This window comes from Musca domestica, unplaced genomic scaffold (genome assembly GCF_030504385.1).
Source record: "Musca domestica strain aabys unplaced genomic scaffold, Musca_domestica.polishedcontigs.V.1.1 3, whole genome shotgun sequence".
Lineage (NCBI taxonomy): Eukaryota > Metazoa > Arthropoda > Insecta > Diptera > Muscidae > Musca > Musca domestica.
The window spans coordinates 6,996,118-7,113,565 of NW_026712299.1; the positions used below are offsets into that span (position 1 = coordinate 6,996,118).

At 35.5% G+C, this 117,448-nt stretch overlaps 7 protein-coding genes across 7 annotated transcripts; 1 reads left to right on the forward strand and 6 right to left on the reverse strand.

The window, feature by feature from the left end:
- Positions 1–944: 944 nt before the first annotated feature.
- Positions 945–1,949, reverse strand: LOC101895586 (trypsin-1-like). The gene is made up of 2 exons (XM_005175898.4): positions 1,626–1,949; positions 945–1,559 (listed from the first exon to the last, which is right to left on the reverse strand). The coding sequence occupies exons 1-2, from the start codon at positions 1,898–1,900 to the stop codon at positions 1,004–1,006; spliced, it is 831 nt and encodes a 276-aa protein (XP_005175955.1). The 5' UTR covers positions 1,901–1,949; the 3' UTR covers positions 945–1,003.
- A 4,343-nt stretch (positions 1,950–6,292) lies between these two features.
- LOC101895761 (trypsin-1-like) lies at positions 6,293–7,473 on the reverse strand. The gene is made up of 3 exons (XM_005175899.4): positions 7,338–7,473; positions 6,909–7,155; positions 6,293–6,848 (listed from the first exon to the last, which is right to left on the reverse strand). The coding sequence occupies exons 1-3, from the start codon at positions 7,471–7,473 to the stop codon at positions 6,293–6,295; spliced, it is 939 nt and encodes a 312-aa protein (XP_005175956.2).
- A 4,359-nt stretch (positions 7,474–11,832) lies between these two features.
- LOC101895938 (trypsin-1-like) lies at positions 11,833–12,730 on the reverse strand. The gene is made up of 2 exons (XM_005175900.4): positions 12,471–12,730; positions 11,833–12,400 (listed from the first exon to the last, which is right to left on the reverse strand). Exons 1-2 carry the CDS (start codon positions 12,704–12,706, stop codon positions 11,842–11,844), a joined length of 795 nt encoding a protein of 264 aa, XP_005175957.2. The 5' UTR covers positions 12,707–12,730; the 3' UTR covers positions 11,833–11,841.
- A 4,203-nt stretch (positions 12,731–16,933) lies between these two features.
- On the reverse strand, positions 16,934–18,198 carry LOC101896104 (trypsin-1). Its single transcript, XM_005175901.4, has 2 exons — positions 17,587–18,198; positions 16,934–17,528 (listed from the first exon to the last, which is right to left on the reverse strand). The coding sequence occupies exons 1-2, from the start codon at positions 17,817–17,819 to the stop codon at positions 16,970–16,972; spliced, it is 792 nt and encodes a 263-aa protein (XP_005175958.3). The 5' UTR covers positions 17,820–18,198; the 3' UTR covers positions 16,934–16,969.
- Positions 18,199–20,201: 2,003 nt separating this feature from the next.
- On the reverse strand, positions 20,202–24,383 carry LOC101896266 (leucine--tRNA ligase, cytoplasmic). The gene is made up of 5 exons (XM_011295979.3): positions 24,235–24,383; positions 23,467–24,057; positions 23,162–23,403; positions 20,598–23,104; positions 20,202–20,537 (listed from the first exon to the last, which is right to left on the reverse strand). Exons 1-5 carry the CDS (start codon positions 24,235–24,237, stop codon positions 20,326–20,328), a joined length of 3,555 nt encoding a protein of 1,184 aa, XP_011294281.1. The 5' UTR covers positions 24,238–24,383; the 3' UTR covers positions 20,202–20,325.
- Positions 24,384–24,499: 116 nt separating this feature from the next.
- On the forward strand, positions 24,500–28,326 carry LOC101896436 (outer dense fiber protein 3-like). Its single transcript, XM_011296038.3, has 4 exons — positions 24,500–24,795; positions 24,861–25,359; positions 25,416–25,672; positions 27,720–28,326. The coding sequence occupies exons 1-4, from the start codon at positions 24,793–24,795 to the stop codon at positions 27,846–27,848; spliced, it is 888 nt and encodes a 295-aa protein (XP_011294340.1). The 5' UTR covers positions 24,500–24,792; the 3' UTR covers positions 27,849–28,326.
- Positions 28,327–30,604: 2,278 nt separating this feature from the next.
- On the reverse strand, positions 30,605–109,420 carry LOC101896617 (uncharacterized; the record flags this gene model as incomplete). Its single annotated transcript, XM_011296002.3, is given in 12 exon segments — positions 30,605–30,748; positions 30,980–31,607; positions 35,054–35,122; positions 35,459–35,542; positions 37,003–37,101; positions 37,190–40,459; positions 40,563–40,661; positions 40,843–40,947; positions 45,215–45,316; positions 46,112–46,417; positions 46,508–46,669; positions 109,382–109,420. Coding segments are annotated over 11 exon segments (4,881 nt in total). The 3' UTR covers positions 30,605–30,741.
- Between the last annotated feature and the right edge of the window lie 8,028 nt (positions 109,421–117,448).

The following is a 117,448-nucleotide window of genomic DNA, read 5'->3' on the forward strand; positions in this document are numbered from 1 at the left end:
AAAAATCATCGTTGAGCTCAGAGGCCTTGAATAAAATCGTTTAAAATTCGTGGAGAGTCTTGGCAAATATACCACGACCATTAGAAGGAGAGTCCTTGGAAAAAATCCTTTTAAAGATTTACATTTATCGGGATGAGATTCATTAACACATTTCATTCGAACACAAGATGATTTAGAGTTCGTGAAGTATCTTAAATAAATCCAAGATTTATAGTCTCTGTCCTTCAAAATAGCCTTAAAGATCCTGATGAGTAATCCGAATGTCCTTAGAAAAATCTTTGAAATTTCCACTATTAATAATCTGAGAACCATTGTCTGAGAGCGTATCTCTGAGAGCCATTGTTTGACAGCCATCTTTAAAAAAATTAAAAAACAGGTTTTTTGGCTGAAAATGTCTCACAATTATATAATGCCCCTCACGAGAGGGGCTGAGAGTCCTTAATAAAATTAAAACAAGTAAAAAAGCTGTAAGTTCGGCTGGGCCGAACTTTGAATACCCTCCACAATTTGGAACGAATTTGGCAATTCTCAAAAATAGTAAAATCCGTTAAAAATTCTGTGGACCTGCACAGTTTTCTGTTCTAGGCTGTAGTATCCATTTCGAATTTCAAATACCAAATTTGAAACAATTCTGGTGAATAATGTCGCTAAAATCATAAAAATGCCGAATGTCGGGAGGTATCGGCCCATTTTCTATACCAAAAGTACTGCAGACATAATATACATTTGAGTAACATTTTATCTAGGAAAATCCTCGATTTTTAGGCACAGAACCCTTGAAAATCGTTTAAAAACAGGATTATTAATCAGAGAATATTTTTAAAAATTCAATATACCTGAACTGCGAGTTCTTGAAAAAAAAATTAATCCGCAATTATTAGGCTAAGACCCCAAACAAAGTCACTAAATTTTCACCAAAAAAAATTAAACAAATATTTTTTTGTTGAGGCACACATTTTACTACTTGTTTAGATATCAATTCACCCCCACCATCAGTCCCCCTTTAGACTTTAGCATGTTCTGTTATCCAATCACGTACATATGATACCCTCGAATAAATACCCGGAAAATTAGGGCGGGCACAACCATAACCCCAGGAGACAACACCGATTAAAACACCATCCTCGGTGACCAAAGGACCTCCGGAATCACCCTGGCATGCATCCTTGCCACCCTCAGCATAGCCGGCACAGAGCATGCGTTCTGTGACACCACCAAATAGACCATATCTTCGGGAACATTCCTTTTGATTAAATATCGGGACCTTAGTTTGACGCAGCACTTCTTCCGAATCGGTCTTATTTTTGGTATGACCCCAACCGGTTACCAGACACATTGTGCCATCTATGAAATCCTCCTTTAATTTTGGCAATTCCACAATTTCTTTGGTATCGTCCAATTCAATTTCTTGGGATAATTTTATCAAAGAATAGTCGTAGTCCACATTTCGAATATTGAATTTTTCATGTTGCACCAGTTCGACAACGTCAATAAGAACGCCCCCATCACTTGTGTTTGCACTGCCCAAACGAACTTTGAGCTCGGAAGCCATTCGACCACTGAAACCAAGAAATTTATTATTTCAAGATTTTATTTTCTAATTTTATATCCTGAGTTTTACTTACTAGGTACAATGGGCCGCCGTTAGAATCCATTCCTTGGATATAATCGACCCCCCACAAATGTGCATTGACCTGGTTTGCAGCGATATTTGATATGGAGCCTCGGTAATATTTATTCGCTGGCCACCAACAATGCGACCATCTGGCCGTGGTTTAATGGGAAACTCCTGCCCCTTTACGGTAATAAGTTCTCCAGAGGAATCAAGGAATCTTCCCTCAACCACCAATAAGACCCAGAGCAATAGCAATAGCCGCATAAACGTTTTGAATTCCAACATTTTTTCTTAATTTTTTTCTAATTTACAACCTTTTTCATAGCACAATTAACGCGAATGGTATTTGAACTACCATTTGCAATGAGTATTTATATACCAGGTTTTATCAGGTGCTAAATTCGGAAAAAACATATTTTTCGAAAAATTGGCACACCACTCATTGCAACAAATTTAAGAAAAAATAATAATGCCGCTAATTATTATGTCAATAATTTATTGCAAATATTGAATTAATGCGGGTCAACGTTTTCTATTGGCAACGCAGAAAGTGTGGTATAATAATGTGGGAACTTGGAATAAAGAGGACTCTACAGGTATTCCATGGATCGATATATTTAAGCAGATACTCTGAAAGTCCATAAAAATCTGTGAGTGATTCAAGAATCATTGAAAATCTTAAACCAGTTAGGAAAAGTCTAAAGGCGGATGAGGTCGACTATATGATATCCTGCACCAATATGCATATTTAATAGAGTTCCGTAACAAAATAATTTATTTGAAGTAGATCAAACATTCATACGTTCATTGGTCCTTGGAAAAAATATTCTTTAAAAAATCCACGTTTATTGGTTCTTGGAAAAAATATTTTTTTAAAAATCCACGTTCATTGGTTCTTGGAAAAAATATTTTTTAAAAAATCCACTTTCATTGGTCCTTGGAAAAAATATTCTTTAAAAAATCCACTTTCATTGGTCCTTGGAAAAAATATTCTTTAAAAAATCCACGTTCATTAGTCCTTGAAAAAAATATTCTTTAAAAAATCCACGTTCATTAGTCCTTGGAAAAAATATTCTTTAAAAAAATCCACGTTCATTAGTCCTTGGAAAAAATATTCTTTAAAAAATCCACGTTGATTGGTCTTTGGAAAAAATATTCTTTAAAAAATCCACGTTCATTAGTCCTTGAAAAAAATATTCTTTAAAAAATCCACGTTCATTAGTCCTTGGAAAAAATATTCTTTAAAAAATCCACGTTCATTAGTCCTTAGAAAAAATATTCTTTAAAAAATCCACGTTCATTAGTTCTTGGAAAAAATATTCTTTAAAAAATCCACGTTCATTAGTCCTTGAAAAAAATATTCTTTAAAAAATCCACGTTCATTAGTCCTTGGAAAAAATGTTCTTTAAAAAATCCACGTTCATTTGTCCTTAGAAAAAATATTCTTTAAAAAATCCACGTTCATTAGTCCTTGGAAAAAATATTCTTTAAAAAATCCACGTTCATTAGTCCTTGGAAAAAATATTCTTTAAAAAATCCACGTTCATTAGTCCTTGGAAAAAATATTCTTTAAAAAATCCACGTTGATTGGTCTTTGGAAAAAATATTCTTTAAAAAATCAACGTTCATTGATCCTTGGAAAAAATATTGTTTAAAAGTCCACGTTGATTGGTCATTGGAAAAAACATTTTTAAAAAAATCCACGTCCATTGGTCCTTGGAAAAAATATTCTTTAAAAAAATCCACGTCCATTTGTCCTTGGAAAAAATATTCTTTAAAAAATCCACGTTCATTAGTCCTTGGAAAATATTCATTGGTCCTTGGAAAAAATATTCTTTAAAAAATCCACGTTCATTAGTCCTTGGAAAAAATATTCTTTAAAAAATCCACGTTCATTAGTCCTTGGAAAAAATATTCTTTAAAAAATCCACGTTCATTAGTCCTTGGAAAAAATATTCTTTAAAAAATCCACGTTCATTAGTCCTTGGAAAAAATATTCTTTAAAAAATCCACGTTCATTAGTCCTTGGAAAAAATATTCTTTAAAAAATCCACGTTCATTAGTCCTTGGAAAAAATATTCTTTAAAAAATCCACGTTCATTAGTCCTTGGAAAAAATATTCTTTAAAAAATCCACGTTCATTAGTCCTTGGAAAAAATATTCTTTAAAAAATCCACGTTCATTAGTCCTTGGAAAAAATATTCTTTAAAAAATCCACGTTCATTAGTCCTTGGAAAAAATATTCTTTAAAAAATCCACGTTCATTAGTCCTTGGAAAAAATATTCTTTAAAAAATCCACGTTCATTAGTCCTTGGAAAAAATATTCTTTAAAAAATCCACGTTCATTAGTCCTTGGAAAAAATATTCTTTAAAAAATCCACGTTCATTAGTCCTTGGAAAAAATATTCTTTAAAAAATCCACGTTCATTAGTCCTTGGAAAAAATATTCTTTAAAAAATCCACGTTCATTAGTCCTTGGAAAAAATATTCTTTAAAAAATCCACGTTCATTAGTCCTTGGAAAAAATATTCTTTAAAAAATCCACGTTCATTAGTCCTTAGAAAAAATATTTCTTTAAAAAATTCACGTTCATTAGTCCTTGGAAAAAATATTCTTTAAAAAATCCACGTTCATTAGTCCTTGGAAAAAATATTCTTTAAAAAATCCACGTTCATTAGTCCTTGGAAAAAATGTTCTTTAAAAAATCCACGTTCATTAGTCCTTGGAAAAAATATTCTTTAAAAAATCCACGTTGATCGGTCTTTGGAAAAAATATTCTTTAAAAAATCAACGTTCATTAGTCCTTGGAAAAAATATTCTTTAAAAAATCAACGTTCATTAGTCCTTGGAAAAAATATTCTTTAAAAAATCCACGTTCATTAGTCCTTGGAAAAAATATTCTTTAAAAAATCCACGTTCATTAGTCCTTGGAAAAAATATTCTTTAAAAAATCCACGTTCATTAGTCCTTGGAAAAAATATTCTTTAAAAAATCCACGTTGATCGGTCTTTGGAAAAAATATTCTTTAAAAAATCAACGTTCATTAGTCCTTGGAAAAAATATTCTTTAAAAAATCAACGTTCATTAGTCCTTGGAAAAAATATTCTTTAAAAAATCCACGTTCATTAGTCCTTGGAAAAAATATTCTTTAAAAAATCCACGTTCATTAGTCCTTGGAAAAAATATTCTTTAAAAAATCCACGTTCATTGCTCCTTGGAAAAAATATTCTTTAAAAAATCCACGTTCATTTGTCCTTGGAAAAAATATTCTTTAAAAAATCCACGTTCATTAGTCCTTGGAAAAAATATTCTTTAAAAAATCCACGTTCATTAGTCCTTGGAAAAAAATATTCTTTAAAAAATCCACGTTGATTGGTCTTTGGAAAAAAATATTCTTTAAAAAGTCCACGTTGATTGGTCTTTGGAAAAAATATTCTTTAAAAAATCCACGTTGATTGGTCCTTGGAAAAAATATTCTTTAAAAAATCCACGTTCATTAGTCCTTGGAAAAAATATTCTTTAAAAAATCCACGTTCATTAGTCCTTGGAAAAAATATTCTTTAAAAAATCCACGTTCATTAGTCCTTGGAAAAAATATTCTTTAAAAAATCCACGTTGATCGGTCTTTGGAAAAAATATTCTTTAAAAAATCAACGTTCATTAGTCCTTGGAAAAAATATTCTTTAAAAAATCCACGTTCATTAGTCCTTGGAAAAAATATTCTTTAAAAAATCCACGTTCATTAGTCCTTGGAAAAAATATTCTTTAAAAAATCCACGTTCATTGGTCCTTGGAAAAAATATTCTTTAAAAAATCCACGTTCATTGGTTCTTGGAAAAAAAAATCTTTAAAAAATCCACGTTCATTGGTCCTTGGAAAAAATATTTTTTTAAAAAATCCACGTTCATTGGTCCTTGGAAAAAATATTCTTTAAAAAATCCACGTTTATTGGTCCTTGGAAAAAATATTCTTTAAAAAATCCACGTTCATTGGTCCTTGGAAAAAATATTTTTTAATATTTTATTTTAATACTCCAATATTTCGAAATTCAATAAATTTAATCTTCAGGGAAATAGGCATGTTTATAAATACTAAAATGAATTTTTATAATTAACTTAAAGCTAGCGTAGCGTTTTACTCCGTCAAGTTACATTATTGCACTGTGAATTGTTTCTAGACTGAATTCGGTCGGATGTCCCGAAATTCGGGTAATTTAGGCTGATATTGGCCATTTGGTGCACAGTTTACCCCAAAATCGGTTAAATTTTAACCAATTCTCAACAATTTCAATAGGGTTCGTCCTTTGACCAAACAAATATTGTTTGGAAGATGTCGCATCAATCGGATTAAAAATGCGACCTGCATATCGTTCACTAAATACATGGACAGACGGACTGACATAGACAAATCGACTCAGAAAGTGATTCTATGAAGATCCTCAAAAGTTACTATTGGTCTATCTCGTTTCCTTCCTCATGTTACAAACAAATGCACAAAGACATAATATCCTGTAGGGTATAAATATGGAAGACGAGGAAATTACCTCTATAGACGTGTTTTCTCTTTTTTACACCCTCCTCAACGGAAAAGACCCTTTTCCCCATAAAAGAAGTATAAAAAGTCACACAAATTTCATTTCAATTATAATTTTTTATTCCAAAATTTTCCACTCTCCTCTAAACACCAGTATTCGTACGAATCCAATCACGAACATATGAAACTCTCGAATAGATGCCGGGAAAATCGGGACGGGCACAACCATAACCCCATGAAACCACACCAACCAGAACACCCTCCTCGGTTACCAAAGGACCACCGGAATCTCCCTGGCAGGCATCCTTACCACCCTCAATGTAACCGGCACAGATCATGCGATCGGTGACACCACCAAATTTCCTATATTTATCTGAACATTGTTCCTGATTGAAAATGGGAACTTCAGCCAGACGCAACCATTCACGAGATTCGGTGGCATTTTGGGTATTACCCCAACCGGTAACGAAACACATGGTACCGTCCATGGCAACATCTTTGGTTTCCGGCAATTTCACAGCCTGCTTGGTGTCATCAAATTCAATTTCCTTGGCCAATTTGAGTAGGGAATAATCATAATCCACATTGGAGTAATTGAATTTTTCATGTTGGACAATTTCCATGACATCAATTAACTCGCCACCCTTGGAGTATTCGGAGCTGCCAACGCGTACCTTTAGGCGATCTGGGGTGCGGCCTCTGAAAGGGGAAGGAGAAAATTACAATTTTGAATTTCAGAAGAGAGATTTTCTTCCATACTCGGTACAATGAGCTGCCGTTAAAATCCACTGCTTGGAAATCAGGGAACCACCACAAATGTGTGAGGATGTCTGCAGCGATATTTGATGTGGAGCATCGGTTATATTGACTTTATGACCACCAACAATGCGTCCATCCAAACGTGGTGTTACAGCTATATCCTTAGTTTCCATCTCGTGAGGGCTCCGTTCATTTCGTTTTGTCTTGGGTATCAAACAACCTCTTCCCTGGGCTTCCTGAATTAATACTCCAAAAAGACATAGCGTCAAAGTCACCACAAAAATCTTAACCATTGTTGTTGTGTCTTTTCCTGTTTTTCTAACTTTACTCCGAATCAAGTTGAGTATAACTGTTGCTGTAACTCCCATTCCGTTTAGTTTTTATAGTTCCTCATTGAAAGCGGAAAGCTTATGCGCTTCATTAACTTGCCACACTTATCTATTGTCGCCTGCCTAGTGTGACTTTTACTATCATCGTTTTTCATTATCCAAAGACGACCGCCCATTGTGTCCAGCACCGGGTTTAGGTGTTTATCACCACACATGTTCTTCTTCGTCTTTTTCATATTGACTTTAAACTTTAATTGGAGCAATTTTATGGGCCAAACCTGCGAGACTTTGCCAAGGTACTTGACCCACATACCACACATATTTCTTTTCCGGCAACATGAAAAAAGTCCGTGCCAAAGTTTTCCGACACATGCAAGTGTTGAAATGCTTCTTTGGCTTTTAATTAATTTTTATAATGATCGATAATATTATAGTAAATATTGTTATTGGTTATAATTATTGTCAACTGTATACAAGCTTTTTACATGGAACCAGGACCGTCTCATGGAGATATAAGCCCATAAGGATTTCCAATAGAAATTTCCACAACCCTGATTGGCTATTGGACATTGAAGTTATGGGAAATTTTGCATTGGAAACAACTGCTAAATGTGTTCAAAAAAATTGATTTTTATAAACCGACATGACATATTGAATATATAAATTTCTTTTCATCAGAGGCTGACAATGAAATTCTATCTAGAATAATTCTCCCTTTGACACTTTCTCCTAAAAAAAGTATATAGGGAGATTTTGGTAAAAAATGGTAACGTTTTAAATTACTAGGAAAAAAAGTTGTTTTATAAACCAATATTGGTAAAATATTGTCATATATATATTGAATCTATAGATGTCTTTTGTTGAGAATTCGATCTAGAATAATTCTTCCTTTGAAACTTTCTCCAAAGAACGAAGTATAAAGGGAGATTTAGGTCTAGAGTAGAAACGTGTTAAATTAAGAGAAAAGAAAAAAGATTTATATAAATCCATAATGATGACATTTTTTCCATGGTACATATTGAATATACAAATTTCTTTTATTCAGAGTCCGAAATTGAAATTCCATCTATAATACTATTTCCTTTGACACTTCCTTCAAAAAAATGAAGCATAAAGGGAAATGTTGGTCTAGAGTAAAAACGTGCTAAATTTACAATAAAAAAACAAGTAAATTAGCTGTAACTTTGAATAACCTCCACCATTTCGTACAAATTTGGCAATTTAAAAAAAATTAAATCCGTTAAAAATTCTGTTAAAATTTAAAAAATACTAGGGTCTATACGACGACGTGGCCCTGCATAGGCAACTTTTGTCATAAGCTATTTATAATGTAGCTAAAATCATCAAAATTCCGAATATAGGGAGATACCATGGGGGTTATAAAACGTGGACCTGCACAGACAATTTTCTGGTATAGGCTGTAGTATCCATTACGAACTTCAAATACAAAATTTGAAATAATTCAGGTAAATAATGTCGCTAAACTCATCAAAATACCGAACACCGGGGGTACCGTTATATGGGGGCTAAAGGAAGACGTGGACCTACATGGACCATTTTCAATACCAAAAGTCTTCCAGATATAATACACATTTAAGTTAAATTTTATCTACCTTCTTCATTTCTTCCTATATTTCGAGGTGTTACAAACGGAATGACAAACTTAATGTACCCTCCATACTATAGTTCAGGCTATAAAAATGGAAAAATTATGAAATGATTTTGTTCCAGTTTTTTATTTCATCCGTATAATGAAAAATAGAGACCGTTTTTGGTTACTTATTGTGAAATTCGATGAAAACTACTTTTGTCTATGACATCATTCTTCTAAAACGATGATTTGTAGGGGATTCTGGCATAAACTCACAAAAATGTAACCCGTGTTTTCACTAATTTCTGGCATTTGGGAAAGATTTAGAATTTTGACGTCTTTGATCCATAGTAGAATTCAACTAGACTTGCTAAGATCCCGTTTAAATATAGTTTTTACCCTTATACTTTACCAGCAAATGTCTGCTACTTCGTCAACATAAAGTCCACCTTAAAATTTTAGATTAGTTTCAACAGTTCATGTTAGATCTTTCTAGTGCTCAATATGCACAATTTGTTTAGTTTAATTGTTAATCAAATCTTCATATATTGTATTAAATTTGCAGACCTTCCTCATTTTTCCCCCTTTTCGGAAAGAATAATAAGAAAATATTTATATTTTTCACCATAAAAATCTTCAAACTTTACGGAGCTGAATATTATTAACTTTTCCGAGGAGAATATTAGTAAAACCATTGCACAATGGTACCACATCCAACTTTTCTGCCCAAAAGTATTTCAACATTTCCATATGTAAATCCTGGAAACCAACAATGACCTCCTTTCACTCAAACAAAAGTAACCTCCCTTCACTCAATACGAAATTTAGTAACATTTTCTTGCATATCCACCTGTCTAAATTAACTCCATTCAAGACACCAAGATTAATCCAAATTTAATACTATTTATAACTTTCCGAAAAATTATGGTATGCATTTGTAAAACCACTACCAGATCTCAACATCAGATACCAAGATAGATCTCAACATCATTTTCGTGATTCTAGCTCTATATATTTACCTAATACAAAATTTAGTAGCATTTTACACTTTTCGAACAATTATAGTAAACATTTCCAAAGCCAGCAGACACCAAGAGTTGCATTTAATTTCATAATTTGTTCTCTATTCCTTCACCCAAATTTAGTACTATTTTATATTTAAAAGAATAGTACGCATTTTCAAACCAATATTTTTATTTCCCCATTACCAAATTTAGTACCACTTAGTACAATTATAGTACACATACCCAAAACCAGCTACTTTTTCAACCACGGTCACCAACAGTGACATCCATATACAATTTCAGGATTCCAGTTCTATCCCTTCGCTCAATACCAAATCTAGTACCATTTAGAACTTTTCGTACAATTATAGTACACAACTCCGAAACCACCTTCAATATCCAGATTTCACATGAACAGCCACCTCAATACGAAATTTCAGCCTTCAAGCACTATCTGTTCACCCAGTACGAAATTGTACCAAATATAGTACTACTTAGCACTTTTCGCGGGCTAGTAGTACATATTTCCAAAACCACCTCTTTATCTAATACTTACTACCAACAGGGACTCAAATACAGAATTTCAAAATTCCAGCTTCATCCGTTCAACCTAAACCAAACTGTTCCAAATTTAGTACCATTCAGTATAAATCGCACACTTAGTACACACAACTGCTATCATATATGAAACTTACTTCCCAACTTTTATTCTCTTACTAAATTTTAAGTATAAGAAGTATATACTTGAGTTCGAATTTCCAAAAACTCTTTGACACATCTATCTTGCACTCCATCGGTGCATTCCATTTGTCCAAAATGTTACATTCTTAGTACATTTGAGTAATTTTCGTACGAATTTTCAAACACCCAGCCATATCGCATGCCTATGCACCAAGGCTGGGCCTCGTGCAAAATTTCAAGATCCTACTTCAGCCGATTCATCTGGGCATTGATTCTCAATCTGTCAGTCAGTTATTTCACTACTTTTTATACCCTCCACCATAAATAGTATGGAGGGTATATTAAGTTCGTCATTCCGTGTGTAAGTCATCGAAATAATAATTTTAGACCTAACAATCTTGGTCAGCGTAAAATTCTAAGACGATTTTGACCTGTCCGTCTATTGGAATCATGCTAGAGTCGAAGCGAATAAAGATAGGAAGCAAATCTTTTGCACAGATGAGTCTTTTGCCTGCAAGCAGGTCAAGTTCGAAGATTATCTATATCGATCCACCATTTTATATAGCCACCATATAACGGTACCCCAGATATTCTGTATTTTGATAATTGTAGCCAACTTTTTCAATAGAATGTCTGAAAATCAACACAAGGAGTATCTTCTGAGTTCTTTACCCCTGGAAGTGTATTGTCTATATAGGTACACCATATCGTATATCCCCCATATAACGGTACCTCCCTACATTCAGTATTTTTTATGATTTTAGCGACATTATTAACCGGAATTATATGAAAATCCGCACAAGAAAAGCTTTCTAAGTACTTTACCCCCTGGAAAAAATTGTCTATATAGGTCCACGATATCCTATAGCCCCATACAATGATACCTCCTCCCCCATACTCGATATTTTGATGATTTTATGGACATTATTCACCGGAATTATTTCAAATATCACATTTGAAGTTCTTAATGGGTACTACAGTCTATGACAGAAAATAGTCTTTGCAGGTCCAGGTATTCGCATAGGGCCTATATATCGGTACCTGCCTATATTCAGTATTTTGATGATTTTAGCTACATTATTCACATGAATTTTTTTTTAAGATTCGTATTTGAATATTGTAATGGCTTATGACAAACGTTGCATATTGAAGATCACGTCTTTATAAAGACCCCAATATATATTTGGCATTTTTATTCATAATTCGGTCCGGCTGGACATACTGCTTTATTTGTAAAATATGTAGATCGTAGTATTAAAAAAATAAATTAAAAAATATTTTTTTATTTCACAAATGTTTATTTCTCACATACAGTCGGAATATGTCAATTAAACCCCACTATTCGTACGAATCCAATCACGAACATAGGAAACTCTCGAATAGATGCCAGGATAATCGGGACGGGCACAACCATAACCCCAAGACACAACACCAACGAGAACACCATCCTCGGAAACCAATGGACCACCTGAATCACCCTGGCATGCATCCTTGCCACCTTGAATGTACCCGGCGCATATCATACGCTCAGTAACACCACCGAATTTCTTATACTTTTCCGAACACTCCTCTTGACTGAAAATGGGAACTTCCGCCTGACGCAACCATGTACGAGATTCCAAGATATTTTGAGTATTACCCCAACCGGTAACACGGCACATATCACCATCCTTGGCATTCTCTTCCTTAGTTTCTGGCAACTTGACAGGTTGTTTAGTTTCATCGAATTCTATTTCATGCTCCAATTTGAGTAGGGAATAATCATAATCCACATTGGAGTAATTGAATTTTTCATGTTGAACAATTTCGACGACATCAATTAGCTCGCCACCCTTTGCCGACTCGGAGGTGCCCAGACGTACCTTCATGCGATCTGCTGTTTTGCCACTGGAAACATTATGCAATATTTATTAAAAATTATTTATATTATTAATCCGAGTCATAGAATCGAACTTACTAGGTACAGTGAGCCGCCGTTAAAATCCATTGTTTGGAAATTATGGAACCACCACAAATGTGTGCCGATGTTTGCAATGAAATTTGATGTGGGGCATCGGTGATGTTGATTTTATGGCCACCCACAATGCGTCCATCCAATCGTGGAGTTCCTTCAATATCCATATCCTCTAAAAATCTACCTTGCACTCCCATAAAGGACAATACTGCTATTGTTGTTATTATGAATGACTTCATTTTATAAACTCTTTGTTCTTCTTGTCTTTGGAAGTTAATAATAGGAACTGATGTCTCAACTCCAATTCGAATAGTGTTTTATATAAAAATTTGTATTTCGTAAACTTAAACTTTGTCTCACCACTTTTAGAAAAACTTATCTGTCACCCGTGGCGCCCAACGCAATGATAACAAATAAAAAACTATCAACTTTCATTGCCACAACTAGTTCCGGTTACTTACAACCCGCATTTAATTACTTTCGATTTTATTTGTTAAGCACAACTTAAGGTTGCACTTTAGCCCTTCACCGAGCATGGCATAATTATGAAGCACATTCGGTTGGGAAAATATCAAAATTGTTGGTCTCCGTGTGAAATTCATTGTTTTCCATAATCACAAGAAATCCTCCATAGATTAAAAAAGTTGATGAAAAAATAGAAGAAACACTTATCGGCGTTTTGAAAATTTATATCCCAAAGTAGCCTAAATAGAGGGGAATTTTGTTTTAAGATCTCATGGAATGCTTAAATTTTGGTTATGCAGTATTTCCGGCAAGTCAAGGGGTCTTTTTGGCCCCTTTTTCCAAATGTGGTTAAAAATTGCATTTAAGGTCAAAGTAGTGACGAAAATAACGAAGTTAGAATATAAAATCTTGAATTTTTCCCGAGGGCCAGTTTTGGTGTATAGGCATGTGGTGTGGCTGAATTTTCTAGAAATTCGTACTAAAAGGCTACAAAAAGTACTCATACAGGGTGAAATAAAAAAACTGCAACGCAGTCAAACGACATCATCTTTACATTTTTATACCCTACACCACATAGTGGTAAGGGTATTATGTCTTTGTGCATTTGTTTGTAACATGGAGAAGGAAGCGAGATAGACTCATAGTTACTTTTGAGGATCTCCATAGAATCACTTTCTGAGTTGATTTATGCATGTCAGTCCGTACGTCTGTCCATGAATTCTTGTGAACAAAATGCAGGTCGGATTTATTATCCGATTGAGATGAAATTTTCCAAACAACATTTGTTTGGCCCAAGGACGAACCCTATTGAAATTGGAGATAATCGATCAAAATTTAGATATAGCTCCCATATATATCTTCGTCCGATTTGCCTTTTATTGTGCACCAAACGTGTAATATCAGTCTGAATAGTATGGAATTTTGCACATACAACTAAATTAGGCCTGAAAATAAGTATACCAAATTTGATCGAAATCGGTTCAGATATAGCTATAGCTCCCATATATATTGTTCATACGATTTGCTATTTTTGTCCTCCGCAGCCGTAATATGCACTCTGTAATAACAATACTTGGGGAAATATATCAAATGCAGCTCAGAAATACCTTTGCTAAATTTTATCGAAATGGGTTCAGATTTGGATATAGCTGCCATATATAACTTCGTCCGATTTACCTTTTATTGTACGCCAAACGTCTAATATTTGCCCAAATGGGATGGAATTTAGCACATACGACCGAATTGAGTCTAGAAGGTAGTATGCCAAATTTGGTGAAGATCGGTTCGGATATACCTATAGCTCCCATATATATTGTTCATCCGATTTGTTGTATTTGTTACCTACAGCCGTAATATACACTCTGTAACAACAATGTTTGGGGAAATATATCAAATGCAGCTCAGAAATACCTTTGCTAAATTTTATCGAGATCGGTTCAGATTTGGATATAGCTGCCATATATAACTTCGTCCGATTTACCTTTTATTGTGCGCCAAACGTCTAATATTTGCCCAAATGGGATGGAATTTAGCACATACGACCGAATTGAGTCTAGAAGGTAGTATGCCAAATTTGGTGAAGATCGGTTCGGATATAGCTATAGCTCCCATATATATTGCTCATCCGATTTGTTGTATTTGATACCCACAGCCGTAATATGCACTCCGTAACAACTGTATTCAGGGAAATATATCAACTCAGAAATATCTTTGCCAAATTTTATCGAGATCGGTTCAGATTTGGATATAGTTCCCATATATATCTTTATCTGATTTCGAATTAATTTTGCACCAAATGGGGAATACAAGTCCGAATTTAAAAGATACATATGCCTCGGCATATTTACTCCTTTGAAATTTAAATAATAATTATTATCATAGTGTGTATGATTAAATTCTCCCAAAAAATCTTTTAATTGTTATGTGGAGCTCTACTAAATTAGCAAAGTGGTGTAGGGTATCATAAAGTCGGCCTCGCCCGCCTTTAGGACTTTCTTTACTGTTTTTTTTTTTTTTTAAATTTGTTGAATGAAAGCAAAAATGTCGGAAATAGCAATGAAACCTTCACACGCTGCCCGAATGTTTCTCTGCGGTATTTTGGCCCATTCCCGGCAAAGCGCTTGCTTGAAGTGATCGCCACTTTGGTATTTTTTAGTGCCAACCTTGCTTTCCAAAATACTCCAGACAAGTAGTCCAACGGATTGGTATCCGGAGATTTTGGTGGCAATTGTGCGCTGGAAATGAAGCGAGGAACCTCATTTTGTAACCATTCTTGGGTGGCGCGTGCTGAGTCCAGTTAGAATGTCCAACTTCTGCGGCCAAAATATTGGCGTGCCCAAGGCTTTAATACACCATCCAGAAAATTTTCGCGATAATATTCGGCGTCGATTCTGATGCCACGGTCGATTAATACGAGCGGAGAGCGACCATCGGCTGTTAAGGCGGCCCACACCATCACCATGGCCGGTGCTTGAGTTCTGGTGGCCAACCGAAGGTGCACATTTTCAGCTGACCTCTTTGGCAAGTAAACGCGATCATTGTGTTTTTTTACAAACTGCTGGACAACGAATGTTTTCTCACTTTCGGCCAAGCGAAGCAACTCTTTAGCTCCTTTGAGTCTAATTTCTTTCTGTTGCGGTGTAAGTTCTTGCTCTTTTTGGAATTTCAATGGGGTAAGTTCATTTTTGCAATATTTCATTTTCGTTCGTAAGTTCGTAACGTTTTCAAATAGCTCCCGTATAATGGTACCTCCCTATTTTCGGTATTTTGGTGTTTTAAGCGACATTATTCAATGGAAATGTTTCAAATTTGGTATTTGAAATTTTGTAATGGGTACTTCACCCTATGACAGAAAATTGTCTGTGCAGGTCCACGTCTTCATATAGTCCCCGTATAATTATACCTCCCTGTTTTCGGTATTTTGGTGATTTAAGCGACATTATTCACCGAAAATGTTTTAAATTTGGTATTTGAAATTCGTAACGAGTACTACAGCCTATGACAGAAAATTGTCTGTGCAGGGCCACGTCTTGGCATAGCCCCCATGTAACGGCACCTCCCGATATTCTGTATTTTGATGATTTTAGCGACATTATTCACAGAAAATGTTTCAAATTTGGTATTTGAAGTTTGTAATGGATAGTACAGCCTGTGACAGAATATTCTCTGTGCTGGTCTACGTCTTCGTATAGCCTCCATGTAACGGCACCTCCCGATATTCGGTATTTTGATGATTTTAGCGACATTATTCACCGGAATTGTTTCAAATTTGGTATTTGATATTTGTAATGGGCACTACACCCTTTGACAGAAAATTTTTTGAGCAGGTCCACGTCTTCGTATAGCCTCCATGCAGCGGGAACTCCCGATTTTTGGTATTTTGATGATTTTAGCGACATTATTCACCGAAATTGTTTCAAATTTGGTATTTGAAATTCGTAATGGGTATAAAGCCTATTACAGAAAATTGTGTGTGCAGGTTCACGTTTTGGAATAGCCCCCATATAATAGTACCTCCCTATATTCGGCATTTTATGATTTCCTAAATTATTATTTTTTTCAAGTTTCGCATTTGACTTGGGACAAAAGTTGTTTATGCAGGTCAATGTCGTCGTATAGATCCTAATATTATGGCTACATTCGGTATTTTTAAGATTTTAACAGAAGTTTTAACGGATTTAATTATTCTGGAAATTGCCAAATTCGTTCCAAATGGAGGACCTACAGCTTTTTTACTTGTTTTTTATTATTTCAACTGTTTTTAATATTAAAGTTAATGAAGCTAATAACAAATAATAACAAACTAAAATTGACTGGTGAGCGGGCTCATGTTCTTGAGCAGCACTACTTTTACAGACAGTAGTTTAATGCTTACGATTTTCTTACAAAAGAGAATAAACTTTTCTCTCTAAGAAAGAAGCTGCTGAACAGGATACAAATATTTTATGTTACAGACAGTTTGCCCATTAAAAACGATAATTTTATTTTGTTAAAATCACACTTTATTTGCCAATTATAAAACATTCACCAACTACCATTCACACGCCACTATTTGTGCGAATCCAATCACGAACGTAAGAAACCTTGGAATATATACCAGGATATTCAGGACGGGCACAGCCATAACCCCAAGACACCACACCAACCAGTACACCATCCTCTGTAACCAATGGACCACCAGAATCACCCTGGCAAGCATCCTTACCACCCTCAATGTAGCCGGCACAGATCATGCACTCGGTAACACCACCAAATTTTTCATATTTCTTAAAGCATTCTTCTCGATTGAATATGGGAACCTCGGTTTGACGTAACCAGGCACGAGGCTCAAATGGATTTTGTGTACTTCCCCAGCCGGTAACATGGCACATGACACCATCCTTGGTATCATCGCCCTCAGTTTCTGGTAGCTTGGCAGGCTGTTTGGTTTTGTCGAATTCAATCTCGCGGGCCAGCTTCAAGAGGGAATAATCGTAGTCTATATTGGATGTATTGAATTGTTCGTGCTGAACTATTTCAGCGACCTGAATTAGTTCACCGCCCCACAGGTAGACTGAGGTGCCAAGACGTACCTTAAGGTCCTTTGCTGTTTTGCCACTGGAAAATAAATTTAAATTAAATATATTTAAAAATAATCAATATTCTTTACTCTTACGAAGTACAGTGGGCCGCCGTCAAAATCCATTGTTTGGAAATTATGGAACCTCCACAGATGTGTGACGATGTTTGCAGCGACACCTGATGTGGTGCATCGCTGATATTAATTCTATGACCACCAACAATGCGGCCATCCAAACGTGGCCTTTCTTCCACATCTTTTTGCTCCACAATTCTGGCTTGGACAGCCATTAGAGACAAAACGGTTATTGCAACAATAGACAAATTCATTATTGGAGCAGGTGTTGTTCTTTTCTGTAGATAATTCAATTTGAAAATACCATAACCACTCCAATTTGTTCAGTAATTTATACTCTATTGATTTTCTTTGACCCCGTGCCGAACAACATAAAGATAACAAAAATCCACCAATTTCCGCTTAGCACCCGCATTTACTTAGTTTTGAAACTTTTTTTTCTGAATTATGGGACTTGACACAATTACCGAAGGTGGTATTTAGTTAAACTATCGAAAGTCATAAAACCTATATCTGTAATTACATGCATTTAATTAGGGGGTTCTTTGCTGAATGAATAATGTTACCGACAAATTGATTCTAAAGATCTACCAAGCCAAGAAACAGTAGTTGGATATACTTTTTTCGACACAAAAATTCTCTCCGGCAATTCTTAAAGTTGCCATCATATTTGATGATATAATCATCCCCAGAGGAGAAAATTTCAAGCCCCTACTTTCAAAAAGTGTCAAATGTAGAAAATTTTGGTTCGCGTTAGCCGGCGTGGGACAGAAGAGGAAATTATAAGGTCCCGGCCGAAGTCCGGCTACTTACAAAAACTGTTAAATTTAGAAAAAATTTAATTCGCGTAGCCGGACCCGAAAAAGGTATTAACACAAATTTTAGCATTTTGCAAAGGTAGGAGTGTCCTGTCTTAGGCTGTAGTATCCATTACGAACTTCAAATACCAAATTTGAAACAATTTCGGTAAATAATGTCGCAAAAATCATCCAAATACCGATTATCAGGGGGGTACCGTTATATGGGGGCTATAGGAAGACGTGAAGCTACATGGCTTATTTTCTGTCTTATGATGTAGTATCCATTTCGAACTTCAAATACTGAATTTGAAACAATTCCGGTAAATAATGTCGCTAAAATCATCAAAATACCGAATTTCGGGGGGTACCGTTATATGGGGACTATGCGAAGACATGGACTTACATAACCCATTTTCTGTCTAGTGCTGCAGTATCTATCACGAACTTCAAATACCGAATTTGAAACAATTCCGGTAAATAAAGTCGCTAAAATCGTCAAAATTCCGAATATCGGTAGGTACCGTTATATGGGGGCTATATAAAGACGTGGACCTGCATGGGCCATTTTCAATACCAAAAGTCCTGCAGACATAATACACATTTGGGTAAATTTTTATCAACTTACTTCATTTCGTTCGGAAGCTAGAATGATTTCCACAAACGGACAGGCGGACGGATATTGATAAATCGACATAGAATTTTATGCTGATCAAGAATATATATACTTTGTGGAGTCTAAAATGTATATTTCGAGGCGTTACAAACGGGATGACAAACTTAATATACCCTCCATACTATGGTGGAGGGTATAAAAATATGGAAGGAGTTGTAGAGATGGTTTGTCTAGTCAGGATATGCTTTTCTGCAGTAGTTAAAGCCAATGTTATCCAATTTGATTTGAGATATGTGATACCATAGAGCCCTATCAATATACCTACCGCGATTCTTAGATCAGCCCTTCTAATTTATTCAAGGCCGACTCTAATTCTCGATATTTCCGGTCAGATGTTCTTAGACACCTTGCAAACGGGTTTTCAGATCCTTTTTCCGTCATTTTCTTAGATGAAAGATTTTTTGATGCAGCCCATATGATGGTGGACTCTGAACCACCACGAGCTAATTTCCAAGCCCAAAACAATTATGGTGACGCTTTAATACTGCCAATAAAATCCATGTTTGCAATCCTTAAGATATCTAATCATACTATTATTCGTAAATATTTAACTTTCCGGCCCAATTTTTAATATTAAAAATTCCGGAAGGAGTTGTAGAGATGGTTTGTCTAGACAGGATATGCTTTTCTGCAGTAGTTAGAGCCACTGTTATCCAATTTGAGTTGAGATATGTGATACTATAGAGCCGTATCAATATACCTACAGCGATTCTTAGATCAGCCCTTCTAATTTATTCAAGGCTGGCTCTTATTCTCGATAGTACCGGTCAGACGCCCTTGAACACCATGCAAAAGGGTTTCCAGTACCATTTTCTGTCATCTTCTTTGATGAAAGCTTTTTTGGTGCAGCCCATATGGTGGTGGACTCTGAACCACCACGAGCTAATTTCCAAGCCCAAAACAATTATGATGACGCTTTGATACTGCCAAAAAAATCAATGTTCGCAATCCTTAAGTAATCTAATCATACTATTATCCGTTATGGATAACTTTCTGGCCCAATTTTTAATACAAAAAATTCCGCAAAAATTCTTAATGCCATTGATTTTCACGAATTCATTCAGTGACTTAAGATGTCCGGTTTCTAGTCCAGTATATTTTATTTCGTGATTCCCTTATGTCCATAAACATGCCAACGAAAATTAAAACACCGTTGTCCTTTGTTCGCTTTTGTAGTTTACCAATCATGCTTTGCATAGTTCCTGATCTTTTATTATTTATAAATAAAAAGAAAAATTTTACTGAAATTATTATAGTTTAAATTAAGAAGAACAAAAAACTTTTGTTCTACTCTACAACATAAACAAAGTAGCGGCCAACAGGTATGGAGGCGCCGCTACCCTCTTCGACTAAAGTAATACTTTGCTTTTCCACATCCACCACTAGAGAGCCTTCAGTCAGTAGAGATTTGCCGGCTTTGAAATTTTGGAATTCAGGCATTTTACGATGGCCCATAACAGGGTCATCATAACGCCATATTTTCAAAGTAGATAAATCAGCTGTAAAAAAACAACATTTTTATGTATTACAAAAACCTAAAATATTTTTTCATTACTTACCCTTAAAGCCCAAAATTTTGGCTAGCTTTTCTTTGAGACTCCTTGTCGTCTCACCTTCGCTGACAACGGCGTTTACTTGGAATAACCCCGACCGTTCAATGGGATTGGTGAAGACAACTGGCACATGTGGTGCAACGGTAAATGTTATGAATGGATTTCCAGGCCTTACTTCCTCGCGTGTCTTTTCGGGAGCGGCAGGATCATCGGTATATTTAATTTCAAGAGCCTCAATATCCAAAGTATTCTTCAGGTAATCCAAATTGTCGAGGAGAACTTGTCGTTCATCGAATTCCAAGGAAACAGCCATAGCTGCCAAACCTTTACCGCTCTCCACCTTTTCACGAATCATTTGAGCGAAGGGCATAACGCGTTTCATGTATTTCTTTAGGATCTCCTTTTGCCCCAGGGCAGTGGAAATGACTTTGTTATCCGGCAGACAGTCTTTGTTGGCGGTGTAGAGTTCACGCATGGTATTCAAAACACACGATTGCCATGGTGGATAGGTTTTGGCAACCCAGGCTACAGCACGGTTAGGTTTGGCTGATGTTGGGTCAACGGCCTTTTCTTTGCCACCCTTACCCTTGACTTGTAAGAGATTTTTCAAATTCAAACGGAAAGCGTGAGCAGCTTCCATTAAATATTCCGAACACATAATGTCGGTCTCATTGATGGGACCAACCTCAGGCCAGGTGGCCAACAAAATGGATTGTTTGTTACCAAGCAGCCCCCAAACATGTTCGGCAACATGGGGACAAATTGGAGCCATGAGCAAAGCTTGGCGACGTATGAATTCGAAGACTAAATCGGCATGCATACCCTGGGCACCACACAATTCACGGTATTTGTCACGGGTCAATTGCAATTCATAGAAACCGGAACGCAATGCCTCCTTGAACAGCATTTTCTTGTAGAATTCATCGGTCTGTTTTGTCTTTAAATTCATTTCGCTGATGAACACCTTGTCGTTGAATGTGTGATGAGCATCCTTACGCATAGCAGGGCGGGCAGCAATCATCTCCTTGACCCATTCAATGAAAGTGTAAAGACGCAAGATACCAGCATCAGCTGTGGCTTCCACAAAGTTGGCATCTTCAACACTGTCACCGGCATCAGCCAAACACAGACGCATGCCATCGGCTGAAAACTTGTCCACAGCTTCGTGTAGTGTCAAAAAGTTACCATCAGACTTGGACATCTTAGCCGAGTTCAGCAATAAGTGACCATTTACACGCACACCTTTGGGCCATTTGTTCTCATCCTTGGGCCACATGGCGGCATGATTGTAGAGCATGAAAGTCAAATGGTTCTGGATCAAATCTTTGCCCGATACTCTTAAATCCATGGGATACCAGTATTCGAATTCGCGTCGCAGAATGTCCAATTTCTCCTTTTGGATGCCACAATTCTGGGGATAGGGTGTTTCCTTGAAGAAAATGTAGTCCCATACATCCGAAGTCATTTCCTGTGCCTTAATGCCCAATGGACTGGGTTTCTCACCACGGAACGAACCTCCTTGCAGTAAATGGACCACAGTATAGAAGGCCATGTAGATGGTAGAGTCCGACAGAGATTCAATCAACCACTGTTCATCCCAGGGCAACTTAGTACCCAAGCCATAAGTACGGGAGCAGGCATATTCATGCAACCAACCCAGGCAGTGTTCAAAATTATTTCTAGCCTCTTCATGGAATGTTTCCATTTGTGACAAAATCTTCTTGGCTTGTCCTTGCCATTCGCTTTCACCATAGTTCAAATACCATTGATTACACAGGGCAACCACACACTGGTCACCGGAACGGGAAATTATAGTCTTCTCCGGTTCATAGTAGATATCAGCCTCTTTGGAATTCAACAATTGTTTTTGCAAATCCTTTTTCACATCCTGTACCTTCTTGCCCTTGAATTCGCCAACCAACATGACGCCATCATAGAAACCCTTGAGGTAACACAATTCCTTGGCTTCCACCAATTTATCCTTGTCGTTTTGTGATTGAATCTTGAACTTCTCATAGGCAAATTTGGCACACAAATTACCCAAGGTGGGTACTTCAATGATGGGTGTAGGTTCATAGGGTAAAACCATTTCATCGGTAAGGCCATATTTTTGGCGGAAAGCTTCCTTCTTTTGTAGATCCACCAAGGCAGCATAATCGTCGGGAGAATCAGAAGGCACAGAGGTAACGACACCAGTGCCCTTATCTTCCTTGATCGACAACATGGGTAAGGTATAAATTACTTTGTGACTAGTCAGGGGTGAAGACAAGGGTGTGCCGAGTAAATCTTGTCCAGTCAATTCCAAAAGTTCCTCTACTTTGCCCTCAACGGCAGTAAAGCCTTGGTAGGACATGTTGCGGGCAGCACGTCGGGTGCTTACCCAGACTTCATCGTTACGTGTTGTCTTCCAGGCAATGTATTTGATGTCTGGATGCAGCCAGCAGTTGGTTTGACCGTACATAGTTTCAGGTCTCAAAGTAGCAGCCACCAAATAAACGGGAGCCTTTATGGAGCTAAAGGAATGGGGTACGGTTATAAAGAATTTTTTAGAAAAACTAAAATGTGTTCACCTTAACTTTCCTTTGTTCTCCAATACCTTCATTTTGATCAAAGTATATTCCTGAGGACCCACACCCTCACCCGTGGAACGATCATGATCCATACAGGGTTGTCCATCCTTGGGTGAGTAAATTGTGTAACGTTTGCCATACATAACCTTACCACGATTTTTCAAATGAACAAATTGCCAGCGAACAAAGGAATCGAAAAAGGGATTCACATCCGTGGTAATAAATGTACGGCGCCAATCAACCTAAGGGAGGAAAAGAAACGACTTTTATCTGCGAAACCAATTAGGGGGATGATTTACACTTACATGTACACCAATTCTCTTCAAATCCTTTACTGCCAATGGAGGGAAATAGTTCAACCAATGTTCGGCCTGGGCAAATTCTTTGATTTCCTCATCCTTCAAGCCCAAACTTTGCATAATCTGCCATTGATATTTAGCCGAGCCGGTTTTGGCCACTGCCTTACTCTTCTTACCTTTGGACTTGTCCTTAGGCACCTCTGGCTGGGCCACCTCGACGACAACCTCCTCTTTTACGGCAGGAAATTGTGGTGGATAACCATAATCTTCCATTTCACGTTTCAGCTTATCAGCACAGGCTTTGATGGGCATGCCGGTACAGTGGAATCCAAATGGCCATAGCACACGTTTTCCCTTCAAACGATGATAACGTATGGCATACTCAGCCTTGGACAGCGAAAAGGTATGACCCAAATGAAGACGACCATTCATATAGGGGAAGGGAAAGGTAACCATGAACTTTTCATCCAACGATTTTCTTGGCTCCAAAGGAGCATCTGTTTCGTGCAAATGTTCTTTCTCCCATCGCTGTTGTACTTCCTCTTCGATTTTTTGCAAATATTCGACCTTAAAGGTACCTTTACGCTCGACAGCAGCCTAGAGAAAATGAGTAAATGGGAAATATTATTTATAATTCTTGGGATTATTGCGTCAGCTTTCTGCGAAAAATGGGAACATCAGATTGCCGGGTACTAAGTTTCGCGAAAAACACACGTTCTACTGTGTCTCAATTTGGGAGGCTCTTTCTCTGCGTATGTTGTTGTTGTAACTCACCATTTTTTATAATTGTTGTTATAAACAAATGTTTGATGTCGAATTCGTTATTGATTTGCAATTTAATTCACAAAATAAAACCAAAATCGTTGCTAATAAAAATGTGCAACGTGTTGGCCAACAACAGAATAGAGGTGACAAACAATCGATGGTGCACTATCGATATTTGTTTTTTTTTTTTACTTAATATCGATTGACATTTTGTCAGATGTTATCGATATTGTTCCACCATTTGCTAAAAATAACAATGCGTTTACAAAAGACAAATTATTTGAATTCAATAAAAGAAAACTAATGAAAATGATTCGTAAAATGGAAAGAAATAAAAAAGTTATTGGGAAAAATCGTTTAGTAAAGGTTTTTAAGTTCCAGCAGATGTCTTTTTAACACAATTTTGGAACATTTTTCAATTTCCCAATCGAATTCCACGGCACTCACATTTGTTCCGACTTTTAATTACTTTTTACTCCGATGGTAGCTGCGGAAAATTTGTCAGACAAATAATTTTCAATAACATATTTCAGTTTGAATTCAAATCTAAATAATACAAAAGAGAATATGGTAAGGATTTTACGACCCTATTTGGTAATACTTTTAATTCGCCCACATTATTGTTTCTTCTCAAGGTTTACAAAACTACTAAACTATTGCGCCGACGTTTTAAAAGTCCCTGTTCAAAAGAGCCTTCAAAGAAACGGCTACTGAATGCAGGAACAAATATCGAACAGAAACCCTGGACACCAACTCAGCGTAAAGGAAAAAGTCACCCCCAGCAATTGATTGGAAAGCCATCCTATAAAGCCGTACCACCGCTATTGGGTCCTCATATTGTCGATTCCAAAAAGAAATCTGCTCCGGCCTATTCCATAAGTCGCAAGACTAAACGGCGTCATTTACACATTGAAGATGGTCCAGCAAAATATAATATTGCAGGCATATACAATAAAGGTGTCCACAGACCACCGGCATTTTCGTTGAAATTTCGTCCCAATGACCTAAAGAAATGGTCGCCACCAGAACCGGGACGTTATGACATTCAGGCAGCCATAACTGCAACTATTAAAAGTGTGCCATCATACTCTTTTGGTAAGAGACCAAAAGCACTGAAATCTTTGCCAACACCGGGTAAGGACTGATTTGTGGTCTGGTATTGTCCGATTCATTCAAATTTTTGTTTTCAGCTCCCAATGTCTATAATCTACCCACCACACTTGGTACAGCCAAAGAAAGTCAAATAAAGGCAGCACCGGCCTTCTCGCTAATTGGTCGCGATAAACCAAGACAAATTCCTGCCTTTGTCTTACCCGGCCCGGGCCAATATGAAGATAATAGTAAGCATTTTCGAAAATCACCACCAAAATTTAGCATGCACATAAAGCACAAACCAATAAGCGATGAACATATGAAACCGGGTCCAGGAGCCTACTGTCCTGAAAATGTAAGTTTAAATAAAAATATAATACAAGAAAATTACAGTATAGAGGGTTTAATGAGATTTTGATGAGCACAATTCAAAATTATGTTGACGGAGCATTTATTATACCCTGCAACACTATGTCTTCGAGGGTATTTTAAGTTTAATTGGTCCAAAAACGGTTCATTGTCTACCATTTTGGGTGGCCATCGGATAATATTTAGAGGATGAAATAGACCTTAATTTTTGTACGAAAAATTCAATATTTTTCATTCAACCGCGAATGTATTTAATACCGAAAGCTGTTTTTTTGACGATGTGACTAGTGCGTAAGTGCAGCACATCTGTCCTAAAGAAACAAATTTGATATTTCGAATGACATTTTAAGTAGTTAAAATACAGTGTTGTAGGGTACGCTTACTTGTTTCTTCTGGCAGTCCTGTATTTGTATTTATTGTTTAAAAAATGGAACTAAATATTTTCAAATTCAACCGTTATAAAAAAAAAAAAACATTTACTGGAGAGCGCGCAGAGAAGAGTTTATTGAGTTTTTCCGTGAAAAAGAATAATTCATTTTTCATTGGTTTTAAAAATAAAGAAACATATAACAAATAGAGGGGATGCCATAAGGGCGTCATGACATCTTTATTGTTAAATCAATAATTAATTGATCCCTTTACATATTCCAGTTTTTAACAGTTTCCTGTAGGAAAAGTTACCAGAAAACTTAAAACTGCTACAACGATCCATTTTTTTCTAGAAGAGCATGTTGTGGCCTCAACAATTTTTTAGTCATAAGTAATTTTTTGTCATAGGCTGTAGTACCCATAACAAACTTTAAATACAAAATTTTAAACAATTCCAATAAAAAAATTCGCTAACATCATAAAAATACCGAATATCGGGGGTATCGATATATGGGGGCTTGAACCGATATAGAACATTTTAATACATTCCACCTCCGTTTGTAACACTTCTAAATATCCTTCAGAGACCCCATGAAGTAAATAATCATGATCAGGATAAAATTCTAAGTCGTTTTAATGATGTCCGTCTGTCTGTTGAAATCATGATACAGCTCTCATTATTTGACGTAGAGCTTTAAAATTTGGCAAAGCAATTTTGGTATCGAAAATTAGATATATCGATCCACGTTTTGGGATACCCCCCATATAACGGTACCTCCCGGCATTCGGTATTTTGATATTTTTAGCCAAGGATTTCCACCAATTTGTCTAAAAATTGGTATTTGAATTTGGTTATGGGTTCAATCTCTAGTGGCGGAAGATTGTACATGTGGGTCCGCGTTTTCGTATAGCCCCCGTATAACAGTACCTCCCGTTATTCGGTATTTTGATGATTTTTGCAACATTTTTCCACGGATTTGTCTGAAAATTGGTATTTGTAGTTCGATATAGGTTCTAGCTTCGATAGAGGAACATTGTACATAGATTCCGTATAACGGTACCTCCCAATATTCGGCATTTTGTTTGTTTTACCCAAATTTTTCTACAGATTTGTCTAAAAATTGGTATTTGTAGTTCGTAATGGGTTCTAGCTCCGGTGACCTAACATTGAATATCTAGTTCAACGTTTTCCTATAGCGCACATAACGGTACCTTCCGATATTCGGTATTTTGATGATTTTAGGAACATTATTCACCGAAATTGTTTTAAATTTGGTATTTAAAGTTCGTAATGGATACTACAGCCTATGACAGAAAATTGTCTGTGCAGGTCCCCGTCTTAGTATAGCCCCCATACAACGGTACCTCCCGATATTTGGTATTTTGACGATTTTAACGACTTTATTCACCGAAATTGTTTCAAATTTGGTATTTGAATGGATACTACAGCCTATGACAAAAAATTGTCTGCGCAGATCCACGTTTTTTTCGTATTTTGACGATATTAGCGACTTTATTCACCGAAATTGTTTCAAATTTCGTATTTGAAGTTCGCTATCAGTACTACAGCCTATGGTGCTTTTTACTTATTATTTTATGGCATTTTAGATTTTAAAGATTCTTATCTCAAACTGACTTCTAACAATACAACTCTTATATTTCAGTACAACAAACACAAATCGGTGCCAGCTCCTTCCTTTTCAATACGACACACACCTCATTTAGGTGAGAAGAAAACCTATTTGATTCCGCAACGAAGTTCAGTATCTTCAAAACCAGAATGGGTGCTATAAATTGTTGCAAGGTATGAAATTTATTTTTATTGGAAAATTTGAAGTAGATTTAAGATAGATGCGATTACATATTTTGAAAATATTTAGTTAAATATAATTCAAAAATTGTTTTACTAATATCTTTGTATAACCTCATATTCTATTTTGGATATTTCTAAATGAGTAATAAACGATTTAATCTATCAACATCTAATGAAGACCCCTTATAGAAAACACGTTTTCAGTGCAGGGTTTAGTCATAACTTCCCCCATAAATCAAAACATCAATTTTGTAGGCTTTTTATTTAATTTTTTTTATTGAAAATGTTAACTTTTATTACATTAATTGAGTGTTTTATGTTCGTTATGTCAGTATCATTTTTGTTTTTTTTCCTTTTTCTTAAATTTATATATAGCCACAAATTTTTATAATTATTCGGTTAGAAGACACAATTTGTGTAATTAGTATAATACAAAATTTACATTTTTTTTCAAAACATATCATTAATATAAAATAATTAAAAAAAGAAGTTACAAAATAAAGAAATCGTGAAAATAAAAATTACAAAATAACATTCCATTGTTAATAAATTAAAATATTAATATTCGAGAAATAGTTTCAGTTTAGTATAGTAAAATATTATTCGAGAAATAGTTTCAGTTTAGTATAGTAAAATATTATTCGAGAAATAGTCTTTGATTAGTTTTGTTTTTTTTGAGAAAAGAAAGTAACAAAAAATAAAATCACGTTTCATATATAAAAATTATATCATAAATTAGGAGGAATACAAAAAAATTATACAATATAAGGCATAAGGCATCAGCAAATAATAAAGGTACTGCAGCAAAAAATGAGTTTGAAAAAAGCCCGACTGAAATAAAATATTTAACAAATACCGGAAAACCCATAATCATGATGTTCACGTATGTAACCCAAATAGGGAGAGTGTTTTATGCCAAAACTATAGGCTGGAACATTGGATAAATTTATCTGAAAGAGAGATAGAGAAAAAATAAAAAATGAGGTTAAGTAATGGAATTGTATTTTTAAATTTTGAATATTATGATACAAGTCAATTTATTCCATAATCTTTCGACAAATATAGCTGATTGATATCAAAAACCCGCTCACAGATTACGGATATTGGAAACCCAAATTTACATTGAGTAGATGGAAGCTAAATGATCAGTCGTCCTATCTCACCGAAATTATTGTCTTGTCATATATGGAGGGTATATGAAGTTTGTCATTCGGTTTGTAACACATCTAAATACACATTTTAGACCCCACAAAGTTTATATATTCTCTGGCTTACGAACAAAATAAAGTAGGTTAATAAAATTTTACTCAAATCTGTATTATGTCTGCAGGACTATGAAAATGGGTAATGTAGGTTTAGGTTTTGGTATAGCCCCTATATAATGGTTTCTCCCTTTTTTCGATATTTTAGTGATTTTAGCGACATTACTTACCGGAAATGTTTCAAATTTAGTATTTGAAGTTCGTAACGGATACTGCAGCCTATGACAGAAAATTGTTTATACAGTTTTACGTCTTCATAAAGCCCCCATATAACGGTACCTCCCGATATTCGGTATTTGGATGATTTTAGCGACATTAGCCATCGGAATCGTTTCAAATTTGGTATTTGAAGTTCGTAACGGATACTGCAGCCTATGATAGAAAATTGTCTGTGTAGTTTCACGTCTTCATAAAGCCCCCATATAACGGCACTACCCGATAATTCGGTATTTTGATGTTTTTAGCGAAATAATTCACCGGAATCGTTTCAAATTTGATATTTGAAGTTCGTAATGAATACTACAGCTTATGACAGAAAATTGTCTGTGCAGTTTCACGTCTTCATATAGCCCTCATATAATGGCACGTCCCTTTGTTCGGTATTTTGAAGATTTTAGCGACATTATGCACCGGAAATGTTTCAAATTTGGTATTTGAAGTTCGTAATGGATACTCAAGACTAGGACAGAAAATTGTCTGTGCAGATCCACGTCTTCGTATAGCCTCCATATAACGGTACCTCCCGATATTTGGTATTTTGATGATTTTAGCTACATTATTCACCGGAAATGTTTCAAATTTGGTATTTGAAGTTCGAAACAGATACTGCAGCCTAGGACAGAAAATTGTCTGTGCAGGTCCACGTCTTCGTATAGCCTAATATAACGGTACCTCCCGATATTGGGTATTTTGATGATTTTAGCTACATTATTCACCGGAAATGTATCAAGTTTGGTATTTGAAGTTCGTAACGGATACTGCAGCCTATGATAGAAAATTGTCTGTGCAGATTCACGTGTTCATAAAGCCCCAATATAATGGTTCCTCCCCTTTTTCGGCATTTTGATGATTTTATCGAAATTATTCACCGGAAAATTTTTAAATTTGGTATTTGAAGTTCGGAATGGGAACTACAGTCTGTGACAGAAAATTGTCTGTGCAGGCCCACGTCTTCGTATAGCCCCCATATAACGGTACGTCCCGATATTCGGTATTTTGATCATTTTAGCAACATTATTCACCGGAATTGTATCAAATTTGGTATTTGAAGTTCGTAATGGGTACTGCAGCCTATGACAGAAAATTGACCGACTGAAATTTTCTAACTCGGTCTATACCCAAATTAAAAACTTCCCACTTACCTTCTCTGGGCAATGAGCACCTGGCCCCGGTTTCATACTATCATCGCTGGGCAGCTTATGTTTGCCACCCATCGAATACATTGGTGAGCGGCGTTTAATTGCCGTATACTCCGAATCATAATAGCCTGGACCGGGAAAGAGTAGAGTTGGCAGTTGTCGGGGTTTTTCACGGCCGGCCATGGAGAAGGCCGGTGCTGAGCGTATGTTACCCTCTTTGCTGATACCCAATACTGTGGGAATTCTATAGACATTAGGAGCTAAATAAGGGATAAAATAAGCACGAATTAATGAACAAAATATTCAAAACTTTTCAGATTTTCACAGTTATGAAAGAAACATGTTAGGCAATGAATGAACGAATGTCTTTGGGGGAGAGTTTGGTTAGGGCTGGGTTAGTGATGGAACTCAACCTATAAAAATTTTGATTTTTTTCCTAAAAAACGAGCAGAAGGATTAAACTCTTTTGAAATTAGATTTCCACTGGTTACCTGATTATTTCTTCTTGTACGGAACTGGCTTCCACGGCATACTTGACACTGGAGCTCTTGGCCGAACGCACAGTTGTTGTGGTCGTGCCATCGGCCGAGACCACAGTATTACACGATCCACTGGCAGCATTCGATTGTTTGACATCAGCACTACCCTTAGCATGGATTTTCTTGTTACCTTCCTCTTTGTAGCCATTACTGACGGTGTGCACGGTGGTGGTCAGCACCTGACCATGTTCTCCATTCAGACCATTGATTTGATCGACTTTTTGAGTGATTTGTGTATTGGTGCCGGTGGTGGTCAAAGCATCATTCAATTTCAAATTGGCCAATTTATTGTGGGGTACTGTTGCTGTTGTGGTGCCATTGGAGGTCTTGGAGGTGGTGGTCTTGTCATTGACAACATTACCATTGACCAAAGTTTGTCTCCTAACCGTGGTCGTGGTGGTGTTGCCGTCACCATTGCTAATGACTCCGACAGGCGATTTGTCATTACCATTAACGGTGTGAATTTCAGTTACTGTTGTTGTTGTCGTGGTGCTGGAGGTGGCCTTTTGTTGTTGTTCTTTTTGATGTTGCAATAGCTGCTGTGTTGTCGTGCCATTCTCTAAGATGACAACATTGCGTACTACAGAACAGAAGAGTGGTGGTGCATCAATTTTGGATTTTCAATTTTGGGAATTGCAGGAGATTGCGGAAACGTAGTGAGAGGTTGCAAATAAAGGTGAAAATAAAAAATTGAATTGAATTTAAATACATTTTTTTTTTAATTTGTAATCATTTTGAATAAATAATAATAACAAAATTAGTAGGTGCTGGAGGTGATTAAATTGTTATTAGTGGGGAAAGGGGTGCATAGTAGAGTTTAGTGAGTGTTCTTACACTAGAAGACAAAATAAATTGCTCGGAAGTTTTTTTAGGTGTATAAACGAGGTTAATGTACAAGTAAATATTACTTGAATATTTAAATTTCAAATATGGAGTTAAATAAATTCACCACATAAAAATGCTATAAAACTTATTAGCAAGGTAAGAATAAATTAAATCATATTTTTTTGGTCTGTCATCGGCTAGATTTTTTTGGAAAAGAACAAAAGACTTTAAGGAGATCATCTTCTAATTATGTATTAATTATTACACTCCTGTAAACTGTATTAATTATTACACTCCTTTGATTTTAGTACGAAAAATCCAGGCGATGACTTATGCCACAAAAAATGAGAATATATAGAAGAGATTAAGGTTGACTTAGTTCAATTTTGGTCCATAATTTAAACTTGGTCACCCTAATTTCTTTTTTCTTTTAAGAAGATGTCAGCCAATGACATAAGCCGGAAAAAAAATTCTCAACTTTACGTATCTTTAATTTTGATTTTCAGTAATCTAATTCTCCGGCTTAACTGAATACCACAATAGCAATATTAAGTCCTTCCTGTTATCATTTATACAGAAAATTTTAGACGATTAGCTTTTTCTATGGGTTCGAGCTAATATAGACTCAAATTTCGTCAACCATGTGGTTTCAGAGGGTATATATCTTTTGATACGGCCAAAACGTGCCTCATCACCACAATGGTTTAAGATCCTAGCCCTCTTTGAATCAAATCCGATTCAGGACATTTGGAGTCGATCTAAGGGTGTCTGTCCGTCTGTCTGTCTGGCTGGCTGATGCGCACGATAAATCTTGAAGGAAGTATCCGATTTGGTCCAAACTTGGTACATCGTAATATAATTATCAAAATTATATCGAGTTCGGAGATGGGCGATATCGGTCCACTCCTTCTAATACCTCTCCCCCAAAAAATGTAGGAATTTTCAAAAAAATACTTTGCTTCTTAGAAAGAGATAGAATCATCCGATTTTGCTTCAACTTTACAAATTCTAATATTGTCATCAGTTCTAGATCAGGAACGACAATGCACACTCTATCAAGGAGCTTCCACACAAAGGGTCAACATTTTAAATAATTATTACTTTAATAATTAATTTTTATAATTATATATTACATTCTAATATTTTTACCACCACAAGATCTGGTGTGAAGATGAGATATATCGGTCCATCCATTCTGGTAGCTCCCCCCCTACGATTAAAAATTTGGAATACTCATGAAGCTCATAAAACGCAAAATGTGCATCCGATTTCTTTCAAACTCGGCATATCCTAATATTTCTATCAATACAAGATCTGTTGTGAAGATGGAATATATAGATCCACTACTTCTGGTACCTCGCCCAAAAAGGATCAACATTTTGAATAACCAAAACGATCATAAAATTAAAATTGAGAATCCAATTCTTTTCAAATTTCACACAATCCGATATTTCTGCTTAAGCAAAATCTGGTGTGAAAGTGGAATATAAAGGACCAATCCTTCTGATACCTCCCCCACGATAAGTCAATATTTTGAGTAAATATATTTTCCAATAAAATAAGAATTAAGCACATGATTCTCTTCAAATTTGGCACATCCGAATATTTTTATTAACACAAGATCTGTCGTGAATATGGAAGATATAGGACCACTCCTAGTGGTATCTTCCCTACAAAGGCAAAAAATTGTCGAAGTAAAACGATTATAAACTGCAAATTAATTTCACACATCCCGTTTATTTTTAATAAGACAAAATTTACTGTGAGAATGGGATATATCGGACCACTCCGTCTGGTACCTTCCTCACAAAGGGTAAATAGATTTTGAATGCTTTGCTATAAATAAAACGCGAAATAAGCATCCACTTTCTGTCGAATGTCACGCATCTCAACATTAATGCTAATATAGATATCTGTTCACACCTTCTGGTATCTTACCCACAAAAGATCACAATTTTCAATTCTTATATCTGTCATAACTTGCAAAACAAGTCAGCTATTCTTTACAACTTGGTACAGGGTTGCCCATATTCGACGGACCCATCTGGCAACGCCATAACTTTTGACAGAGATGTCACATCGCTTAATGACATACCCCGTTTAAAGCGTCAGTCCAAGCAGATTTTTACCATGAACCAATACACGCCACGCGAGCGCTCTGAAATAGTTGAAATTTACATTCAACGGAAGAAGTCAATTCTGAAAAAAATGTGAGAAGTGCGCCTTCTAAGAACACCATTAAGCGTTTATACGAAAAATGTTCGACTGGTAAGGCTCTTTCTAATCCGAAGAGGCCATATAAAAGTCGACCAAGGCGATCGGCCGAGAATATCGCTGCCGTACGAGCCAGTGTTGAGAAGTCCCCAAGAACATCCCAAAAACGCCGTTCTCAGCAGTTGGGCATGGTTCGGTCCACTTTACAATGGATTACTCGCATTGAGTTGTATTTGTTCCCGTACAAAATTCAATTGACGCAAAGAATGTTGCCTGCGGACAAGCCTCGTCGATTGGAATGGGCCCAAAGGGCCCAAAGGTCCGTCGAATATGGGCAACCCTGTATATCTAAATATATCTCTCAAGCCAGGAATCTGATGCAAATATGGATTTTATCGGACCATTCCTTTTGGTACCTTCTTCAAAATTCTAATCTTATAAGTACAGTATTTATGACTTTTTTAGTGCGAATTTGCAAAAATTATACTCTAACCGACGCCACTCACCTATGGTTAACTCAGTGCAAAATTTCAAGATTTGGAACCAAAACACGGGATTTAGTATTTTTTATTAATTTTGTTTTTCAAAAGCACCAGATAATGTGCTTTATCGTATTAGATCAAATTTTGTTGTACTTTTTAGTACGAAAATCCCAAAAATCCAATCTTATCACCCATATATCCCACTAAAGTATTAAAATTGTGAATGAAGGACTAGAAATACATTCCAAGCCATCTACCCCATTAGGTTATCTCATAAATTCAAAATTAGGAAAAAATTTTCAAAATCATACTAGACACACAAATATATTTAGTAACCTTCTTCCACAAGTTATTCGAAATTAAATCTAATTTAGTTGAAATTGTCTTAAGCGAGAAATTGTTAGTGGATCATTATCAATATTTTGGCTAACAAGCGAAGGTATTTTTTGTTATCGCTGTAAATGGTTTTTTTGGTAAGGTTTTCAATTGCCTAGCTAAATCTTACCAGGACTTTTCATACGTCTTTCACGTCTCTGGATGATACGATCTTCAACATAAGGTCCACGTGGCATAACTGCATAATTTTCATGTGATTGATGTTTATATATATTTTTTTTTAACAAAAACACATATATTCACAATGAAAATCACAGACACACACACATACATATGTACACAAATTATGATGTAAAAATGAAATAAAAAGAAAAAAATCATATAATAAGAAAATAAAATAAAAAACATATTTACAAAATTAGAATGGAAGAAGAGAAATGATGAAAAATGAAAGAAAGACAGGTCTCCAACGACCGTTTTTTTTGACATGCATAGCACTTTGTTGTGTATGTTTTTGTGAATGATTTTGTTGTGATTTGTAGTTGTCCTGTTGTTGTTTTTGGGGCTACCTTACCTGGCATCACCGAAGTTTTGTGACCAAAAGTATATGCAGGCGAGTGTTCGGGTTTATAGTTTTCTGGATGATAATGACCGGGAGCTATGCACGTGCGAAAAAGAAAGTATTGTTAATACAAAGAGAATTGAAGAGAATTAAAGAGAACTCAAGGCAAAGGCAAATAGAACATGCAACAATTCAAAGGAAAAAGGATAGGTGCTTAGGGAATATCTTATCTAAACATAAAAAATAGTCCTGAAAAGGAACATATTTTCTCTTTATGAAATAACACTGAGGAGAGCTCACTGAGATAGATTCGTTTTTATAGAAAAAAGGAAAAATCCTCAGAGAAAAAATCTGTGCTCAGTTCTCTGAGGATTTTTTTTTATAGAAAAAAATCTGTGCTCAGTTCTCTGAGGATTTTTTTTCTATAGAAAAAATCTTTCCTCAGTTCCCTGAGGTTTTTTTCTAAGGAAAAAATCTCTCCTCAGTTCTCTGATGATTTTTTTCTATAGAAAAAAATCTCTCCTCAGTTATCTGAGGATTTTTTCTATAGAAAAAAATCTCTCCTCAGTTATCTGAGGATTTTTTCTATAGAAAAAAATCTTTCCCAGGTCTCTGAGGATTTCTTCTATAGAAAAAAATCTGTCCTTAGTTCTCTGAGGATTTTTTCTATAGAAAATCTCTCCTCAGGATTCTGAGTATTTTTTCTATAGAAAATCCCTCCTAAGTTCTCTGAGGATTTTTTTTTCTATAGGAAAAAATCTGTCCTCAGTTCTCTGAGGATTTTTTTTCTATAGGAAAAAATCTGTCCTCAGTTCTCTGAGGATTTTTTTTTCTATAGGAAAAAATCTGTCCTCAGTTCTCTGAGGATTTTTTTTTCTATAGGAAAAAATCTGTCCTCAGTTCTCTGAGGATTTTTTTCTATAGGAAAAAATCTGTCCTCAGTTCTCTGAGGATTTTATTTCTATAGGAAAAAATCTGTCCTCAGTTCTCTGAGGATTTTTTTTTCTATAGGAAAAAATCTGTGCTCAGTTCTCTGAGGATTTTTTTTCTATAGAAAAAATCTCTCCTCAGCTCTCTGAGAATTTTTTCTATAAAAAAAATCTCTCCTCAGTTCTCTGAGAATTTTTCTATAGAAAAAATCTCTCCTCAGTTCTCTGAGAATTTTTCTATAGAAAAAATCTCTCCTCAGTTCTCTGAGAATTTTTTCTATAGAAAAAATATTATATTATTATTTTCTATAGAAAAAGTCCCTCCTCAGTTCTCTGAAAAATTTTTTTATAGAAAAAAATCTGTCCTCATTTCTCTGACGATTTTTTTTCTATAGAAAAAAATCTGTCCTCAGTTCCCTGAGGATTTTTTCTACAGAAAAAAATCTGTCCTCAGTTCCCTGAGGATTTTTCCTACAGAAAAAAATTTGTCCTCGGTTCTCTTCTCATATCTCTGAGGATTTTTTGTATAAAAAAATCTGATCAGGGAAAAAATTCCTCAACTCAGTGAGAACGGACTTTTTTTTCCAGAGGACCTTGTACACCTTTCCAATACAAAATAGTTCCTACCTGGTGCATCGACAACCGTTTTAGTTTCGGTCTTACTGCCAAACGTGAAGGCAGGTGTGTGATCGAGGGTGTGTTTTTCAGGTTCATAGGCAGTGGGTGCTAGATTCAAAATAATTGAAGGTGAATATTTACAAAAGAAGTGCGTGCTTCATGCTTAAGGGAGCGTCAACTCTTCCATCCAACTTACCTGGTGTATCACTGACACGTTCCTGCTTCAATTTCAGGCCAAATGTGAAGGCTGGCGTATGGCCCTTAGGATCATACATTTCTGGCTTGTAATCACCCGGCGCTGGAGTAGTGTCCAGATGATGGGTTACATTACGACCGGTTATGGTGTAGGCTGGTGTGTGATCGAGACGTACTTTCTCCGGACAGTAGCTACCGGGTGCTGGGCTATCGCTAATGATTTTCACCTCTTTTCGGCCAACAATTGTAAAGGCTGGCGTATGGTCAAGACGTACCTTTTCGGGTGCATAATCACCGGGTGCCGGGGTATCTTGGGGTTTTTGCACCTCATGTCGTCCCTTGATGGTGTAGGCAGGGGTATGATCTAAACGTACCTTTTCGGGGGAGTAGGCTCCGGGAGCCGGTGAATCACTGGTGATTTTCACTTCTTTACGGCCCACAATGGTGAAGGCTGGGGTGTGATCTAAGCGTGTCTTTTCTGGTGCATAATCTCCGGGAGCGGGGGTATCGCTAGGTTTGTGCGCTTCATGGCGGCCGGTAATGGTGTAAGCTGGAGTGTGATCTAAACGTACCTTTTCCGGACTATAGGCACCGGGAGCTGGGGTCTCGCTTAAAACTTTAGGCTGATGCTTGCCAGCAAATGTGTAGGCGGGGGTATGATCCAGGCGCACCTTTTCAGGGCAATAATCACCAGGAGCTGGAGTATTGTTAGAAATCTTGGGATCATGCTTACCGGCCATGGTGTAGGCGGGGGTGTGATCCAAACGATGTTTTTCGGGGGCATAGTCACCGGGAGCTGGGGTATCAGCGGGTTTATGTGGATTATGTCGTCCAGCTATGGTGTAGGCTGGAGTTCCGTCTAGACGATGTTTTTCGGGGGCATAGTCACCGGGAGCAGGAGTATCAGCGGGTTTATGTGGATTGTGACGCCCAGCTATGGTGTAGGCTGGTGTTTTGTCCAATTTGGATTTTTCTGGTGCATAAGCTCCAGGGGCTGGGGTATCATTAGCTACTTTGGGATCATGCTTACCAGCCATGGTATAGGCTGGAGTGTGATCTAAGCGAACTTTCTCTGGTGCATAAGCTCCGGGCGCCGGAGTATCACTGGGTTTTTGCAGATTATGGCGTCCCGCCATGGTATAGGCTGGAGTACCATCTAAGTTGTGTTTCTCAGGAGCATAATCACCTGGTGCTGGAGTATCGCTGGGCTTTTGTGGGTTGTGACGTCCAGCCATGGTGTAGGCTGGTGTTTTATCCAACTTGGATTTTTCTGGTGCATAAGCTCCAGGGGCTGGAGTATCATTTGAGATTTTTGGATCATGCTTACCAGCCATTGTATATGCTGGCGTATGATCTAAGCGAACTTTCTCTGGTGCATAAGCTCCAGGCGCTGGAGTATCACTAGGTTTTTGTAGATTGTGGCGGCCTCCCATGGTATAGGCTGGGGTACCATCCAAATTGTGTTTTTCTGGAGCATAAGCTCCAGGCGCTGGAGTATCACTAGGCTTCTGAAGATTATGGCGTCCTCCCATGGTATAGGCAGGGGTACCATCCAACTTGTGTTTCTCGGGAGCATAATCACCAGGTGCTGGAGTATCACTGGGTTTTTGCAGATTATGGCGTCCCCCCATGGTGTAGGCTGGTGTACCATCCAAATTGTGTTTTTCTGGGGCATAAGCTCCAGGCGCCGGTGTATCACTGGGCTTCTGCAAGTCATGGCGCCCAGCCATGGTGTAGGCCGGTGTTTTGTCCAACTTGGACTTTTCTGGAGCATAAGCTCCAGGTGCAGGAGTATCACTGGGTTTTTCCAGATTATGACGTCCACCCATGGTGTAGGCTGGCGTACCATCCAAATTATGTTTTTCTGGTGCATAAGCACCAGGCGCTGGAGTATCACTAGGCTTCTGAAGATTATGACGTCCGCCCATGGTGTAGGCTGGGGTGCCATCTAACTTATGTTTCTCGGGAGCATAATCACCTGGCGCCGGAGTATCACTGGGCTTCTGCAAATCATGGCGTCCTCCCATAGTGTAGGCTGGAGATTTATCCAATTTACTTTTTTCCGGAGCATAAGCACCAGGAGCAGGGGTATCATTCGTTACTTTAGGATCATGTTTTCCCGCCATGGTATAGGCTGGCGTATGATCTAAGCGCACTTTTTCTGGAGCATAAGCTCCAGGCGCCGGAGTATCACTGGGCTTCTGTAAATTATGACGTCCTGCCATGCTATAGGCTGGAGTACCATCCAAATTATGTTTCTCCGGGGCATAATCACCTGGTGCCGGAGTATCGCTGGGCTTCTGCAAATCATGGCGTCCGCTTATCGTGTAGGCAGGTGTTTTATCTAAACGGCATTTTTCTGGAGCATAAGCTCCAGGAGCTGGAGTATCATTAGCTACTTTAGGATCATGCTTTCCCGCCATGGTATAAGCTGGGGTGTGGTCTAAGCGCACCTTTTCGGGAGCATATGCTCCTGGCGCCGGAGTGTCATTGGTGATTTTAGCTTGCTGGCGTCCGCTTATGGTATACGCTGGGGTATGATCTAAACGCACTCTTTCCGGTGCATAATCGCCTGGAGCTGGGGTATCACTGGGCTTACTCACATCATGGCGTCCCTTTATGGTATAGGCGGGTGTGTGATCCAAGCGCACCTTTTCTGGGCAATATGCTCCCGGAGCCGGGGTATCGCTGACAATCTTGGCTTCTTTGCGACCACTTATGGTATAGGCAGGTGTGTGATCCAAACGCACCTTTTCCGGTGCATAATCTCCGGGGGCCGGGGTATCACTGGGCTTGCTTAAATCATGGCGACCCTTGATGGTATAGGCGGGGGTGTGATCTAGCCTCACCTTCTCCGGACAATATGCCCCCGGGGCTGGAGTGTCGCTAACTATTTTGGCTTCCTTGCGACCGCTAATGCTATAGGCTGGGGTATGATCTAAACGCACTTTTTCCGGTGCATAATCACCAGGCGCCGGGGTATCACTTGCCTTTTGCACTTCATGACGTCCCTTGATGCTATACGCCGGGGTGTGATCTAGCCTCACCTTCTCCGGACAATAGGCTCCCGGTGCAGGTGTGTCGCTAACAATTTTCGTTTCATGCTTGCCGGCAAATGTGTAAGCAGGTGTATGATCTAGGCGAACTTTTTCTGGTGCATATGCTCCAGGCGCAGGTGTGTCATTGGTTTTACGTATGCTATGGCGACCTGAGATGCTAAAGGCTGGAGTTTTATCCAATTTACATTTTTCCGGTTCATAAGCACCAGGGGCTAGAAAAATGTGGGGGGATTGATGATTGATTAATGGTTAAGAATGAGAAACTGATAAGGCTTAAATACTAATGCAGTGCAAGTTTCTCTTGGGTCAACTTACCCGGTGTACAATCAACTACATCGTGAGTGGCCTTGCCGGTAATTGTATAAGCTGGTGTAGAGTGTAAATTGGCCTTTTCGGGGCTATATGATCCCGGAGCTAAATTAAAAAAAAAAACAGCAAATAAAAAATAAATTAAAATTTTAAATATAAATAAAGCTTCCTTTAAAATTTTGTTTTAAACACAAATCTACAAAAGCTCAATTAAAAAAACTCAAAATCACACAACAAAAATGGATTAATCTAAAATAAAAAATAAATTTATTAATTTATGCTTTACCTGGAGTTCCCTTATCGAAGTAAATTTTAGTACGTCTACCAAATGAGTAACGCGGTGAATTCTTTTTCACCAAAGACACCCTCTCGGGTCGATATCTATTTGGCGCTGTGAATTTTTCATTTCATATCAGTTTTTGGTTAGTGTGTGTGGTAAAGTAGGCACATACAATTTGTTTTGGTTTTGGAATAAAAATTTAAAATTTCGATTTTTTAAAAAATCAAATTAATTATTCGAAAAAAACATATTAACACAAAAAAAAAAATCAAATTTTGAATATTATTAAGAACATTTACTAATATAATGGTGCAAAAGCTGAATAAAATGATTCAAGTGGAATGAAAGCTATGTTTGCCTTTACCATTTTAAAGCACAAAGTGCAGGGTGCTTTACTTTGCATTGTGGTAGGGTGATAATATGTTTATATTTTGGAGATGATGTGAAGGCCTTAATGGATATTGAATAAAAAAATATGTAAATTGGATAATATGTTTCGATAAATATTGACCACTTCCTCAATAGCTATCAATGCACCTAAAAGTATGCAATGTAGTTTTACAATATGAGAATATTCTTAAAATATAATCACCTGATTTTGTTTATATTTTTTGCATAGTAAAGAATATATTTTTCAAATGATAGTCTGAGCTAAAATCTTCGATTTAAAAAAGTTGAACTTATATCGGTTTTTTTTTTTTTTTTGGGATATTTTTAATGCTATAATTTTAATAAATATTTTGAAAAGAATCATTGGCTCTCTAATTGTATATTTCTCAAAATTTTTTGAGAACCTATAGAGTTTCTATCGAGACTTTTTAACGAATATTCTCTGAAGAACCACAAGAGCTATAATCGCAGGTTTACATTTGAGAGTTTTAATCCCATATTTTTAATACATTTTTTATGAATAAACAGCGTGTAATTGGGCATTTTCAAAAGAACATTTTTTAAGAATCATCATGGTTTTAATTGTGAATTTATAAAGAAAATCTTATTACGAATCTTCTGAGATTTGGTCTTAAATTTTCAAAACAATATTCTCTTCAGAGATTTAATCATTGATTTTCATAAATATTTTAAGAATTAATCAATTATTTTTTTTTTGAGATTTTTAATTTTTTTTTTTGTTTTTAAAGAATTGCAATCGAATTTTAAAGAATATTTCTTAATTGGAAATTGTGAGTTTAAATCGAAGATTTTTATTCTTTTCATTTTTACAGGATTTTTAAACAATATTTTTCCTAGCAATTTAGGGCTTTTATCGTGGAATTGATTGAGGGTTTTTATACCCTCCACCATTCTATGGAGGCTATATAAGCTTTGCCATTCCGTTTGTAACTTCTCGAAATATTCATAATAGACCCTACAAAGTATATATATTCTGGATCAGCGTAAAATTCTAAGACGATCTAGCGATGTCCGTCCGTCCGTCTTTCTGTCTGTCTGTTGCAATCACGCTATCTTTCGAACGAATTGAGATAGAAGGCTAAAATTTAGCATACATTCATAGTTTACCAGTAGGCAGGTTAAGTTCGTAAATGGGCTATGTCGTTTCACGTTCTCGTTTAGCCCCCACATAACGGTACCTCCCGATTTTCGGTATTTTGATGATTTCAGCAACATTATCCACCGGAATCGTTTCAAATTTCATATTGGAAGATCTTAATGCGTACTACAACCCATGGCAAAAAATTTCGTCTGCAGGTCCACGACTTCGTATAGCCCCCATATAACGGTATCTTCCGATATTCGGTATTTTGATGATTTTTAAAACATTATTTACCGGAATCGTTTCAAATTTCGTATTGGAGGATCTTAATGGGTACTACAACTTATGGCAAAAAAAAAAATCGTATGCAGGTTACGTTTTCGTATATCCCCATTTGACGATACCTCCCGATACTCCGTATTTTCATGATTTTTACGACATTATTCACCGTAATTGTAACAAATTTCGTATTTCAAGTTCGTAATGGGCACTACAGCCTATGACAACAAATTTCGTATGCAGGTTACGTCTTCGTATTCCCCATATAACAGTGTTCATTTATGTGGTTTTTAGATTTTTTTTTTGAAATTTTTCAATTTCCTTCGAAATGGTGGAGGGTATTAGCAGCTTTATTACTTGTTTTTACTTTAGAGCTTTAATAAGGGATTTAAAACATTTGTAGAATTTTCGAACTTTTAACTGTGAATTTTTAAAGAAGGATATTTTCAAGGGTCCACAAAGTTTTGAACTTGCATTTTAAGTGTCCTCACATCTTATCTTCATTCCTTTCTAGTTTCATCAGATTTTATCAGGGATAATTTTTTTAAGTAATACTTTACAAGAGATAATCAGATAATCTGAAAAATATTCAAGGGTCCTTAGTTTTCTTGCAGGGCCCTCAGAACTTATTTTTGGATCTCCAAAAATATTATCTTCAATTTTTCATGAATATTTTTCAAGGAGGAAATCATGATTTTTTTAAAGGAATATTTTTCAAGGTTCCTCAGAGCTAAATTGTGTCCTTTTAAAACAAGTCAGAGCTTAATCGTGGTGCTATATTTGAAAATATTTTTTGAGAGTTCATATAGATGTTATCTTGTTTTTTTTTTTTGAATATTTCTCAAGGATTCTTAGGGCTCTCAAGGATCCACAGAACATGATCCTGCTTTATAGATCATTAGGAAAGGAATATTTTCAGGGACTCGTGAGGCTTTATGAAATAATTTTCCATAGGCCTCAGGCACGTAATCTTAGATTATTTGCTAATATTTTTTCAAAGATAGAGACATGATCATGAATTTTTAAGGAATATTTCAGACTTAGAAATCTTTAATTTTAAACAATCAGGTTATAGTAATTTTAATCTTTTTGAGGTTTTTTGAAACTACAGAAATCTTTATTTTTAAGCATTTTTTGAAATCAGTCAAATCTATAATTAAACATTCTTTAAATAATATTATTAAAAGACAATCAGACTATAGGAATCTTTAATTATGTGCGAGAGACATAAACATGGATTTTTTAGGAAAAAATTTCGAGAGTATTCAGAGGTTTTCAAAGGGGGGTCAGTGCTTAATCGTTGTATTATATTTGAAAATATTTTCAAGGGTTCTTAGAGATGTAATGGTTGTTTATTGAATATTTTTCAAAACTTCTCAGGGAGGATCCTCAGAGCATGATCCTGATTTATGGATATTCTTAAAATATATTCTAGGATATTCTAGAGAGATTTTTAAATGAATATTTTCCAGGTTACTCAGAAATAATTTTCCATAGTCCTCTGACACGTAATCTTGGATTATTGGACAATATTTTTCAAAGATTTTTAGAGATATGAATATGGATTATTAAGATTTTATTATTATTATTTTTTTAAAGAATGATTTAAAGTAAACGACTTTGAAAATCTTTAATTTTATACGATTTTTTCACAGACATTTAGGTTATAGCATTTTTTAAGGATACTCTAATTGCAAAATCTTTATTTTTAAAAATCCTTCTGAGTACAATTAAGGGAACAATTTAGTTTTTTTAATGAATCTTATTGGAGGATAATCAGATTATATACCATCAAGGTATAGATTGAACGAGAGAAGGGTGGATTTTGTAGATTCTATAAGATTTTTTAGGGACCTTGAGAGGACCCGTTAAATTTTAAGATTAATTTCTGAATACCATTAAATTTGTCAGGGCATCAAAGCTTTGAAGCTACTCGCGACATAATCGTGGGGATTTTTAAAATACCTTGAGAGAATTTATTCAGGGACCACCGAGTTAAAATAAAAACATGGGTCCATCAGACGTTTAATATAATCCATAAGACTCTCAGAGCTACACCTACGTAGGACCAACTTTTGAATTGTTGAGTTTATTTTTCAAAGGGTTTATAGAGTTAAAATAGTGGATACTGTGGATCAATTCTACCAGGTTTAACAGACCATAATAATTTTATAATTTTTTCCAGGATCTACCGATTTCTTTACGGACATACAGAGCTGTAATGGTGAATTTATAAAAGACTTTTTTATAAGAATATATTGTCAAAAACTGGATAACATTTTACGCTATATGTATAGAAAAATGTATATACAAAACATATTTGTAGCCTAGAAAGTATGCATAGCACCTTCACCTATTTGGAGATATTTATAGACTTGCAGAAGACTATTCCCCGGTGCAAACAGAAAAGGAGTATTTCGATATTATATACATTATAAAATATACACTTATAGGACATATATATCGGTTTTATATACTGGGATCTAAACCACAATGATTTGCTACAAAAAGACATAAAACTATAACAACAACATTGAAACACACATACACAAAAATGAAGGACAATAACTTAGAAAGAAAAAGAAAAAAAACTGATTTTTTTGTTACCTGGTGTATTTATTAAAATTACTTTCAATTTTATTCGAAATGTATATTGGGGGGCACGGGGTTTGATAACATCGAGTGGTACAACTCGATAATGGTTTGGACCTAATTTGAAAATCGTTCAACAAGAGCCATTTTGGGTTAGGCATAGAAGCAAAAACGACGACGGTGGGGAGGAGGGATTGAGAAAATAAAAAAACAATACGATTATTAATATTTGGTATTTTCATAATTAAAAAAAAAAATGATTATAAAATATTGAAATACCAGTGTTGCCACCATGTGCCGTGGAAGGTGGTAAGGGAAAAAAGAGTACAACTACTTAATTTACACTAACCTACAATTTCTACAAAAAGTAACGAACTACTCGATACGGAAGAATATTTACCAAAGATATTTGGGAAACAATATAGTTACCTCTTCAAAAGTGATTTGATGGGGGGAGATTCGAAAAAATGGTAATGAAATGGGATTTATAAATGAGATTGAGAATTAACCCATTAGTGGTTAGGGGCCATATTTTTACCACACATTGATATTTTTTCCTTCAGGACACCAATGGGTTAATTTTTTACATTTATGAATTCGCTCTCTCTCATTCTTTTTTATTTTGAGTAAATGAACTCGTAATGCTGCCAAGCTTTAGCTGCCAGTAACAAAGTGCCATCCACAAGAAAATTGTAATGCAACATTGCCATTCATGGAGGGGGTTGGACGTGGGGTATGAAATGTATATATTTTACAAATGATTTCGTGGATCTATGAATGAAAAGCTCCATTTGCCAGCCACCAACACCCATATACGAACATTCATTCATTCCATAACATTGTCAATGCAAGACAAAAAAACCTTCCCCAAATATGATCATACCTCAACCAATTTTTTCTCCCCTGACTTACCTGGTGTCGAATTCTGTTTTTCTACAGCCAATTTTTGACCAAAAGTATATTTGGCCGTTGACTGTTTCACCGCCTTAATGGCCTTGTCGACATCATATTCTCCGGGGGCTGGGGTGCAAAATTTCGACATCTCTTTGTGGCGACTTTGAAGGGTAGCAGCAGGAGGTGTATCTTTGCCCTTGTTGCCCAAGCCGGTGATGTTGTACTTGGCTGGTCCTTCGCCCAACGATTGTACGGTTGGTCGATGCTTCTGACCAAAGGTAAATGCTGGAGCGGCGTGTTTTCGCGAGTCCAGTACTTTGGTACCTTAAGGGAGGGAATGAATAAACATTTGTTAACATCCTCTGAGAAATTTTCAAGGGCCTTGGGAGGATTCTGTGTAGAATTTATTCTTACCAATTAAATTGGGTAATGCAACCGCTGCTGGTCCTGGAGTTGATGTCTCAGCAGCAATTTGTCCACGGCGTACGGTAGGTGTCCAGGGTCGTTGTTCGAAACCGGCTACCATAGCTTGTATATCCTACAGAAGTGCAACAGTCACTTGATGCTCTTCAGGAACTGTAAATAAAAGAAAAAAATATTTTTAATTAGTTTTTGAGAAAATTTAACTGAGTTCGGAAATTAGAAAAAAATATTTTTAAAGTCTGAAAGAGCTCGTGGATTTTTTAAAAAATATGTGTAAGGTATAACAGAGCTCAAGGGTTTCTTAAAAAATATGTGTAAGGCCTAACAGAGCTCGTGGGTTTCTTAAAAAAATATGTGTAAGGTCTAACAGAGCTCAAGGGTTTCTTAAAAAAGTATTTTTAGGGTGTAACAGAGCTTGTGAAATTTCTAAAAATAAGGTCTAACAAAGCTCGCGGATTTCTTAAAAGAGCTTGTGGATTTTTTAACAATTATTTTTAAGGTATAAGCGAGCTCCTGGATTATTTAAACATTATTTTAAGTTCTAACATAGCTGTGGACTTTTTAAAAAATACTTGTAACCTCTAACAGAGCTCGTGAATTTTTTTTAATTTCTTTTCGAGGTCTACCAGAGCTTATGGATTTTTTCTAAATTTATTTTTAAGGTCTAAAAGTACTCGTGGATATTTTAAAAAATGTTGTTAAGGTATAAAAGTGCTCGTAGATATTTTAAAAATTATTTTTAAGGTCAAACAGAGCTCGTGGATTTTCTAAAATTATTTTTAAAGTCTACCAGTGCTCGTGGATTTTCTAAAAATTATTTTTAAGGCTCGTGGATTTTCTAAAAATTATTTTTAAAAATTATTTTTAAGACTCGTGGATTTTCTAAAAATTATTTTTAAGGCTCGTGGATTTTCTAAAAATTATTTTTAAGACTCGTGGATTTTCTAAAAATTATTTTTAAGACTCGTGGATTTTCTAAAAATTATTTTTAAGGCTCGTGAATTTTCTAAAAATTACTTTTAAAAATTATTTTTAAGACTCGTAGATTTTCTAAAAATTATTTTTAAGGCTCGTGGATTTTCTAAAAATTATTTTTAAGGCTCGTGGATTTTCTAAAAAATATTTTTAAGGCTCGTGGATTTTCTAAAAATTATTTTTTAAGCTCGTGGATTTTCTAAAAATTATTTTTTAAGCTCGTGGATTTTCTAAAAATTATTTTTTAAGCTCGTGGATTTTCTAAAAATTATTTTTTAAGCTCGTGGATTTTCTAAAAATTATTTGTTAAGCTCGTGAATTTTCTAAAAATTACTTTTAAAAATTATTTTTAAGACTCGTAGATTTTCTAAAATTTATTTTTAAGGCTCGTGGATTTTCTAAAAATTATTTTTAAGACTCGTAGATTTTCTAAAAATTATTTTTAAGGCTCGTGGATTTTCTAAAAATTATTTTTAAGGCTCGTGGATTTTCTAAAAAATATTTTTAAGGCTCGTGGATTTTCTAAAAATTATTTTTTAAGCTCGTGGATTTTCTAAAAATTATTTTTTAAGCTCGTGGATTTTCTAAAAATTATTTTTTAAGCTCGTGGATTTTCTAAAAATTAGTTGTTAAGCTCGTGGATTTTCTAAAAATTATTTGTTAAGCTCGTGGATTTTCTAAAAATTATTTTTAAGGCTCGTGGATTTTCTAAAAAATATTTTTAAGGCTCGTGGATTTTCTAAAAATTATTTTTTAAGCTCGTGGATCTTCTAAAAATTATTTGTTAAGCTCGTGGATTTTCTAAAAATTATTTTTAAGGTCTAAAAGTGTTCGTAGATATTTTAAAATTCATTTTTAAGGAGTAAAAGTTCTCGTAGATATTTAAAAAAATATTTTAAGGTCTAACAGAGCTCGCTTGTTTTTTTTTTTAATTTTTACGATTTAACAGAGCTTGTGTTTTTTTATATTTTTGTGGTCTAACAGAGCTCGTGGATTTTTAAAAATTATTTTATAGGTCTAACAGAGTTCGTGGATTTTTTTTTAAATTATTTTAAAGGTCCAACAGAGCTTGTGAATTTTTTAAAAATTATTTTTAAGGTTTAACAGAGATCGTGGATTTTTGTATTTTTCAGAGCACTTGAATATTTTTAAATATTTCTAAGTGACTATTAAACCCCCAAAATGTTTAAAAGGTTTTTGATATTAAATATCTTTCCGAATTCCCCAACACTAAAACATCTGCATCGAATTCCAATTAAGTCATTTTCCAACCAAACCACGCCTCTGCAAACAATAAAAAAATACTTGAGGCAGTTCAACAACAAAGTTTCTTTACCTTTACATCACATTATCCTGCAACTGAAAATGATTCTAAAAATTGGCCAAACAGGTTGCCTAACAACCATTCCAAACAACATTGTAACAAAAAAAAAAAAAAATATATGAACTACTCACAAAGAACTTCAACCATTGGTATTTCAAGGCAAAAAAGAAAAATATTAGAAAATATTTCAGCAGTCATTGTTGGCATTCCAATGAACTTTCTGTGGAGTTTCAACAATAAATTGGTGGGGTATGTCAAGTTAAAGTGGTCCTTCATAATCAATTCCTATGCGGCTTTATTATTAATATTAGCATAATTTATGACCTATATAATTGTATAATCAGAATAGAACGGGGGAGGAGGCAGGTGGTTAGTTTACTAATTATGAACATGCAAGGTGGGATTTTTGTGGAGGAACTTCATTGAACTGTCAATCATAGTTTTAGTTGTAAATATTTTTCGGAGCTAAATTATGGATTTCTTAAATTATTATTATTTTTTTATTTTTCTAAGGTCTAAGAGAGCTCGTGAATTTTTTAAAAGTTTTATTTAAGGTCTAACATAGCTCGTGGAGTTTTTCAAAAATTATTTTTAAGCTCTAACAGAGTTCGTGGATTTTCTTATTTTTTAAAGGTCTAACAGAGCTCGTGAAGTTTTTTAAAAAATATGTTTAGATCTAACAGATCTCGTAAATTTAAAAAAATATATTTTTTAAGGCTTAACAGAGCTCGAGATTTTTTTAAATAACATTTTTAAATTCTAACAGTACTAGTGGATTTTTAATATAATATTTTTAAAGTCTAACAGAGCTCGTGGATTTTTTAAAATTTTTTTTAAGGCCTAGCAGAGACCGTAGATTTTTTAAAAATTATTTTTAAGGTCTAACACAGCTGATACATTTTTTTAATATTTTTAAGGACTAACAGAGCTTGTGGATTTTTTTGAAAAATATTTTTAAGGCTTAACAGAGCTCGTGGATTTTTTAAAAAGTATTTTTAAGGTCTAATAGAGCTGGTGGATTTTTAAAAAGTATTTTTAAGGTCTAACAGGGCTCGTGGATTTCTTAAAAAGTATTTTTATAATCTAACAGAGCTCGTAAACTTTTTAAAAAATATTTTTAAGGCTTAACAGAGCTCGTGGATTTTTTAAAAAGTATTTTTAAGGTCTAACAGAGCTGGTGAATTTTTTAAAAAGTATTTTTAAGGTCTAACAGGGCTCGTGGATTTTTTAAAAAGTATTTTTATAATCTAACAGAGCTCGTGGACTTTTTAAAAATTATTTTGAAGGTCTAACTGAGCTCGTGGATTTTTTAAATTATTTTCTAGGCCTCACAGGTCTCGTGGATTTTTTTAAAATTATTTTCTAGGCCTCACAGGTCTCGTGGATTTTTTTAAAATTATTTTTTAGGTTCAATAAGGTTCGTAGATTATTATTAATTTTTTGTAAGGTCTAACAGAGCTCTTGGATTTTTTTAAAATTATTTTTAAGGTCTAACAGTACTAGTAGATTTTTTAAAAATTATTTTTAAGGTCTAACAGGGCTCGTGGATTTTTTAAAAAGTATTTTTATAATCTAACAGAGCTCGTGGACTTTTTAAAAATTATTTTGAAGGTCTAACTGAGCTCGTGGATTTTTTTTAAATTATGCCTCACAGGTCTCGTGGATTTTTTTAAAATTATTTTGAAGGTCTAACTGAGCTCGTGGATTTTTTTTAAATTATGCCTCACAGGTCTCGTGGATTTTTTTAAAATTATTTTTAAGGTTCAATAAGGTTCGTAGATTATTATTAATTATTTGTAAGGTCTAACAGAGCTCTTGGATTTTTTTAAATTATTTTTTAGGTCTAACAGTACTAGTAGATTTTTTAAAAATTATTTTTAAGGTCTAACATAGCTGGTGGATTTTTTTAAAAAAATTTTTTAAGGTCTGACGGAGCTTATGGAATTTTCAAATATTATTTTTTATGGTCTAAGAGAGGTCGTGGATTTTTTAAAAATTATTTGTAAGGTCTGACGGAGCTTATGGAATTTTTAAATATTATTTTTTAAAGTCTAACAGAGGTCGTGGATTTTTTAAAAATTATTTTTAAGGTCTAACAGGGCTCGTTGATTTTTTAAAAAATATTTTTAAATATTAACAGAGCTCGTTGATTTTTTTAAAAATTATGTTTAAGGTCTAAAAGCACTCTTGGACTTCTTAAAAATTATTTTTAAGGTCTAAAAGGGCTCTTGGATTTCTTAAAAAATATTTTTAAGGTCTAGTCAGAGATCGTAGATCTTTCAATAATATTTTTTAAGTCTTATTATATTTCTAATATTAATTTTTCGAAGTCCCATCTTTTTTGGAATACAGGCAAATCTGTAACTGTTTTTGTTTTAATTTTAGTTGTCAGTTTTTTTGTTTTCTTAATTGCAACATTGATCCATTGCACAAAATACCTAACGGAAATTAGAAAAAAAATCACAATACACATCGTTAATAATTTCACCATATTTGAACCTACCTTGATACATTTCCCATAGTCAAAGGTTATTATTATCTTGCCAAAGCAAATGCAATTCGTGTTTACATTTCGAACGCGAGCGAACAAAACAAACAACTAAACAAAACAAAGTTCTACTTTTTTGGACTTGTTTTCATTTTCGCGCTGTCGTTGAAGACATCGCAATGATGGGTTTCGTTAGTTTTGACCTTCTTTTGTGGTGCATTTCGTTGCTCTACACAGCCCAACCCAACCCAAGTCAAACCTCGCTATCTACCCATCGAATATGGCGAGATACTTTCGTCATTGTTTATTTAGACGGACGTTTGAGTTTCCATTCTTTATTCCCATTTCAAAGTGTGCTCGGTTACAAATTCATTACGTGTCGACAGACAGACAGACAGGCAGGCAGTTGGACGGACGGATATGTTACAAAGCAAAGAAAAAAGTTTTATCATGATATCGCCAACATTCAAAGTTTCATTGCAAAGAACGAAAGACAAGTAAAGAAAGAACGAACACGAAATGTCTTAGAAAATATGTAGAATTATTTAGCATACTTTTGGGCGGAATATTTGAGTGTAACATTATTTTATAGATACTAGGGATGCCTAATGAGATTTTTTATAAGAGGCTTTGGGGTCGCAGGTCAGAAAAAAATATTTTTTTTGGAAAATGAAAATTTGTTGGAAAAACGTTTCCGTACTAGAAGTTACAGCAATGACGACCCCGACACTTAGCTCTTCATATACCTAGAAAAAATATTGAATAGGGATAATTTGGAATGGTCATCCCTAAAATTTACCATTATTAGCCATAAAGCAGTTTATTGTAGGTTTAGGTCGTTCATGGTTAGACTAGTAAAACAGACAAGCTGGTACGAAGTGGAGCACCACCTCATTCCCATGTTATTGTTTTTGTTCTTGTCAATGAGTTATGTTCAAACACAAATCATTATTCAAAGGGTGTTTGATAGAGTTATTAAATAATGTATAGAACCTATTTTTTTCTCCGGAGGTCTATAATTTTCTAGAATATATAGACTCAGGACTTCATTTTTTACAAGTTTTCATACCCTCCACCATAGTATGGAGGGTATATAAAGTTTGTCATTGCGTTTGTAACACGAACGAATTGAAGTAGGTTGATGAAATTTAACTCAAATGTGTGTTTCATCTGCAGGACTTTTGGTATTGAAAATGTTCTACATAGGTCCACGTTTAATTATAACTGTATCTCCCTATATTCGTTATTTAAGCGATATTTTTTACCGGATCTGTTTCAAATTTCGTATTTGAAGTTCCCAATAGGTACTATAGCTTATGACAGAAAATTGTCTATGCAGGTCCAGGTCTTCGTATAGCCCCCATATAACGGTACCGCCTTTTATTCGGCATTTTGCTGGAATTTTTTCAAATTTCGTATTTGAAGTTCCTAATAGGTACTACAATCTATGACAGAAAATTGCCTATACAAACCCAGGACTTCATATAACCCCCACTTTTAAGATTTTGACAGAATTTTTAATGGATTCTATTTTTTTTTTTGAAATTTCCAAATTTGTTTCAAATGGTTGAGGGTATTCAAAGTTCGGTCCACCCGGAAAAAATCTTCATTCCCTTGAGGATTATTTGGTCAATTGACCAATTTTTTATGTGTGGAATAAAATTTCATTTTTGTTCAGGAAATGTGTACAATAATTGTACGCAAAGTACTGAATGGTACTATATTTGGTATTGGGTAAAGAGATGGAAATAAGATTCTGAAATTTGATATTTAGATTATCGATGGCGTCTGCGTTTGAGATTTGGCGGTGATTTGAAAAAGCATCCTATTTTTGTACAAAAAGTTCTAAATGTTACTAAATTTGGTTTAGGTTGAAACAATAGAGAAGAAATCTGAAATTTGATATAGATGTCACTGTTGGTGTCTCTGGTTAAGATATGGAGGTGGTTTTGGAAACGCGTTCTATATTTGTACGAAAAATACTTAATAGTACTAAATTTGGTATTGGGCAAAGAAAAGAGCTGAGCCTCAATTCTTGTTCTATGAAGATGTGAAATGAAAACTTTTATAAAGGAAATATTTTTCATTTCATATTTTCATAGAACAAGTATCCAGCCCCTAGAATCCTTAAATTTGACATTGAGGTAATGGGATGGACATTGAGGAAAGGGTGGAGAAAAAAAACTCAAATTGGATATGGATGTCACTGTTGGCATTTGCTTTTTAAGATTTGGCGGTGGTTTTGAAATACATCTTATATATGTACGAAAAGTACTAAATGGTACTAAATTTGGTATTGGTTGAGGCGATATGACTGGAATCCTTAAATTTGATATTGAGGTCTCTGTTGATATCGGGAATTAAATTATGGAAGTGGTTTTGGAAGTGTGTATTATAATTGTACAAAAAGTACTAAACGGTACTAAGTTTGGTCTTATTTGAAAGGATAAGAAAAAAATTCTGAAATTTGGTATTGAGGTCTCTGTTGGTATCCGGCATTTTGGAAATGTGTACTATAATTGTGCGGAAAGTACTAAATTTGGTATTAGGTAAAGCGATAGGACAAGATACCTCAAATATTATATTGAGGTCTCCGTTGGTATCTAAATTTGAGATTTGGAGGTAGTTTTGGAAGTGTGCATCATAATTGTACGAAAAGTACTAAATGGTACTAAATTTGGTCTTGGTGGAAAGGATAGGGAAACCTTCTGAAATTTGTTATAAATGTCACTGTTAGTATCTGGAATTGATATATGGAGGTGGTTTTGGAAGAATGTCCTATTTTGGAACGAAAAGTACTAAAAGTTACTAAATTTGGTATTGAGTGAATGTATAGAGCTGGAATCTCGAAATTTGATTTTGAGGTCTCTGTTGGTATTTGGTTTGGAAATGCCTACTATTATTGTTCGAAGAGAAGTGCGTAATGGTAGTAATTTTGCATCACTGTTGGTGTCTAGGATTGAAAGATGTAGATTGTTTTGGATATGGTACTAAATGTTCTAAAATTTGGTGTTGCTGAAATTCTGAAATTTGATATAGAGGTCACTGCTGCTTCTTTCCGTAGAATTATTTTTTACCTTTCGTTAAGGACGCATTTTTATACCCTACATCACATAGTGGTAAGGATATTGTGTCTTTGTGCATTTGTTTGTAACATGGAGAAGGAAGCGAGATAGACCCATAGTTACTTTTGAGAATCTCCATAGAATCACTTTCTGAGTTGATTTATGCATATCAGCCCCTCTGTCCGTCCGTCCGTCTGTCCACGTATTCTTGTGAATAAAATGCAGGTCGCATTTATTATCCGATTGAGATGAAATTTTGCACAAATCATTTGTTTGGCCCAAGGACGAACCCTATTGAAATTGGAGATAATCGGTCAAAATTTAGATATAGCTCCCATATATAACTTCGTCCGATTTGCCTTTTATTTTGCACCAAACGTGTAATATCAGCCCGAATAGTATGGAATTTTGCACATACAAACAAATTAGGCCTGAAAATAAGTATGCCAAATTTGATCGAAATCGGTTCAGATATAGATATAGCTCCCATGTATATATTGTTCATCCGATTTGTTATTTTTGTCCTCCGCAGCCGTAATATGCACTCTGTAACAACAATATTTGGGGAAATATATCAAATGCAGCTCAGAAATACCTTTGCAAAATTTTATCGAAATCGGTTCAGATTTGGATATAGCTCCCATACATAACTTCGTCCGATTTACTTTGTATTGTACATCAAACGTCTAATATATGCCCAAATGGGATGCAATTTGGCACATGCGACCGAATTGAGTCTAGAAGCTAGTATGTCAAATGTGGTGAAGATCGGTTCAGATATAGCTATAGCTCCCATATATATTGTTCATCCGATTTGTAGTATTTGTTACCCACAGCCGTAATATGCACTCCATAACAACGATATTCAGGGAAATATATCAAATACAGCTCAGAAATATCTTTGCCAAATTTTATCGAGATCGGTTCAGATTTGGATATAGCTGCCATATATATTTTTATCCGATTTCAAATTAATTGTGCACCAAATGGGCTATACAAGTCCGAATTTAAAAGATACAAATGCTTCGGCATATTTACTCCTTTGAACTTTAAATAATAATTATAATCATAGCGTGTAGGATTAAATTCTCCCAAAAAATCTTTTAATTGTTACGTGGAGCTCTACTAAATTAGCAAAGTGGTGTAGGGTATCATTAAGTCGGCCCTGCCCGACTTTAGGACTTTCTTTACTGGTTTCATATGCATTAGAGAACTAAGCTTGCTCTCTATGGTCAAATCTAATAACCCTTTCATAATTATATATGTCATATTTTTTTGTAGCTGTTGTTGTGTTCTTTTTTTTATTGCTACGCTTTTCGTTTTGCATAGGGATTTGATTATTGTTTGTGTTTTTTTATTTTTTCATAGTTTTTGTTTTGGTGCTTTGGCTGTTCTTCAGTCAAATGAACTTTTAATTGGCTTTAAGTGGTTCAACTGCAATCAGTGACGGTGGCAGTGTCAGGCAGCAGTTAAAATGCCCTAAACATTTCATATCAATTATAAGTTACGATTTTGATTTTTGTTCATTTTTTACTGATGACAGTAATCGATAGCTGAGGTACCAAGGAACACCATGACGCAAATCTTCCAAAAAAGAATACTTTTTGATGTCGTATAAAAAAAATTGACCTCCCAGTCATAAATCTTTATTGTTGCCAATGGCTATCGCCCATGCCACTGGAACGAATCAATGAACAAATCGAAATTTAATTTTTTTTTTCAAATAGATCACCATGAACTCTTTGACGTTTTAAGTTTCTTTTTTTAAAACAAAATAATTATCAAAGGCGTTTTTATTGGCAAATTTCACGATTCTTTGTGGCATTTGTGTTTGGGTGCAAAACTGTCTAGACTTTTCTAGTCAAAGTAAAGTTTTATTTGTTTGTCGCTTTTTTTGTTTCGTAATAAAAATAATAATATTTTTTTGTTGTATATTTGTTTAGATGTATCTGCTGAGTCTTCTGTTTGTTGTTTGTTATCCAACAAACATTTGACATCATTCTGAAATGTTTAGTTGTTGTTTTGTGCGAGGTTATGTCGTTATTTCACCTACCTACTCACATTACGTGATGACGCACTAAAATCCATGCAGTTGCAATGGCATTACGTCTTTGGATTGCGAACTAAGTTTGAGTTTGGGTTGTATTATGCAAATTGACAATTTAAATGGGGGAATGAAACAAAATTGACAGAATTAAATTTATCTCATTTTAATAGTTTGGAAATACAGATAAGGGCAATTAGAAAGCAGCCCACTAGATTGAGAAAGATGTGGGCTAAACGTGAAATTAAGTAAATTCTTTTCTAAATTCGACAGTGCCGAGCACTCATCGCCATGAAAAAAGTTCGAATTCTATAAAAATTTATTTGAAAAAGTAACGCCAAAATAGTTTATCGTTACCTGGGCGATAAGACCAATGTGGAATATATTTCCAAGGGAATCTTCTACGTTCGATATCATTCAGTTGCAAAACGTGGCCAGGATCTTCAAAATTCCAAAAACTTAGCAGTATTGATGTTTGAAATTAATTCCAAACCCTAAAAACATGTTCGCATTTTTTCAGAGAAAAAAAGTAAAGTAGCAGCTAAGTTCGACCGGGCCGAACTTTTAATATCCTCCACCATTTTGAAGGAACTAAAAACATTCCCAAAAATTTCGTCGAAGAATACCTTTCAAAGGAAAAGAGGTGGTCCTGTATTACTAATTTTTTTTCATGGGTACTACAGCCATTACGAACTTTCAATACGGAAACCGGTAAAAATTGTCGCTTATATCAATAAAATAACGATTTAAGGGAGATGGCTTTATATGTGGGCTATATAAAAACGTGGACCTACATAGACAATTTCCGTCATAGATTTAAGTACTTATTATGAGCTTCAAATAAGAAATTTGAAACAATTCCGGTGAATAATGTCTCCAAAATTATGAAAATATTGAACATCGGGAGGTGTCGTTATATGGGGGCTTTACGAAGACATGGACATGCATACGCAAATTTTTGTCATGGGCTGTAGTACCCATTACGAATTTTAAATACGAAATTTGAAGCAATTCAAGAAAACATTTCGCTGAAATCAAGAAAATACTGGGGAATGGGGTTTGGGGCTATACGATATCGTGGACCTGTATAGGCAATTTTCTTCCAAGGGGTAAAGTACTCAGAAGGTACTCCTTGTGTCTATTTTCGACAATTCCATAGATAAATATGGCTAAAACCATTAAAATATCAAATAAAGGGAGGTATCGTTGTTTGTGGGCTATACTATATCGTGGACTGATATAGCCCATCTTAGAACTTGGACTGCCCTATCTATAAAAAAATAAGTAGGAAGTAGTAAATTGGGACTTTTGATACCCTCCACAATGTTATAAACAAAGTCAAAATGAGGCTCTATATCTACAACTTTTTGTTAGGCAGTTAGAATCTTTAAAGACATAATTTCAGACAATTGCGTTGAAAACATTGGGGAAAGCCATCAGAATGCCGAATATAGGCTGATACTATTAAATGGGAGATATACCGCAATGTGGACCTATATTAACTAATTCAATTACCAAATTCAAGACTATTTTTTTTGACAAATGTGCAGAAATGCTCAAAATGAGGTTATATGGGGGTATACGAAAAAATTGCATTTTGGAGAGTTTTTTCCAGAAAAAAAAAAAAAAAAATTATTCGTGATGGTATTCAACCGTGATAGTGTAATTTCTTTATATTTTGCTGAAAACCACAAGTGGCTATCGTTAGGGCACTGCATCATTTAAATGTGAATAAATCTTTTGTGTCTCGAACCATCGCTCGTTACCGTGATACTGGTAGCGTAGCCCGACGTCAAGGAAGTGGACGGAAGAAGACAGCAACATCAGCGGAAATGGTTCGAAAAGCAAAGAAGCGTCTTGATCGAAGTCCACGTCGCTTTGGGCGTAAAATGGCTCGTGAACTGAACATATCGCAATATTCCATTCGGCAAATATTGAAAAATAAGCTTCCAAAAAGTGCTAAAGAGCTAAAGAGTTTCTTCGCTTGGTTAACTGACGAATTTGATGTTCTCTGAGAAAACATTCGTTGTTCAGCAGTTTGTAAACCAACAAAATTATCGTGCTTACTTGCCGCCATAACAGCCGATGGTCGCTCTCCGATCGTATTAATCTGAATAAATGCCGAATATTATAGCGAAAATATTCTGGAGGGTGTGTTAAAGCCTTGGGCACGCAAACATTTTGGCCGTAGACCTTGGACATTCCAACAGGACTCAGCACCAACGCACTCAGCACGCGCCACCCAAGAATGGTTAAAAATGAAGTTCCTCACTTCATTTCCAGCGCACAATGGTCACCAAAATCTCCGGATACCAATCCGTTGGACTATTGTGTCTGGAGTATTTTGGAAAGCAAGGTTGGCATTAAAAAATACCAAAGTGTCGATCACCACCAGCAAGCGCTTCGCCGGGAATGGGCCAAAATACCGCAGAGAAACATTCGGGTAGCGTGTGACGGTTTCATTGGCCGTTTGAAGGCCATAATTCGAACAAATCTGAAGTTATTCTAAAATTTGATGATATTTTTTTTTTGTTTTTATTCGAAAAAATCTTAAAAAATTTAAAAATTATGGCGTTTGAATTTGTTGCAGTTTTTTTATCTCACCCTGTACATTCTTGATCAGTGTAAAAATCTAAGTCGATTTAGCGATATCCGTCTATTTGTTGTAATCACGCTATCTTTCGAACCAATTGAGATATGGGGCTAACATTTTGTACACGAGTGTAGTTTGCCAGTAGACAGGTTAGTTCGTAAATGGACTATATCGGCCCACGTTTTCGTATAGCTCCATATAACGATTACCTCCCTATATTCGGTATTTTGATGATATTAGCGACATTATTCACCGGAATTGTTTCAAATTTCGTATTTGAAGATCTTAATCGGCACTACAGTCTATGACAAAAACTTCCGTATGCCGGACCACTTCTTTGTATAGCCCACATATAACTGTAGCTCCCTTTATTCGGTATTTTAATGATATTAGCGACAGATTTAGTGGCATTGTTTTAAATTTCGTATTTGAAGTTCGGAGTCGGTACTACTGCCTCTGATAAAAACATTGCTTATGCAGGTACACGTCTTCGTATAGCCCCTAAAAATTGGTTTCATTTAGCGATATTTTTCGCCGTTTTGTTTTTTTTTTCGAGTTAAGTTCGACCCTGCCGAACTTATCTGCTTTTTTGCTTGTTTTTATTCTATTTGCTTGTTTATTTTATTTTAATTAAAACGTATTGATATTCTAAATTGACAAATTCTGCTGTTATTTATTTTTTTTTGATAGTGGTGGAGGGTATAAAAACATCGCCCAGGCTGAACTTAGAGCCCTTCTTACTTATTTTCTATAAGAAGAATTTCTGATATTTTATCAAGAGACCTCCGAGGCTTGTTAATAGGCGTTAGAAGGGAAGAACTTCAGTTCTTATATAGATGATCTTTATGTTTTTAAATAAGCATTCCTTTTTTGTTTTGCACTAGAAAATTTCTTAGTGAGAAAAGATATCCTGTATCCTAGCCTGTAAGTCTTACTGGTCTTTTAAAGAAAGTTATTCCACCAAGACGTCGGTTTCTCGTAACTTTACTTCTGGACTTATTAGACGTCTTTTTGGGCCTTTCCTAGCGGGTTTCTTTAAAAACTTCTTGGTATTTTCTCAGAAGACTGCTTGCATCTGTTCCTTATCAGAAGATGATCTTTTCATTCATTAACAGCCTTCAGGCATCCGCTAAGAAGATCATATGGTCCATTTTGTCAGCTAAATTGAAAATAAAATCTGTTCACGTGTCAACTCTAAAAGAGCTGCAATTGTTGCAAAATACTTTTATGTTTTTTTGTAATCGGATTAAAATCTCAACGTTTTATTACAACTTGTTGTCGTTTATCGTTGAAAAGAATTGCAAAACTATTTATTTACAAAACAAAACTATTTACTATTTATTTGCAAAAACAAAAAATTACAAATTCCTAAGAATGAAATAACAGTGGAAGGTAATGCGATAAGATGTAAAAAGCACTCGCCGTCCGTGTATAGTTAAATGGAATAAAAAGAAGTGTATCAAATTAATTCTATGAATTATTAAGGGGATAGATAAAATGCAAAACAGGTTAACTCATAATATAAATCAATACAAAACAATAATAACATTACAAAATTAAACAGTAAACACAGGTCAAAAGCAGGGCTGGGCCGATTATAGAGCTAAATGTAACAAATAAACGTTTATAGTGGGAATTTATTTGAAGTGGATCATGCCAGCTATGAGTCTTTTTGAATGCGTATTATGGCTCTAGAACATATGCATACTGATTGATATTAGATATTTGTTGCACAATTACCCTGAAATTGGATGAAGATATATATTGAAGCTATATCCAAATCTGAACCCAACTCGTTATATTTTGGCAGAGGTATTTTTGAGATGTATGAGATATCTCGTACCTGGCTATGGCTATTTCTGAGCCGATTTTCACCAAATTTTAAGTACTTGCTTCTAGTCCGAATTCGGTCCAATGTGACGAATTATATCTCATTTGGACGAATATTATGGCGCCCAATAAAATTGAAATTGGAGGAATATATAGAAGGGAGCTATATCTCAATCGGCCTACGAAATGACCACTTTTGAATTATTTTTACACCCTCCACCGTACTATGGAGGGTATGTTAATTTTGTCATTCCGTTTGTAACTCCTCGAAATACTCATGTCAGACCCAACAAAGTATATATATTCTTGATCAGCGTAAAATTCTAAGACGATTTAGCCATGTCCGTCTGTCTGTCTGTTGTAATCACGCTATCTTTCGAACAAATTGAGATAGAAGGCTAAAATTTTGCACACATGTATATTTTTCCAGTAGGCAGGTTAAGTTCGTAAATGGGCCATGTAGGTCCAAGGTATCATATAACGGTACTCCCGATATTCGGTATTTTGATGATTTTAGCGACATTATTTACCGGAATTCTTTCAAATTTGGCATGTGAAGTTCGTAATGGATTGTTCAGCCCATGCTAGAAAATTGTCCGTGCAAGTCCACGTCTTCGTATAGCCCCCATATAACGGTACCCTCTAACAGATTTTTCTTCAAGTTTCGCATTTAAATGTTGTAATAACTTATGACAAAAGTTGCCTATGCAGGTCCACGTCGTCGTATAGGCATCCGGTATTTTTAATATTTTATTTTTTTTTGGGATTGCCAAATTTGTACCAAATGGTGGAGGGTATTAAAAGTTCGGCACGGCCGAACTTACAGCTTTTTAACTTGTTGTTTATTTGCATGGACATTTTTATACCCTCCACCATGGAAATGAGGGTATATTAACTTTGTCATTCCGTTTATCCCTAAATATTCGTCGTAGACCCCATGATGTATATATATTCATAATCAGCATAAAATTCTATTACGTAGAGCCTCAAAATTTAGCAGAATAATTTGTGTTGTGTCTAGGATGTTTGGTATTGAAAATGAGATATATCGGTCCACGTTTTGGTTTAGACCCCATATAACGGTACATCCCGATATTCGGTATTTTGATGATTTTTGCCACACTTTTTCACGGATTTGTCTGAAAATTGGTATTTGTAGGTCATAATGGGTCCTAGTTCGTGCGGCGAAACTTTGCATGTATAGGACCTTCCGATATTCGGTATTTTGATGATTTTTGCCACATTTTCCCACGAAAAATTGGTATTTGTTGGACATAATTAGTTCTAGTGTTTCCATTACCCTAAGGTAGAGGGTATTAAAAGTTCGTCCCGGCCGAACTTAATGTTTTTTTACTTGTTTCTGCTCTTATCGCAATATTTTCGAAATTGATTTTCCTGAACGTCCTTGATATTGACTAACAATTTCCAATCTCTTCTAAAGTTTTTAACCCTAAAGAAGCCAAAAATGAACTAAAATTTTTTTTCCGCCCTTGGAACCGTGAGAATATTTGTTCATATAAGTGTATATGTGTACAGAATTGCGTATTTAACTCCTCTTTTTTTCTTCCATAATGACTTAACTTTAAGCAAATCTAATTTAGCCACCACAAGTTCTTAATTTACCCGCAATTTTATGTACTTTTTTGTATAAGCGTTTTTTTTATCTATTTAAGCTATGCTACTCGCATTACCAAACGAGTGAGAATTTCAGTTACAGTTGTTTTGAAATGTTTAACAAAAGAAAAAGCAAATGAGAAAAAAAAAAATGGCGAACAAAACAACTTAAAACATGAAAATAATTCTTTATTTGTCTGTCATTTACGTCATATGTAAATTATCGTGTTTTTTTTTGTCGGAAACTACATGGGGCGGTGATTTTGTGTATTTATTTTTCTGTTCTCTATGGGTAGATGGAAAGTAAAATGGGTTAAAAATGATTTGTTATTAAAATTTTAAAAGGTCTTACAAAGACAGAAGTTCGCTTACAAGTTTTCTATAGATGGAGGGCCGTCCAAAGGTCTTTGGTAAAAATGTGGTCTTTCATTGAAGGAAAATCGTCTATTGGTATTATATAGAAACATATAAAAAAATATATCGCAGATCTTATCAATCTAGAATTCCTTTCTCATGTGTTCTCTAGGTGAAGGAAAATTTAATCGGTCCTGCAGCAAGGCAGACTTTTTATGTTAAAGAAAGACTTCCAGTTCTCACGTCATCTAGCAATGGAAGACCATCCACTTTTCGCGTTAATACACAAAGTCTCTATAAATAATAGGCAACCTTTTACATTCCATTTTTAGAGGGAGGAAGGAGAGGACTTTCCTTCCTGAAAAGAATTCATTCTGTAGAGCACTAATACAATATAAAGTCTCTATCTACAGGAGACTTCTAAAGGATGTTCTAATTGTAGAAGCCTCTTAAGTTTTTCTTTGCAAAGCATTTACTTAGTAGACATTTGTAATTAAAGAAAATCGGCAGTCAATTTCAGATAGAAGATCGACATAAGAATTCTAAAGCGACTTTTCCTTTTTCAATATTTCCTCACCAAAAATATTAACATATTTTTCAATTTTTATACCCTCTGTCATATGGCTAGAGAGGGAGGGTATATATCACTTGATACGGCCAAAATGTACCTAATCGAAATAACGGTTTCATACCCTAGTTCTCTTTGAACCAAATCCGTTTTAGGACATTTAAATTAAGTGTAGAGTTGTGCGTTCGTTTATTTGGCTGGCTGGTACGCACGATAACTCTCGAAGGAAGTATCCGATATGACACAAATTTGGTACATCTTAATATTGTTCTCAAACATAGATCGACTTTGGAGATGGGCAATATCGGCCCACTCCTTCTGGTACGTCCCCAACAAAAAAATTTTCACAGAAAATAATTTACCTCATAGAAAGGGAAACGACTATTCTATTTTGTGCAAAATTCGCAAATATGAATATTCTTGCCAGTGCTATAACAGTTGCGAAAATGGAAAATATCGGTCTACTTCAAAGTACACATATCGAAATATTTTTAGTAACACAACAACTGACGTCTAGATGGGACATATCGGTTCACTTCTTCTGGTACCTCGCCCACAACGGGTGGCGGTATCAGAGGTAAAACGCGAAAATAAAATCCGATTCCATTCAAACTCGTCACGTTTCAATATTTCTATCAACGCAAGATCTGATGTGAGAATGGTAGATACCGGACCATTCCTTCTAGTACCTCACCCATAAAAAGGGCAATATTTTGGATAACCACAAATCTAATAAAATGCGAAATAAGCACAAATGTCAATATTTCTGCTAACGCAAGATTTGCTGTGAAGATGCATCGGTCCTCCCCCACAAAGGGTCAAAAATTTGAATAGCCATGAAGCTCGTAAAACGCGAATAAGCATCCGATGCCTTTCAAACACGGCACGTTTCAATATTACTATCAACACAGGATCTGATGTGAAAATGGTAGATATCAGTCTACTCCTTCTAGTACCTCCCCCACAAAGGGATACAATTTTGAATACGCAAAACGCTAATAAAATGCAAAATAAGCATCCGATTCGTTTCAAAACCCAATTTTTCCTCATTTTTTTTCATGAAGCTCATAAACGCGAAATTAACATCCGATTCCATTCTGACTTGGCATATCAATATTTCCGTCAACACAAGATTTGTTATAAGGATTCTGGTACCTCCCCTACAAAGGGTTCAAGATTTCCAAAAACAAAACACTGAAAGAAACCAAAATAAGCATCCAGCTGTCTTCAAATGTCACACATCTTAACATTTTTGCTAACACACGATCTGTTGGAAAGATGATATAAATCTGGAAACCTCTTTTGGTTCCGCACCCACAAAGGCTCACAATTTTCAATATTTTGTCTGTCATAACTTACGAAACAAGTCTGCAATTCTTTACCTTTTTATACTCTACACCACAAGGTGGTCAGGGTATTATGTCTTTGTGCATTTGTTTGTAACAGGCAAAAGGAAACGAGATAGACCCATAGTTCCTTTTGATGATCTACATAGAATCACATTCTGAGTCCATTTATGCATGTCCGTCCGTCTATCCATGTATTTTTGTAAACAAAGTACAGTTCGCATTTATTGTCCTATCCAGATGAAATTTTACACAAATCATTTGTTTGGCCCAAGGACGAACCCTATTGAAATTGGAGATAATCGGTCAAAATTTAGATATGGCTCCCATATATGTCTTCGTCTGATTTGTCTTTTATTGTGCACCAAACGTGTAATACCGAATGGTATGGAATTTTGCACATACAAATAAGTATGCCAAATTTGATCGAAATCGATTCAGATATAGCTATAGCTCCCATATATATTATTCATCCGATTTGTTATTTTTGTCCTCCGCAGCCGTAATATGTAACAACAATATTTGGGGAAATATATCAAATACAACTCAGAAATACATTTGCTAAATTTTATCGAGATCGGTTCAGATTTGGATATAGCTCCCATATATATCTTCATCCGATTTCAAGTTAATTGTGTATGGGTAATACAAGTCCGAATTTAAAAGATACAAATGATTCGGCATATTCAGTCCTTTGAACTTTAAATTGTAATCATAGCGTGTATGAACTTTTAATTGTTATGCGGAGCTCTGCTAAATTAGCAAAGTGGTGTAGAGTATCATAAAGTCGGCCCCGCCCGACTTTAAGACTTTCTTTACTGGTTTAATATCTAAATATTACTCACAACTTGAAACCTGAGATGAATATGGAATTTATGATTTCGCACAGAATTGGATATAAATATTCGTATTTCTCGTCATTTTACCGAAGCCAATTTTTTTATCTGTATTAGATGTAGTATAAAAATATCGGTCGACTACCAGATCCTGAGGTACCAGATCCTCAGGCACATTTTAACATTTTCTAAAAATTATCCCATATCTCATACGAAGTTAAGGAAGTATCCAATATAGTCCAAACCTGGTACGTTTATATCATATTTATTTAGGTCCGATACAAAATGGACAATACTAGCCCATTCCTTCGGAACCTCCTCCATAGAGGGTCAACAATTTGAATAATCATAACAGAAGTCAAAATATGTTTAACTAATCGAGCATTGTCGGCTAAACCTACTGATACCTTTGTATCTTGTTTCATTTTATTTCTGTCATACATTTTTCAATTCTCTCTTGCAACTATGTCGATTTATATAAATAAAAAATCTATAAAACCTATTTATTGAACAATTATTTATTGAAGCAAATTCTGGAAATGTAGCATTGCAAGTCGAGTCAATAAACAAATGAAGGTCGTTGTGGAATGTTCGTTTCAAGCAACGACATCAAACGAGGGGGAGACGAACAAACAACAATTGAATCATGAGTCGCCGGATGGCAGGGGAGCGTACACCCACAATCCCAACGATCACGAATGGGAACACCAAAACAAATTTAGCCATCGAATTAGAAGCAAAATCATTTTCCCCCCTGACCATAATTAACAACGGCAGCAACAACTGTAACATTTGACCATGTTTGGTAACCTCAAGAATTTTTTTGTTGTTGTCTCATTTTTTTTGTTTTGTTTAAACAAAATAGAGGCTCATAAATGGCCATTTGGTTGACTGCCTCTGTCTCATTGCCTTAGAAACCACAGCAGCAGCACCACCTCCATCCAATTCATTAACAGTACCACCGGTTAATCGCATCGATGCAACCAACAACAAACAATCATCTCATCAGCCCACAGATGTTTGATTTTGAAATTTGTTTTGCCACTTTTGTCATTCGTTATTGGAAATGAGTATCTCAGAATCACATTTCCAAGTGACTGACTCACCGTTCGTGGATTGTGGTTCACATTTCGTAGACACAAAATCACCTCAAACGTCAAATTTGGTTAGGCTGACAAATGGTTGTATCCAAAAGAGAATCCGTTTTTTTTTTTTTTGTTAATTTTTTGTAAGTGGGAGAAACAGATGAATTTTCTAGAGAAAAATTAACAGATATTAAGAAAAAGACAAACCATGAATAGGACGAACCATAAGGGGATTTTTATCTATATAGGATCAGAGAGAGTTACTCTATCCATAAAAGCCCTGAAAATCTTCGTCTATCTTCACCAAGATTTCTAGTAATCTATGGAAGAAGACATTATGGTCTTCTATGGAAGAAGTCCTTTTGGTCTTCTGTGGAAGTAGACCAAAAGGACTTCTTGGTCTTGGAAGAAGACCTTTTGGTCTTCTATGAGAAGTCCTTCTTTTGTCCTTCTATATAAAGACCTTCTGGTTTTCAATAAAAAGACCTTCTTTTGGTCTTCTATAAGAAGACCTTCTGTTATTCTATAAGACCTTCAGGTCTTCTATAAGAACACTTTCTTCTGGTCTTCTATAAGAACATCTTCTTCATGTCTTCTATAAGAACACTGGACCATCTTCAGGTCTTCTATGGAAGAAGACCTGCTTCAGGTCTTCTATGGAAGAACACCTGCTTCAGGTCTTCTATGAGAAGACCTTCTTTAGGTCTTCTATGAGAAGACCTTCTTCTGGTCTTCTATGAGAGAAGACCTTCTTCAGGTCTTCTATGAGAGAAGACCTTCTTCAGGTCTTCTATGAGAGAAGACCTTCTTCAGGTCTTCTATGAGAAGACCTTCTTCTGGTCTTCTATGAGAGAAGACCTTTTGGTCATCTATGAGAAGACTTTCTCGTCTTCTATGAGAAGACATTCTTCAGGTCTTCTATGAGAAGACCTCCTTCAGGTCTTCTATGAGAAGACCTCTTTCAGGTCTTCTATGTGAAGACCTCTTTCAGGTCTTCTATGTGAAGACCTTCTTTAGGTCTTCTATGAGAAGACTTTCTTCAGGTCTTCTATGAGAAAACCTTCTGGTCTTCTATGAGAAGACCTTCTGGTCTTCTATGAGAAGACCTTCTGGTCTTCTATGAGAAGACCTTCTGGTCTTCTATGAGAAGACCTTCTGGTCTTCTATGAGAAGACCTTCTGGTCTTCTATGAGAAGACCTTCTGGTCTTCTATGAGAAGACCTTCTGGTCTTCTATGGGAAGACCTTTCGCTCTTCTATGAGAAGACCTTTCGGTCTTCTATGAGAAGACCTTCCGGTCTTCTATGAGAAGGCATTCTGGTCTACACTAAGAAGACATGGAAGACCTTACCATCTTCTATGAGAGGAGAGCTTCTGGTCTTCTATAAGACTTTCTGGTCAAGCCTCACCAAAAGGTATTCTATGGCAGAAGACCTTTTTGTCTTGTATGGAAGAAGTCCTTTTGGTCTTCTATGGCAGATGATCTTTTGGTCTTCTGTGAGAAGACCTTCTGGTCTCCTGTGAGAAGACCTTCTGGTCTTCTGTGAGAAGACCTTCTGGTCTTCTGTGAGAAGACCTTCTGGTCTTCTATGAGAAGACCTTCTGGTCTTCTGTGAGAAGACCTTCTGGTCTTCTATGGAAGAAGACCTTCTGGTCTCTTCTATGGAAGAATACCTTCTGGTCTCTTCTATGGAAGAATACCTTCTGGTCTCTTCTATGGAAGAAGACCTTCTGGTCTCTTCTATGGAAGAAGACCTTCTGGTCTCTTCTATGGAAGAAGACCTTCTGGTCTCTTCTATGGAAGAATACCTTCTGGTCTCTTCTATGGAAGAAGACCTTCTGGTCTCTTCTATGGAAGAAGACCTTCTGGTCTCTTCTATGGAAGAAGACCTTCTGGTCTCTTCTATGGAAGAAGACCTTCTGGTCTCTTCTATGGAAGAAGACCTTCTGGTCTCTTCTATGGAAGAAGACCTTCTGGTCTCTTCTATGGAAGAAGACCTTCTGGTCTCTTCTATGGAAGAAGACCTTCTGGTCTCTTCTATGGAAGAAGACCTTCTGGTCTCTTCTATGGAAGAAGACCTTCTGGTCTCCTCTATGGAAGAAGACCTTCTGGTCTCTTCTATGGAAGAAGACCTTCTGGTCTCTTCTATGGAAGAAGACCTTCTGGTCTCTTCTATGGGAAGTCCTTCTAGTCTTCTATAAGAAGACATTCCTGTCTTCTATAGGAAGATCATATCATCTTCTATGAGAGGAGAGCTTCTGATATTCTATAAGACTTTCTGGTCTAGCCTCCCTCGTTTGTGCGAAGCGGAAGTTTTAATAGCAATATTTCGACATTTTCCTTTTGTTCACCCGAGAGGACAAACAAAATTCGAAACAATTAAAAGATATTAGCCTTAAACATTCGTAACGCAATTATGATTATTATCGACATATTTGTTGTTAGACTTGAGGGTAGCTCTATGACCTCCTTTGAACGAGCGACCGTAGCCAATCACTGGCCTCTAGATGTGATTTTTTGGTCAGGTCATTTATTTGGCATTACTGGATAAGTTGACCTCTTTTTTTCGTGGGCTCTGCTTCGTAAAGAAGGTTAAGTGCCATTGCACCAATACAAGTTTTTATTTTCTGTTTCCCCTTTTTTAGTTTTCCACTTTTTTTTGTTTTACGAATTTTCCGCTGGTCAATTCGAAGTAGTCTTCTGGTTATTATCATCATACGAAAATCTTCAAGGTTTTTTCTTTTTGTCGGCACAAAGAAAGTGTACAACAACCGACGAGAAAATGTAATGAACCGTAGAGAGAACGAATGACAAGAGCTCTGGGAAAAACACACGTTGCCGTTCGCTGATTGAAGTGTTGAGGAAAGCCAAAGGAAATTGTGTTTATAACACTGATATTTAAGGTTCTTATGGCACGCAATCAGTGCCTGTGGTCAGTTGGATGGTAAATGCATCCGGTTGCCAAACGGACGACGACCAAAAATGTTGAGGAACACAAAACCTTCGATTAAATTGTTTTTCGAATTTGTGTGACATTTTTTTTCTGTCATTAACCCAGAAATCAACATGAAGGGCCTTAGAAGGTCATAACCACATCAATTTCCTTAAGGCAAGTTCCGGTTATAATACAAATTAAAGGTCCGATTTTAATATAAATTTATAAATATAGAAAAAAATTGAGGAGGATTTTAGAATTTTTTTTTAGCTTTTCTGGTGGCTGAAGGGTTAAAGATATAACATTTTTCGGTGACTAGTCGGTAACTAGTCTTCAACATTTCAATTTCTTTCTTAAAAATTAAGTCGTCCTCCATATGGCCTGCACAAAATAATAACAATCTAATTAACTGCAAAATTGTTGAAACTCTGATTTATGCAAGGATTGCATGTCATTTGTGGAAATCCTTTTTCCAAATCTCCGCTGATTCATAACTCATTCACCTGTTAACACTTTAGATCTTGATATTAAAATCTCTAATCAGTGTTGGAAACGCTTCCGTTTATGCAAATTAAGATGCGTTGTTTGAATGATGTATAGGGTACGCTACAGTCAATATTCATGGGTATCAAAGAGTTAGGAGATAAGTAACCGATTAACTGAACAAAAACGTCCACAATAAATTATTAGGACTAAAATCTTCTTATTGCTCATGATTTTTTCCAAATCGATGTTTTTTTTTTTAATAGAAGAGAATGCAAATCTTTTTTGATTCTGAAACCTGATGAGAACACCATAAATGGAATTTTGTTTCAATTTCTTTAAAAACGTATGACTTGCTTAGAAGAATACATTAGAGGGTCAGTCTTGGTTGACAGGCTGGGTTTTTGGAAATTCGTATTAAAAGTGTACAAAACGTACTAAAATGTACTAAAAAATTAATAATTTGTATGGACAAGCGGAATGAGATAGAATTCTGAAATTTGGAATGCAAATCACTGCAAAAACTGCAACCAACTTCAGACTGCTGTCATTTCCATGCCACTTGTCCGACAGCTGATAAAATTATTCCAGTGACAGCTCATTATATAGTTTACAAGCGTACAAAAGCATTTTGGTGAGAATTTTTCCAAAAAAGTTATTCGTGATGGAATTCAAGCGTGATAGTGTGATTTCTTTATGCTTGGCCGGAGAACCACAAGTGGTTATCGTAAGAGCACTCCAGCATTTAAATGTGAATAAATCTTTTGTGTCTCGTACCATCGCTCGCTACCGTGATACTGGTAGCGTAGCCCGACGTCAAGGAAGTGAACGGAAGAAAACATCAACATCAGCAGAAATGGTTCGAAAAGTAAAGAAGCGACTTAATGGAAACCCGCGTCGCAGTGGCCGAAAAATGGCTCGAGAACTGATCATTTCATTCGGCAAATATTGAAAAATGAGCTCGGGGTAAAGCCATTGAAATTCTACACCGCAACAGAAAGAAAATAGACTCAAAAGAGCTGGCCGAAAGTGGTGAACTGCCGAATTCGGGTTTCTCCAATGGAAAAACATTCGTTGTCCAGCAGTTTGTAAACAAACAAAGTGATCGTCTTTATTTGCCAAAGTTGTCAGCTTCGGTTGGCCACCAGTGGTGGCCGGCCATGGTGGTGGTGTGGGCCGCCATAACAGCCGATGATCGCTCTCCGCTCGCATTAATCGACCGTGGCATCAGAATAAATGCAGAATATTATCGCAAAAATATTCTGGAGAGTGTATTAAAGCCTTGGGAGCCCAAATTTTGGCCGCAGTCCTTGAACATTCCAACAGGACTCAACATCATCGCACTCAGCACGCACCACCCAAAAATGTTTACAAAATGAGGATCGTCGCTTCAGTTGCAGCGCACAATGGCCACCAAAATCTCCGGACACCAATCCGTTGGACTATTGTGTCTGGAGTATTTTGGAAACCAAGGTTGGCACTAAAAAATACCAAAGTGTCGATAATCTTAAGCAAGCGCTTCGCCGGGAATGGGCCAAAATACCGCAGATCAACATTCGAGCAGCGTGTAAAGGTTTCATTGGCCGTTTGAAGGCCATTATTCGTGCCAAAGTTGACCAATGCGAACAAATCTAAACTTATTCTAAAATTTGATGGTACTTCCGAAATAAAAATTTAAAAAAAAATGTAAAAAATAAAGCTTTTGACTTTGTTGCAGTTTTTTATCTCACCCTGTATATTTCAGTGTTGGTGTCTGTGGTTTCAAAAATGTGTACTATAATTTTAAGGAAAGTATTGAATAGTATTATATCTGGTAAGGGGTGCAATATAATAATACGATTTGGCATTAGGTAAACAGATAGTGCTTGAAATCTGCAATTTAGTATTAGGGTCGCTGATCATGAGTAGCCTTGCCATATGGAGGTGGCTTCGGAAATTTGCACTAAAAATGTACGATAAGTACTAAATGGTACTCAATTTGGCCTTAGTTGAAGGTGGATTTGGAAATGCGTGCTATAGTTGTTCGAAAAGTACTAATGATACTAAATTGAATTTTGGGTGAGGGGATAGGGCTGAAACCGTGAAATGTTATATTGCGATAACGGCTTGAGATATGGAGCGGTTATGCAAATGAGTACTAAAATTATACGAAATGGTACTAAATTTGATATTGGGTGAAGGCATCAGGCTGCTATCCCGAAATTTGATATTGAGGTCTCTGTTGGTATCTAGCGTTGGGATAGTTTTGGATAATCTACTAAATGTTACTAAATTTGGTATTTTAGGGTTGGAGCTGAAATTCTGAAATTTGATACTGAGGGTACTGTTGGTTTCTAGAGTTTTTTATACCCTACACCACAAGGTGGTCAGGGTATTATTTCTTTGTGCATTTGTTTGTAACAGGCAGAAGGAAACGAGATAGACCCATAGTTCCTTTTGATGATCTGCATAGAATCACATTCTGAATCGATTTATGCATGTCCGTCCGTCTGTCCATGTATTTTTGTAAACAAAGTACAGGTCGCATTTATGGCCCGATCCAGATGAAATTTTGCACAGATCATTTGTCTGGCCCAAGGACGAACCCTATTGAAATTGGAAAAAATCGGTCAAAATTTAGATATAGCTCCCATATATATCTTCGTCCGATTTGCCTTTTATTGTGCACCAAACGTGTAATATCAGCTCGAATTGTATGGAATTTTGCATATACACCCAAATTAGGCCTGAAAATATGTATGCCAAATTTGATCGAAATCGGTTCAGATATAGCTATAGCTCCCATATATATTGTTCATCCGATTTGTTATTTTTGTCCAACGCCGCCGTAATATGCACTCTGCTACAACAATATTTGGGGAAATATATCAAATACAGCTCAGAAATACATTTGCTAAGTTTTATCGAGATCGTTTCAGATTTGGATATAATGATTTTACTAAAATCCCCCTTGGTAAGCTACAAAACGAAAGATTTTAAGTATTTATACCCTACACCACAAGGTGGTCAGGGTATTATGTCTTTGTGCATTTGTTTGTAACAGGCAAAAGGAAACGAGATAGACCCATAGTTCCTTTTGGTGATCTGCATAGAATCACATTCTGAGTCGATTTATGCATGTCCGTCCGTCCGTCTGTCCGTCTGTCCATGTATTTTTGTAAACAAAGTACAGATCGCATTTATTGCCCGATCCAGATGAAATTTTGCACAGATCATTTGTTTGACCCAAGGACGAACCCTATTGAAATTGGAGATAATTAATAAATGTATGGAATTTTGCACATACAACCAAATTAGGCCTGAAAATATGTATGCCAAATTTGATCGAAATCGGTTCAGATATAGCTATAGCTCCCATATATATTGTTCATCCGATTTGTTATTTTTGTCCACCGCCGCCGTAATATGCACTCTGCAACAACAATATTTAGGGAAATATATCAAATACAGCTCAGAAATACATTTGCAAAATTTTATCGAGATTGGTTCAGATTTGGATATAGCTCCCATATATAACTTCGACCGATTTACCTTTTATTGTACACCAAACGTCTAATATTTGTCCAAATGGGATGGAATTTGGCACATACGGAATTTGGTCTAGAAGCTAGTATGTCAAATTTGGTGAAGATCGGTTCAGATATAACTATAGCCTCCATATATATTATTCATCCGATTTGTTATATTTGTTACCCACAACCGTAATATGCACTCCGTAACAACGATATTCAGGGAAATATATCAAATACAGCTCAGAAATATCTTTGCCAAATTTTATGGAGATCGGTTCAGATTTGGATATAGCTCCCATATACATATATATTTATCCGATTTCAAATTAATTGTGCACCGAATGGTCAATACAAGTCCGCATTTAAAAGATACAAATGCTTCGGCATGTTTAGTCCTTTGAACTTTAAATTATAATTATAATCATAGCGTGTATGATTGTATTCTCCCATAAAAACTTTTGATTGTTATGTGGAGCTCTACTAAATTAGCAAAGTGGTGTAGGGTATCATAAAGTCGGCCCCGCCCGACTTTAAAATTTTCTTTACTGGTTTTTAATGTAAAAGGTTAAAAATTGTTTCCTATTATTCTTTCCGAAAAAGGAAAACCTTGAATAATATATAAAACCATGAAAATCTGACAATTAAGTGCTATGCATGAAGTTTTGATTAACTAATTTTGTCAAATAGAACACATTGTGTATTTTGAGTACTAAAATAAGTAAAGAAACAGGTAAGTTCGGACGGGTCGAACTTTTAATCCCATCCACTATTTTGAAGGAACTTGAAAAAAATTGGGCCAAAAAATTCCGTCGAAAGATGCCGCTCAAAGGAAAACAATTATATGAGAGCTATACGTAAACGTGATCCGGCATCATGGGCTGTAGTACCCATTACGTACTTTGAATACGAAATTCAAAACAATCCCGGTAAAAATGTCGCTGTTTTGCAGGCTATACGATATCGTGAGTAAATTATTCAGAAGGAACTCCTTGTGTGGATTTTCAGACAATTCCATTGAAAAATGTGGATAAAATCAACAAAATACCGAATTTTCGGCGGTACCTTAATATGGGGAATATATGATTTCGTGGACCTTGAAAATGTGGTTAAAATCATTGAAAAATGGCTAAAATCATCAAAATAGCGAATATCGGGGGGTACCGTTATATATACCATATCGAGGGCCGATATAGTCCATCTTCGAGCTTGACCTGCTTGTCGTCGTCTTGGAAGAATAATAAAAAAATGAAAAATTAATTATTTTTTCGATGAGTTACAAACGGAATGATGAACTTAATATACCCTCCATACTATGTATGGTGGAGGGAATAAAAAACCTAACACGTAGCGTTGGAACGAATATAAAATTTTAATTTGGGCTTTTCGCTGGTACTTAATACTAAACTTAACTTTTTCTCCGCCATAACATGTGAGGGTAAATTTGTAGATAGCAATGCAAGCCATTGGGTGGTGTAGGGTAACCACCCTTTTTGATTTAAACGTTCAGTCTAGTTTACATTACACTTTCATCGTTTTGGTTTCTCTCTGAACCGTTTTTCACATTTGCATAATGGAATTATTAGCAGCAGCAGCAATCGCAGCAAAATAACCGCAATTGTAGAATTTTTAATAGTGGCTATTAAGAGCGTTTAGGTTGCATATTATTTTTATTCGCACGATAACTAGAACTGTAAAGCGCTTACAAAACGTTTCAATAATGACTTATAAATGTAGATTATAAGAATTTGTATTTATTATTTATTTTTTTTTGCATTGACATTGTTGTAATTTACTTGACATGACGTCCTTTGCAAACAACTCGTCATTGGTGGTGGGTGATAAGACAGATGATGATTCTGTGATCTCATCGCAATGCTGATGTGAGTGAGTTATGATTAGAATAGAATCAGTTATCAGTTGCTGAGGTAAAGTCAGCTCTATAAATGGTTCTACCGCACATGTTTTATTTTTTAAATAAAATAAGTAAAAAAGCATTAAGTTCGGCCGGGCCGATCTTTGAATACCCTCCATTTGGTATGTACAAATTTGGCAAATTAAAAAAAAATAAAATCCGTTAAAAATTATCTTAAAATCTTAAAAATACAGAATGTAGCCGTATGTTAGGGTCTATATGATGACGTGGACCTGCATAGGCAACTTTGCTGTCATAAGCTATTACAATATTGAAATGCGAAACTTGAAAAAAATCTGTTTATAATATAAATTATCAAAATACCGAATATAGGGAGTTACCGCTATATGGGGGCTATACGAAGACGTGGACCTGCACAGACAATTTTCTGTCATAGGCTGCAGTATCCATTACGAACTTCAAATACCAATTTTGAAACAATTCCGGTAAATAATGTCGCTTAAATCATCAAAATACCGAACATCGGGGGGTACCATAATAGGGGGGATATACGAAGACGTGGACGTAAATGGCCCATTTTCTGTCTTAGGCTATATTATCCATTACGAACTTCAAATACCAATTTTGAAACAATTCCGGTAAATAATGTCGCTAAAATCATAAAAATATTGGGGGTACCGTTATATGGGGGCTATACGAAGACGTGGACCTGCACAGACAATTTTCTGTCATAGGCTGTATTATCCATTACGAACTTCAAATACCAAATTTGAAACAATTTCGGTTAATAATGTCGGTAAAATCGTCAAAATGCCGAAAATTGGGAGATACCGTAATATGGGGGCTATAGGAAGACGTAAACCTGCACAGACAATTTTCTGTCATAGGCTGTAGTACCTACTACGAACTACAAATACCAAATTTGAAACAATTCCGGTGAAAAATGTCGCTAAATTCGATCAAAATACCGCATATCGGGAGGTACCGTTATGGCTACGAAGACGTGGACCTACATGCCCCATTCTCTTTACTAAAAATCCTGCAGACATAATACGTATTTGAGTAAATTTTTATCAATCTACTTCATTTCGTTCGGAAGCTAGAGTAATCTCCACAGACGGACAGACGAACGGACATTGCTACATCGACATAGATGCGGATCAAGAATATATATACTTTGTGGGGTCTAAAATTTATATTTCGAGGTGTTACAAACGGAATGACAGACTTAATATACCTTTAATACTATGGTGGAGGGTATAAAAATAAATAGCAACAGCCCAAGAAGAAATTCCTCTCTCTTTTGGGATTAATAAAAATTAATAAAATTTTTCTTAGGTGACTTTGAATAAAATCCTGTACATCACTCAAGTAATTTTTGTCGATTTTAATCAAGAAAAATCACCATGACGGAATCTCTTTTTAAACAATATCAGTGTCGTCTCACAGCTTTTATTTTAAAATTTGTTTTCATCCATTGTCCGCTTTGACCCATAGCATCATAAAACAAATGTCCAAATGTTATTTATAACTCTGATTGTTTCATGAATGGATCGCAACGATCAACACGCAAATGTGCAAAAAATTATGTCATCTTTTAATGGCAAATTTCACAGACAATAAAAAAGTTTTTTTTTTCTTTTTTTTAACAAAATTTTCGAAAAATTCAACAAATCGACATGCTTTTAATGCTCTCATAAATTTGTATGTCAAAAGCATTCACGATTTCAATTTATTATCAAGATTTAATTTGACTAAAATTAATTAAAAATACACAAAAGTAAATAATTAAACTGGCATTTTTATAATGGACTACTGCTCTATAATTTGAATTTTTTTAATAGTCTAAAAAATCGACCATAGTTAGAGAGTTATACTTAAATTTTTGACAGTCTTGTGTGACTACTATCTTATTCGGGTTCACTTTCCGTGGGATTGGCGAGAGCTTAGTATATTACCATAGAGAGAGGAGAGAGCTATATATATTCCCCTATTTAAGAAGAGTTCGCAACCGGAACTATAGCAATTAGGATAAAGGTTCAGAACTATTGTGAGGTTTTTAGAAATATCGGCTTAAAATGTTTAAAGATTCTTGGTATTGTATCCTAGCATCTTGAGGAACAAGTTATATTGCTGCTTAGTCTGACTCATGCATGAAGATCCTTAAAGAAAGGCCTTAGAAACTCCACGATTATAACTCTGAAGTTCATTGACAAAATTTTATAAAAGTCTACGGTTAATTATTTAAAGGTCCTTCATCTCTTCAAACGTCCATGACTATAGCCCAGAACGTCCACGAAAAATGTCTCCAAAGTTCAGGAATACATAAAAATTCATGACTATAGCTCTGAATGTCCAACATTATAACTTTAAATTTTAGTCCTGAATAGTTTGGAAAAAATCCTTCGAATTCGTCGCAAAAACAAGGATTACAACACCCCAAATTTTATTAAAAAAAGTTCATTTTAGCGATTATTACTTTGAAGTGACTTTAAAAAATAGCTTAAAAGTCCACGTATACAGCTCTGAAGTTTCTTGAAAAGTAAATGCCCATGGTTTCAGTCGTTGAATTTTTTTTTAAAAATCCCGTCCTAGATTACAGATTTGAAGGTCGCAAAAATAAAAGAATAAAGTTAGAAAGATCCTTCCAAAAAAAAAAAAAAAAAACTTAAAATTCCCGTTTATAGCTTAAAAGATCGTTGGAATTTTTTTTTTTTTAAATTAACGATTATGTCCTTGGAACTAAAAAATACCAAGATGTCGATCACCTCAAGCAAGCGCTTCACCTGGAATGAGCCAAAATATCGCAGAGCAACATTCGGGCAGCGTGTGACGGTGACGGCCAAAGGTGACCAATTCCAACGAATCTAAACTTATTCTAGAATTTGATGCTATTTCCGACATTAATAAAATTAAAAAAAAATGTAAAAATTATGGCGCCTGACTTTGTTGCAGTTTTTTATCTCATCCTGTTCGTGTCTGCAAGAAATTACTTTTTATACCCTCCACCATACTATGGAGGGTATATTAATTTTGTCAGTCCGTTTGTCTGTCTGTTCGTCTGTCTGTCTGTCTGTTGTAACCACGCTACAGACTAAACGAATTAAGATAGGAAGCTAAAATTTTGCACAGATCTCTCTTTTGTCTGCAGGCAGGTCAAATTCGAAGATGGGGTATATCGGTCCACGATATCGTATAGCCCCCATATAACGTCTTAGAATTTTACGCTGATCAAGAATATATATACTTTGTTGGGTCTAAAATGATTATTTCGATGAGTTGCAAACGGAATGACGAACTTAATATACCCTCCATACTTTTTTGGTGGAGGGTATAAAAATGAGCCATGTAGGTCCACGTCTTCGTATAGCCCCCATATACCGTACCCCCCGATATTCGGTATTTTGATGATTTTAGCGACATTATTTCTCGGAATTGTTTCAAATTTCTCATGTGAAGTTCGTAATAGATACTTCATCCCATGCCAGAAAATTGTCTGTGCAGGTCCACGTCTTCGTATAGCCCCCATATAACAGTACCCCCTATATTCGGTATTTTGATGATTTTAGCTACATTATAAACAGATTTTTCTTCAAGTTTAAATATTGTAATAACTTATGACAAAAGTTGCCTATGCAGGTCCACGTCGTCGTATAGGCATTCGGTATTTTTATAGATTTTAACAAAATTTTTAACGGATTTTTTTTTTTTTTGTAAATCGCCAAATTTGTGCCAAATGGTGGAGGGTATTAAAAGTTTGGCCCGGCCGAACTTACAGCTTTTTACTTGTTAAAATCTATCTTTAAAACTGAAAATGTTCTGAAGAATCAAGCTTAAGAATCTTAATTTTTTAACCAGTAAAGAAAGTCCTAAAGTCGGGCGGGGCCGATTTTATGATACCCTACACCACTTTGCTAATTTAGTTGAGCTCCACTTAATAATTAAAAGTTTTTATGGGAGAATTCAATCATACACGCTATGATTATAATTATAATTTAAAATTCAAAGGACTAAATATGCCAAAGCATTTGTATCTTTTAAATTCGGACTTGTATTGCCCATTTGTTGCAAAATTAATTTGAAATCAGATGAAGATATATATGGGAACTATATCCAAATCTGAACCGATCTCGATAAAATTTGGCAAAGATATTTGTGAGCTGTATTTGATATATTTCCCTGAATATCGTTGTTACGGAGTCCATATTACAGCTGTGGGTAACAAATACTACAAATCGGATGAACAACATATATGGGAGCTATAGCTATATCTTAACCGATGTTCACCAAATTTGTCATGCTAGCTTCTAGACTCAATTCGGTCGCAGGTGCCAAATTGCATCCCATTTGGGCAAATATTAGACGTTTGGTGTTCAATAAAAAGTAAATTGGTCGAAGTTATATATGGGAGCTATATCCAAATCTGAGCCGATTTCGATAAAGTTTAGCAAAGGAATTTCTGAGCTGCATTTGACATATTTCCCCAAATATTGTTGTTACAGAGTGCATATTACGGCTGCGGAGGACAAAGTTAACAAATCGGATGAACAATATACATCGGAGCTATAGCTATATCTGAACTGATTTCGATCAAATTTGGCATACACATTTGCAGGCCTAACTTGGTTGTATGTGCAAAATTCCATACTATTCGGACTGATATTACACTTTTGGTGCTCAATAAAAGGCAAATCGGACGAAGATATACATGTGAGCTATATCTAAATTTTTACCGATTATCTCCAATTTCAATAGGGTTGGTCCTTGGGCCAAACAAATGTTGTTTGCAAAGTTTCATCTCAATCGGATAATAAATGCGACCTGCATTTTGTTCACAAGAATACATGGACAGACGGACGGACGGACTGACAGACGGACTGACATGCATAAATCAACTCAGAAAGTGATTCTATGCAGATCATCAAAAGGAACTATGGGTCTATCTCGTTTCCTTTTGCCTGTTACAAACAAATGCACAAAGACATAATACCCTGACCACCTTGTGGTGTAGGGTATAAAAAAGACCTTCAATTCCACTGATATGGCTTTGAGGACTTTTAATTTATTTTTATTTATTTTTTTTTTTGAATTTCTGATTATATACAATACATTTTATATTTTATCTTGAAAATACACATTTTAGTTTTGATGGTATATCAAATATTAATAAATAAGAATACTTTGTGAATAATGTCTAATAAAAACTTGCTGCTTTTGCAACGGATGAACAAAAATCTTTAAAACCCCAATTATGGCTCCAATAACATTAGAGAAATTATTTTTCAAAAATCCACCAAAGGTTCTAATACCCCTTAATAAATATTATTAAAATCCCTCTAGAAAATTCTTATAAAAAAGAAGCTTTAAAAATCCATTATGAAAGATCCGATTGTCACTCGAAAAATATTTTTTTAAAATCAACAATAATGACTCTGAATATCCTTAAAAATATCCAAATCCTTAATTCTGATGGTCTCTTAAAAATATCGGCTAAACTATACTATTATTGGTTTTATAATACTTCAAAAAATAATCTTTATAAATTTTTCGATCGTGGCTATGATAGTCCTTGAAAAATTAATCTTTAAAATAAACAATTATGACTTTGGTGTTGACAAAGAAATCTCAAAAGCCAGTCTAAAATTAGGCTTAAAATTATCAAAAAATAACAAATTATAAAACCAATAGAATTTGATTTCAAAGTTATGTTTAGAGATGACGTCACGTTTTTTTTTCGAAGCTGGTTTCCGAAGCATTCAACCATTTATCAATGTGTTTATTTAATGCTTGTCGCCTTATTTAAGTTTTTAAATATTTATACGATTATATACTTCATTTGTTTTTTTTTTTTTTTTTGCTAAAATTTATTTGACTTTTGCCGCTATGCGACGAATGTTGAGCAGATTTCAGATACCAAACCCTCTTCTATGTCAACCAACTGTGAAGGTGTTTGTTTTAACCAAAAACATTAATCAATCAAAGAAATTAATGATTAAGTGAGAAGTTGTTTATTGACATGTTGGTCATTTAGCAGAGTTTTTATTTCCCCCATATTGAGACTATGGCGGTAGAGTAGGATATGGAATGTTAGCTTTAAACCAAAATATCATTCTATAAACCGTTAAGAATATTTAACCTCCAAATGTCTCTCTATTTTTTTGGAGGCACCCATTAATTTTGCATGGGAGAGTACAGGTGTACTCTCCTCAAAATCCCAACCTCTTTGAATACCCTCGTTAAATGAATTTATTTTTCTAGAAATTAAACTCAATTTCCCTGCTATTTATTAATCAAAAATTCTAAACAAAGCAACTGACAATTCCCAAATTAAACTTTATTTTCATTTTATTGTTATTTACAAACACAGAGAGACAAACAAACAAAAGCAAAACACAAAACAAAAACATGAAGAGAAGTCAAAATGATTAAATTTAATTTTGAGAAATCATTGGCTCGATTCAGTGCTAAATTGACTTTTATGATCATCAACATCGCTGTCATAATGATGTTGATGTTGTTGATGTGGTGATCTAAAACATCATCATCACCATCCATCCACACCGTAACCATTATCATATTTCTCTCCCCCAATTCGACAAAGGAAAGAAATAACACAAAAAATGACATCACACTTTAATTCGACTATCATCCGAACCGAACCATAAAAGGTAAGTCTTTTTCAGATGATTTTTTTTTTTTTTGATATAAACACGAAACGCGATAGAAGGCGACCGGTAAAGCAGGCCGACAGACGTCGTCTATGGAGAATTTATGGTTAATAACGCGGAAAATAAATGATTACAAATTGAGACCATTAGTTAGGCAGGGGTTTGGGCTATTGTCAGCAAAACAAAAGTTTGGGGGGATTTAAAATCATTGTTGCGGGGGAATTGGTAGCATGGACAAAAACAAACATAACATTATAAGTAGCTGGTCACAACTGATAATAGCAGATTTTGATAAGTACGTCAGGAAGATTTCATCCTATTATTGGCAAAATATGAAAACTTAAGAAATTATTTTTAAAATTTTCAAATATGTTTATACCCTCCACCATAGTATGGAGGGTATATTAAGTTTGTCATTCCGTTTGTAATACCTCGAAATAAATATTTTAGACCCCACAGCATAATATTCTATGTCGATTTAATAATGTCCGCCCGTCTGTGGAAATCATATTAGCTTCCGAACGAATTGAAGTGGGTTGATAAAAATTTACTCAAATGTGTATTATGTCTGCAGAAATTTTGGTATTGAAAATGGGCCATGCAGGTCCACGTCTTCGTATAGCCCCCATATAACGATACCTCCCGATATTCGGCATTTTAATGATTTTAGCGACATTATTCACCGGAATTGTTTCAAATTTTGTATTTGAAGTTCGAAATACAGCCTAGGACAGAAAATTGTCTATGCAGGTCCACGTCTCAGTATAGCCCCCATGTAACCGTACCTACCTATATTCGGTATTTTGATGATTTTAGCGACATTATTCACCGGAATTGTTTCAAATTTAGTATTTGAAGTTCGTAATGAATACTACAGTCTATGACAGAAAATTGCCCGTGCAGGTCCACGTCTTCGTATAGCCCCCATATAACGGTACCTCCCAATATTCAGTCTTTTGATGATTTTAGCGTTATTATTCACAGGAGTAGTTTGAAATTACGTATTTAGAGTTCGCAATTGGAACTACAGTCTGTGACACAAAATTTAGGTCCAGGTCGTCGTATAGGCTCTATATATCAGTACCTCCCCTATATTCGGTATTTTGACGATTTTAGGTACAATACTCACCGAAATTGTTTGAGATCTCGTTTTTGAAGTTCGTAATGGATGCTACGGCCTGTGACAGAAAATTGTCTATGCAGGACCAGGTCTTCTTATAGCTCCGATATAACGGTACCTCCCTATATACAGTATTTTGATGATGCTACATTATTCACTTTTTATAATATGGTAATGGCTTATAACAAACAATGCCTACGTGGACCTAACGTTGTATGGACCCCAATATAACGCCTATATTCGATATTTTTAAGATTTTAACAGAATTTTTAACGGATTTTATATTTTGAAAATTTCCAAATTCGTTCTAAATGGTGGAGGGTATTCAAACTTCGACCCGGCCGAATTTACTGCTTTTTAAATTGTTTAAGAATAATAAATATTAAAAATGTTAACCCTTTGTGGGAGAGGCCCTTGATGGAGTGGACTGATATTGTCCATTTTCACACTTGACCTAGCACTGACGCAAATATTAGGATTTGTAAAGTTGGAGCAAAATCGGAATATACTTTCTCTTTCTGTGCAAAAAAAAAAATATTTTTTGAAAATTTCCACCTTTTGTGGGGAAGGTACCAGAAGGAGTGGACCGATATTAACACCAGACCTTGGGTTAATATAAATATTGGGATGTGTGAAATGTGTGAAGACAATCGGACTGTTACATCACATTTTATGAGAGTTGTAATTATTAAAAATTTTTACCATTTGTGGGAGAGGTACTTGGTGGAGTGAGCCGATATTTTCTATTTTCGCACCCGACTTAGTACTGACGCAAACATTAGGATTTGCAAAGTTGGAGAAAAATCGGATTTTCCTTTCTCTTTCTGTGCAAAAAAATATATTTTTTGAACATTTCGACCTTTTGTGGGGAGGTACCAGAAGGGGGAGGTAACGATATTGCCCATATCCGAACTAGATCTATGTTTGACAAAAATATTACGATGTACCTAGTTTGGACCAAATCGGATACTCCCTTCGAGAGTTATCGTGCGCACCAGCCAGCCAGACAGACGGAAGGACGGACATACATCGCTAGATCTACTCAAATATTCCGATTAATCTTAATCTAAAATTTGCAAAAGTGGGGTAGGAGGGGATATAGCATACGGTTTCATCTAGGCCCCATATAACGGTACCTCCCGATATTATTAATTTTATGATTTTACAGACATTATAGAACGGAGTTGTTTAAAATATGGTATTTAAAGCTCATAATGGGTACTACAGCCAATGACAAAATGACAAATTACTTATACAGGCCCTCATCTTTGTATATCGTCCATTTAGACGGTATTTTTCGACGATTTTTATACACTACACCATAAGGTGGTCAGGGTATTATGTCTTTGTGCATTTGTTTGTAATAGGCAAAAGGAAACGTGATAGACCCATAGTTCCTATTAATGATCTGCATAGAATCACATTCTTAGTCGATTTATGCATGTCCGTCCGTCCGTCTGTCCATGTATTTTTGTAAACAAAGTACAATTCGCATTTATTGCCCTATCCAGATGAAATTTTGCACAAATCATTTGTTTGGCCCAAGGACTAGGGTTTGAAATTGGAGATAATCGGTCAAAATTTAGATATAGCTCCCATATATATCTTCGTCCGATTTGCCTTTTATTGTGCACCAAACGTGTAATATCAGCGTGAATAGTATGGAATTTTGTACATACAACCAAATTATGCCTAAAAATAAGTATGCCAAATTTGATCGAAATCAGTTCAGATATAGATATAGCTCCGATGTATATTGTTCATCCGATTTGTTATTTTTGTCCTCCGCAGCCGTAATATGCACTCTGTAACAACAATATTTGGGGAAATATATCAAATGCAGCTCAGAAATACCTTTGCTAAATTTTATCAAGATCGGTTCAGATTTGGATAAAGCTCCCATATATAACTTCGTCCGATTTACATTTTATTGTCCACAAAACGTCTAGTATTTGTCCAAATGGGATGGAATTTGGCACTTACGACCGAATTGAGTCTAGAAGCTAGTATTTGGTGAAGATCGATTCAGATATAGCTATAGCTCCCATATATACTGTTCATCCGATTTGTTATATTTGTTACCCACAGCCGTGATATGTACTCCGTAACAACAATATTCAGGGAAATATATCAAATACAGCTCAGAAATATATTTGCCAAATTTTATGGAGATCGGATCCGATTTGGATATAGCTCCCATATATATCTTTATCCGATTTCAAATTAATTGTGCACCAAGTGGGCAATACAAGTCCGAATTTAAAAGATACAAATGCTTCGGCATATTTAGTCCTTTGAACTTTAAATTATAATTATAATCATAGAGTGTATGATTGAATTCTCCCATAACAACTTTTAATTGTTATGTGGAGCTGTACTAAATTAGCAAAGTTGTGTAGTGGTATCATAAAGTCGGACCCGCCCGACTTTAAGACTTTCTTTACTGTTTTTTTTTTTTCATGGTCCTTTCAATTGGTGGAGGTTATTAAAATTTCGGTTATGTCAGATCTAGGCTTTTTTAGTTGTTTACTCTGCTGATAATTCTTTACTTTTTCCGTGTCTCGGTATTTTGTTTTTGAAATCGTGAATTTTTAATGGTTTTTAAATATATTTAATTTTTAGTGGTTTATTATTCTACTTCAAGATGGCTAAATCGTTTTTTAATATCTGTGAGTTTTAAGAAAAATTAATTAAAAATTAATTAAGATACTAACTTCCTCTAATATATGTTAAAAACTTTTTCAGAAAATTCCCATTCTTTTAAACTTCATTTTTTACGAGTATCCGAACCCTGACATTTGTATTTGTGTTACGCTTTGATGGTACGTGCAGCACAAATTCTCAACGCCACCAGAAAATTAACGCACACTTTCCTCGATGCGGTAAAAAGCTTAAAAAACCAACAGATAGACCGACAGGCACACCAAACATTTAGCAATGATGCGTAGAATGGGGAAAAGTAGAATAACAAATAGGCAGGTATATGGATCTACTTTTCAGTTAACCCAAGAATTGCTGTTGGTATAAATTGATTTTAACTGCTAAATGGCCAAGTAACGGCGGCGCCCAATTGAAAGAGAGAGAGAGAGAGAGAGAGAGGAAGAGAAAATAAACGAATGGCAAACCTATTTCAAATGTACAACACATTCTTGTTGTTGCTCCGATCCGTCACGACAATGTAATTGATATTGTTCTGTCACTTTGTTGCCGATGTCAATGTCAATTTGTTTCCACTTGTTTTGAGCGGATGACAATTGCCGATCGCAGGTGATCTACATTTATTTTTATATATATGTTTTTTTATTTAATTTATTATTTTATTTTAATTTGTAGTTGGCATGTTTTTTTGTCATAGATTTCAATGAAAGCTGACTTTATGGGGCACAAGTTCAGTTGATACTTGTTGACAATAAGTTGAAGGGAATCTTTTTAGAAATCAAGAAATAAATTATGGTAGCCTTTATAGATCACAAGAAAAATGTGAGCTTTTATGTCACAAGATTTAGAAGGAAATTCATTGGAAACACAATTTCCACAGCCTTGATATTTCGATGGAATGTCTGCGCATCTCTTGCCTCAGTTATTTTTTCATCGCACTCTTAAAATTCCTGTCAGTTTGAAAGTAAGGACAGAAGTTATACACCCTCCCCAGACTCCATTTGCATTACAATTGATTCTTAAGTCATAATTTCATAATGAAAATTCCACGATGTCATGATAATGTCATTCGGAAGTCAAAATTGGAGTATGGAGGTTATATTAAATTCGTCATTCTGTTTGTAACTCATCGAAATACCTCACAAAGTACAGGGTGAGATGAAAAAACTGCAAGAAAGTCAAACGCCATAATTTTTACATTTTTTTAATGTTATTGAAATGTCGGAAATAGCATCAAATTTTAGAATAAGTTTAGATTTGTTCGAATTGGTCACCTTTGGCACGAATTATGGCCTTCAAACGGCCAATGAAATCATCACACGCTGCCCGAATGTTGCAGTGAAGCGAGGAACCTTATTTTTTAACAATTCTTGTGTGGCGCGTGCTGAGTGCGATGGTGCGAGTACTGTTGAAATGTCCAGGGTCTGCGGCCAAAATGTTTGCATGCCCACGGCTTTAATACACCCTCCAGAATATTTTCGCGATAATATTCGGCATTTATTCTGATGCAACGGTCGATTAATACGAGCGAAGAGCGACCATCGGCTGTTATGACGGCCCACACCATCACCATGGCCGGCCAATCTCACGGCGGCCGGTTCTATGTACCGGATCTCTCGGACCAGGGGCCGCCAACCCAGCAAATACATCTCCACTTACTTACAACCATGACCGGCGTTTGAGTTCTGGTGGCCAACCGAGGGTGCACATTTTCAGCTGACCTCTTTGGCAAGTAAACACGATCATTTTGTTTTTTTTTAGAAACTGCTGGACAACGAATGTTTTCTCATCGGAGAAAACCAAATTTGGCAGTTCACCACTTTCGGCCAATCGAGGCAACTCTTTAGCTCTTCTGAGTCTATTTTCTTTCCGTTGCGGTGTAAGTTCTTGCACTTTTTGAAATGTCAATGGCTTTACCTCGAGCTTAAAGGTGTGCCCTAACTATAGCCACTTGTTGTTTTTCAGCCAAATATAAAGAAATCACACTATCACGCTTGAATTCCATCACGAATAACTTTTTTTTTTCCGGAAAATTCTCACCAAAATGCTTTTGATCGCTTGTAAACAATATAATGAGCTGTCACTGGAATAATTTTAACAGCTGTCGGACGAGTGGTTTAGAAATGACAGCAGTCTGAATTTAGTTGCAGTTTTTTCATCTCACCCTGTATATATATTCCTGATCAGCGTAATATTCTAAGGCGATTTAGCCCTGTCCGTCTGCTACAGTCACCCTATAATCAAAAACAATAAAGATAAGAAGCTAAATTTGGTGCAGATTAGTCTTTTGTCTGCAGTCCGTCAAGTTCGAAGATGGACTACATCGGTCCACGGTGTCGTTTATCCCGCATAAAACGGTACCCCCTATATTCGATATTTTGATGATTTTAGCCACATTTTAAATGGAATTGTCCGAATATTCACTCAAGGAGTTTCTTCTGAGTACTTTACCCCCTGAAAGAGAATTGTCTATATAGGTCCACGATATCGCCCCATACAACTGTGCGCCCCGATATTCGCTATTTGAATGATTTTAGCGAAATTTTTTACTGGATTTGTTTCAAATTTCGTATTTAAAGTTCGTAATGGGTACCATAGCCTATGACAAAAAATTGTGTATGCAGGTCCATATCTTCATATTGTCCCCGTATAACGATACCTCCTTATATTCGGTATTTTAATGATTTTAAGAAGACCATTCACCGGAATTGTTTAAAATTTCGTGTTTGAGGCTCATAATGGGTACTACAGCATGTGAGGGAAGATTGTCGATGTAGGTCCCACATATAACGGCACCTCCCTTTTGTATTTTGATGATATTAGGGACATAATTCATCGTTTCGAATTTCCGATTTCCTTGTTTCAAATTTCCTATTTAAAGTTCGTATTGGGTACTTTTCGTATAGCCCCCATATAACAGTTTTCCTTGAGCGGTATTTTTTGACGGAATTTTAAAAAAATTTTTCAATTTCCTTGAAAATGTGTGGAGGGTATTAAAAGTGCGTCCCGGCCGAACTTAGATGCTCTTTTACTTGTTGTTTTTCTATTAGAGCAGATTACTCGAAGACTACATATGTAAAATGTTTCCTGCCTCATGTTTTCCTACTTCTTCCTTTAATATTATTCCATCATTACTCTGTTAATATTCAGTTCAGTTGAAATTAGCCTTCCTTAGCCTTAATTTTCCTTCCAATAGAATCTTAAATTATAATTTCGTAACAAAATCAATTATATATTCCGCAATGTCATATCCAAGGGGGTAGTTGTTATACACAAATAATCCGGTTATAGGCAATTACAAATGAAACCCACAACAAAAATTCTAATTTTCATAACAATGTCATTGTGAATTAAACAGTATCCACCTCCTACCGAACAGGTTCTAACACCTACATTTGGCTAACATGAATGACTAACATTTCTTATCTCAGATAGTCATTAACTTCGAAGAATAGCTAACCAAAAAAAAAAAAACGGTTGTTGTCAATGAGTTATTTTTGGTTTAGAACGTCGTTGTGATGACTTGATTAACAAGTTAAAAATAAAGAAAAACAAAAACAAATTTTTGATATAAAAAAAAAATAAATGAATTGAATTTCAAAACTTACAAACATGAATGAGACAAAAGTGGAACAAAAACGAGCGCAAGACGACAGTAGAATTTATTTATAAAGAACGGTGTTATTATCAAGACTATGGATCGTAGCCGATGTTTTTAGCAGAGCTGGAGTTTGGAGTCTTTAGACACAGATAGCCTCCTGCTCTGGTAGAAACCAGACCGGAATTACCGTCGCTCGAAATGGCCGACATTAATGTAAAATCTCCTTTCCGCTCGTGCTTGATGCACAGACCTACCTCGAGTCAATAGCTCGACTTGCAAGCCTGTACCATAACTGTAGTTGGCTTATAGAAAAATCGGATACAAGAACTTGAACACTTATAAATCATCTTCCATTGTAGGTGTCATTCACTGTATTTGCATGCATTTCTAAAATCTATGCCAAACAAATAAGAAAAAATACCAAAAGATCTGGTGTCTAGCAGACATCAGCAAATTCTTGCCATTTTAGGCGAATTCGCAATGACTCTAGACTGAAATCGTTCGTTGTGCACACATAACTTATCTGTCTAGCATGACTATGTACTGCTGTGGATTGCAGATCAAATAAATGTCTTACGACACCAAAGCAAACCAAAGATGGGACTTTGTGCCACAAATGTCCGATTGATCCAAGCCAATAATAGTCAATGTTTGCATCATTGCAATATAAGTTTAGATCAATGAATTAAATATAAATATATGTACATTGTACAATGTATAAAAGAAGAAGTTGTTTGTGCCTCTAGATGACAGAGGAAATCTTTGGTATTCTAATAAATCGGGTGAAAATCTGATAAATCGGCGATGGTAAGGTAAGGTAGGGAATGCCAACATTTTTATATTTATATTGAGACACTGTTCTATTTATAATAATAAACAAGTTGTATTGTAACAAACAACACCATCTCACAGAGTTATGATGCTTTCGTTAACCTGTCGAACACATAACAGTCCAAAAAATAGAAAAGTTATATGTGGTTGTAAATTTTGGAAAAAATGTCAAAGAAATTTTAGTTTTTATTAGTTTTCTTCTATTGAGCTTGTGCTTGAAATATAAGTTTTATTAATAACTTCTGGGAGAACATCCCCCTGACAATAATTACGGAAACGAAGACAAAGACTGATGACTCTTTCCAAAATCTCTGCCTTAAGCCCTGGCAACATTACCATTTCCTCCTCTAATAAATAAATGTTGTAATAAAAAAAAAAAACAAAATAATGGGATTAAACCTGAGCATTTAGCTCCAGAAAAGAGTTTGATGAAAAAACTTTGAGAGCTTGGATCCTAAATTGGTGAGTCCTACACTTCCATAATTTCAACATTCCACAATTTCCAACTTTGCATATACAGGGTTAGATGAAAAAACTGCAACCAACTTCAGACTGCTATCATTTCTAAGCCACCCGTCCGACAGCTGTTGAAATTATTCCAGTCACAACTCATTAGATTGTTTACAAGCGTACAAAAGCATTTTGGGGAGAATTTTCCAGAAAAAAATTAATGCGTGATGGAATTCAAGTGTGATAGTGTGATTTCTTTGTATTTGACTGGAAAACCGCAAGTGGCTATCGTTAGAGCACTCCAGTATTTAAATGTGAATATATCTTTTGTGTCTTTTACCATCGCTCGTTGCCGTGATAGCGTGATAGGTAGCGTAGCCCGACGTCAAGGAAGTGGACGGAAAAACAGCAACATCAGCAAAAATGGTTCGAAAAGTAAAGAAGCCACCGCGTCGCAGTGGCCGAAAAATGGCTCGTGAGCTCAACATATCGCAATATTCCATTCGGAAAGTATTGAAAATTGAGCTCGGGGTAAGGCCATTGAAATTCCAAAAAGTGCAAGAAGTTAAAACGCAACAGAAAGAAAATAGACTTTAAAGAGCTAAACAGTTGCTTCGCTTGGCCGAAAATAGTGAAGTGCAGAATTTTGATTTCTCCGACCTCCGATGAGAAAACATTCGTTGTGCAGCAGTTTGTAGACAAACAAAATGATCTTGTTTACTTGCCAAAGAGGTCAGCTGAAAATGTACACCTTCGGTTTGCCACCAGAACTCAAGCGCCTGCTATGGTGATGATGTGGGCCGCCATAACAGCCGATGGTCCCTCTTCGCTCGTATTATTCGACCGTGGCATCAGAAAAAATGCGGAATATTATCGCGAAAATATTCTGGAGAGTGTATTAAAGGTTTGGGCACGCAAACATTTTGGCCGCAGACCTTGGACATTCCAATAGGACTCAGCACGCGCCACCCAAGAATGTTTACAAAATGAAGTTCCTCGCTTAATTTCCAGCGCACAATGGCCACCAAAATCTCCGGATACTAATCCGTTGGACTATTGTGTCTGGAGCATTTTGGAAAGCAAGGTTGGCACTAAAAATACCAAAGTGTCGATCATCTAAAGCAAGCTCTTCGCCGGGAATGAGCCAAAATACCGTAGAGCAACATTCGGGCAGCGTGTAACGGTTTCATTGGCCGTTTGAAGGCCATAATTCCTGCAAAAGGTGATCAATTCGAACAAATCTAAAGTCATTCTAAAATTTGATAGTATAACCGACATTTTTTGCTTTCATTCAATAAATTTAAAAAAAAAATGTAAAAGTTATGGCGTTTGACTTTGTTGCAGTTTTGCATTCGGAAAAAATTCTGTTCAAATCTTAAAAATACAGAATACAATATTAAAATACGAGACTTGGAAAAAGTCCGTGAAAAATGTAGCTAAAGTCTGCAAAATACCGAATATAGGGAGATACTGATATATGGGGCTTGTACGAAGGCCTGGATCTGCATAGACAATTTTCTGTCATAGACTGGGCTATGGGGGCTATACGATATCGTGGACCTATATAAACAATTCTCTTCTTCCAGAGGGTAAAGTACTCAGAAAGAACTCCTTGTGTGGATTTTCAGATAAGTCCATTGGAAAATGTGACCAAAATCATAAAAATGCCGAATATAGGGCGGTACCGTTGTATGGGGGCTATACGATATCGTGGACCGATATAGGCCATCTTCAAACTTGACCTGCCTGCAGATAAAAGACTGATCTGTGCAAAATTTTAGCTTACTATCTTCATTCGTTTTCTCTCTAGCGTGATTAGAACAGGCGGATGGGCAGGGCTAAATCGTCTTACGCTGATCAAGAATAGAAAGGATATATACATTTCATATGTACAGAATGAGGTCTCCGATATGTTCCAAACTGTCTACATGATTCTTTTAAATAAAGATCTAAGTGGAAGAGGGGCTTTATTAGGCAACTTCGTAAAAAAATTTCCAATGGGAAAAAGCGGAGAATAAATAGCTGACGGTACAATCAAAAATGTTGTTTATTATTTGTAATATTTATTATCTAAGAAACCATTACGAAATATAAAACTGAACGTGTTAATTAAAAATATTTTTGGATAAAAAATTCTTTATAGATTGTAATGACCCATAATTATGTTTATCATTGTCATCGTCATTAATTTTATTTCAAATTATGAAAAAAAATTCATCAAATCAATTTCCGTATATTGTTTATAATTATTTATATGCAAATCTCATTTAATATCGATGTAAAGACATAAAAAACCAAGGAAGCCCTAGACATAGCTAACAAACAAATGAAAAAAAAAAACAACAAACAAACACTCAATTTACCACAAGATTAGCAAAAAAGAGTTAACAACAAATAATAAAAAACAACTAAGACTGCGGCAAGAAAATATCACATCATCATCATCGTCGTGGCCAGACATAGTGTTCCAAGTCATCGCCATCATCTTTGGCTAGAAGATTTCATTTATAAGCCGCACAAAAATACAATAATAAATAAACCACACAAATACACTCTCATAGACACACACACACACACAAGAAATCCAAAACGGAAAGCGCACAACACGGAGTTTTAAAGCAAACCACAAAAAAAAACAGCAAAAAAGAAAAAAAATACTCCAAAAGAAAAACAAAAGCAAAAAAAGCCTCAGCTTGGCCAATATCTTGAGACCAAAAACCGAGACGACGCCCGTTTTGTACAAATAAGCTATGACATCAGCGGCAGCAGTTCGCACTGAGAGTTCCATGGGGCTAAAAAAAACCGGTCGTTAGAAAGCCCACGAATGCAAACCAATTTTTTCTTCTTCTGTTCATTTCTTACAAAACTCATTTAACAAAACTTAAAAACAATTCAGCTAATGAACTCTCGTTTTGGCCGTTGTTGTTCTCGGCCGACACAATTTCTCATTCTCGAAGCTCTTTTCTTGGCCAAAGTAGATCGCCGCTCTGCAAACCGTTGAATGGGCGGAAAAGGAAATTAAAATTTCATTTGTTTTAACCTAAATTGTATGGTTTTACACTCCGAGATCTTTAAATGAAGTTTCAATTAATTGAAATTTGAAACTTGAGCGAAATGAAAAAAAAAATGTGTTGCTTATTTCCTTTTTGGCCATTAAAATCAGAAACAAAAACAAACGCCATGCCACTTGAATGGCTTAGATTACTTTCAATTATCAGTCGCTTATTTCTGGTGTGTTTACGAAAATTAATTATTTAATTTAATAAAAAATATATACAATATGAATATTTTTTAATTAACGATCTATCATCGTCATTTGGTCACTGCGGTGATGATATCATAATGCTGACGGATCTTAACAGGTGATTAAATTTTAGCATAACCAAACTGAAATATTAATAATTTTTGATGAAATTTTTTTACAGTCTTACCACTACATAAATCGGATAAACAGTGGGGTATGGAAATCTTACCTGAAATGAAAAAAATTAAAATAAAATAAATTTTTTAGATTTTTTTGTGAATAAAAAATCTCATAAATTTAATAACATGTATAACACTTAAAAAGATAAAATCAGGATTCTAGAATAAAAATTGACTATTTTTAACATCATTCAAGGATACTCCGTTAGAACAGTCCTCATAAATAAGGAACAAATATTTTTCAGAAAAAAAATTCGCTAGATAATTAACAAATAACAGATTCTAACAAATATGTCATGTATTTCATTCAAATATAGGTCCTTCGCTTATCTGGAATTTTTTAAGTGCGCCACTAGACCCTGCAACATTTTGTGAAGTTTTAAATATATTTAGGCCTTTTATCGCGCTTATCAAATTCAGTCGTTTTCCAAAGATTGTACCTAACTATCCGATCTTTACACTACACCTTTATCAGATGTAATTCGAAACATTTTATTTGTAATTCGTAAAATTTCATTTGCAATTCATAACATTTCATTTGTAATTCGGAACATTGTAATTGGAGAATTTCATTTCTAATTCATAAAATTCCATTAAATTTTGAAATATTTAATTTCTAATTCGATTTTTTATATTTTTTATTCGAAGTACTCCATTTGAAATTGTAATTCGAATCATTTTATTTGTAAGCAAATATAAAAATGTTTACGATTTTTTTTGTTTGGAATTTCAAATGGAATAATCCAAATTACCAATGGAATAAATCGAATTACAAATGGAATAATTTCGAATTAAAAAAAATACAAATTAAATAATTCAAATTAAAAAAATTCAAATTACAAATGAAATAATTTGAAATTTAAAATTGAATATTATGAATAACAAATGGAACTCTCGAATAGTATAAAAATGTTACGAACAACAAAATGAAATCTCGAATTACAAATGAAATATTACGAATTACAAAAGGTGAGGTTCATATATTCACACTAGACATGAAGGTAGAAGTATTAAGCTGTCAAAAGACACATCGGTGAATTATTTTGAATTTTATGAATTATTCAAAATTGTTATCTAGTGCCAGAGTGGGCCGATAAAACTCATATTCATATCACAACTTATGAAGGTGGAAGTATTACGTTTTGCACAGTTATATCTAGTTTTATAATTATTTAGTTTTTTCTATGAGAATTACATTTATTTAATATTTTGACCCTTCGTGAGGTATGTAAGGCTGATTGGAATGTGGTAGATTTGAATAAAACAATTTTAGTTACAAATATGTAAAAAAAAAACCTTAAGTTCCGCCGGGCCGAACTTTTAATACCCTCCACCTTAGGGTAAAGGAAACATTAGAACCCATTATGACAAATACCAATTATTGGACAAATCCGTGAAAAAATGTGGCAAAAATCATCAAAATATTGAATATCGGGAGATACTGCTATATGGTGCTATACAAAAACGTGAACCTATACATAGAATGTTTCGCCAACGGAGCTAGAACCCATTAGGACACACAAATAACAATTTTTAGACAAATCCTCGAAGAAATGTGGCAAACATTATTAAAATACCGAATATCTGGAGGTACCGTTCCATGGGAGCTATACCAAAACGTGGACCTATACACGCAATGTTTCGCCACCGCAGCCAGAACCCATTATGACCAACAAATACCAATTTTTAGACAAATCCGTGAAAAAATGTGACAAAAACCATCAAAATACCGAATACAGGAGGTACCATCATATGGTATTATATTATCTGGGGACTATACCAAAACGAGAACCGATATATCTCATTTTCAATACCAACCATCCTAGATACAATACAAATTGTTCTGCTAAATTTTGACGCCCTACGTAAAATAATGTGGGCTGTATCGTGATTTCAACAGACGCATATACAGACAGACGGACAGGCAGACGGAAATCGTTTAATCGACTTTATGGCGTCTACGACGAATATTTAGGGATGTTACAAATGGAATGACAAAGTTAATATACCCTCCTTTACAAGGTGGAGGGTATAAAAATAATATATAAGCCAAATTATTTTCTTTGAAAATTCTGATTTTTCGTGTGAGAGGAATTCGATCTTAGTTTGAGATAAAAATATTACAATGAACCTAATTTAGACAAAACTCCGATATTTAGACCAACGGAAACCATTATATCAATATCAAATCTCCAGAAACCGATTTCATACAAATAGTTCTAAGGAGCTTCATCGACATTTAGCTAGAAACATACAATTTTATACGAGAGTCAGCCTCAACGCGTAGGCTTGTAAAATGGCTGAATTTTTGGAAACTTGAACTAAAAGAGTATAAAATGTACAAAAATGTATTAAAAATGTGAATATATCGGACAAACGGAATGAGTTAGAATTACTCAATTTGAACTGAGAGTCACTGTCGAAGTCCAGGATAGATACACCAACGAGTTTTTGGAAATTCCTACTTTAAGGTTACGAAAAGTTCTAAAATGGTACTAAACTTCAAAAATTGTACCATTTGTAGTTATTTGGAACAATAAAGCTAAAAACTTCAAATTTCGTATTAAGATTGGAAAATAAGTTTGATCTTTGAAGGTGATTTTGGAAATGTGTACTAACAGTGCGAACTGTACTAAATGGTACTAAATTTCGTACAATTCCGTTTTGGAGTGGACGGAAAAAACTGGTAATTTGAAATGATGGAATTGGAGTCCCCGTTGGTGGTAGGTTTGTGATAAAAATGTGGTATTAAAGATGTACTACAAGTGCACGAAAAGTACTAAACAGTGTTATATATGTGGTACAATTTGGTATTATAGCCTGAACATATGACGGTGGTTTCGGACACGTGTGCTATAATTTTACGAATAGTAAGAATGGTGCTATATTTAGTATTAGGTAAAGAAATAGACATAAAATTCTAAATTTTAATATTTAGATTACTGATAGTATCTGTGTTTGAGATTTGGCAGTGGTTTGGAAATACGTCCAATATATAGTAATAAATTTGGTATCGGGTTAAGGAATAGAGCTTAAATCCTAAATTTTGTCATGGATGTCGCTGTTGGTGCCTGCGTTTGAGAGAATGAATTGGTTTTGGATATGCGTATTATAATTGTACTAAATTAGGTCACTGGTCAAAAACCAAAGGTAACATTTTTGCAGGACGGTATGGCATTATTTCCTAAGGGAACTTTCCAATATATTATAGTGTTGTAGGATATCACCTGGTCGGCGGCACTTGTTTGATTTTACTTCTTTTTATTTATCAAGGGTCTGCAATGATTATTTCTATCAGTTACAATACTTTGAAACAAAACACTCCATTTAAAATGGAGGGATAAAAATGATCGGTTTCCATTCAATAATAAATATCCGTCTGGGTTTACAAAAATTTTAATTTTTGTTTTTAATTAATATTTCGCAATTTCTACCCGTTGGGTTTAAAAGAATGCCAGAAACAACTTGCAATATTATTTTTATTATCCACCTATTCTTCCCAAATAATTTATGGAATGCAAAGATTTTCACATGCCTTAACATTTTCTGAAATTCTCTTGTACATAAAATTATGTTTTTCAAAAGAAATTTAAATAATTTACCGTATTGTGGGATTTTGTTACTTTGCGAAGCAATGGGAAATGACTTATGAGACATTTATGGCAAATCTTTCACATCGTCGTCGTAACCAACGTCTTAATAAAAAAAATACTAGATTTTCTCTTTGTGCGGTTTCTGATTGTTTTCAATAAATTTTCCCATTGCTTACTTTAAGTCTTGTGGCAAGTCAGCAACAACAACAACAACAGAATTTAGTTCATTCAGATATGAATTTTTATGAGACATAAATGCCACAGTGGGTTCGAAAATTTTATGTTTTTTTTTTAGATTTGTAATAAATAAATCAATGGTATAATAACAAAGAGTAGCCCATATAAGTTAGAAAAAAATTAAATATAAAATAAATAAAGGAAAGCGAGTTAGACCGATGGTTACTTTTGAGAATCCCCATAGAATGCATGTCAGTACGTCCACTCGTCTGTCCATGCATTCTTGTGAACAAAATGCAGGTCGCATTTATTATCCGATTGAGATGAAATTTTACAATTAATATTTGTTTATCCCAAAAATCGGCACAAATTTAGATATAGCTCCCATATACTGGGTGAGATGAAAAAACCGCAACCAACTTCAGACTGCTGTCATTTCATTGTGGGCCGCCATAACAGCCGAAGGTCACACTCCGCTCATGTTAATCGACCGTGGCATCAGAATAAATGCCGAATATTATCGCGAAAAATCGCTCTTGGAGGGTGTATTAAAGCCTAGGGCACGCAAACATTTTGGCCGCAGATCTTTGACATTCTAACAGGACTCAGCACGCGCCACCCAAGAATGATTACAAAATGAGGTTCCTTGCTTCATTTCACATACAATGGCCAACAAAATCTCCGGATACCAATACATTGCGTCTGCAGTATTTTGGAATGCAAGGTTCGCACTAAAAAATACTAAACACCTCAAGCAAACGCTTCGCTTCGGGAATGTACCAAAATACCGCAGATCAACATTCGGGTAGCGTGTGACGGTTTCATTGGTCGTTATTCGTGCTAAAAGTGACCAATTCGAACAAATCTAAACTTATTCTAAAATTTGATGCTATTTCCGACATTTTCTTGCTATCATTCAATAAAATTTACAAAAAAAATTATGTCGTTTTTTTATCTCACCCTGTATATCCTTAATACGATTTCAGGTAAAAAGGGCTAATACGTTTCCATTTGGTGGAACTCGGCGCCGGTATATATTTTTATACCCTCCACCGTAGTATGGAGGGTATATTAAGTTTGTCATTCCATTGGTAACACCTCGAAATATACATTTTAGACCCCACAAAGTATATATATTCTTGATCAGCATAAAATTCTATGTCGATTTATCAATGTCCGTCCGTCTATCCGTCTGTGGAAATCACTCTAGCTTCCGAACAAAATTAAGTAGGTTGATAAAATTTTACTCAAATGTGTACTATATCTGCAGGATTTTTGGTGTTGAAAATGAGCCATGTAGATCCACGTCTTCATATAGCCCCTATATAACGGTACCTCCCGATATTCGGTATTTTGATGATTTTAGCGACATTATTTACCGGAAGTGTTTCAAAGTTTGTATTTGAAGTTCGTAATGAATGCTACAGCCTATGACAGAAAATTGTCTGTGCAGGTCCACGCCTTCGTATAGGCCCCACATGACGGTACCCCCCGATATTCGGTATTTTAATAATTTTAGAGACATTATTTACCGGAATTGATTCAAATTTTGCATTTGAAGTTCGTAATGGATATTACAACCTATGACAAAAAATTGTCTGTGCAGATCCATATTTTATAACCACCACGGTACCTCCCTATATTCGGATTTTTGATGATTTTAGCTACATTATAAATAGATTTGTTTCTTTCAAGTTTCGCATTTAAATATTGTAAATTATGATAAAAGTTGCCTATGCAGGTCCACGTCGTCGTATAGACATTAATATACGGCTACATTACGTATTTTCAAGATATTAACAGAATTCTTAACGGATTTTATTTAATGGTGGAGGGTGTTCAAAGTTCGGCCCGGCCAACTTACAGCTTTTTTACTTGTTTAATATAATCCTTCTCGAAGTGTTATCATGTACTTTATAGCAACGTTACTCAACATTGAAGGTAAATATGTCTTCATAAAATTTGGCGAATATCGATTCAGAATTGGATATGACTCCCATACATTAGTTTCCTGTGAATCCAAATTATAACTGGTCTAAAACGAAAGGTTGATAATATATATTCAAATATTTTTTTTTATTTCGGGAGCTCTAGTAAATATACATAGTGATGTAAGGTATCATATAGTCGGCCCCGCTCGACTTTTGAGTTTTCCTTATTGGTTATTGATATAATCCTGCGATGGCTAATGCTACTATATTAAGTACCTTTTGGCATAATATTCGTAACGTTATTTGTCAAAATTTCAAAAAATCCAACCCTACCTCAACCCAAACACGAATAATGAGTTCCTGTTTTTATTCGAATCTTTTTACCTAAGTCGTTTACCTATTTTGTCACACTGTGCAGTGGTTCTCTAGTGAAATTATGATATTGGCATTGTTTGTCTGAATTTTCCTAATCCCACTTCGACTCTTTCGCAGGCAAGATGCCAATCGAAAGAAAATGTGAATATTATTGTGAATGTGGTCATGTAACTATCTTTGGATTTTTTTTATTTTAAATGGTGTGACTTTAGCAGGTTTGTGAGGCAAGGAAAGTCTGTAATAACTGTTACTGTGATGGTGAGATGGCAAAGGAAATTCAACAGAAAGACTAAATGATATGTTTCATTTGTCTTAAAGAGAAAATAAATAAATGTGAAGTAAAATTCAAGACTTAATCAGTACTCCAGACTCTAGTCGAAGTCTGAAAATTAGGGATGTGCAATTGAAGCGCAAAAATGAAGTCAGAGTCACCTGAAGTCCGAAAATTTTGGTTTTATGATGCCAATAAATATCCAACTTCCCTGCCATTATTTCTCACTTGCTGCACATAGTTTAGACCCACAAAACAATTTTTGGAAGTGCTTTGTTGATTTCGCCAAACTTTATAACTCCAAGCTAATGATTGGCTAAGAATTTCTAAAACGCTTGCCACTTGCTGACAATTTGGTGTCATAACTTTGTTTTATGGTCATTGCAACTCTTTTTATTTATTTTTGAATTCTTTAAATGTTGTTCACCTTTTCGGTGTGTGACTGACTGTGACAAGTGTTGCAAGAGCCTGACGACGTTGTCGCATATCTCGAACGAACACCAATAAAATCCAACTAATATTTTTTTCTAACAGGTTTAATTGAAGAGTAAAAATAAAAATGTATTGAAAAATTTATTAAATTGCCATAAAAAAAGTAATTGATTGGTTAATAGTTTTGTATTATTGGAGAGGCCAATCAAAAACTACTAAAAAAACAAAACTAATATCATGGATATATAAAAGGTAAGAAGTATAATTTTCAATGGACTAAGAGTAATTTTTTAAGCAATATTTTTTCAAGGACTTGAAAGCTAAAAACAATTTCTAATAGTGGGTTTTTAAGGAATTTTTAAAACCACCATAGGAGTAACAATCGTTGATTTTAAAACAATATGTTCCAAGGACTATCTTGGATTCGAATACAGTTCTTCGAATATTATTTTCCTTAAAAAAAAGATTCTTTAAAATTTACGATTATAGCTCTACAAGATCTTGAAAATAATAAAAACAAGTAAAAAAGCTGTAAGTTCGTTCGGGCCGAACTTTTAATGCCCTCCACAATTTGGTAAAAATTTGGCAGTTTCCAAAAAAATAAATAAATAAAATCCGTTAAAAATTCTAATAAAATCTTAAAAATACCGAATGTCTATACGACGACGTGGACCTGCATAGGCAACTTTTGTCATAAGTTATTACAATATTTAAATTCGAAACTTGAAGAAAAATCTGTTTATAATGTAGCTAAAATCATCAAAATACTGAATATAGGGGGTACCGTTATATGGGGCTATACGAAGACGTGGACCTGCACAGACAATTTTCTGGCATGAGATGAAGTATTCATTATGAACTTCACATGCGAAATTTGAAACAATTCCGGTAAATAATATCGCTAAAGTCATCAAAATACCGAATATATGATAACTGGACCTACATGGCCCATTTACGAACTTAATCTGCCTACTGAAAAAATATACATGTGTGTAAAATTTTAGCCATCTATCTCAATGTGTTCGAAAGATAGCGTGATTACAACAGACAGATAGACACACAGACAGACGGACATGGCTAAATCGTCTTAGAATTTTACGCTGATCAAGAATAGACATACTTTGTTGGGTCTGACATGAGTATTTCGGGGAGTTAAAAAATGTATTGAAAAATTTATTAAATTGCCATAAAAAATAATTGATTAGTTAATAGTTTTGTATTATTCGTGGGGCCAGAAATAGCCAATCAAAACATATGTCGTAGATATTTGAAAGATATATTTAAGAAATTTATATAACAAAGGACTAAAAGCAATAATCGAATTTTTTAAAGAATATTTTTTCAAGGACTATAAAAGCAAAAAAAAATTAAGGAATTATTTAATGTACTAAGTTATAAACGTGAATTTTTAAAAAATATATTTCAAGGTCTATCTTAGACTTTTTAAAGAATATTTTTTCAAGGACTATAAGAAAGAACAAAAGCCATGCATTGTTAAAGATTAAGATTGTTAGACTGAAAATAGTAGATTTTTAAAAAATATTTTTTCAAGAATTATCAGAGCAATAATGATGGATTTTTTAAGATAATATTTGGAGGACTTTTTGTCCACTAATCGTGGAATTTTCAATAATATTTTTTTCAAGTAATTTTAGAGTTATAATCGTAAATTTAAAAAAAAAATTCAAGGAATTTCGAATCAAAAATCCATTATTACTTAAAGAACATTTCTTTAAGGACTTTAAGTAATCGAGGATTTAAATTTTTTTCTAGACTTCAGACAAAACTTCTTAAACCAATATTTTTTCAAGAATTATAAGATAAATAATCATGGATTTTAAAGAATATACTTTCAAGGACTTCCAGACCATTGGTAGTGAATTTTTTAATATTTTTCTTAAGAACTATATAATCCTGCATTTCTTAACAATTTTTAAAGGTTATTAAGCATTACCCATTGAATTTAAAGAGACTATTTTTAAGGAATTTAAAAACTAACACCGTGAATTTTTTGAAGCACTACAGGAATAATAATCATTTACAGGGTGAGATAAAAAACTGCAACAAAGTCAAAAGCCATAGTTTTCACATTTTTTTATAAAAATTTATTGAATGAAAGCAAAAAATGTCGGAAATAGCATCAAATTTTAGAATAAGTTTAGATTTCTCCGAATTGGTCACCTTTGGCACAAATTATGGCTTTCAAACGGCCAAGCTGCCGAAAGTTGATCTGCGGCATTTTGGCCCATTCCAGGCGAAACGCTTGCTTGAGGTGATCGACACTTTAGTATTTACTAGTGCCAACCTTGCTTTCAAAATACTCCAGACACAATAGTCATACGGATTGATATCCGGAGATTTTGGTGGCCATTGTGAGCTGGAAATGAAGTGACGAACCTCATTTGTGTGCGCGTGCTGAGTGCGATGGTGCTGAGTCCTGTTGGAATGTCCAAGGTCTGCGACCAAAATGTTTGCGTGCCCAAAGCCTTAATACCCCCTCCAGAATATTTTCGCGATAATATTGGGCATTTATTCGATTAATACGAGAAGAGAACGACCATCGGCTGTTATGGCGGCCCACACCATCACCATGGTCGGCGCTTGAGTTCTGGTGGCCAACCGAAGGTACACATTTTCAGCTGACCTCTTTGGCAAGTAAACACTATCATTTTGTTTGTTTATAAACTGCTCTGCTGGACAACGAATGTTTTCTCATCGGAGAAAACCAAATTCGAAGCAAATCTTTAGCTCTTTTTAGTCTATTTTCTTTCTGTTGCGGTGTAAGTTCTTGCACTTTTTGTAATTTCAATTGCTCAACCCCGAGTTAATTTTCCAATATTTGTCGAATGGAATATTGCGATATGTTCAGCTCACGAACCATTTTTCGCTAACTGCAACGCGGGTTTCGATCAAGTCGCTTCTTTACTTTTCGAACCATTTCGGCTGATGTTGCTGTTTTCTTCCGTCCACTTCCACCAAAAACTATATCCCTATCTTAGCCAGTATTTAAAATAGCAAAGTAACATCTCTCAAAAAATCCGTTTTTTTCGTCCCTTAACACCTAACCTTTAAAGTAAGAATTTACAACATCTCGTCTTATCTATTTGAAATAATGAGCCTTATTAAAAATTTCAAGTGCCAACTGTTACCGATTACATAATTACAATATTATGTAGTTTCGTACCATTTAGTACTTTTCGTAACCTTGAAATTGACATTTCAAACATTTCACTATTCGAATTCTTAACAATCTCTCTTTATATCAAGACTTAGTATGAGGAGTTTCTTCAGGACTCCGCTCTACCGTACCTAATTGTACCTTTCGGTCCCTTTCTAGTACGAATTAAAAATAATGGAGCTTTATGTCGCCCCTTACACCTTTTGAAAAATAATTACCAGTAAGAAATTTTAATCAAAATATCAATGTCGTAACTTTTAGTATATTCCGGACACTTGAAGTACTGATTTCCAAAATATTCTCCCTAAACCTAAACCTTTTTGAGCCTGTTTGCACTTTTCGTACAATTTTTGTACGAAGTTACAAAAACGTTTTATGTCGCCCTTTCACACACACACCAGGGAACCTCATATCTATTTTAAGAATCCTAGCTCAACTCCTTCGCAGTTAATTCCATTGGCACCTTTTAGTATTTGTTGGCGCATTTGGGTACTTAGGTGCTAAACACCTACTACTTTTAAACATTAAGTACTTTTTAGTACACATTTCCATAAATACGAGAAGTGACCTTCATCCTATCATTGCTAATTGTACTCCCTTTCATTTACTCTATTTTGCTATGATTCTAGTATATTATTCGCAAAATAATTTTACTTCACCAACAAAATAAAATAAGGAATTGCAGTATTTTATCTATAGCAGAAAATGGTCCAATTTTTTGTACGAATCTTATATGAGGTAACGCCTCTCTGTAGATATATATGCAAAATTTTAAGATTCTATCAAATCACGTGTTTTGGTACTTGTTAGTACCAAAATCTCGCTTTTTGGTACTCTTTAGTACATTTTTCGTATCACAAGTGAAGTACATGCTTAAGAAGGTTTGAAGGCTCAAAAAGCACAGTTTCAGTACCTTTTAGTACGAACTTCCAAATACCCCGCCTTATCGCCCACCTAACAACCAACAAATAACTACATGCTTGTCCATACATTTCAGTTTATTTATTAATTGTGTAAGTAGCCTAAAAATCTGTAACATGTCTGAAGTGTATCCTATCCCTTTATTGGGCCGCCATGTTATGTTACCATAATGTCTGCAAATCATTCCTTCTATTCTCTCTAGAAATAATCATACATACTCACTTATACATACATATTTAACTATACTGTGAACAATATTCTCTTTTGATACCCCACCATAAATTATCCTTGTGTGTGCGTAGTTGCTAAACTTTCGTTCGAAAATAATTTCCTTTGCCGCGGCAAAGCCATTAACTTGATTGTTGTTGAGGAGTTTTTATGTTGCCGTTGTTGTTGTTGTTTGTATTTAACGTCTCCTCGTCACTGCTACTGTTGTTGTTATTGTTGTCGTTGCTGTTCATGGTGTATTCGTGCCAGTTGTATAGTTGATCCTGCGGTTCCTTTAATTGTTTACGACTTTGTCATTGGTCTGGTTGTCTTATCCTTCTGTGTTTGCTCCGTCCCCACCTCCCTCAAACCAAAAGTTCATTGACACACAAATCGTGAAACGAATTGGGAATAATTTATATTTTTCTATTTTGTTGAATATGAATAATTTAGATAAATTGGTTTTTCTAACTGTTTTTTCATATATTTATTGCCTCATTTTGGTGGACGATTAGGCTCAAGGATAGATGTTTGTTAAATGACTTTGAAATGCAATGTAAACTTGACTTTTTGATTTGAGTTTTATTGGTTTTTATTTTATTTATCACTGGGGATAATCGGTATTAATTTAATTCGAAGAAGTTGGGGTAAAACGTGATATTGAATTTATGAAAGACTTGTTTTGAATAATCTATTAAATCAGATAAGACAATTCGTTTTGGAAATTTTAAATACAAAACAATATGAACTGTCATATTTTGAGTAATGAGTTAGGTTTTTGAAAAAAAGAAATATTGACAATGTTTTTTTTTATTTGTATATTTTCTAGAAATACACATTTATTCATATCGTGTGTGTGGGAGCGTATGATTGATGACGTAACTAATACGTCCCGTTGTTCAATAAATTTAAAGAAGAAATTGTACAATGTGAATGCGGACGGTGTCATGGGACAAAAACAAAGCCTTGGGACCAATTTGAAGATTGATGTATGGAAAAATGATCTTAGGAGAAACATATTTTTTGAATGACTTTGAAGATGTTAAAACAAATTTGTAAAATTAAGAAATTATATTTTAAAATAAGTTTAGATTTGTTCGAATCGGTCACCTTTGGCACGAATTATGGGCTTCAAACGGCCAATGAAACCTTCACACGCTTCCGAATTTTTTTCTGCGGTATTTTGGCCCATTCCCGGCGAAGCACTTGCTTGAGGTGATCGACAATTTGGCATTTTTTAGTGTCTTGCTTGCTTTCCAAAATACTCCAGACACAATAGTACAACGGATTGGTATCCGAAAATTTTGGTGGCCATTGTGCGCTGGAAATAAAGCAAGGAACCACATTTTGAAACCATTCTTGGGTGACCCGTGCTGAGTGCGATGGTGCTCGGACCTGTTGGAATGTTCAAGGTCTGCGGTAAAATGTTTGCGTGCCCAAGGCTTTAATACACCCTCCAGAATATTTTAGCGATAATATTCGGCATTTATTCTGATGCCACGGTTGATTAATAGGAGCGGAGAGCGGCCATTGGCTGTTATAGCCTGCGCTTGAGTTCTGGTGGCCAACCGAAGGTGCACATTTTCAACTGACCTCTTTGGCAAGTAAACACGATCATTTTGTTTGTTTACAAACAGCTGGACTACGAATGTTTTCTCATCGGAGAATTCGGCAGTTCGCCACTATCGGCCAAGCGAAGCAACTCTGTACTATAATTGTGCGAAAGGTACTAAATAGTACTATATTTGGTATTAATTGAAGAGATAGAACTGGAATGCCGACATTTGAAATTGAGATCTGTGTTGGTATTTGGAATTGAGGTATGGGTATAGTTTTGGAAATGTGTACTACATATGCATTACAAGTACTAAATAGTCCTATATTTGGTGCTGGGTAGATATTGCTTACAGTTTGAAATTTTGTCCATGTGTAGCCTTGACACATGGAAATAAGTACTACAAGTGCACAAAGAGTACCAAATGGTACTAAATTTGATCTTGGTTGATGGAAAAGAGATAAACTTCTGAAATTGACGTGGTATGGCAATGTGTTCCATATTTGTACTAAAAGTACTTAATTGACCTAAATTTGGTATTGGGTGAAGGGATGGGACTAGAATCCCTAAATTACATACAGGGTGAAATGAAAAAACTTCAAACAACTTCAGACTGCTGTCATTTCCAAGCCACTCGTGCGAAAGCTGTTTCTCGTACCATCGCTCTTTACCGTGATACTGGTAGCGTAGCCCGACGTCAATGAAGTGGAAGGAAGAAAACAGCAACATCAGCAGATATGGTTCGAAAAATAAAGAAGCGACCCGCGTCGCAGTGACGAAAATGGCTCGTGAGCTGAACATATCGCAATATCCCATTCGGAAAATATTAAAAAATGAGCTCGGGGTAAAGCAAATGAAATTCCAAAAAGTCCAAGAACTTACACCGCCACAGAAAGAAAATCGACTCAAAAGAGCTAAAGAGTTGATGCGCTTGGCCGAAAGTGGTGAACTGTCGAGTTTGGTTTTCTCCGATGAGAAAACAAACATTTAGGTCGCAGACCTTGGACATTCCAACAGGACTCAGCACAATCGCACTCAGCACGCGCCTTTCCATCTGTCTGTTGTAATCACGCTATCTTTTGATAGAATTGAGATAGAAGGCTAAAAATTTACATACTTGCATAGTTTACCAGTAGGTAGGTAATGTTCGTAAATAGGGCATGTCTGTCCAAGTTTTCGTGTAGCCCCTTTTAATGGTACTTCCCGATAGTCGGTATTTTGATGATTTCAACAACATTATTTACCGGAATCGTTCAAAATTTCGTATTGGAAGATCTTAATGTCTTAAAATGAATTTCGTATTTATAGGTCGCAATGGGTACTACAACCTATGACAAAAGAAATTGGCATGCAGGTTCACGTTTTCGTATATCCTTAAAATAACGGTACCTCCCGATATTCGATATTTTAATGATTATAGCGACATTATTCATTGGAACTGTTTCAAATTTTGAATTAGAAGTTCGTGATGGGTACTGCAGCATATGATATGACTATAATTTCGAGTTCCTTCCACATGGTGGAGGGTATTAAAAGTTCGGCCCGGCCGAACTTAGCTGCTTTTTACTTGATTTTATCTTACCCTGCATATTTATACTTTGTTGACTCTGACATGAGTATTTCGAGGAGTTACAAACGCACTGACAAAGTTAATATGAAGGGTATAAAAATTTGTATTTTTAAAAGTCGAAAATGGACCATGTTTGGGATATTAAGATCCACACACTACAGTATACCCTATACTCTTGCTTTCCCAAAGTGGTGCCATATGTGTTGATATCTCTTTTTGTTCCGAATGTATTGATTTTAAAATAGAAATCCGGCTACTTACAAAAGCTATAAAGTTTAGAAAAACTGTGGATTGCGCAGCCGGTGTTGGACATACCCCAGAGGAGAAAATATCAAACCTGAAATCACATCTTGATCGAAAAATAATTTTGTTTAAACACCTAAAAAGGGAATTGAGTCATTTTAAAATGAACTTTTTTATAAGTAACGTCACTTACATAAATCTGGACACTGAAAAAAAAATGTGTCTTATTAATTACTCCTATTGTTCTACAAATATATAATGATCTTCCCATAAAGTATCCCAAATTACATGCATAAATATGTACATATACAATCAAAATTATTTGGAAAACACCTTGTTCAAAAAAAATCAATTCAATCATCCAATAGACTTGAACGTTCGGACATGTATGTAGGCAGATCATGTTGTTGTTGATGATGATGATGGTGGTGGGCCTTCATGCAAATGATATCATACATTTTTGGTGTATAGAACGGATTAGATTGAAACCAGTTTTAAGAAATGCCTGACAGTTGTATTCAGCTGTGGACAACGCGAAATCCCACACTTCCTCCTAATCACTTGACTTTATTATTGTTCTCATTTCAAAATAAGTTTTGAGTTTTTTTCTTTTATTTGGGGAAGGGGTGTTAAAACTATTTTGTAATTCAGGGACATTTAATTTTTTGTTTTGAAAACCACCCTCGCAACTTTATAACCCCCAGTGGACAGTTGAGGTCTGTAATTACATACTTACGTTTTAAATGGCGTCTAGTAAGTGTCCAGCAAACGTGTTTTAAAAAGTATCCTTGGTGGCTTGCTTGCCTGCCTGTCTGGCTCTTGGTCGAGAGTTGCTGGGGGGTGGGGGGTAAAGTCCTTGTATCCACAAATTGAATATGTTATGCACAGAAAGAAAAAAAACTGCGGTTTTCCCCTAGTCCTTGTTAATGTGTGTATGTCTGGAGAGGAGATCTTAAGAAACACGACAACACACACAATGCCGAGGTAAAGGACACCTTTAGTCACGTTTTCTATTCACTATTTGTCACTGCAATTGTTCTTGCTTGAGTGGGGAAGCTTGCCTTGTATTTTTTTTTCTCTTTTTCTTACAGTCCTCTTAGTTGTCCTTTGTTTTGTAACAAAGGATTTCAGAATTGCATTTGAATTACTTGTTATGTTGTTTTTTGTTCTCTTGCGATTTCTTATTCCTGGTTGAGGTCGGATTTCTGTTGTTGTTGTGGTTCTTGTTACTTTGTTTCTCTTTTATTAGCAATATTTTTATGTTATGGCAAAAAAAGAGGAGCGAGTATTTTTTAAGGATAATAAAAAATATTGTTTGTTCGTTATTTAAATTTTGAAATTTTCTTTAAATCGTTAAAATTCAGTTCTGAGGCTAAAGAAATTCTGTTGGTTTAGTGGTGGTCGTCTAAATTGCTTTTTGGTCAACAACTTTCAACACGCTTTTGAAATTTTCTATTATTTTTAATTTGTCGTTTTAATTTTGCTTTTGTATTATTATATTTTCGTTTTATTTATTTTTGATACTTTTTTTCTATTTTGTTATGGAATTTGTATTGAACCGAGTTATTATTATTTTTATTATTTGTTTTTTTTTTTCGTTTTATTTATGCGTTGCTGGAGCTGTTTGTTTTTGTATTCCGTTTCTTTGCCAGAAATAGAACCGTTCGTTAGCGCTGTTAAATGTAAACTAAACTCTGGCGTTTTTGTCTGCAACTGTTTACGATTTGTGTGTTTGGCTTTCCCCCAGCTTAGCAGCTGATGTTATTGTCGTGAAATGAAGCTTTTCACAGCGAAAGCTTTTAACAGTGGTTTTGTGTGGAGGTGTTAACAGAGCAATGGAGCTTGTGTTATTAACAGAGATTGGAAGCTATGTTAGCAAGGTTTTACAGTCGCAAAAGTGTACCGAGTTAATGGTCAGTAGTTTAAACGTTTTTTTTTTCACATTCTGCCATAAATATTAAATGCGTCATTTTGTTTTCTACATCTCGAAATATTCCTCTCAGTCGTCATAAAAAAACATACTTTTAATACCCTCCGGCATTTGGTACAAATTTGGCAATTTCCAAAAAAAAAAAAAAAATAAATAAATAAATAAAATCCCTTAAAAATTCTGTTAAAATCCTAAAAATACAAAATGAACATAAGACGACGTGGACCTGCATAGTCAACTTTTGTCATGAGTTATTACAATATTTAAATGCGAAACTTGAAGAAAAATCTGTTTATAATGGAGCTAAAATCATCAAAATACCGAATATAGGGAGGTACCGTTATATGGGGGCTTTACGAAGACGTGGACCTACACAGACAATTTTCTGGCATGGGCTGTAGTATCCATTACGAACTTCACATGAGAAATTTGAAACAATCCCGGTAAATAATGTCGCTAAAATCGTCAAAATACCGAATATCGAGGAGTACTGTTACATGAGGGCTATACGAAGACGTAGACCCATATGGCCCATTTTCTGTATTATGCTGTAGTATATATTACGAACTTCAAATACCAAATTTGGAACGATTCCGTTAAACAATGTCGCTAAAATCATCAGAATACCGAATATCGGGGGTACCGTTATATGGGGGCTATATGAAGACGTGGACCTACATGGCTCATTTTTTGACTTAGGATGTAGTATCCATTAGGAACTTTAAATTCCAAATTATAATCACTTTTGATTTTTTATGTTTTCGACATTATGTTTGAGTTCTCGGCAAGCAGGAAGTCTATTCTTGATATTGTTCAACTATTTAGCATTACTCGCACTACTTTCGGATTTACAGAATTTTGAATTACTAATCATTTTTTTATAATTTGACGATGGGAGAGAGAGGACATTTGACCTCATGTCAAAGGGTCATTGACCCCATGTCAAAAGGTCTTTGACCTATGTCAACATGTCATTAACCCCACGCAAAGACGTCATTGACCCAATGTTGCCAAAGGGTCAATTACACCTTGATATGGGGTCAATGACATTTTAACTTGGGATCAATGACATTTTGACATGGTGTCAAATGTCAGCTGTCACCTATCAAATGTCACCTGTCAGCTGTCATATGTCTTATTAAACTGTCATGTGACAGTTGACAGCTGACTTATGAGGTGACAGCTGAAATTTAACATTTTACAGCTGAAATTTCACATTTGACAGGTGACAGCAGTCATGTGACAGTTGACATATGACAGCTAACAGGTGGCATTTGACAGATGACAATGACATGGGGTCAATGATTTTTTGACATGAGGTCAATGACCTCTTGTAATGGGGTCAATGTTTTTTTGACATGGGGTCAATGTTCTTTTGACATGGAGTCAGTGACCTTATGACATGGGGTCAGTGACCTTTTGATATGGGGTCAATGACCTTTTGACAGGGGGTCAATGACCGCTTGACATGGGGTCAATGACATCTTGTCGTCGGGTCAATGACCCTTGAAATGGGGTCAATAACCTCTTGACATGGGGTCAATGACCTCTTGACATAGGCTCAATGACATTTTGACATGTGTTCAAATATCAGATGTCATATGTTAGCGTCACTTGTCAGCTGTCACATGACAGCTGTAAAATGTCAGTTGACATTTGACTCCATGTCAAAAGGTCATTGACTCCATGTCATTGACCGCATATCATGGGGTCAAAGACCGTTTGAAATGGGGTTAATGACCTCCTGACACAGGGTCAATTACCACTTGACATAGGGTAAGTGATCTCCTGTCATGGGGTCAGTGGTCTTTTGACTTGCGGTCAATGACCTTCTGACATTGAGTCAATGAATGTTTGACATGGGGCCAATGAGCTTCTGACTTGGAGTCAATGACTTTTTGACATGGGATCAATGACCTTTTGATATGGGATTAATGACCTTTTAACATGGGGTCAAATGTCAGCTGCCACCTGTCATGTGTGAAATGTCGGGACAGAATTTGGAAGAGTTTGGTTAAGGGTGAACGGATAAAGCTTGAATTTTGAAAATTGGAAAAGAGGTGCTTTTGGAAATATTTGCTACGTAAGGCACTAAATAGTACAATATTTGGTACATTTTGGTATTGGGTACATAGCCGTTTCGTCTGGTCATCGATTCTCAGTTAGTGAGTTATTTCACTATATTTTTATAAGCAAAGTGGAATTTTCTCAAGAAATGTGTAGTTTTTGGGGCTTGGACGCCTAGTCTTTAAACATTTTTTTTTAACAACATTAATTCTTTTAATAGAAGGATTTTTGGGATGAATCCTAGAGGAGGATTAGTCACGGGGTTTTTATACTTTATCAAAATAATTTTATAAAGACTTAAATGGAGGAATTTTTAAAAATATCGAGAGTTCTATAAATGATTCGCGTCGAGCTTTTTGTCGGCCTAATGAACATTTTTTGAAAATATACTATGTATTACTATTTTAATTTTTCAGTATACAAATGTTCGGAGTTTTGAAAAATATTTTTTTTTCTTAAAGAGCATATATGCATAGTAAAAAGATTCTCATATTTAAAATAAATATATATATATTTTTAATTTTTATTATTTATACCATTTCTGGGCATTCAACTAACAATAAACCGAATGTCAGTTACTTTTATTATTCTGCACTTGTAGACCATTAAATACCATTTTTTTTTTCTTTGACATTGATCCACAATTAAAAATGTTTAAACAATTTTGTTAATTATTTTATTTGCAGAAATAATAAAGAAGTCATAAAAACAATTTTGGAAAACGGAAGACTATTTCGTAACCCATGATTCCACGATTAAACAGATTTTACCTTCTATGGAGAATTGTTTAAATTAAAATGACTTAAATTGCGAGACCAAAAAGAACTTTCCATTACTCGTCGATGCCAACAACCAATACCGAAATAAAAGTTATTTACAAAAACCCAACACAAAAACTAGAATGTCACTTATATGTCAAAATAAAACGCCAACATAGGTACATCTGAGACGACGACGACGGCGACGACCTTAAATATATCAACTCGAATATTTAATGAATTATTGAACTTTAATGAATGTCTGAAGCAATGAGACATACAATAGCAACAACAAGAAAAACAAAACAATGACGTCCACTAAACCACCACACACAAATATCGCCACCAGATGACATCATTTGTATTTCGGTTCAGTTAAACGAGATGATGTATGACCCGATATTTAAAAGATGCAAAGGATTGTTGCATCCAATGCCTGGTGCTACATCTCGTGTCCATCACACATTCAAGTGTGACATCATCTCCCATTTATTGTTCCTATTTTAATTGGATAATTTTGATATTGTTTTCTTTTTCGATTGTTTTTTGTGGAATGGGAATTTAAAAATCACAACAAGCTGTCAATTGCATAGGACACAAGGCCATGGTCAAGTTGTGCGTTTTTCTTCATTGTTTCCAATTTAAATTTGATGAACTTCGGTAGTGTTGACAGTATTGATTTTTCATGAAAGACAATCACAAGACAGAACAAAAATCTTATAAAAAAACACTAAAGCGAGGATTCGTTCGGGCGAATGTAAAAAAATATTTTTTCAGGACAATCAAAGCAATAATCATGAGTTTAAGAGCATTAAATAAGCGGAATTCTTAAGAAAATTTGATTAGCGATGATAGATATAATCGTGTCCTATTTTTGGAATACAACCACAGATAATATTTAAAAAAAAAAACAAGTAAGCAAAGTCGTGCGGGGCCAACCATGTGATACCCTAGAACACTACAATATGTTACAAGCTCCTCTATGTCCAAGTCCATTTTGGAAGATATCGCTTTTAAAATTATAACACGGAGCACTGCCCAGATATCACCCTTTGTATTTTGACCAGGGACAGTTGCCCAATATTCATCCAAAATTCTTGAGTTTTTCATTGTCCTTAACTCTCTTCTCAGGCGTGTCGATTGGCTTCAATTGTGTGATCAGGAATTTTTTTCTGTTTTTGTGCATTTTAACCCCTAAATATTTTGCGATCATCTCCAGAAGCAAGAGATTTTTACTGTATTGCCAAATTTAGATTAATCTTCTCTACGATGTTTGGCTATATTCGTCAACGAAATCCTCATAAAAAAAGCAAGAAGTTCACTTTTTTGTGTATTTTGGATATGGCCTGTAAGTAATGTTGGCATTTTTTCACACAAGCGTAGTGGTCAATTCTACCCGCTGTCCTAAACTCTGACTTCATGCGAGATTTCGTGTCCTTTGGTTTCTATTTATGACCTTTATAACGGCTGCAAAATCAGGAACATTTTTAGTTGTTGGTCCATTTTCCAAATTTATTGCGGACATTTTTGAAAACAATAGGTCTAGCACTTCTGAGCCTAACCCTACCGCTGTAAAAATTTTCGTGAGGATGATTGCAATCTGTTTATAATAACCCCAACCTGTGTTGTAGGGTCTTAACATGTGGTCAATGACTTCTTAGCATGAGGTCAATGACCTACCTCTTGGCATGGGGTCAATGCCCCCAGGGAAAGAGAGAAAAGCTCGACAGAGATGTAGGGAGAAAAAGAGGGAGAGAGAGGAAGAGGGAGATAATGAGAAAAGGTGACATGGGGTCAATGACCTCTTGACCTAGGGAAAGATGTAGAGGGAAAGAGAGGAAGAGGGAGAAAAAGAAGGAGGGACAAAGAAAGAGAGCGAGAAAGAGGGAGAGTGAGAGAAGAAGGGGGATAGAAGAATAGAGAAGAAGAGGGAGATAGAGAGAAAAGGTCAATGACCCCTTGACATGGGGTTAATGACCTCTTGTCCTGGGGAAAGATGTACAGAAAGAGAGAGGGAGAGAAAGAAGGAGGGACTGAGAGAGAGAAAGAGGGAGAGTGGGAGAGGAAGAGGGAGGGAAGAAGAGAGAGCAAGAGGGAGAGAGAGAGAAGGAAAGGGGAAAGAAGTTGAGAGAGAGGAAGAAGGAGGACAGAGAGAGAGGAAGAGAGAAGAAGAGTGAAGAAAATGGAGGAAGAGAGAGGTCAATGACCTCTTGACCTGGGGTCAATGACCTTTTGTCTCTCTTCCTCTCTCTCTTCCCCCGTCTTCCTCTCTCACTCTCTCTCTCTCTCCCTCTCTCTCTTCCCCCGCCTTCCTCTCTCTCTCTCTCTCTTCCCCCGTCTTCCTCTTTCCCCTCTTTCTTCTTCTCTTCCCCCTTCCCTTCTTCCTCTTTTCCCTCTTCCTCCATCTCTCTCTCTTCCCCCCTTCCCATCTTCCTCTTCTCCCGCCTTCCTCTCTCTCTTCCCCCGTCTTCCTCTCTCTCTCACTCTCTCTCTCTCTCCCTCTTCTTCTCTTCTCCCGCCTTCCTCTCTCTCTTCCCCTGCCTTCCTCTCTCTCTTCCCCCGCCTTCCTCTCTCTCTTCCCCCGCCTTCCTCTCTCTCTCTTCCCCCGCCTTCCTCTCTCTCTCTTCCCCCGCCTTCCTCTCTCTCTCTTCCCCCGCCTTCCTCTCTCTCTCTTCCCCCGCCTTCCTCTCTCTCTCTTCCCCCGCCTTCCTCTCTCATTTCCCCCGCCTTCCTCTCTCTCTTTCCCCGCCTTCCTCTCTCTCTTTCCCCGCCTTCCTCTCTCATTTCTCCCGTCTTCCTCTCTCTCTCTTTTCCCTCTTCCACTCTCCCTCTTTTCCCTCTTCCTCTCTCTCTCCCTCTCTCTCTCTCTCTCTCTCTTTTCCCTCTTCCTCTCTCTCTCTCTTTTTCCTCTTTTTCTCTCTCTCTTCCTCCTCTTCCTCTCTCTTCCCCCTTTTCCTCTCTCTCTTCCCCCGTCTTCCCCTTTCCCCTCTTCCTCTCTCTCTCTTCCCCCCTTCCCTTCTTCCTCTTTTCCCTCTTCCTCTATCTCTCTCTCTTCCCCCCTTCCCATCTTCCTCTCTCGCTTCCCCCTCTTCCTCTATCTCTCTCCCCACTCCATCGCCATCTTCTTCTCTCTCCCGCCTCCATCACCATCTTTCTCTATCTCTCTCCTGCCTATATCACTGTCTTCCTCTCTCTCTCTTCTTTCTCTATCTCTCCCTTCCTTCCCCATCTCTCCCTTCCTTCCTCACTCTCCCTTCTTTTCTCTCTCTCTCTTGACCTGGGGCCTATTCTCTCGCTCTCCCTCTTCCTCTATCACACTCTCCTTTCCCACATTGAAAAATATTCTTTTAAAAGAGCCACAATTTTCAAAACGGATATCTTTAAAGCAGGGCTAGGCAAAGAGTATTCCATGGGATACCTGTGTGTTCACCAACACAATTGTAAACAATAACTTTTTTGAAATTTATGTCAAATGGGTTGTGTTCGAGTAGTCGATGAGAAAGGTGCTGTCGGATATTTTTATGAATACACCATAAGAAATATTACTACATATTTGAAACAAATATTTCCGAAATTGTAAAAATTACAACTGTTAAGATTTTTCTTTTTGATTGATTTCTGTTTGATAGAATTTGTTTCAGAATTCACATGTCAAGAGTAATGTTAATGACCTGTTGACATGGGGCCAATGACCTCTTGACATGTGGTCAATGACTTCTTGACATGAGGTCAATGACTTCTTGTAATTGGGGATAGAGAGAGAGAGAGAGGAAAGGTCAATGAACCCTTTTGACCTCTTGACCTGGGGTAAACTGGGGAAATAAGTGGAGAGAGAGGAAGAAGGAGGGACAGAGAAAGAGAGAGAGAAAGTGGGAGAGAGAGTGGGAGAGTGAGAAAGAGAAAAGGCTGATGGCCCCTTGACCTGGGGTCACTTGGAGAAAGAAGTACAGAGACAGATGAAGATAGAGGAAGAGAAATATAGAGGAAAAGAGAGAGAGAGAGGAAGGGAAAGATAGAGGAAGAGAGAGAGAAAGGAAGAGAGAGAGAG

Excerpts from the sequence above, each read along its gene's own strand:
- LOC101896266 (XM_011295979.3), bottom strand. Across the intron at positions 23,105-23,161 it reads GAGAACAAAGGAAAGTTAAG|CTCCATAAAGGCTCCCGTTT; the intron begins GTGAACACATTT and ends CCATTCCTTTAG. Across the intron at positions 20,538-20,597 it reads CAAAATTTTGGGCTTTAAGG|CTGATTTATCTACTTTGAAA; the intron begins GTAAGTAATGAA and ends GTTTTTTTACAG.
- LOC101895586 (XM_005175898.4), bottom strand. The coding sequence starts at position 1,900 with ATGTTGGAATTCAAAACGTTTATGCGGCTATTGCTATTGCTCTGGGTC. Across the intron at positions 1,560-1,625 it reads ACGGCGGCCCATTGTACCTA|TGGTCGAATGGCTTCCGAGC; the intron begins GTAAGTAAAACT and ends TCTTGGTTTCAG.
- LOC101896436 (XM_011296038.3), top strand. Across the intron at positions 25,360-25,415 it reads GAAATCTTTGCCAACACCGG|CTCCCAATGTCTATAATCTA; the intron begins GTAAGGACTGAT and ends TTTTGTTTTCAG. Across the intron at positions 25,673-27,719 it reads GAGCCTACTGTCCTGAAAAT|TACAACAAACACAAATCGGT; the intron begins GTAAGTTTAAAT and ends CTTATATTTCAG.
- LOC101896104 (XM_005175901.4), bottom strand. The coding sequence starts at position 17,819 with ATGAATTTGTCTATTGTTGCAATAACCGTTTTGTCTCTAATGGCTGTC. Across the intron at positions 17,529-17,586 it reads ACGGCGGCCCACTGTACTTC|TGGCAAAACAGCAAAGGACC; the intron begins GTAAGAGTAAAG and ends TTTATTTTCCAG.
- LOC101895761 (XM_005175899.4), bottom strand. The coding sequence starts at position 7,473 with ATGAAAAAGACGAAGAAGAACATGTGTGGTGATAAACACCTAAACCCG. Across the intron at positions 7,156-7,337 it reads GGCGACAATAGATAAGTGTG|TATTAATTCAGGAAGCCCAG; the intron begins GCAAGTTAATGA and ends GTCTTTTTGGAG. Across the intron at positions 6,849-6,908 it reads ACGGCAGCTCATTGTACCGA|AGGCCGCACCCCAGATCGCC; the intron begins GTATGGAAGAAA and ends TTCCCCTTTCAG.
- LOC101895938 (XM_005175900.4), bottom strand. The coding sequence starts at position 12,706 with ATGAAGTCATTCATAATAACAACAATAGCAGTATTGTCCTTTATGGGA. Across the intron at positions 12,401-12,470 it reads ACGGCGGCTCACTGTACCTA|TGGCAAAACAGCAGATCGCA; the intron begins GTAAGTTCGATT and ends TAATGTTTCCAG.